The 138,161-nt window shown below is 38.6% G+C and overlaps 5 protein-coding genes and 1 pseudogene across 5 annotated transcripts; 3 read left to right on the top strand and 3 right to left on the bottom strand.

Moving 5' to 3' along the window:
- Positions 1 to 14,336: 14,336 nt before the first annotated feature.
- LOC139461544 (uncharacterized) lies at positions 14,337 to 19,159 on the bottom strand. The gene is made up of 3 exons (XM_071243027.1): positions 18,841 to 19,159; positions 17,698 to 17,838; positions 14,337 to 14,599 (listed from the first exon to the last, which is right to left on the bottom strand). The coding sequence occupies exons 1-3, from the start codon at positions 19,157 to 19,159 to the stop codon at positions 14,337 to 14,339; spliced, it is 723 nt and encodes a 240-aa protein (XP_071099128.1).
- A 5,727-nt stretch (positions 19,160 to 24,886) lies between these two features.
- On the bottom strand, positions 24,887 to 26,936 carry LOC139461841 (uncharacterized). Its single transcript, XM_071243320.1, has 3 exons — positions 26,618 to 26,936; positions 25,994 to 26,128; positions 24,887 to 25,149 (listed from the first exon to the last, which is right to left on the bottom strand). Exons 1-3 carry the CDS (start codon positions 26,934 to 26,936, stop codon positions 24,887 to 24,889), a joined length of 717 nt encoding a protein of 238 aa, XP_071099421.1.
- Positions 26,937 to 39,189: 12,253 nt separating this feature from the next.
- On the top strand, positions 39,190 to 40,257 carry LOC139462198 (beta-1,3-galactosyltransferase 5-like). The gene has a single exon (XM_071243772.1). It carries the CDS (start codon positions 39,190 to 39,192, stop codon positions 40,255 to 40,257), a length of 1,068 nt encoding a protein of 355 aa, XP_071099873.1.
- Positions 40,258 to 60,471: 20,214 nt separating this feature from the next.
- On the top strand, positions 60,472 to 61,539 carry LOC139461840 (beta-1,3-galactosyltransferase 5-like; annotated as a pseudogene).
- Positions 61,540 to 64,082: 2,543 nt separating this feature from the next.
- On the bottom strand, positions 64,083 to 74,251 carry LOC139461543 (uncharacterized). Its single transcript, XM_071243026.1, has 5 exons — positions 74,192 to 74,251; positions 72,266 to 72,327; positions 71,671 to 71,999; positions 66,004 to 66,132; positions 64,083 to 64,345 (listed from the first exon to the last, which is right to left on the bottom strand). The coding sequence occupies exons 1-5, from the start codon at positions 74,249 to 74,251 to the stop codon at positions 64,083 to 64,085; spliced, it is 843 nt and encodes a 280-aa protein (XP_071099127.1).
- Positions 74,252 to 89,773: 15,522 nt separating this feature from the next.
- Positions 89,774 to 94,576, top strand: LOC139461542 (uncharacterized). Its single transcript, XM_071243025.1, has one exon. The coding sequence runs from the start codon at positions 90,134 to 90,136 to the stop codon at positions 94,574 to 94,576; it is 4,443 nt and encodes a 1,480-aa protein (XP_071099126.1). The 5' UTR covers positions 89,774 to 90,133.
- Positions 94,577 to 138,161: the final 43,585 nt, after the last annotated feature.

Here is a 138,161-nt window from a genome sequence, read left to right as displayed (position 1 = left end):
TCTAGGTGGGCTAGCACTATAACTGACATTGAATTCCGTACTGGTACAACAGCATATGAACGCCAGACCCACGGGTTTTAGTTGAATTAGGAGAATGATAATGACCAAATGAATGTAGAGACCCAACTCCAAAACAAGAAGATATAAATATTGAGTCAGGCCGTAAACAAAGGTTTGGAGCCATCAGCTTTACACAAGGTTCCAGTGTAGCTGGAGAAAAACAGTGAACTTGGAAACCTACCTTTCCTGTGCATAATACACTCATTTTAGAATGCATTTTAAGGGGGAAAGCTACCTAGAGTGTGTACAATGCACTGTCGCAAATCTGATCATTGCTGTCAAAGTCCATAACACTCACCATCTAACAAATCCAGTGATTTTCGAACACAATATTCAATTTAAAACTGGAACACCCGGATTAAACTATTCTTACATCTGTACTTCCGTTGCAGCTCTTAGATATGTATTAAACGATTTTAAAATAAATTCTCAGTGTATTAAAGGTAGTGTTAATGAATTAAACAGTTTGTCGAATCACCATCTGAGATCGACCTATCAGCGATCGCCGACTTACGCAACTTCGTAAATGAACACACAGAATGGAGTTGACATAAAACAGCACCTGTACCTATTTTTCAGTTAAATAATGACCCCGTGGTGATTCTGGTTTACATTAAGTCCCCAGAAATATATGCTGGTCGCTTGAGGCTCGGAGTTTGGTTCATTGCATGTCATCTTACTTCACAGCGTGGATCGCTTCTCAAACTATCAATCAAACAATTGATTTTCTGGTCCAGTAATTACAGCCCACTGTCAATTAGCTAAATATGTAATTTGAGTAAACTTGATGAAAAGGTGGAAATTGTGACAGCTGACATTCAAATTGTCTGTATACTAAAGCTTCTCGTAAGGACTTATTGGTAGCAATTCCCAGTTAGAAATAACACCATAACAAAGGTTTCGTTTGGGAATTACGCAGGGCCGATTAAGTTACTACCGACAGACCTTTCGCAAACACCTGGTGTCATCACTGATTTTCAGTAATTCATTCACTTCTTTGCCTTTAACGCTCAATGTCACATGTTCCGGCAGATAATCGAGACTAATTAAACTCTATCGTTGGCGTTTTATATTTCTGAAGTTGAATACATGAAATTGTGTCCATACGGACCAACGACAACATGTTTTAGCACACATGTCGAATGGGTTCCACACCAGTGACCTACGCGGTTAGCACAGATTAAATTGCGAGTCGCCCATGCATATAAGCGTAACCAACTTCTAGACAGTAATGAACTGATTAGTCATGCAAGCTACGTGGTATGTAGTCCTGAAATGGTAATCAATAGATGGAGACTTAGAACATGAAGACAAATGGATCAATATGTTAAAGATTACCACTAATGCCCCTAATATTTTCACTAATATGAACTAGTGTTTTGTGGTCGTCAAATACCTAAAGCAGAAATATAAATGTAAAGAGGTCTTTGAAGTATAAAACTCAAATGACCACACAGACTGTTTATTTGTAGCTACACTGAACTTATATGACTTGGAGAATATCCCCATCCAAACAGAACACATGTTTCACACTCATTACAAATATCACGACTCCTGTTATACTGTTTATTTTCACAAAGTAGGTTTGCACTGTGTTGCTTGTAATGTTTAGATTATTCTACAAGGTTACAAAGAACAAAGACGCCGTCATAAACAGTTGGCGACTGTCAAAACTGTTTGAACAACTTGTGTAAATGAACTGACCACATTTGAAGCAGACCTTTGTGCGAAGTACTGTCTAAATCAGTTTCATCGTGAACCTGACATAGCAATACATTCCAATATATACAGATAAAACGCGTCACTTTATTATACGAACATGGGACACGCATACATTTTTAACCTGCATTCATTTCATGATTTACAGAATCTTATCTCTAAGTGCAAGAATAAATTGAAAGACATATTAATCTGAACATTAAAAGTTTGAATAACTTTTTCAGGATTCCAGTTATCGCAGTGTATGCATTAGTTGCTTGATTAATATAAACCAAAACATTTGAGTTTGGGATGATTTGAATCGAATTTGCTAAAATTGCCCATTTTTGATCGGTTATCAAGAGCGGGCATAATATATTTCAATCAATTATCAAATTGTTATACAAAATGAAATTTCGAAAAATGAGACAATTCAAAATTACCGAAATGTTCTGAGACAAACAGTTCATCAGGTAAAATATAAAGTGAATAACTAAAAATGTTCAAAACGAGAGCACAACATGTCGCTGTATATCGTCAATACTCTTTTCCTTGATCTATTTTAGAACTAACAGGAGGAGGAAGTTAAGTATGAATAAGTTATGGGGCTGCTCTAATGCGGCTTCTACTCAATTCCGCCATGCGTTTCGAGAATGATCGATTCCAACTGGTCAATAAAAGGTAATAAACCTATCTTAACCTATCCCATATTCAAGAATCCGCAAAAGACTTTTTACAAATCCAAACCAGTAGACAAGTAGTCATAGATAGCACCGCGCATGTTCTGTTCTTTTCATAGAAGGGGCGGTGGGGTAGCCTAGTGGTTAAAGCGTTCGCTCGTCAAGCTGAAGACCCGGGTTCGATTCCCAACATTGGCACAATGTGAAAAGCCCATTTCAGGTGTGCCCCGCCATGATATTGCTGGAATGCATCCATTTATTATGCGAACAAGGGACACTCTCATTTTTTGCATCCTTTTGATTATTTACAGTATCTTATCTCAACGTGCAAGAATAAATTGCAAGACTGATATTAATCATTAACTTGTTCAATATTTAAGGTTTGGTAAGCTTTGCTGTTATCGCTGTGTAACAATATAGTTGCTAGATGGAACCATTTGAGTGAGTGAGCGAATATGTTTTTACGCCGCTTTTAGCAATATTCCAGCAATATCACGATGGGGGACACCAGAAATGGGCTTCACACATTGTACCCATGTCGGGAATCGAATCCGGGTCTTCGGCCTGACGAGCGAATGCTTTAACCACTAGGCTACCCGACTGCCCCCAAAAATATTTGAGTTTGTGATGACTTGAATCAAATTGGCTAAAATCGACCATTTTTTGTAGGATACCAAGAGCAGGCATAAAATATCTGAATCAATTATCAAATCTTTTTACGGAATGAAATTTCAAAACATGAGAAAATTCATTATGTCTTCAAACAGTGATTCAAAATAAAATTCTTTCGAATTGCCTTTATTCAAAGCGGTTAAATAGATTTCGTACACGAACATAATTTCTATGTGTCCAGAGAAACGAATCGGTCTCTTTTATGTTTAAATACAAATGCATGAACAACTCAAAATGCGCATATCAATATATTGAGCCCAAACATAATATCGTCATTAAGGGAAAAATTTACTTGAGGAAAGTTGATGTCATCCCTGCTGCCATACAGTGTTTTGTCGCTCTTTATGCAGATATCTAAATATGAAACAGAGGAGGCGGTCTCACTGGGCTGCTTTATTCCTATTTCAGGTGGGTGAATCAGTGGAAGGGAATTGGCTTTTTGATGGATATTGAACAAATGCCCACTACACGGAACTAAGTCTGTGCAAGTTCGGAAAAGACGATAGTCCCAATACAGCAGTTGCAAAATCAAAAATGTTCCGAGACAAACAGTTCATCTGGTAAAATATAAAGTGAATAGCTAAAAATGTTCAATACGAGAACACAACAGACCGCTGTATATCGTCAATACTCTTTTCCTTTATCTATTTTTAAACTATGAGGAGAGGAAATTAAGTATGAAGAAGTTATGGGGCTGCTCCCATACGCCCTTATAATCAATTCCACCATGTATTTCGAGAATTCGATTCCAACTGTTCAATAAAAGGTGACAAACATATCTCAACCTATCCCATATTCAGGAATCCCCAAAGGAATTTTTAAAAATCCAAACCAGTAATCATAGATAGCACCTCACTCGTTCTGATTAGATATCGTTTTCACAGAAACGAGTTGACTTTCTACGCTTTCGCTCAGCCAGATACTATGTTATGTAACAAAATGCTATCTAACGAGAATGAGTGTGCCTGTGATGATATATTTAATACCAACGTAAAATGTGCATTTATGTGTAAATACATAACAACATTTGGACGTTATTTAACAACAAGTGAAACTGTTGCAATTCGTCAGCGAATATTGATATATTCCCAAACATGGGCATTGTTGACATTTCTATACATACGCATTTATAGTGTTCCTGGTGTTGTGTGAAACATCATCTTTCTTTAATAAAGTAAGAATCTCTTCAAGTTCTGATTATTCAAGTGCATAACTATTTCTACACAGAACAACAGCAATCATCGCGGTGCTTGCAGTCTGATAGATACATCGATTACACGAGTTCAGTCACACGCTGCCCATGCGTATAAAAATAATTAACTTCTGGAAAGTAGTCGGAATCAAACTTTGAGGTGAATGGTAATCATTGTGTGGAGACAAAACCATCAGAAATTATTTAGGTGTTCAAGATAAAAAAAATTCCCGAAACTAACTTGTTCCTTGTGTTTACCAAGTGATGTCCTCCCTTGTTTCTTTGTTGGTCTTTGAAGTGTATATTTCTGTTAGTGACACAGTTTGTTTATTGGGTATATAAGGAGCACCCCGAACCTTGGAGAACACATACTGGTTGATATGTTCCTCAGTGGTTTGTCATGTGTGAGTGAGTGAGTTGGGTTTAACGCCACTTTTAACAGTATTACAGTCATATCGCGGCGTGTCAGCTTAATGTGGGAGGAAAGCCCAAAGTGATGCAGGTTTCAGACGTTTACCACTTCACTGAAACCCACGAGCACGGGTATGGTGCTGACAAACCTAGAAACATAATTGGGGCGAACCGGAATTCGAACCCACAATCATAGGTTTCTGGCGTGCCCAAGGGACGCAACTCTGCACAGCGAATCGCAGCGCCTTAGACGACTGGACCACCCGTGCCCCCGGTTTGTCATGAAATCATGGTAAACATTTTGAAATGTTTGAAACAGAAACAGTATATCAGTGCAACCATTAATTACTAGAGTCATATAAATCATAACATCTGAAGGTGACATTGATTGAATCAAATTTGGTAGGATTGCCATGATCTCAATGTAGAGCAATGTAACCAATAATTGGCAGATTGATATGAATCAGTTTTGTTAGAATGGGCACCTTTTGAGGGGGTACCTAGATCGTGCATAGTTATTTGAATAAAATATAAGATCAATATACCAATTAAAATTTCGATGATGGAACTCTAAACTAACTTCATTTCATTATAAAATTACATAATTCTGCAGTTTATATTTAAAATAAAATGGCAAAAAAGGCCACAGCAGTTAAGTTTTTTCCTCTGTGAAGGGTAGATTGCATTTAAAACCTAATCAAATAAGATGTTCTCGTTTTCGAAGAAACGTTGGAATGTAGATAAGGTTTCACCATAAAGGTCAGGGTTCACTATCAACCAATCAAATGCCTAGAACAAGTGACCGATCATTTGATATTCTAGGGGGAGACGTGGGTTTTTGTATTGATACCAGATATTTTTGCTGAAAAATCAGAAACTATTTTTCATCCCATACCTGATGCCCTCTGCCGTGATATTGCTGGAATATTGCTAAAAGCAGCGTAGAACCATACTCACTCAGTCGCTCTTGACGACGATCATTGCCCGTCTGGTCGATTATAGCAAGCCTTGATTTTGTTTATAATGGACATCTTTGGTGATTAAATTAATCGATTACTAAATGTATTCAATCTATCCCTTTGTCCAATGTATTTACACGTATCGTATTTCCGAATTAAAATTCTGTCCATGATTGGTTCTAATGCAGCTTGTCATGACAGGCGTTATTATAGCAAACTACAAAGGAAATAATGAACTTAACTACGACAGACCTGTATGTGTCAATACTAGTTTCCATTATCAATAGTAGCACAAACAATGGCGGGGATATGTGGTATTTTTGTGATATCGACCTGCTGTCGTGGACGTTATGATCAATGACCATCTCTTTGCAACACGGTCGATTCTGACTGGTCAATAAAGGGTTCAATAATCTACAAAGACGTATAAGAATGTATCTATCAGGCGTTAAGCAATAACGACCACAAGAAGTAGCCGAAAGATCAGTGCTTTAGATTAACTACACACTACAGGTTTTTATCACAGAGCTTTAATAGGCAGGATCGTAAACACAAATGTTTCAAACTGAAGATAATTTATTGAAGTCACGATACAAAGAAGGTGTCTCATAAAGCAGCTACTTTTCATTATGATTGAGTCACATGGTTTTAATTTCCTCCTTTTACAGTAGACAGAAAACCAGTTAACAACCATGGTGGGATAGCTTAGGGAAGGACGGATAAATTACATATATCTAATATCATAATTTGACTTTACAAATGACAAGGCACTCGTGAAGAGCAACCTCCTCGTGGTGAGTGCTGGGTAGCGCTAATCCTACCAACTCCTGAAAAACCGGCGAGTATAAAACCATCAACTGACCTACCAAAGAAAGAAAAGAAGAAACAAACAAGAAAATTACAACTAAGATCCCTACTCTCACTGAAACATCTGTCGATGTTCATAATTTCTTTGATCCTCTCGAGATGGATGTTACTCCATCTTCCATGAGTGGTGACTCTTCTTCACGTTCACGTGAGCGATCTCCAATAGAACCGCCATGGCCCATTCAAATATATTTGCAGAGGACTTAGGCACAATTTTAACGAACTGCAATTATTAACAACAGATTTAAGTCCATCAGCAATTTGTTTACAAGAGACGTGCCTAAAAAATACAGATAAACTTGAATTAAGGCAGCATAGTTCGTATCATTCCTTCTCTCCTCCGGGTGATAAAGCTACTGGAGGTGCTACTATCTTGGTGCGGCGGGGCGTTGTTCACAGTCCTGTTCCGCTTGACACAAATCTGCAAGCAGTTGCAGTTAGACTTACACTGCATATTGCCTTTACACTTTGCTCCTTATACGTTCCACCTTCTTCAAATCTTCAGCAAAATGATCTACAAAAACTATACGACCGACTCCCGAAGCCCTGTGTCATCATGGGTGGTCTAAATGGGCATAATCCTTTATGGGGAAGTGCAATCATTAATCAAAAGGGAAAAGTGATCGAGGATTTTGTTTCCGATAATGATCTCTGCATCTTTAATGATGACTCCGACACGTATTTACACCCTGCTACTGGCACGTATTCATCTCTAGATCTGTCTCTGACGGATTCAGTTTTGTTAAACGAATTCTCCTTCACCTCGATGGAATTTTTTGAAGGCTGATTGGCCTTTATTTCAATCTTTAAGCAAAGATAAATTACAACCTACGTCTTTTCAAAATGTTACTGACCCGATTCAGTTGTTCTCAGATCAACTGAATATAATTGCTGATGAATCAATTCCTAAGTCCTCCATCAACCCACGTGTTCGTAAACCATGGTTTGATGACACTTGCAAACAGGCTAGGAAATGTCTTAAGAAGGCGGAGAAATACTTCCGTAAACATTCTACTGTCCATAATTTAAACACTGTCAAAATTTCAAATGCTAAGACAAGACGTCTATTTAAGCAAAATAAACGTCAATCATGGAGGAACTATATCTCCAAAATAAACACTCGTACTCCTATGTCCAAGGTATGTCACATTCTACAGTTAACCATCTGAAGGATGGCGATACTTTACTAACTGATAAAACTGCTATTGCCAATAGACTTGGGAAAACTTTATCTCAACATTCGTCTTCATCAAATTATGTTCCTGAATTTCAAAAATATCAGCTCCAACAGGAAAAGAAAAAAGTAAATTTTACATCTGATAATTGTGAAGATTACAATGAAGTATTTTCACTACATGAGCTATATACTGCCTTAGGGCAAGCTCATGATACAGCAGCAGGCGCTAATAATATTCATTATCAGCTACTGAAACGCTTGCCCGAATCATGCCTTGAAACTTTGTTGACTATATTCGATGACATTTGGACATCAGGGACGTTTCCACCTTCATGGCATAATGCCATTGTTATCCCAATACCCAAACCTGGGCGGGATCATTCTGATCCATCAAATTACCGACCTATCTCTCTAACTAGCTGTGTTTGTAAAACTATGGAACGCATGGTAAATAATCAATTAGTGTGGTCCTTGGAAACAAATGATCTTCTTACCAATATACAATGTGGTTTCCGGAAAAACAGAAGTACTATCGATCATTTAGTGCGTTTAGAATCGTTCATTAAACATTCCATTGTAAATAGACAACATGCTGTATCGATCTTTTTCGATTTAGAAAGAGCTTACGATACAACATGGAAACATGGTATTTTAAAAGATCTTCATGATTTTGGATTAAGATTCTGCCTCATTTTATATCCCAGTTTTTAAAAGACAGGCAATTTCAAGTCCGAGTGGGTACAACCCTGTCTGATCATTATAATCAGGATCAGGGTGTCCCACAAGGCAGTATTTTGTCTGTCACTTTATTCAGTATAAAAATTAACAGTTTGTCAAAAGTTTTAAATGATTCAGTTGATGGATCACTTTTTGTGGATGAATTTAACATATCTTGTGGTACAAATATGCACAAAAGAGAAAGGCAATTACAATTATGTCTCAATAAAATTCACAAGTGGTGTCTAGAGAACGGGTTTAAATTTTCCAAATCAAAAACTAACTGCATACATTTTTGCAGGAAATATAAACCGCATAAAGACCCTGAGCTCTTTCTAAATGGCACCCCTATCAAAGTAGTGAAGGAGGCAAAGTTCTTGGGACTTACTTTTGATAACCATTTAACTTTCCTCCCACATATTAAATACCTAAAAGCTAAATGTCTGAAGGCACTCGACTTATTGAAAGTAGTTTCTAATTCAAAGTGGGGAGGGGATCAAACAACCCTCTTACACTTATACAGGTCACTAATCCGTTCAAAACTTGATTATGGCTCCATCGTCTATGGTGGAGCCTGCAAAAGTAATTTACAAAAACTCGATACCATCCATCATCAAGGCCTGAGGCTTTGGCTTGGAGCCTTTAGAACGTCTCCCATTCACAGTCTCTATATAGAAGCAGATGAGCCTTCTCTTAAACAACGCCGTTTAAAATTAGTTTTACAATACATCACTAAATTATATTATAATCAGTCCAATCCAGCTTTTGAATGCATATTCAATCCTCTCTACGAAGATCTTTACAATAAGAAATCAACACTCACTCCACCACTCGGAATTAGAATAAAATCCGCAATATCAGCTTCTACTATTCAATTCCAAGATATAGATCCTACTAAACGTTTCTCATCTCCTCCTTGGCAAATGGTAAAGCCAGAGGTAGACCTTACATTAACAAAACTAAAGAAATCAAATACTAACCAATTAATTTATCAACAAGAATACAATCAATTAAGAAACAATTATGACACTTATAAATCTATATTTACAAATGGATCCAAGGATGGTGGCGCAGTTGCTAGTGCCACTGTCATTTGATCCAGAACAATCTCTTCACGTTTACCTGATAGCAGTTCAATATTCACTGCAGAAGCAAACGCCATATTTACAGCACTTAAATATATCAGTAATCAATCTAAACATAAACAATTCATACTGTTTTCTGATTCTCTTTCATGCCTTCAGGCGATTAAAAATATGTCAACCAAACATCCACTTTTAATCGAAATTCTCGAATTATTTAATGATCTTGCTACTGGCCAATATGACATTGTTTTCTGTTGGTTACCAAGCCATGTTGGTATCACTGGAAACACAATGGCCGATGCAGCACTCAACAAATCTGTGACACCACTTCTCATACCCTAAACTGATTATAAACCTACAATTAGATCTTACATTCGTGATCTGATGCAAAAGAAGTGGGACACCCAAGTAGGTATCAATAAATTACATGAAATTAAACCAAATATCGGTTACACCTACTTGGGCTGTCAGTCCAGATTTGAAGAGGTCATTATGCGACGATGTCGTATTGGCCACAGCAGATATACAAATGAATACTTATTGAAAGGTGAGGATCCTCCGTTTTGTGTCCCTTATGATGAAAGAATCACGGTCAAGCATGTCCTGCTTGACTGCATTGATTTTTCCATCACAAGGGATATATATTTCAGTGTTAAAACAATTAAGGACTTTTTTAATGATGTTAATTCTCATTTAATATTATGTTTTTTAAAACAAATCGAACTTCTTCATAAATTTTGATGTGTTAAATGTATTATTTTACATGTTGGTAGTGCTTATTTATAACTGAGATTGTTGGTGGCTTTACCCACGAGGGAGGTTAAAGTAGTGTAAAATTATTGTCCTCCTAAGAGGGTATGTAAGTCCCACATCATTCAAAGTATTATTATGCATGCCGGAATTTTAAAACGTAGGATTTTTGTCATTTTATTATACGGCTTAACTGGTATACTATCGCCAGTGACTGAAGGGTTGATATAAATCCTGCCAGGGCCCATGCAGGAAGCAAAGGTACTTGAAGTCCCCATGGTCCCTGGTGTGGTGATCTCCCTTTAGTTACTGACGATCTCTAGCCCATTTTTATATTGTATTGTTCCTTAATACTTAATGCTTTTAAATGTTCCGCAACTAGTTTTAAATGTTATCTGTGATATTTTAGTTCTCATACTGTCCTTCGATGAAAAATATTTATAAAGTTTAAATATATGTATATTTCATGTATAACTTCTCGTCACGATATGGCTGAAATATTGCCGATGTGACGTAAAGCATTAACTCACTCACTCACATACAAATGACAAACCTGAAATAAATCATCATCATGATACATTTTGCATGGGTACTGTGACAAGAAACCTTTCCTTTCAGGTCAAATCTCAACATTAAAAATATATCTTTTTCCTGGATCAGTCGTTCAAAGATGAGTATCATATCAATAATTATGGTGTTTGTGACGTGATATACGCAGGTATTCGCCAACCCTGATTTGTTTGATCGAGAAAACACTTACATGTGTGTCTCTTTCTATTTTTGGTGCATTTGTTGGCACTATAAATGAAAAATAAATCGTCAGAGAATAATGATTCTCAATTATCAGTCGAAGAATATGAATGAAACACTGAAAATCAGTTATGTAACCAGGTGTTCTCGAAACGGGTCAGCCTGTGGTGCTTAACCCGCAGAAACACATGATTATGATTAAGTCGGAATCGTCTTGGGACATTGAAACAAATCAAAATATAGGACATTGCGTTTACCTACTCAGAGTACCTTTGTTATTCTCCGTGTTCTTGTAGTAGAGCGTCCGCCCAAAGAGCGAAAGGACCGGGGTCGATCCCCGGCCGCGTCATGCCAAAAGACGTTCAAATATGGTACTTGTTGTTAGCGTGCCTGGCGCTCGCCATTTAGGGGCTTAAATAGGACTGGTCGGCTCGGAGTCAGTATACTGTGACTGACTGGGGTATTCATGTTACATTCTGGCATGGTATCTCAGTGAGCTGGAACTATAAAATCGGTATTAGTGCGGACTAGTACAAGAAGCCACACACACACGCGTGCATGCACGTCGCTATATAAGTGCAACAATCTTGAACATGACATCAAACCCCCATTTAACCTCGCCTCTAAACATAGCGTAGCATTTAGATAATATACAGGTTCTAGTTAACCTAGAATTCATCAATATAACAGTACTGATGACAACAGGTTTGAGTTTCAGGAGAATCAGGAAAATCGAATTATTAATACTACTTAAAACAATACAGATGGTTGTTCGCGCAGTACTCATCGTACCAATGACGTCAACTGACAACTTGTGCATTCTGGTGTTATGTAGGGCCTGCTGATTGTGTGTCGGGTAAAGGGGTTTGTGTTACATGTTCTGTTTCAAGTTCTTGCCTAGATCGAGTCAGTATGACAGTGCCATTGTGACACTGACACATTGTCTCTTTGTAACAAGGGTAATGTAGCATATGATACATATGGCATGATAAGGTCCCTTCTTTGGCCCATAGGGTCTGAATGGTTTAATGAAAACTAGACTTCAACACATGCAAGATTTTTATTCATAACAATACTAAATGTAAATATTATGCTACAAATATCAAATCAAATGGATGGTTTTGAATGTTTTCAAGAAGATAAGTTTGTTATATTTGAACAAGAGCAAGTCTTTGACCCAAGCTAAATTCCTTATGAAATGTAGTAAAACCAAGGATCACCATATGAGTAAATAAGGGATTTTTACTTGAGATTTGGCAAATCGGCCTTATATATAAAGCTCATTTAGCCATTCCTGCAATTATATACAGAAACCTGTGGAACCTTGGAATTGTATGAAAGAAAATAGCTGGTTGATACATTTTCCTTTTCCAACCTCATGATTTACTTGATCTACCTACTGTCTCGAATGCCCCATTAATGGCATGTTGGCAAACTAAATAAGCAAAGTCAAAGCCTACTGAACAGCACCCTTTTATTACCTTTTCATTGAAATATAAAGAAATGTAGCTCACTACCACATAAAGTCGTCCAAGGCGCCGCGATTCGCTGTGCAGAGTTGCGTACCTTGGGCACGCCAGAAACCTATGATTGTGGGTTAAAAGCGGCGTTAAACCAAACTCACTCACTCACTACTACCACATAATCTACTTTTATTAATTAATAAAGATACACACATATCATAGTGACAACAGAATATATGTGATGACGAGGAAACACAAAATTATAACATACATGTTCATATAGCTTGTTTAAGATCAGCTCCAATTTGTTGTATATCATCTTGACTTTGACTCTTTAAGCCGAGCTTTATTACATGTTCATTACAAATGAGTAACTACATATTCAGTAACTATTCGGAGATTGAAACGTTTATGTTTTGCATTTTGTTTGCAATGTCATTATCCTTAAACACACTTTCAATATTGCCAGCACTGATATCAAAATATATTCTGTAGTAATAATGAGGACGTATTGATAAATACGAAACGCGTAAGTATATTTCAACAATCTGCAACGAAAAATACTTCTATCAACATTGTTTTCAATAGTTTGAACAAACAATTTTTTCTGACATAGGAAATCTTTACTCTTATGTAGGAAACAAACATTCATACTGAGTTTCAGTAAATTCTGTACAACGTGTTCTAGGGGCAAATCCTGACCACGATATTTCCTGGCAAGAAACCCAAATTCAAGAAACCATAGAAATCCAATAGACAAGCATTACCGCTTTATGAACACCTTCATTGATACGTTGTCATATTGCTACCCTTGCCTTGTCTTTGTTATAGAGTCATCTCTTAATATTATTCCTACCTTAAATAACATATCATCATGTAAACCATGTCACATACACTGTACTTCTACAATTCTTAATGCCTATCAAAGACTTTCATGATGCATTTATTCTTTTATACAGTTGTCTTCTTTGGTGATAACACGCATGTGAAGTTTCTGCTTCAAGGGTCCAGCAGTTGCAAGAGAAAACATGTTCACAGAGCCCATTATACCTTTGAGAGAATTTAAGGGCATTTTAGAAATAAAACGCCTGAATTAAGATAAGAATGACAACTTTGCACACAAAAAGAAAGACAAATTTGAGGTCACTAGCAAACTTTGAGAGCTACTTATCATACACATGCAAAGTTTACTACATTCAAAAAGAGATGGCAGTGTAATTATCATTAATTGGTTTTGCAATTCCACTTTGCGACCTGTTTGGAAATCGGATTTGTGCCTCTTGAACAAGTTCAGGCGTCACCATTGGTTGGAATAAGCACGTGAAATTTCATTTTCACTTGCTCAGTGTTAACTGAGCAAATCTGTAAAGAGAATGTTAGACCATATGCTCAAAGCCCAAAGATCAAATCAAGGTTAACATAAAAAAAACAGAGAAAATGTGTTGAGTCTTTGTGACATTTTGAACAAATGAGGAATGACTTTGTGTATGGCTGCCGCAGCACCGATATTAAAAATTAGATAAGAAACTATCAAACGAATTAATATGGCTGGAACAAGCATGTGATGTTACAGCTTTAATAATGTTGTTGTTTCAGAGAAAATAATGTTTACAAGCGACGGCTCCGTAGCTAATTTGACTTTCAAGTGAGCTAACCGAAAACAAACTATATGATGGTGAGTTTTATATATCGCCCACTTTCTACTACTACATTAACTCTCACAATTATGTAACAAACTCCAAGAATCTTTTCTGAGCCAGCTCGAAATTAAACACACTCTTCTGAAACAGCTGAAGATGGCTTTTAATATTGTTTTTAGAATTATTACTAACTCTTGTAATTAATTGTCGCCGATTTACAGATCACAATGCCTGATGTGTACGTTATAGTTCATGTCAGTTCCCTTTTCACTATCGGTGATATCAATCCACGCCGAAGAACTCAGGGCGCAACTTGATCCTACTTGGTAGTACTCCGCTATTTTGCATAGTATGTTTGTCTCGGTGACACAATTGGCTCGGCATTCATCCTCTGTGAGGGAGTACAGTAGGACATCGTTATGGCCAACGATCAAACGGCCCGCATACTTGGTGAACGTGGTACCGTATTGGGAACAACCTGTGGGAAGGAAACAAAAATGAAAGTACAAAACGTCCGAAGATAATTGTGACTAGAAAATGCTAGGAAAAATGCTTTTTGCCCGTTTTAAAAGGGTAGCATTTTTCACAGCCTGTTGCTTTTGAAATATCGAATAAATACCGATCGACCTACGTGTGGTTTGAAGTATTTCGGTCTCAAGAAGTCCTATCGACAACGTTTTTACAGGAGAAAAATTCGAAAGAAAAAAGAGTCCAATGAAGGCAGTCTAAAACGGACTATAGAAATATGCGCACGTGACTCCATTATAATGATAATAATGTATTCTTCTGTAAACATCTAATCAACACCAAAAAAATCACATCAGGAAAATTCTAGATGCGCATTATCTAAAATAACAAAATGACGCTGCATCTATTTTATCAACACTGCTCCCATGATGCACGTTAAACTACACTTGCATAATCATAGCCACAATTCACGTCATGGAGTCCGTACCAGGAAATGCATACAAGTACTTTAAACTTTAGAGGTAGGGGGAAGCATTTATTAGTTTAGCTAAAAGGATATCTGATACAGGGTGACTGTAGTTGTATCATGTACAAGCTTTATGGTACCCCCCATGACCGATCAGTTTTCATGGGAAATATTCCATCCTGTCTTCAGGTAAATGTAATCATGTCATTGTTTGGCACACCGCAACCCGTGATCTGGGGCGTATTGATGGATGTGTGCTAGTTTTCGAGGTGAAAAAGAAAACTGGTGATTTCCATAAGGAAATTAGAGGAGGAGATATGTTTATAGACTAGTTGGAACATCAGCTAATGCCCATTTTAAACAACCTCAGTGTCATAGTCATGGATAACGCCAGTTAATACAACGTCTGTGAACCAGATACAGTCGCGCCAACCATTGTTTGAGGGCGACCATACAGGATAATATGACATTGTCGACTTCAGACTTCAATGGAGTAAATTCGGCTGAATAAGAAACCATTAAAGTACAAAACATACATGTATGTGCTGGCGGCACAACACGGTCACGTTGTCTTACGTACGCCAGTCAGACATGACAACAAGGCAAGACAACACAACATTCAAACTCACACATATCAGAGGGAGGATCAACGCAGTCTTTGCTGGCCAACAGCCTTGTTGAACCAGTTATCATACCTTTGGGTGATAGTACAGATTCAGATACGTCATCAGCGGAGATAGATCCTCAAACAATTTCTACCTCAAGAAATCTTCTATAGAACAACAAATACTCCTTGATTCTAAAACCACAACCTTCCAGAACACATCCCGTTTCATAGCTTTTAACTATTCTATCATTTATCCAAGCAAATATAATCCAGTACATATCCTAAATTGTACAACAGCAATATTTTGAGACCAACCCCAACTCGGGTGACATTAACACCTGTGAGAATGTACGGGCCGATGTGAGGTCTCAGGGTGTAGGGTAATATCTCAGGTTAAAGGCTGTTTCATAAATGCATGAGGACACACGAATATTTTCTAAATATATCATCATTTTACCTGTAAAAGTACATTTTAAGGGTAATCACAGTGTCAGTTAGGATAGGCTAGATTATGTCAATTTGAGATACTTTGATATGAGCTATTTTCATAGCCCTATGACTCATTTTAATGAAATGAAGCCAGAAAAGCATGTTCCTAACATTTTCCGACAGTAATTTACCTCGTTCTCCTGCCGGCCTTTGGATGCTAGTGACACGGTCTCACCCCTAATGCAAAGAGACGTTATAAGTACAAACGACAAAGCTCTTTCCATAATCATAAGAAAAATCTCTCCATCGTACGATTGCGACTATATCATGAGAATACATGTGTAAATGAATCACTATTCATTGGTAATAATACCAGGTGTTCGCAAAAAGATGAGAATACCCTGCCCATCCGTGGCACCCGTCACAGGCAAGTTAATTCTTCACCTAAAAAACGGAAAGTAGGGATTTACAGCGGACATAATTTTTTGTCATCATATGTCAAATTTTGATATATCCTCCACATGTCTACCATAAAACGTTTTTGAAACCTTTTTGTTTTTGAAACCTGAATGCCTCGTGTGTTATAACCTTGATCAAACAACGTTCGAACGTTCGCTACGCGGATTCATTCAGTTTGCACATCAGTTTTTCGATTCATACCTCAATCAACCGAAAAAATACACAGCGAAATAATTTAGGAGTGGTAACGAACACTGTGCTCGGAACTTGCTGGAAGGTAAACAAACACAGTTAACATTTTACACTGTGTAGTATTTCATTCGTCAAATTATTGCATACATTGATTCACATGTTGGAGAAAAATCATGTGGAGCTTAAGAGTATCGTAGCACGAATTATAGAATTAAAAGTATATACATTATAATTAACTGGTAAATTCAACAGAAATTGTAACTGTTTCCGTCCTGTGTGACGCCATGACTGGCGCAAAATCACGCACCACGCAATCACGACGATGGTTATCCGTATTTCTGACTATTTACCTTAGTTATATTGGGTAACATAAAACAAATAACAGATTACTTACAAGACACATTTTCGTATATACGATCCTCCTCTGAAGGAAAATTCCCCTCTGAAAATCCCGCGTAAGTTGTCATTGAACACGCCATTTTGTAAAAGTCTGTCAACGGTAGTGATGTCATACGTAAGTAAACATTGTTGTACATATTTGGTAATATGGTTGAGGTGAAAATTATTAACTCGGAATCAAGCGTATTCTTTGATCTTATCTAGTTTGCATCGCCTTGATAATAATCCACGGCTGTGGCAGAAATCTTTCTTTGAGTAATATCACATTATTTATGCAGTAAGCAGTACGTCGGATGACGTCACTCATGACCGTTGAGTTATGTATTAAAGCGCCACTGCGATCGCGATAATAGACAAAATGCATCGATTCCATGCTAAACAGGTGCGAATTTAGGGTGTGTAAGATATAGATTACTGCACACCATGTATCTCTAAACTAAAATAGTATCTTAGCTAAATGGTATCTGACAGACACTCGTGTGTTAATCTTTGTCCTAAATCTTGACATGAATATGATATTGGTAAACAATGCTTTCAGATAAAAAGAAGTACACACCTTGGATACATCCTGCAACAGCATACGAAAAGACCTGTGTTATATTGCACACACATCCCCCTTCCATACACTCTGTGTCGACTACTTGACAATCATCAGATGTGTCGCAAATACCCAGTGGTGGTTCAGCTGGAACAGTCACTGTAATAGGAAGTAAACGACATTGTCAAGATATGAAAAGGACCTTTTTGGTCTGTGTGGTGAGCACAATTTAAAAAGGTAGAACATAATTTGCAAAAGGGTCATTAAAGCTTTTAGATTTGTTCTTTTAAATACAGTGACTTCACACGCCTTGTATAATCAGGCAGCCCATGCACACGTTCAATACATCATTGCCATTGATCGATAAAAGTTTTTTAGATTTGTTCTTTACAACATTTTCAGCGCTAATGGTCGGAGGACGCTCAGCCACGAGACCACGAAGGCCGTATTCCAATAGTAGAAGATGAGTGAGTGTATGAGTACATTATTATGCAGGCAGCTTTTAGCAATATTCCAGCAAAATCACTGCGGGGGACACCTGACATTGGCATTACACATTGAACTCACGAGGGAATCGAACCCGGATCTTCGGCTATCCCACCCAAGATGATTTGGCCCTTGATCAATGCTGATTTGCAATGACGGTAATCGAAACAAACAAAATGGCATCTTGGGACATGGACTTCATCAGCATCAGGTTATCCCAAGACATGATCACGTTTTCTTCAGAAATTCAAAACATCGTCCTTTGTGGTAGACACGTTTCTAGGTTTGTCAGCACCATACAAACTCGTGCTCGTGGGTTTCATCAAAATGTTAAACGTCTTAAAACTTTTGGGCTTTCCTCCCACACCAAGCAGACACACCGTGATATAACTGGAATCATATTCGAAAGGGCCAAAACATGTAAAGTAAGAAAACTAAACCTGGTTGTCGTATGAACATGTCCGACAACTTTCGTACTATTTCATGTTTTCTGTAAGTAGCGGCGTAGAATAGTTTGTTTACTGACACGTGTCCCAAAATGTATAGTTTATGTGAAACAGAAATAGACCATAAACCCTCCTTTTTATAGTTGAGCAAAAAGAAGGTTAGACACAGTCACTCACATAAACATCTTAAACACTCCTTCCTGTAATTGACAAAAAATGTCATAGTTACCTGGATTTAGAGAGTACATTCTGTATTTACTGTTGTCCACATAGTCCACGGTCGACGGATCTGTAAACATTGCACTGTAGGCAACACATTCTAACGTGGCTGGGTTGTAGCCACAAGTCACAGCCAGGTCATGTTGGCCACATCTGGCAGCACACTCAAGCAGGCTCTCCGTGTTCTCCTCAACCCACATCACATGTTCAGTCACTCGCTTGTTTTCAAACCCGTGCATCATCTTTACATTCCACTTCCCACAGTTCTCATTGACACTGACCACGCTAGAGCACAGTAAAACTGCACATACGGTTTCAATTGCCCTCATTTTGTCGAATCTTCCTTGATTTTAATAGAAAACTCCCAAATAATGTCTCCGCTTTTGGGTGTCTGTTTCTTCTAACCTCTTCTTGGACGTCAATTCTATATAAACTATTCTGCCTGAACGCTAAACACGTTTGGCATTTTTTGACGTGTGCCCAAATATTTACATTATTAGAAATAAGTAATTAACAAAGAGACAACACTGACCATATGATATCGTGAAGCTCACCATTGATAAAACCGGACCAATGTTTAGCTGATATTGACCGCAATACGTCAATGTATTCTTTGACATAGATCTGCGACTATTAGTTTTCCCACGATGCTCGTATGTGTATCAGCCACACCACTGATACATTTGTCTAAAATATATATGATCAATTATACAACTACATACCCGTATACAGGAACTGTGTATTTACCATACAACGCTCGACAAGTGCCTTATATAAACAAAGGCAAATATTCTGTTAAAGAAACCTGATGTTGCGCGTGAATATTTTCATTGGTGAGCTTTCTGTATAATGCTTGAACCAAAGTGTTAAAACTGTTTTTGTCTATCATACGCGACATTTCTGTTGTACAAACAAGTGACCATGAACAGATGTTTTGGACACGTGAACAAACACAGCAATACACCATCTTTCAAATCCAAACATGCAGAGCTTTATGCTTCCTACTATGTCATAAGTATGAGTTTACTCATAACTGTCAAGTTGGGATAACACCAGGTGTTCGTGAAAAGGTATGCCCATCTTGCCCATCTGTTGATACCCTTCGCAAACACATGCAATTTACGTCTTGTATTGGGCTATTTCGAATGGAAAATCATACATTTTTGTTGCTCACGTGAGAGAAACTCAGGTGAGCTTTTGCCATGTCCTGTTTGCAAACAGCTTCTCCGAAACCTGGGCACAGATACAACTTGGTATGTTCCCACCGATGACACCCTTATTTGTTTAAATGTTTGAGCTTTTCAACATGGTGTCCATGTCAGCCATATTAAAAAGCTATTCATGACTATTACACGGCTATTTGTCTCAGAATGTAAGTTTGGTATATAAGTAGTTTGTAGTGGGGATCAACATATAGAATAGTTGATTGCAATATTTATTTCAACAACAAAAAATTATATTTGCATCATTGTGTCCATTACATGGCCATGGTTTCCAAATGTAATTTGTTTGTTTATATGTTGTTTAAGGCCGCACTCAGCAATATATGTCAGTGGTCTGTAAATAATTGATGATAACATTTGCAGAAACTGGGTCCATATAAAATTAGATTATTACGCTGCAAACATTTCAGTCAATATCTGTAATTGCCACGCCGCACTCCGCAATATTACAGCTATATGACGGCGGTCTGTAAATGATTGAGACGGGACCAGACAATCAAGTGATTGATATCATGACCATCGATCTACGCAATTGGGATACGATGACGTGCATCAACCAAGTCAAGTTGGTTAGAAGTTCGTCTTGACGTTTCCTGTATTTGACCTTTGATCATTCTGTCAAGGCATCAACTCTTCAGGAACCAAGGGACCAATGAAACTTTAAGCTTCACAAACAAAAAGAATGGGCTTAAAGATATTCACGAGTTTCGATTCCGAATTTCATTACAGCCACCATATAAACTTTGTAATTAGTAGTTGGGATCAACAAATATATTGTCCTTCTAATCATGTTTTCAACTCTCTCAGGATGCATACTTTTGCAGTGGACACATAAGATTTTAAGCTTTTCATGCATCTCAAAACATTCACGAGCTTCGATCACATCACCATATCAAATTTGTAATTAGAAGTTTGGCTGAAGACATATATTGTACTTTTGAATATTATATATTGTCACGTTTATTTAATCTTTGCCCTTTTACAATGGTCTTATGCAGAATGTCAATATTAGCCGATCGATAATTATTGTTTTGGTACTGCAGTTGCCAAGCCACGCCCAAGTGGAGACTGAAACTACAATCCATCCACAGGTCGAGGCGAGCAGAGCGTCAATCATATACTATCTTATTGACAGATATTCTTCAGGCACCAAATAGTTAAAAAGTTATTTGATCTACATTCTGTTTGCCATTTACAAAGAACACTATATTCAAAAGAATGTTAAGATGTCATGATCATGATATCCTGTTTCGCACTTCCACATCGGTTGAGTTCTGTGTCACAATTGCTCGCAAAAATGTTGGCCAACTGAAACACTACAAAAACCTACCGTGGTAGACGTTTCAACTAATCGATCCACATCCATCGTTAAATATATTCTGTTTCTAGTAAAGAGTGACATGTGCATAGAATTCCCAAACGGGGACACAAAGATTTATCATCCAAAACTGGCTCCCACAGGAGATATCGCTTGGATGAGATCAAGCGATATCTACACTGTAGATATCGCTGCAATGAAATTACATCACAATGCTTTGCAGACCATTGTGACGTCGGCAAGCCTCGGAATTTTTCCACTTTTATCAACTCGTGTTGATATATTTGATATCAAAAGACACTTGGGTGAGATTCTCTATATGGCCACTGATAGCTGTAGTCTCAACCGGCGGACAATCATGAGACAAAACATCATCCGGCAGACTGAGAGATCTGTTATACATGACAATGCCTCAGGAGACTTGTGTGTCGGATTCTTGGTCACGAAACACCAACAAAGCATCAAAGCATTCCGGGCAACAATATCGGTCCACGGCAACCTATGTTTGTCGTAAGCAAGTACATCGGCAGGCCAGGCTCGGTTATTTGTTGGATTGCATGCCATCATTTCCAATTGCGTGGATCAAAGCTCATGATGTCAATCACTGGATTGTCTGGTACAGACCACCGTCAAATATAGCTAGAATATTGCTGAATGCTGAATACACAACATACAATTCGATACAATTCCAAAACGAAATACACCTGTATGCGGTGGTTACGCAAATCAATAACGATGAGTAACATATGATTATTGTTCATAAGAGTGAAGATGTTTTAGAGTGACCTCAAAGGTAATCCTAAAAATTGTTTATGATGTTTTGTTAAAAGTGTCAAAGCTTATGATGTATATAGAATATTAATCATATGTAGCCAATCTAGATTCATCATGGGTTTTCTCGGAACAGGAAAACAAAAAGAAATTATAAATGACTTTGCCTTTGACCAGCATACCCCGGATTCTTTTCACATATTGATATATTTAGTACATCTATATCCGCCTAATTTACGGAAGCTGTTCACGTTGGGGGACGTTGTTTCTTCCATCCTAAAAGGCACTCGGTTACGTCACACAGAAAGACGTTAAAAGATGGTACTTGTCACACTGTCTGGTGCTCGGCAATAAGGGGCTATTACACGGAGTCAGTATTGTTGGAGTCAGTATACTGTTTCTGAGTGGGATATTCATGTTAAACTGTGGTAAACATAGTATCTCGGGATTAGTCGGGTCTAGTTCAAGCAGCCACACACACACGCACGCACGCGCGCACTTCGCTATACAAGTGCAATCTTCTTGACATTAAACCCCATTTCACTTCACCTCACCTAAAAACCAAATGGAGAAATTTTCAGCGGGAATGTATTTTTCCGGACAAAGGACTTAAAATACATGTACTTTAACCTTCCTTAGCTAGTCTGCCATATTTCTTCAGCAATTATGAACATGGCATAGAATCTTTTTTCAGATGAAACTAACTGAACCTTCAAATGCACCAATATTACTGTACTAATTACAATACTAATTACAATATTCAGTATTCTTGTTTGTTTTGTTCAGTTGTTGGCAACCGATGGGAACAAAGAAAATCGAATTAAACCTACCACTGATAAAAATACAGACAGTTATTTGCACGGTACTCATGATTCCAATAAATTGATCTCAAAGAGCCAACTGTGCATTCCCATGTTATGTATGGTCTGCTGCTCGTGTATGGATTAAAGGGATGTTGTGTTCGATGGTCTGTGTCTCATTTCTAACTTTGATGTAAACTGAAACTGAGACTCGGTTGACGTTTCGTATTATGACAAGGGTAATTAACGTACACTCTACAACTATCACACAAGCATATGTGTGTGAGTGATGTGAGGTGAAATTGGGTTAACGTCCCGTCCAAGATAATTGCAATTTTAAAGCGACGTGCATGCATGTGCGTGCGTGCGTGCGTGCGTGCGTGCGTGACTGCCTGCCTGCCCGTCTGCTTGTGGGTGTGACTGCATATACTAGTCCGGACTGATGCCGATTTATAGTGCGAGCTCACCGAAATACCATGCCGGAGTTAAACATGAATACCCCACACAGACACAGTTTACTGACTCCGAGCAGATCAGTCCTTGTTTTTATGCCTTAATGCTGAGCGCCAGACAGGGTAACAACATGTACCCTCAAATAGAGATCGTTTCGGGTCAAGGTCACAATCATGTATGTGGGTCAGTGAGTACGTGAGTCAGCGAGTGAATCGCCAAGGCATCACTTTAACCAATAGGTTTATCCAGATTTAACAGATTAACATTAGGATACTGAACTTTAGAGTCATTCTCACTAAGAACTGTTTATTAAATAAAATAGTAACATATCGTGGTGACAATATAATCGATGTAAAGAACAGAAAACGCAATCCTAAGAACGTGCATGTTTATTTATCTTATTTGCGATCAGCTACACATCCGATAAAACGCCCTGAAATCGTGCTATGTTACAGTAGGTCTTCTATATGTATAGCCAATATTTTATGATCACAAAAAGCGTTGCGTTTCACAGACAATATTGCTTGAAGCAGTTGCATACTGATATCATGCCTCAAACTGAAATCCCAGCCCCCTTCCTAGTTATAGCCATAAATAGATGTGTCAGTATGGCCATTGTTTGAACCTCTTGAACACGTTGAGGAGTCATCGTTGGTAGAAACAATCATGTAAGGTTTCAACTTTCTTGCTCAAGTTGTTTCTGAACAGAAATCGCCGGGAAATGCACTCTGTGAGAATTCAGGAGCATAGTCAAAATGCAAAGGTCAAATCACATTCAAAATTTAAAAGAAGACCCACTTCAAACAACACATGTACCAAGTTAGGGGGGTATAAATTGCTGGTTTTGTAATCATTAATGAAGTGAACAAACTGCGATGTCATCATTGGTTAGAACAAGAATGTGAAGTTTTAGCTTCATTGTTAAATGATTCCTGAGGAGATGTTTTGACGGACAAACTGGGCATGACGTAAGTTCACTTGATGTTATCAAAAGACATGTCTTAAAGACCTATGTTGAGTCCCATTAATAACTAAACATACATAATTGCACAACAATATGAACAATTAAGGCTCAATACAGTGTAATGGTTACAGATATTTGTAGAGTGGTGGTGTGGGGCTTTAATGAAAATCAGATCAAACACCATCGGTGTATATGCTTGGTAGTAACAAGCATGGTACAGCAGTTTCAGAGATGTTTACGACAGAGATAAAATTAATGACTGTACAAAGTCTTACACACTTCCTCAGCCAGATACATGCTTGATCATACCTTTCATGGCATTGGTAATCTGCTGTGTTGTGAGAATATTTCCTATATCGAACAATCGTTAGCTTTTCAACTCAGAATAATGAGGCAAAGTCTAAACATGTTTGGCCAAGTTGTTTCTAAGCTCGAAATATATACGCTCTACAAAAATACATAAAGATGTCTTATAAATTCATGTTTTACAATAGATACTAACATCCAGCAATCAATTTGCCGTCTGTTTAAAAATCACAATGCCGGAGATGTATGTCAAAATTATTGTGAGTTCCCCTATACGAAACGTTGACATCCATCCATCCAAAAGAACTCAGGACACACGCAGATGACACTGAACTGTACTGCATTGTTTTGCACACTATGCGTGTCTCGGTGACGCAAGCGGCTCGGCATTCATCCTCTGTAGCCGTTGTCAGGAACAAATCGTCATGCTTATAAATCACACGACCTGCAAACTTGGTGAACGTATTGCTGTATTGGGAACATCCTGTAAATAAGAAACAATAATGAAAGTACATGAAAGTGTGTCCCCAAGGTCATTCCTTGATGGACGCCTGGAAGTAAGGTTTATTATTATTGTTGTTTCCATATTGGTTCCTCCGGGAGGGAGATGTAACAATTATAACAAATTGGCTAATTGGCATATACAGAATCTATTCCCAGATGTAACATGGGCCTATGTTTGGCCCACTACAAATGTCGATTGAACGACACCTACCCTATTGAATGATAAAGGGCAGGACACTGATGACTAAACGTTAATAACATCCAATATAAACCCGTAAACAGACCCATATTAAACGTAAACGGACCAAATTGTTTTTTAAGCTGCGAACACTTTAGTCAATATGATATGTAATTGTAACAATAGTAATTGAATGAATGAATGAAGGTGTTAATAATTATAGAAAAGGTTATTTTGCTTTTATTTACAGGCCCTCTTAGAAACAGACCAGAGCCAGGCAAACTATTGTTGATGGCATAATCCACACTGCACGCTCGCAGGTACGATAGTACACAATGAACGAGGGTACAAATTGTGGTTTGTTGCAAGAATTGGGATTCTCGTGGCCAATTATAACCTATAATGCAAAGAAGGTACATTTCGAAGTTATATGTTTTTGTGCTGCCGTGCGCCCCACCAATTTGTAAATGGTCACACAAATAATCGTCATCATCTAATATGGAACGGGGTTATGCTTCTTTCCTGCATGTGTATGTATGTGTTGCTTCTGCAATAGTATAAGAACAATTCCTGATTCTCATAAAAATATTATACGAGTGTTGTTTAACCGAGGGTGAATCAAATTCGGAGATAAGGAAGTACACACCTTGGACACATCCTCCAGCAGCGTAAGAAAATACCTGCGATATAATGCACACACACTCCTCTTCAATGCACTCCGTATCGGCTACTGGGCAGTCATTAGATGTGTTGCAAATACCCAAAGGTGGTACAGATGGTACTGTCAATGTAATAGGAATTAAATCACGTTAGGACATTGTGAAGATTTGAAAAGGACTTTTGGGTCGTGAGGTGTGGACAATTAAAACAAGTAAAGTGGTTTTGGAAGTGCGTTTTGTGCTGCTTCACAGTTGAGCATAATGAAAGTCAGACACAGTCACATAAACAGTCACAGTCATATAAACTTTAAGTAAGGATAAGAATTTATGGATGAACAACTTCTTGTTTACACAGTAGAGTAGATATCAGTAGTTATCCTCTACTGTATAAACATTACATCCTACCAGTATATATACTTGTCAGCCATACTCTGTATATCACTTGCTTGATAACGGTGTTAGAACCAACACCGAAACGTCGCTCTTAATTGTAATAAAGAGGTTGTTCATACATAAATTCTTATCCTTACTTAGTACTCCAACTTCTAAATGCCTATCAAAGAAGATATGAACTTTAACTTATATTCAATTGACAAAAATGTCATAGTTACCTGGATTTAGAGAGTACATTCTGTATTTACTGTTGTCAACATAGGCCACGGTCGACGGATCTGTAAACATTGCACTGTAGGCAACACATTCTAACGTGTTTGGGTTGTAGCCGCACGTCACAGCCAGGTCATGTTGGCCACATCTGGCAGCACACTCAAGCAGGCTCTCCGTGTTCTCCTCCACCCACATCACATGTTCAGTCACTCGCTTGTTTTCAAACCCGTGCATCATCTTTACATTCCACTTCCCACAGTTCAAATTGACACTGATCACACTGGAGCACAGGAGAGCTACACACAGGACTTCAATTGCCCTCATTTTGCTCTTCTTCCCTTGCTTTTAACGGAGAACTACCAAATAATGTTTCAGCCGTTTGTTGTTTCTTATAACGTCTTCTTGAAAGTCATTTCTAAATACGCTATGCTTCGTGAACGCGAAACTCGTTCGGCAGCTTTAGACGTGCTAAGAGTACAATGTTGACATGAGCTTAACGATGTCTTATGGTCATTGGTGTCTGTTTGTTACTTGCGTATTAGCAATAACACTGGTCACATGTATAAATATCTGTGATAATATCGGTCATTTGTCCTGCTGATATTGATCATAAAAAATGTCAATTAAGCCTTTATCATACATCTGCGACTGTTAATTTTCTCATGATACTCAAATGTGTATCAGCCATACCATTGATACATTTAACGCCCCACAGTTCGTATTGACAAAGACAACATTAGAGCACAATAGAGCTGCACATAGAGCTTCAGTTGCCCTCATTTTGTCGTATATCCTTTGCTTTGAAAGGTGAACTCCTAAAAAATATTTACATCAAATTAGGTACATATGTTTAAACACAGTTCTTCATAAATTTATATTGGTTAAAGGAATGTCAAGTGTCACATGTGTCAGTTATTATTTATTTATTGCCAAAAGCAATCTACTTATTGGGTAGTATTTCCATACGCACACTGCTTGCAGGTGCGATTCGGTTTACTATCAAGCGGGGTCGGGATATCCATACATGACCTTCGCTTCGATCTATTTTTTGAACGAGGTTGACGTTTGGTCAGTGAACTTTATTTCAATTCGTTGCATTCGACAAACCTCTGAAGATAATGGATAATAAAGAAATTAACACAGTCACTATTAATCTCACAGTGTGAAGAGGCAGCTTCTGGTATATGACTATATCTTGGAACTTGAGGGATACCCTCATCCATTTGGACCACAAAAACATTCCATTACTGAATGTTGTTAATAACTCTTCCTTTTAACTGAACATCAATCTTAAACAGGCTTTTAATAGGTATAGGAGCAGCCATGTTGTCTTCTTCGACAATGGTAATATTTTTCTTCATGCTGTGTCAGGATGTGACAGACTTCCTCTTTCTTAAGAATGGACAGATTCAAGCATTTTAATATACCTTTATATGCTACCGAAATCTTCCGAAGATAGATCAGCAGGGATTGTGTTGCAGCACTATTTCATGGTGCAAAAGACGATCAAATTAGATATTTCAACGTTAGCTCAATAATATACGCGACTCTTGCTATCAATAAGCCAACAAGTGTTAAGGGGGGGGGGGGGCCGCAGCTCACGTGTTCTAATTAGGTTTCTACCTGCAATCTTCAGACAGTATTGGACAATCACAAGTTAGGTTTCTAGTGCATAAACAACTCAGTTGAACACGTGATCACAGTGGTTCCCGAAAAACGTCTGACAGAAGAGCACTCCTCTAACTAAGTCGGATCATGCTCTTCGCTCAGCTGTGTCAGGAGAAGAATGTCTTCAGCATTCGGTGTAAAGTGCTCTGCAGACTGCCAAAATACAGCTGAAGCTATCAGTGTGGAAAATGCTGTGGAATACGTGTTGTTGTTTTTTTCCTGAGTGACTGATTCACATTATCGTTTGGTTTACTTACATCGAAGCCAACAAATTGATTTGATCAGCAAAACGTTATTCGTTTAAGGGTTACATGTGACATTATAATGGTGTATCGGACTTTTCAGAACTAAATAACTACGAATATATCATTTCGAATATACTTGTTTCTATCATAGTTGGGGGCGGTCGGGTAGCCTAGTGGTTAAAGCGTTCGCTCGTCACGCCGAAGACCCGGGTTCGATTCCCGACATGGGTACAATGTGTGAAGCCCATTTCTGGTGTCCCCCGCCGTGATATTGCTGGAATATTGCTAAAAGCGGCGTAAAACCTTACTCACTCACTCACTCACTCTATCATAGTTGGACGAGAACGTCTCGCCGGTAGTAATGTACGAGGTCCTGAATCCAAACATTGTGCTGACATCACCAAAATCGGTACTAATCATTTTCAATGTCAGTCATCAACTCGGTCTCAGATAAATATAATACGATAAAACTGCTAGATTCTATTCTGACTAATTAAACATAATTGGTTGATTTGGGCTGCTTTCTTGTGGTGTTTGATGAGATGCTTCAAGATGCGGCGTTTAACCAAGCTCACTCACTCACTCTTGTACTCGAATTGTTGACCGTTTCTCCTGGACGACTAGTCGTTCACCAATTGAACATGTCTGATTGTAACGTTATCTGCAGTGTTTTCCTTATCTTTCATTGTCCTTTGCCTACCGGCTCGAGCCGTGTCCTACATGAATTGCCTGATGGCGAACTACCATTACATTTTGCAGTCTAGTGACTGAGTAGTGTTTTACACAGCAGCTATAATCTGTGCATTGTGAGTTTTGAACAAATTGGGGTGTCATCATTTGTGGTGATCAATATGTCTAATGTCAATATTTCTGAAGAGAAAATGCGAGCTTATCAATAACATCTCCAAAGTACGTTTCTGCAAATATCAGACAAAACCAGCATTATGTCCTGATCACTGACATCTCAAAATCAGAATTTATTAATGGTCCCAACGGTAAAAACAACTATGGAAACATTCTCATACACAACAGCAGTTCAGTGGAACAGGCTACCACTTGAATTCAAAATGTGTCCCCTGTACTAAAAATATAGAACTCTTCTCAAATGGTATGGCTTTCGCAAGGCCTGCATAGCTTCTGTAAGGATTATGTGAGATATGAATACTGTAATTCCTTCCTATCCTGGGTTATATATGAGGTGAAGGCGACCCATGATCACAGTGCAGGAAGGGAAGACTTACCGGTCTTACTCGTCGGATCATGGTACCAAATCAAGGTTAAAATGTGAAACATTGAAAACAGGAATTTGTGTGTTGAGTCACGTGGTATAAGGGAAAATGTTTACGGACAAACGACGGACAAGCAAGCCACGGTATAAGGTCAAGACTTTTCAAATGAACTAAAATTCACTGAAATCTGCTTTCTAATCTACACTTTCGAAACTAGATACGTAATAGATTATACCGCTTATGGCATCGGTAAACTGGAGAGTTGTCAATTCCAATCTAACAACAAATATTACCTCATTAACAGTCAAGATTACATAGCAAATTCAAAGTGTGAGTGGGTTATCACCGATTTGCTGACCAGCGTACAAACAGAATCATGGCGAACTTGGATTCGATCCCACGATCCTAGGTTTTTGGCGTGCCCAAAGGACGCAATTTAGCACAGCTGAGCCGACTGGGCCACCCATGCCCCACCAAGTTCTAATATTGTCTTTAGTCAAGTTGTTTATAAACTCGAAATACCAACATCCACAAAGATGGCTTTAATATTCATGCTTTACAATAGACACTCTACAATAGACACTATCAATTAAAAATCACAATGCCGTATATAAGTGATATATTTCGAGGAGGCGGCCCTGTCCGAAACGTCGACATCCAGCCAGCCAAAAGAACTCAGACTGCAAAAGGATGATGCAGGGATGTACTGTGCTGTTTTGCACACAATGCTTGTCTCAGTGGTGCAAGAGGCTCGGCACTCATCCTCTGTAACCAGTCTCAACACCACATCGTCATGGTCCAAAATCCCACGACCGGCATACTTTGTAAACGTGGCACTGTACTGGGAACAACCTATAGAGACGAAACAAGAATAAAAGCGCAAGACATTAAAAGGTTTCCTCCACTTCAGGAACGCCTGGAAGAATCGATTATTATTATCATTATTGTCGTATAATATTGGTTCCCTCCGGAGGGAGATTTTGTGACAATCATCACCCATTGGGTATTTGACGTTAGCAGTAGCGCGTGGTTAAAATCTACTCCTAGAGGTTACATAATAATCGACAACGTATAATAAAGACCATTTTGGGCCCTTCAGAAATGTTGTAAGATGTCCAAACCATGTCTCTTGGTAAGTGAGTGAGTGAATATGGTTTTAGGCCGATCTTAGCAATATTCCAACAATATCACGGCGGGGGACACCTGAAATGGGCTTCACACATTGTACCCATGCCGGGAATCGAACCCGGGTCTTCGGCGTGACGAGCAAACGCTTTAACCACTAGGCTACCCGACCGACATAAGGAATTGTATGAATAGAAATTGAAAGAATGAATGAATGTATTTACGATTGTGGAAAGGGTTTTGCTGCCTTTATTCACAGCCCCTGGGCGCGTGGCATTAATCCACGCTCTCGGGTACGATGGTACACTAAATGGATACACATTGAGACCACCTGGTTCTGTTGCAAGCATTGGAATTCTGGTGGCCGATTCTAAACCCTAATGCAAGGAGGAGGAGGGGGGGGGGTATATATAGAGTGAGTGAGTAGTTTTACGCCGCTTTAAGCAATATTGCAGCAATATCACGGCGGGGGACACCAGAAATGGGCTTCACACATTGTACCCATGCCGGGAATCGAACCCGGCTCTTCAGCGTGGCGAGCGAACACTTTAACCACTAGGCTACCCGACCGCCCCGGATATATATATAGAATTATTATGGACATATTAATGTGCTCCACCAAATGTATATCCTTGTTTCTGTGTTAATAATATAAAAACAAATCATGATGTGATACATTCGTACACGAATGTTATATAACTAAAATATGCTTTAACTCACTTTGAATTAAGTTCGGAAATAAGTAAGTACACACCTTTGACACATCCTCCAACAGCGTAAGAAAAGACCTGTGTTATGTCACACACACATTCCCCTTCCATACACTCCGTGTCGGCAAAAAGGCAATTATCAGATGTGTCGCAAATACCCAGTGGTGGTACAGCTGGCATAGTCACTGTAATAGGAATCAATGGAGTTAAAGGACATTGTAATGATATCAAAAGGACTCCTTTTGGTCTATGTGGTGTACTCCATTAACACATAAGGAAATTTTGTTCGACAATGTAAAAATGAGATGCATTCTTTTTAAAATTTAATCTTTTGGAAATGTTGAAAAGGTAACTAAAGGCTAAAAAGTGTTTTACGAGGTGATTGTCAAAAAGAGGTTTCCATAGAGAATGTTTATCTAACAACAGAAAATGAGGGAGTGAGTACAATATTAAGCAGTTTGTAACAATACTCTAGCAATATCATGGTCGGGGACACCAGAAATGGGCTTTACATGTACCCATGAGGGTAATCGAACCGGGTGTTTGGCGTGACGAGCGAGCGCTTTAACCACTAGGTTATGATCACTGGAACATTATCTAGTCCTGATCACAACTGATCTGCTCAGACAATGAAAGGTATAGAAACCAAAATAAACTGCAAACAGGATTTATCTTGGGATGCGGACATGTTTCCTTCAGAAAAAAACTTCTTCTTTTTTAAAACATGAACCGTAATGTCTTTGTCTGATCAGTTCAAAAGTCCAAACCTTGCAAGTGACAAAAACAATTGTCCGAAAACATTCATGATGTGTTTAAAATTTTCTGTAACTTCAATAACTCCCGAAAATAGGGTACCAAACATTAACCAAATCTTAGTTCTCGATCGGCGTTTGTTCATGAAACTTTCTCTTATACTCCTGTTTTCTTCGACCAAAAAATATTTAAGCATAAAACTGTTTTACCACTTGACAGTGCTCTCTCCCAAACTCATGGTTGACCAGTTACACCTGACTGCCCACGACATGTTGTCTAAGTAACCTAAAAGATGCATTTTTCCTATTTAAGTAAACTGAATTTTAGAAGCTCTCCGTGTTCTCCTCCACCCACATCACATGTTCAGTCACTCGCTTGTTTTCAAACCCGTGCATCATCTTTACATTCCACTTCCCACAGTTCAAATTGACACTGATCACACTGGAGCACAGGAGAGCTACACACAGGGCTTCAATTGCCCTCATTCTGTTTTATGTCCTTTTTTAACGGAGAACGCCTGAATAATGCTCTTGATGGTTGTTCTTTACAACGTCTTTACGAAATTCAATTTCTAGATACGATATTGTTCCCGAAGGCTGAACACGTGTGACCATATAGATATATAATTGGAAATAGGTAATTAACAAAGAGACACACATGACCATAAGGCATTGTTCATGTCAACATCGGACTGGACAGGTCATTTTGTAAAAATATTTATCATAACAATTGAGCTTTGTTCTACTGATATTGATCTACCCCTTTTGTATACCCTCTGTATTTACAGAGAGATAGTCGGGACTGTTGGTTTTTCCCTTCATACTTCAAAGTACATCAGCCACACCATTGACACATTCGTCTAATATATCTATAATCATATATACATCTTAAAATAAATACGAGTCGCTATGCACGTGTACAGGAACATAGCACACTCCCCAAAGACTCTATATATTATCCTATAAGCATAAGCAAATAACAATTATGATGAAAGACACTTTCACTGACGATCCTTGTGTATTATGCCTTAGAGAAAGTGTTACAACTGTCTAATATACGCAAAATTCCTGCTCCATCTTTTGATTACATAATGAGAATCGTTTGTATTTCCTTATATGATTTTTTTCATTAGTGTATTTCGTTTTGTATGCTCTCCTGTCTCAGTACTATTCATGGTTTAAATAATGATTGATGCATTCCCCTATTTTGTTTGTGTCATATGTTCCCATGTTTTTTCATGTTATTAGCTGATTTGCTTTTGTTTGCCACCAGATGGGGCAGGATACGCTCACCTTCTAGCGAACACCTGGTATCATCACTATATGATAGTGATTCATAAACACATGTTTATGATATAAGGCCCATTCTTAATATTTAGTTGCTTGTTTCACGTCTGTCAAGTTGTCCTCGGTATTTATGAAGAAGATATTTGAACAGCCATCCTCACTTAAATGCTGATTAAGTGACCGGTTTTGTTGAAATTGTATAAAGTTGACTATATAGCCAAGTGAGCCACAGTGTCCTGACACTACATGCCGCTAAGTGCTGTAATGATGATAGGATTATTTTCAGATAATCCTAGAATAGTTTGTTTCAACATTTCTATTCATATCCCATTTCGTTTACATTCGACGAAAATGGGTTCATTTTTGGCAATATTCTGTGGATTTATATTACACTGAACAAAAAAGTATAAGGGTTCATGAATGTTTGAGGGTATCTTTTTGTTGTGAAGACTGACCACACACTTTCACAACAATATCCCCCAAAATATGTTCATTATACAGTATATTGAAACCTTGTTTGTGTTTATTTGGATATTGTTTTGTGGTATTTTGCTACAGTGTGCTATACGAGTTTCACTGAGTCAACAAGTTTCAGTTGAGAAGTAAAGTATCGGTTACTATACTATACTATACTATACTGTACTATACTATACTATACTATACTGTACTGAACTATACTGTACTATACGGTACTGTACTGAACTATACTATACTATACTATACTGTACTGTACTGAACTATACTATACTATACTGTACTATACTATACTGTACTATACTGTACTATACTATACTATACTATACTATACTGTACTATACTATACTATACTGTACTGAACTATACTGTACTATACGGTACTGTACTGAACTATACTATACTATACTATACTATACTGTACTGTACTGAACTATACTATACTATACTGTACCATACTATACTGTACTATACTATACTATACTATACTGTACTATACTATACTATACTGTACTGTACTGTACTGTACTGAACTATACTATACTGTACGGTACTGTACTGAACTATACTATACTGTACTGTACTGAACTATACTATACTATACACAGTGTATCTTTTTTCTTGCAATTATTGTGAATTGCCTTCACAATACCATCAGGTGATCGAGCATTTGTATTGATCAGTGAAAGTTGGAAGTTTTAGAAATGTCCTTACTCGTCCGTCAAACGACCATTTAGTGTATGTGCGACGATTGATTAAACTATCAGGCCGCTGCCATACACCAACGGCAAGCTAAGATGTACATAGCTGTCATCGATTACTCCCTCCCTCTAGTATCAATGAACTGAACCTGAGAAATGACAGGTGCGTAAGGCTTAAACATTAGGTCAATAATGCAAGTACGTCTACACTGTGGGACATTTCATTGTCGTCAATATTGTTATACCATTGTGGGTTGCATGTAAATAGACCTTCTTTTTGACTGTAAAACAATTTCCTTTTCTTATACCTGTTTTTGTTATCTCGTCACACATTGCAAACATTGTTCAAGACTTTTAAATACATGTAGATTGGATGGGTCAATATTATTGTGACATTTGGAGAAAGGTCATCGAGGCAAAAAGAAGCCATCCCCATGGGCAACAGTTGTGTTTCTTCTATGCTAATCTGTTCTCTTTGTACATACGAGTCAGAATTTCTGTTCAGACAGGCAAAATCAAAGTAAGAGGATTCGGCCAAGAAGTTTAATTTAACATATTCAAGCTCAAGGTTAAATGAATAATCGGATCTCGTTCAATATTGGTCAAATTGCCAATTTCCTTCAACTGATTTACCCACTCCAACAAGGCATAAATGAGACCAGTAGAACCGCCTCATATGTTTTAATTTTAGATTTATGCATAAATATTCAGAGTGACAAGAAACTACAAGACTGTATGATAAGTGGGATGACTTCAACTTTCCAATAGTCAGTTTCATGTCGAGCAATATTCCAGCAGCACGAGCCTTTGGTGTCTACTTTTGAGGTACAGTCAAGCATGATCTTTCAACAAACATTTCAACGAATTTAAATTATTATAAATTATGACGACACACCATTGTTTTTTTATAGTTGATTCTGAGCATGATGTTCACTGGTCATTCTGAACGTGCATTTTAACAAGCCAAACTGACGCAACTATAGGCCATTGTGCAACATAATAGAGAAATGATATATCAACTATCACATGGTGTTAGTCAGAGAAATCACTAGAATATATTAATTCAGGGACAAGAATCGACTCGACCAATCAGGACTCGTTTCTAGTTCCGGCATCAATAGATGCTCAGGATTTCTCAGGAAATAATGTTTGGTCATGGTTACAACATTAGAGGCCTTAGTAAAGCTTTTACAAAAATCAAATAAAAATGTGGAGGACATCTGACGCATAAGTGACAAAAATTATGCCTGATGCAATTCCTTATTTTAACCACTAACATAAGTGCCCTTTTATTGATTTCAGGTGAACAACTGACTTGACTTGCATGCGTTTGTGACGGGAGCCATCTGTGGGGCAGGATACCCTCACCTCGCGAACATCTGGTATCTCCACTAACTGATAGCAATTCGTGAACACGTGCTTTTGATATAGTCAGAATCGTACAATTGACTGGCTTAGCAGATATTTCTTGTGAGTATGGAAATGATTTTGTGCTTGTGTTTGCTAAGTTAAAAGATTATAGCACAGGTGTTTTGTTTCTGATTAATTTCGCGAATATCTGTGATAAATGTCTTTGGCTTTGTTCCTAAGTTTGCAATATTCTTTTTTAAGTATTCCTTTCCAATTTTCACTATTGACAACTCGACACTGGGCCAAGGGTTTTGTTATTATGTGGGTTTTTAACCTTATATGCTTGTCGTGAAGTTATATATTCTTATTCTTTTAATGTTCAATGACATTATCTTGTGATTCCCAATACATATGGGGGGCACGGGTGGTCCATTTATCTTAGGCGCCTCGATTAGCGGTGCAGAGTTGCGTTCCTTGGGCACGCCAGAAACCTATGATTGTGGGTTTGAATCCCGGTTCGCGCAAATAATGTTTCTAGGTTTGTCAGCACCATACCCGTGCTCGTGGGCTTCACCGAAGTGGTAAACGTCAGAGACCTGCATCACTTGGGGCTTTCCTCCCACATTAAGCTGACACGCCGTGATATAATTGGAAAACTGTAAAAACCGTTAAACCCAACTCACTCACTTCAATACATATAAAGGATCATTGACAACTTTGAGGTCATAACGTCAAGATGTCTTGACAGTCAGACGTGGAAATCTATGTTGTTTTACTGGATTTGTTGTGTCCAAGTACATGTTTCAATTGTCATTACATTCACACCATAGATCAAGAAGGTCTTCAAATTCCACCATAGTTTATGACTTTAGAGGAGTGCATCTGGTGTTAAAATATGACAATATTCATGATCGTATAAAGCACATTTCCATCCATAAGGTATAAAAAATGTCACGTATTAACCTAATATTCCTGTGTTAAGAGTTTATTAAGTACGTTTCTATGGCAGTATATTCATGTTCTTCTAATGTCTTTAATGTTGACTATTTTGTTGATACTTATTTATCAGCACAACTTGCAAACATCGAAAAGGTAGCACATGATTGATCACACTGACTTTTCTCCTTTCACGAACATGTTACTCGCCTCGCGTGCCTTTTGCACATGTGGTAGTTCCACAGAAGGTGATTGGTATGTTTAAACTGCATTGCATCGGTCTTTCATCCTACCTCCAGCTGTTAAGCGGACAGGCAAAAGCAGTAATTGATGTTATGAACAAAGTCCCAAGCCCCCCGGACATGATGACACGCAATTAACCAATCAAAGTACCTGATTATAACTTATTATTAAGTTTATTATTATAACTTATGATTGTGGGTTCGAATCCCGGTTCGCCCCGATTATGTTTCTAGGTTTCTCAGCACCATACCCGAGCTCGTGGGTTTCACCGAAGTGGTAAACGTCTGATACCTGCATCACTTGGGGCTTTCCTCACACATTAAGCTGACACGCCGCGATATAACTGTAATACTGTTGAAAGCGGCGTTAAACGCAACTCACTCACTAATAGGTAAGTTCAAACTGCATCACATCAGTCTTTCCTCCTACATCAAGCTGACGTGTGATATCATTGACGTATACTAAACTAATTCACTGAGTGGCATGTTTAAATACCATAATTCAAGTAAAACTAGAAGGGTTACATTAAATATAAATATTTTTATAAAACGTATCATCTTCATATTTTCATTTCATATAATCATAAGAATCTTCAAAGTGACAAAAAAGACACATATTAAATGGTCCACTTTGGGGTGGCTCTGCGTGTGCATTGCTTTGTTGTGTCGTGTAGCAATCGGGAATATGGCGATATATATATATATATATATATATATATATATATATATATATATATATATATATATATATATATATACTTGTGTCTATGACTGATAAACCAGTGATTCATATTGTGAACCACGGCCAAAGTGTAAGGGGCAAGGTGACATGCAATGAACCTATAAACGAACGTGATCCATTTAGTCGGCTGTTACGAAGCGTCATTGGATACTGGGGGTCTGGTCGAAACCAGAATATCTGTAGACAAAGCAATTCGATGGTAAGCACGATATTTCCTCGCAAATATATTAGTTGTTGAGCATGTTATTCATATCACGCCAGCAAGTGATAGATATACGACATTATTACAATATTCTCTGCTATAAATTGTGCGCGGTGTATGTATAAATACCGTATTCAATTAAAAGTACATATAGGAAAATTGCCAGATATGTCCTCTCTTGCAGCTACAAGTCACATTAATATGTCAGTCAATGAATAATCATCTATGTTTGTGAAATTATGATCATGTTTGTGCGTGTGGATTGAGTGTAGACAACCTGTATTGAAGGATATCAGGACAATAATCATTGATGGCAATCAATCTCAGTTACATCAGGAACTACGGTACACTGGCTATACACTCGAGACTTCACATTGTTTTTATACATTTGTGGCTGCCACTTCAATAACCGACATACCAGTTTCACGCAAACGGTGCGCTGGTAGAGGTTGCAAAGAAACTTGCACTGAGAGGTGAGAGGCCAACATCAAAGCATCTACAAATTCAGTTGTCGATTAACGATTTATTATCATAATTAATTTGATAAATTTGTGTCGTTTGTTTGCAATCTAAACAATACTTTAGCCATGTGCCATGTGTAACTCGTAGAGGTGAGTGCGTGGGTGCATAAATGCGTGCATCTATGAATGGCTGTGGACGTGTGTATGCGCGTTTGTGGCGTGTGCGTGAGTGCATGTGTGCGTGCGCTCCCTTTTGTCGATATGCCTGCTCGTTCATTTGATTACATGTGTGTGTGGTGTATGTTCGTACATGCATGCGTCTGTGCGGATGTGTGCGTGTGTGCTTAGGCCCTTTTGTCAACATGCCTGCTACTTCATTTGCTTACATGTCTGTTCCTTTCCTATTGCAGATCTAAACAGCAACAATCTGTTTCAATATAGTTATATTACAACATGTTCCAAAGAATATACAGAGTTCTGGCAGGTGTGAAATGTTTGAGAGTTTGTCAGCTCCTCATCATTGTCATTAGCATGGTGTGCTATGTTTCGTACTTCTTCTATGTCAGTGAAGCTATGTGTCGCGATGGCTCTCCAACCTGTTGTGCAACTGAAGAACTACAGAAACATATCTTGGGAGATGTTTCTGCTAATCAGCCCACCTCCATCGTTGAAGATATTCTGTTTCAAGTAAACAGTGACACGTGCAAAACATTTCCTAATGGGGACAAGAAGATATGGCTACTAGTAGCTGTAGTCTCCACCTACGAGCATTTCAGGACGCGCAACATCATCCGGCAGACTTGGGGCTCCGCCATACAAGACAATGCCCCAGGAAATGTGTGCCTCGTATTCTTTGTTGGGAAACAACAAAGCAATTTTGCACACTGGATACAATTCCAAAATGAAATACACAAGTATGCTGATGTTACACAAATCAATAAGGATGATACATATCTAAATCTTGTTCATAAGAGTATAGGTATTTTGAAGTGGACCCATTCCTTTGTACCAAGCGTGAAGTTCATCCTAAAAATTGATGATGACGTCGTGTTAAATCTGCCAAACCTGTATTATAGATTATTAATGCATAGTTACCAATCTAAATTTATCATGGGATATGTCGGAAGAGGAAATAAACCACAAAGGATGAAAACAATAAAGAACTATTTTCCAAAAGATTACTACTCCGGTGATGTCATCCCAAATTACATGTATGGTCCTTCCTACGTAATATCCGGTGACCTTGTCCTTGACCTCTTGACCGTCATACCCCGGATTCCCTTGTTACGTATAGAAGATATCTTTATTACAGCCATATCTGCATCGTATACAGACGCTGTTCACGTTGGGAGATGTGGTTTCCTCTATACTACAAGCGAAAATGTGGATCATTTTCAATGGGGAACGTCGTTCGTCTCGTCACATAGCTACCAACCATCCGAGTTAGCATCTATCTGGAATTATTCCCGAATACAATCACATCACCTGAGCTATTCTGCCATATTTCTTCAGCAACTATGACCCAGGAATGGAATTAGCAATGAAGATCGATTTTCAGACACTAACGAATCTTCGAGTCATCAATATCACAGTACTAATTACGAATCCGTATTATGTCGTTGTTTGTGTTCTTCAGTAGTTGTAATGATGATTTGATGGTCTCAAATGGGACATCTGAGTTATTTTCGTTTGTTTGTTTAACTTGTTTAAGATGCATTTTGTAGTTGGAGTACTAAATAAGGACTGCATATATTGATGAACAACTTCTTGATTACAATTGGGTGTGACGTTTCGGTGTAGGTACCGTTCTAAAACCGTCACCACTTGTTTGATACGTTATTAGAACGTAAAGGGGCGGTGGGATAGCCTAGTGGTTAAAGCGTTCGCTCGTCACGCAGGACCCGGGTTAGATTCTCCACATGGGTACAATGTGTGAAGCCCATTTCTGGTGTCCCCGCCGTGATATTGCTGGAATATTGCTAAAAGCGGCATAAGACCATACTCACTCACTATTAGAACGTACACCGAAACGTCGCTCCTAAGTTTGATAAAGCAGTTGTTCATCCATATAAATTATCCTTACTTGTTTGTGTGGGGACCCAACAATATTCCAGCTTTATGACGGACGTCTGTAAAGAAACGAGTCTGGACCAGATATCAAGTGATTGGTATCATGAGCTTCGACCAAAGAAATTAGGATACAATGACAAGTCGCTGAGACAAATCACCCGAAACCGGCATTCGCCTCTTACGACAGGCATTGCTGAAGACACATTAAAAGAACTGTTTGTGAACCAGCAGAACACTGTAGCGAATATAATACAATGACATTACCATATAGAATTACTCTTGCTTATCCCATGTTCATTACAAAAGGGGGCGGTCGGGTAGCCTAGTGGTTAAAGCGTTCGCTCATCACGCCGAAGACCCGGGTTCGATTCCCGACATGGGTACAATGTGTGAAGCCCATTTCTGGTGTCCCCCGCCGTGATATTGCTGGAATATTGCTAAAAGCGGCGTAAAACCATACTCACTCACTCACTCACTCATTACAAAAGAGTAATTACTTATTCAGGAACAACATTGTAATAATAGTAGCAGGTTTTTTTTTATAGTGTAATCATAAGCATCGTCTTTATCCGCGCATCCAATAAAGCTTCTTAAACCAAAGCTTTTTTGTTTCTTACTTTGGTCAAGTCAACGCAGATATTAGCTACACCACGGACGGAACTCGTTTTCAGTTATTGAACCCAACCATAATTTGACCAAAGCATGTGTCGCCAGCAGGATTCAAAACCGCAAAGTCCGCACCGAAGGCTAAGGAAGTGGTCTTCTGTCACGGCGACATGGACGAAATTAACATCAGAACTACTAGTTTATCCGATTATGAAAGGTGAAATGTGTGCTTCATGCAGTACGTTTTATGTTGTGTATGTTTGTTTGTTTGTTTATTTATTTCAACGCCGCACTGAACAATATTCCAGCTATGTGATGGTGGTCTGTAAATAATCGCACAACATTCGGCTGTTTCAATCAGAAGAGGTTTTTGTGATTTGAAAACCTCTGATTTACCAATCAGAATAGAGTAATTTCCACATTCATGGTAAAATGTTCGATAAACAACTCCCACTTGTCGTTTATTTTTTATTTGAGACATCAACATTTTGTACAGCCTCTTTAAGGATGTTAATAAAATGTACAAGCTTTATCGACATTTTTCTGTATATAAATTATGATGAAACCCTGAACACCATCTGACCCGGGCAATGTCGGACCTATACATTTCATGAACAGGGGGATTAAGTTAAGTGTTTCCCGGATATTCTCAACATCGGACGTCAAAGGATCGTGCGGCCATTGCTTTCATTATTCTTTGCCAAGCTACATCTATGGGGAACACATCACCAGACACATACCCCTAAAATATAACGTCGTCCACTTTACGACGTCATCAAGCTGCGTATATTGGAATCTCCAGAAATGATATCATGCCAGAACAATGTTTTATCGTGAAATTAGCTACGCCTCGTTCTTCGTTGTTCTTTGCAATTTATGGCGAAGCTATCTTCCATTTGGCGATTGGCAACAAAAGGCAATTGATAAATGCGCTCGAGATGGTCCTATATGACATGTATAGTATTACTTTCACCGTGACATGCACATTATAACCCAAGTCCCCATGAGCGAGGTGCACGTGCGAAAGACTCAGGAAACATATTTCATGTGCATCACACGGGGCCGACTCACACAGTGTTCTCACAGTTAAACATAGAGTTCTTAAATATATTTATAAACACAGTTATCAAAACAATGTTGTTTAAACATTTTAGGTGCTAGGGCTCTTTGCATGTTGGTCATGCTTTAAGTAGGTTAGATCATGGTGTCTAATCGGTTAAATTGTCCGTTAGACACTTGTTCGTCGTGATCTCACCTATACTGAATAATCACTAACTGAAGAAAGCACACAGGTCAGATATTTTATTGACAATACGATGATGGCATCGGTAAACTAGTGATCGGTGACACAAATGTTTCATTTACTTTTTTTCAAAATTGTGTTAATGGCAATTAATGTGTTAATTGTGTTAATGCTCTACAGGTAGAACAGGCCATCCTTACTCTTTTTACGAACAGCTGGTGTCATCACAGATGTTCTCTTATCCATTCACTTAACGATTATTTTTACCATCTTTCCTTTAACGCCAAATGGAATCTCTTTCGTTTAATAATCGAGACTGCTTATTCCCTGGCGTTGACATTTTATTTTGTACATCACAAAATAAGTAAAACCAAATTACAACAACTCAAAGCAGCAGTTTAAGGATGAAGATGTTTGAAGCTTAAAATGTAACACGCCCAACTAACATATAATAACGGCGGCTTTTATTCTCATTGACAATAAACACTTACGTCCTGATTTCCATTTTAAATGTATTCAAACATTACAATGTCGGATGTGTATGTTATAGCTCGCGTCAGCAGCCCTTGATATGGCCGGGGCGTCACTCCATCCTGTTGAACTCAGGAAGCAATTTTTTTATGTTGGATTGTAGTCAACGGTATTACACAGTATGCTTGTCTCACTGATGCAAGCCGCTTGGCAGTCTTTCTCCGGGATGGATTCCACCTTAAAGGGCACTGATCTAACGCAATTCCCCGGACTAGTTGTTGCCTTTGTTTTTCCCCTGTGAGTATCCGGATGATACGCAACGCAACTGAGCGTGACCAGAAACTGGGCTACCGTCTGCAAGGACAGCTAAATAAACTTGAAGGCTGGAGGCAATATTTGTTTTACACATTTTTGCATGAACACTGATTGGTTAACTGTGATCTATAAAGATTTCGACAAAGGGCGCATGTTAATTAATTTCTTCAGCCTAAACAAACAGACAAAAAGAACGGTGGAGCTCATCGGATGTCGTCATTTGGAAATACCCCAGATGGTTTTAGTTTAATACTAAAAAAAAGTCTCGATGCAGTGAAAGCCTTTTCCGGTTTCGGATTGCGTCGATAATACGATTACTACTCCCTCGTTGTCATGCACGTTTTCTCGTATAACCTACGCTTGTGCATTTGTCGTCATTCACTTGATGCTCAGTTAATGAATTTATTACAGGTACAATTAGTGGTTGCACCACTAAGATTACCCGACAAAGGTTCCCATTTGGCATTTATTGTGTCTTGGCTAATTATTCAATCTAAATCCAGGTTTGAACTGAGGTGAAATGTGTGTTATGTAATATGCAAGTGGCAGACCAGCATGTGTCGGGCCGGGAAGTCGAAAATCTATTTACCAGTAGTACCGGAAAGGCGAATGGAGGGGTTAGGCACTGGGGACCGGGAAGGCGAATGAAAAGATCAGTGATGTGTACCCTCGTTATGTATACAACGGACACTTATACATTGAGGACACTGGGGTGTTGTGACACGGAAAAGTGAAGAAAGATGAGATCCATGAAGAACCATGACGTTGTACCTGATGGTGTGCTGGCTGAGATCCCGACCTTTCCAGCGATGAAGACTATCCTTTACTGCCAGCGTCACAAGACTGTTCCACGCCTGCCTCAAAGTAGACTACACGTCAACTTAGAAGGAGGGTGGACCCGTACTCAAGGAGAAGAGAGATTTCTTCATACGGTACCTATGTCAGAAGGCGAAGACCCTATCCTTATCTTCACTACTGACAAGAACCTAGAACTGTTGTGTGAAGCAGACATTGTGTATGCAGATGGCACTTTCTCGTCTTCTCCGAAGCTGTTCGACCAAGTGTACACCATTCATGTTTCAAGAGCATATGTTCCCTCTTGTATTCTGTCTTCTACCAAACAAGGCAGAGTGTACTTACGTGAGAGCTTTTGAATACATCCAAGAGGCTGCACAAAACTTAGGTTTTGACTGGACTCGCCGGGTGTTTCAGCTAGACTTTGAGCGCACTGCCCACAATGCCGTTCAATCTGTGTTCGCAACTATGCATACTAGAGGCTGCTTCTTTCACTTTACCAAGTGTATGTGGCGACGCGTACAGAAGGAAGGACTGGCAAGAGAATACACTAGCGATGACTTTGTTGCCCAGATTAAATAGTGTCCTCATTTCATTGGTGTTTTCTTTGTAATCAACAAGTACCGGGGAGGCGATCATCTGCCATAATAAGAATTTTTGTGATGACCGGGAAGGCGAACGTAATTTCTATCTCTGAGGGATTGATTTTTGCCTTCCCGGCCCATAACCGACCAGCAAGAGGTGAATGATCAGTTGATTTACTTTTTTGTAAATCAACGGATCGTTCCTAGTCATCAAAGGATTAACAGAAAATACGTTGATTGATTAATAACTGTTATTTTGCACAGTGGATATGTTAAAAGTGAGTGTTTACATGTCTAGGTTTACTAAACCAAAGGGAATACAATCATATCATGGCGTGAAGTGCCGATGTAAAAACAACTTTGTTCAAAGGGTTAACTGATAATACGTTGATTGATTGATCATTGTTATCTATCACTCAATGGATTTTTTAGGAACCGTGGACGTTATGAAAATAGTTGTCACATGGTCTTTCTCAGCCGGCCTTTGAGAATTGACACCTATGTGAAACACGTGAAACAATCCACAAGTGATCAGTTGAGAAACGAACACGGGTTATAATATCCCGAAACGATATATATCTTTTAAAATATTTGATTGTTACAGAGACACGTGACATCGAATAGGTTTCTTTGTACAGCTGCAGACGATTGGGATATTGTTCCTTTGTGTGGATATTCACGGATACATTCCTCGAACAAGGAAGCTGCCTAAAATTTATACACATAAATTTGGTAGGTTGTAATTATGGTATTTGCATTTTGTTTTCCTTCATTTGCTGTAGCATTGAACCGATTCGTTCTTGTTTCTCTACGTCTTGGTTGGGAAATTCTTCAATGCGCGATAGACGTTGTTTTCACAGGTCTTTTCCTTTGTAAGCGTGTATATATTACCGTCAATTTGTAAAATGTGATTCCTTCAGGCAATTTATAAATTTTGACTAAAAAATCTGTCCAGATTGACGAAAATTGATTAAGACGATCAAAAGGGCCTACAAACATCACAACAGATTATTATGTAGGATTAGAAGCCAAACAACATAGAAATGTACTTTTCAACGCAACATTTTCAGTCTCTTGGTGATGACATTAAACATCAAAATGTTTTGAATTCGTTATCATAATAATACAGATGGAAATGTTTTTCAGTCATATTGTAAAATAACTGAATATTTAGGCTTTTAATAAATTTGAAAATGTTACACATTTTGACCGTAAAAAAATAAACACACTATAAAAAAGGAATGCTCAGGTGAATATTTACTTTGTGTTGCAAGTCAAAATAGTGTAAACGAAAATCGCAAAGTAACCAAGCAAGTGACTTATCAAAACTTCGTCACCATTGCCGATGCTACCCACAAAGATACCTACATTTACTTATTATCTCGAAAACTGTATTTCATTTTGTTGATCATTACTACCCCAAAAATTGACCAATGCGCTTACGAATGGCGCAGCAGAGGTCGCGAACTAGTCTAGATTTCTACTATACATCCGGGTACTCACTGGGGAAAACAATAACAAAGGCAACAACCAGTCCCGGGGAATTCCTTTAGATCAGTGCCCCTTTATTATCGTTATGCTGACGTATGATATACCCCACATACCAGGTGAACGTTGTACCGTAGTGAGAGCAGTCTGGAAGGAAAGGTATCGTTATTAGTTAACGAATATAGCTACTCGTGTCTGTTTGGCCTGTAGCCGTCTTGTGAGAAACTGTACAAGTTGCCTCACCATCAAGTTTGATGTAACACAACTGACCCTGTTCGAGTTGTGACAGCGGTCACTAGGTACCTTTGTGACATGCACATATTTCACCAGAACTAAACCGTTGTGTAATTTAGAAGTCACAATCATACATCTAACACCATAATGGACGATTAAAAGTTTTGGATCAATACTTCATTATTTAATATTTGTATACTGACATAAGCATTAGAATAGGTCAAAAAAGATTCAACACTCTGAGGATTTTATCCTGGACAGAAAATCATTTGATTCGGCTCTGTGATATAGCTGGAATATTGCTTAGTGCGGCGCTAAACAACAAACCAACCAACTATCAAAATACCGTATCATCTTGTCTATGAGAATTTGTTTCTGTGAAGGTCTGAATATTATGCGATGTTGAGCATGTATATAACAATGTTACGTTATATCTTACACAAAAGAAACACATTATTACGAACATCACTGAGCTTCCATTAACACGTGTAGGTATACTTGAAATGAAGAGACATGAGGATGAGTGAGTGAGTGAGTTAAAATTTAACGTCACATCGGCAGTATTTCAGCCATATCGTGACGAGAAGTACATTAATGATACTCATATGTATACGAAATAAAAACTTGTCAACGAAGGACAGTAAAATAACTAGATTTGTCACAGATTATATCTAAAACTAGTAGTTAGTCATAAAAATATAACATCATACGAACTAATACAAGATAAAAATGAGCTATAGATCCCCAGCCACTGAAGAGAGATCACCATGCTAGGGTCCATGGGGACTTAGAGTACCTCTGCTACCTGCATGGACCCCAGCCGGATTTACATCATCCTTTTAGCTGTTGGCGATTATTGGCAAATTTAGCAAACATTAAAATAACACATATGCTACGATTAAAACCGTGGTATATATAAATATACTTTGAAAGACGTGGTCTTACATACCCTCTCAGGGGGACAATAATTTTACACTACTTCAACCCCCTTCGACGATATAGGCACTAACAATCTCAGTTAGTGATTTATTTTACCAATTGTAAAAGTAATGTTTTTATTTACAAAACATGATACTCAAAATTTATGAAACAATTTGATTTCTTTTAAAAACCAAGAATAAAATGGGAACTTACCTGAGTAAAAAGGTCCTTCATACCTGAAACTTTGAAATATTGATCCCATGTGATGGAAAAATCAATACAGTCAAGCAGGACATGCTTGACCGTGATTCTTTCATCACAAGGGATACAGAATGGAGGATCCTCACCTTTAAGTAAATGTTCATGAGTATATCGAGAATGGCCAATATGACATTGTCTTAAAACGACCTCTTCAAATCTGAACTGACAACCCAGGTAGGTATAACCGATGTTTGCTTTTATTCCATGTAATTTATTTATACCCACTTGGGTGTCCCACTTTTTATGCATTAGATCTCTGCCTTAGCAGCAGCAGCAGCCAAAGTGTTACCAACGATCCCAACATGGCTGGGCAACCAACAAAAGACGATGTCGCATTGGTCAGTTGCAAGATTATTGTGTAATTCAATTATTTCAAGTAAAATTGGATGCTGACACGACATATTTTTTATTGCTTGAAGACAGGACAATGATTCTGAAAAAATGATAAATTCCCTATGTTTGGACTGGCAATTTATATAGTTTAGAGCAGTTAATATGGCATTTGATTCTGCTGTAAAAATTGAAGAGTCATCTGGTAATCTGTTTGATATAGTTCTTGATCCAATGATGGTTGTGCTGGCAACAGCACCTCCATCCTTGGACCCATCTGTAAATATTGATTTGTAAGTGTTGTATTCACTTTTTAACTGATTATATTCTTGTTGATATTGTAGTTGGTTAGTGTCAGATTTCTTCAGTTTAGATAATGTAAGAATCACCTGTGGCGTTACCAATTGCCTAGAAGGAGAGGAAAGCAGACCGAAAGGAGATATATTTTCAAGGTTAATGTCAGCACCAGAAATAAAAGGTTTAATTCTTATTCCGAGAGGCGGAATAAGAGATGACTTTTTACTATACAGGTCCTCATAAAGAGGATTAAATACGCAGCTGTATGCAGGGTTTGAATCATTAGAATATAACTTTGTGATATACTGTAACGAAAGTTTAATACGGCGCTGTTTAAGAGATGGCTCATCGGCCTCAATGTACAAACTGTCAATGGGGGAGGTTCGGAAAGATCCAAGACAGAGTCTTAGACCTTGATGATGGATTGTATCTAAAAGTTTAAGATTACTTTTACTTTTATGATGGAGCCATAATCGAGGTTAGAACGGACTAGTGATCTATATAAGTAAAGGAGGGTTGTTTGATCCCCTCCCCACTTGGAGTTAGAAACAACCTTTAATAAGTCTAGTGCCTTCAGACATTTAGCTTTCAAATATTTAATATGTGGTAAAAACGTAAGGTGATGATCAAACATTATTCCTAAAAATTTAGCTTCTTTTATTACTTTAATTGGAGTTCCAGCTAGATGTAATTCTGGGTCCTTATGTGGTTTATATTTTCGACATAAGTTGCAACTGTCTTTCTATCGTGTGCATATTTTTACCTCGACATGATATATTAAAATCGTCAACAAATAACGACCCATCAACAGAGTCATTTAAAACCTTAGCTAAGTTTTTTATTTTTATACTAAACAACGTTACTGATAAAATGCTACCTTGTGGGACACCTTGATCTTGTTCGTAAAAATCAGACAAAGTGGATCCCACACGTACCTGGAAATTTCTGAGATATAAAAGAAGGCAAACGGCCTCTCAACCCCATCTCATGAAGATCTTTTAAAATTCCATGTTTCCAGGTCGTATCGTATGCTTTTTCTAGATCGAAAAATATAGATACGGTGTGATGTTTATTGATAATAGCATTTTTAACAAATGATTCTAATCTAACTAAATGGTCAATAGTACTTCTATTTTTCCTGAAACCACATTGAATATTTGTTATTAGATTATTTGTTTCTAAGTACAATATTAATCTATTATTGACCATTCTTTCCATGGTCTTACAAACACAGCTAGTAAGCGATATTGGTCTATAATTTGAAGGATCAGTGTGATCCCGTCCAGGTTTTGGAATTGGAATGATAATAGCATTCTGCCATGACGAAGGGAAATTACCAGTTGTCCAGATATTATCGAATATATTTAATAGTGTTTCTAAACAGGATTCAGGTAAATGTTTAAGTTACTTATAGTGGATATTATCAGCACCTGTAGCAGTATCATGAGCTTGTCCTAAGGTAGTATTTAGCTCATGAATGGAGAAAACTTCATTATAATCTTCACCATTATCAGAGTTAAAATTAATTTTCTTTCTTTCTTGTTGGTCTTTAAATTTCTGACATTTTGATACATAATTAGATGATGAAGAATGTTTAGCTAAAGTTTCTCCTAATTTATTTGCTATGTCAGATTTATCAGTTAGTAATGTGTCACCCTCTTTAAGATGGTGAACATTAGATTTGGAACCTTTACCTTTAATCCTTTGAATCATATTCCGAACTTTAGACATCAGTGTTCGGGAATTTTTTTAGTTACGTAATTGCACCAAGATTGGCGTTTATATGGTTTGAAAGTACGACAAGCTTTTGTATTTAAAATTTTAAATTTATTTAGATTGTGGACAGTTGGGTGATGGCGGAAATATTTCTCTGCCTTTTTTCTAGCTTTCCTAGCTTGCTTACAATCGGTGTTAAACCATGGTTTTCGTACATGTGGATTTGTAGAGGACTTTGGTATACATTCATCAGCAATTTCTTTTAAAACGTCAGAAAAACCCTGAATAGGATCAGCAATATCACTGAAACACTCAGGAATGAGCTTACGTGTGGATAATGTTTTAAATTAAGTTCAGTTAGCCTTTGTAAAATTCCATCTAATTGAAGGTGGATTATCATATGGATTGATTGCTTTAATAATAGTTGGGAAATGGTCACTTCCACAAAGATTATTGTGTACTGACCATTCAAATTCGTTGAGTAGATTGGCGTGAGTTATAGATAAATCTAGAGAAGAGGTAAGTGTTGGAATCATCAATAAATATGCACAGGTCATTATTAGTGAGGAACTCTTCAATTATTTTACCTTTATTGTTAGTGTGCGTACCACCCCAGAGTGGGTTGTGGCCATTCAGATCACCCATGATTACGCAGGGTTTAGGGAGTTCATCATATAGCGCTTGAAGATCAGTCTGCTGGAGAACTGATGAAGGCGGAATATACAATGAGCAGAGAGTAAAAGCAACGTTCAAAGTAAGTCGAACTGCAATGACTTGGAGATTTGTTTTAAGTGTAACAGGGCTAGGGATAACATCATGTATCTCAATGATTGACAAACCTCCACTGGCTCTATCGCCCGGAGGAGAAAAATAGTGATATGCATTGAACTGACGTAAGTTAAAATTATCTGTTTGTTTCAGATAAGTTTCTTGCAAACAGAATGCTGAAGGTTTCAAATCCTGGACTATTAGCTGCAATTCATTAAAATTAGTCCTCTACAATTCCAATGCACAATATTATTTGAATATACTATCTTTTGGGGGATTGATTGGGGATCTACCCCGCACTTTTTTAAAGGGCGACAAGCTATGTGCCCTTGGGTGGGTGTGTTCTGACACATCCATGTCTTCAAGTGATCCAAATTTATTGAATATTTTGATTTCATTTTCTGGCCCCTTTGAGGCTCTTTGATATTTCTTTGAAGATTCTGACCGTGGTTTGCTTTTGCTTTTGACAGCTTGTTTGACATTTGTTTCCGATTGATGTTTTGAACCCGACTGATATGATGATTGTACCTGTGTGAGAGATGCGTCCTGATCACAGGATGAATGAATTTGAGACGTGATGGGAAGTGGCTCAGGCGTTTTGTGATTGTTCAGGTGAAAACAACTGTGGAGTATCAGTGTTCACCCATGTAATATCAGTTTGGCAATTTATGGATTGAGTGTTGACTGGTAAAGTAGGACGTTTTGTGGTGGTTTCGGATGGTGATCTGGTAACAGATGCATACGTTTCTTTTAGTTCAGGATTTTGAATAAGTCTTTTAGCATCAGTTAAAACTGATGTTTCTGGTGAATTTAATTTTGTTTACTTCCATCTGATATTTCCATACTGGACAATCCTTTGAGAAAGACGCTTCTGGCACAGTTGGCACACTTTTTATGGTTACTGTCAAAATCTTCTGTTACATGTGTCTTCTGACCACAGTGAGCACATGTAACAGACAATGTGCAAGTATTGACACCATGACCACACTTTGGGCATTTAAAACATCTCAGGGGATTGGGAATGTAGACGTCAACATTGATGTTACAATACCCTGCCTTTAATGATTGTGGAACAGTAGGAGATGAAAAAGAGAACAATATGTATTGGTCGGAAAGGTCACATTGTTTTTACGGGCTGTGAAGCGTTTGACGAAAATAACATCTTGGTCTTTCATTTCTGAGACGATATCATTTTCATCAATGTCTGCAAACAATCTATCTCTGTCTCTCACAATTCCTTTACTGGTATTGAGTGTGCGGTGAGCAGAGACTGAAAGCGACCGGGACGCCTATAAAAGACTCAGTTGACAGGAGGTTTGTTGCTTGCTGTCTTTTACTACATTCAATTAACAATGCACCTGAACGCAAGCGTTTAATGTTTTTGACGTCACCTGCAATACCATGTATACCTTTAGATACTGCGAAAGGGTTCAACTTTAAAGGTGTTTTATCTAAAGACTCAATCACAATGAAACGTGGCCAGTAATCAATCGATTTGGACGGTCGTTGTTCATCATCAACTCCAAGTGGACGTTTTTTGTTTTTTTTAGTGGGTTTCGTAATCCATGTTTAATTGTTATTGTTTCGTCACCGAGCTCCCCATCCACCATGGAGTGTCACAAGGACAATCCTAATAACAAGTGGACCTCCAACTTGCAGCACCAAATTCATAATGTCATATTACACCGCATTAAAAGAAAACTGATCCGTTAAATCAAACACTTTTACTGTAATTTCTTAAGAAATTTTTTGTCAGAAGTGTTCTTTCCGACTTGGCCCGGGCTGTCAACATCAACTTTAAAAACACAGATGTATCATCAAATGTGTTTACATCTCTAGATTAGCATTATGTTTACCTATAAACCACTTTCTAATGTCTCATATCGCGGTATTTAATGGAAACAAGGTGCTCAAAGTGAAGCCCTTTTCCCTCTCCATTCTCATCATAGTCTCCATCAAAAGTGTTTGGCTTGTGTTGGGTCCAACTTGGTCCGGACCGTCAAAATCAACTTTAAACGCACAAATGTATCTTCAAATGTGTTTATATCTATAGATTAATATTATATCTACCTTTATACTACTTTATTATGTCACAGATCGCGGTATTTAAAGAGAGTAAAGTGCTCAAAGTGAAGCCCTTTTCCCTCTCCATTCTGAACATAGACTGTATCAGAAGTGTTTGGCTCCCGGTTCGCCCCGATTATGTTATCAGCACTGAACCCGTGCTCATGGGTTTCAGCAAAGTGGTGAACGTCTAAGACCTGCATCACTTAGATTTGGGCTTTACTATTCAAAGCCGCGTTAAACCCATATCACTCACTCACTACTCTTGTGTACGGTTCCGTTTGGTTAACTGGGTTTGTGTTGTGATTACTTCCGGTTTAAATTTGAAGTATGTTTAGAAGAATTATGTTTCAGGAAAATAATTGAGTGAGTGAGTGAGTTTGGTTTAATGCCGCTTTTAACAGTATTGCAGTTATCTCACGGCGTGTCAGCTTAATGTGGGAGGAAATCCCGAAGTCATGCAGGTCTCAGACGTTTACCACTTCGGTGAAACCCATGAGCACGGGTATGGTGCTGACAAACCTAGAAACATAATTGGGGCGAAACGGGATTGGAACCCACAATCTGGCTTGCCAAAGGACGCAACTCTGCATAGCGAATCGCGGCGCCTCAGACGACTGGGCCATCCGTGCGCCCGAAAAATAATTGCAAACTAAGGGTCAACATGTTGATTTCCAATGTATCCAGAAGCAAAGATCTTATACGGGTGTATAATCTCTGCAGGAAGTTAAAACAACTGTCAATACAATAAACCATGCAGAACCATAAACCGCCGTATGAAACGGTACGAATCATATTTTACATACAGCGAAACCACTTGAAACTGTGCTACTACTCAAATCTGTACAGCAAGCACCATAAATGTGATTGTGAAGACAGCTTATTACAAATATTTGATATCAAACCCGTTGTTTTACATGTGTTGTTAATTGAGTCATGCTTCATAGAAGCCTGGTATTTAATCGTGTTGAACAATAAGTTGCAATAGCAGTGTGAAGGGAGAAAGACTGAGTGCGCGTTACATGCTTGACCTGAATTCCTCCTTGGAACCATTCTCGCTGGTTGCCTGAGTAACAAACGGTAGTGTGCACCTAGTAGTGCTATTTGGGTAAGGGACATAATCACTCACTCTCAGTGATACAACTTGAATAAGATACGATGGACAGCATTGCAAGGTCACGGTGATAAAGCTCTAAACTACACATAGAGCTAAAGGAGATGATCGCTCAATGCGCAATAGCTTATTCTTACAAAATATAGACCGGTCAACTTTAGCGAAAAGAGATATACGCTCTTTGAAAAAAGAGACGCACAGGTAGATTGGTAGAAAATTTATTGTACCTAATAAAGTCGATATATTTCATTTAATACCATAGATACAAATATGAAATTTTGTCACATGTTGTCGTTGTACAAAGGCATTGAAAACTGTTCATTGTCATGTCACATAAGGCCACAAGGGTGCGCTGAACTAAGAATCTCGTGGGACCGCCCTTGGCAGCAATCACGGCTCTGCATGTCATTAGCTGTCAATATACAAAACAGAATAATACGTCAAGATGGCAGTTTTCTTGTAAAGATTAAGTATTTCTAAGCAAATTTAAGATACATATATTTAAGTTGCTTAGAAATTCTTAATCGGTACATGGAAACTGCCATCTTGATGCATTATAATGTATTGTATATCGACAGCTTGTGATTAATTGTTACCAGATGGCTCCAGCTGGGGTAGCAGACGACACACTTTCCAACAATGAGAAACAGGGTAAAATATGAGCTGGCTGGTTATCATCGAACTTTAGCTGGGCTAGCAGACGACTTACCAGTCTAAGGTGTATTGAAAAAAACACAATTATTTTTCAACCTTATCTAATGTTAATTCAACAATTTAGCATATACTTATCAGTGGGATATTCTTTTAATAATCTCTCATAATTCTATTGAATGGTTCTGTACATTCTATCAATGTTTTTTTGTACAAAGCTGTTTTATGCATGTACAGAAGTGAGACACTACTAAGTTATTGTCTGTCTGTCTGTCTGTCTACAATGTATACCGCACAATTAAACCGATTACACACAGATGCTTCACTTTGAGCTCCTTGTTTTCTTTAAATACCGCGATCTGACGAAAAATGACTGATACTGGACGGTTAAGGACAATTTTAGTTTTTTTCGTATTCACGAGGAGTCGCCGCCATTGAGCACCAGTTTGTCACACAGTCTAACATACGTTGTAGGGCGTGCGTTAGTATCAGGGGCAATTAGTGCAATGTCGTCCGCGTAGAGGAGCAAACTCAACATCTGCCCGCCCATCAATATGAATACCTGCGTTTAGACTATTGATTTCGCTCGCAAGGTCATTGATATAAACGGAAAGAAGTGTGGGCGATAAACCACAGCCCTGCCTCACGACGGCCGAAACAGAAAACGGGTCCGTTAGGTAGCCATTGATACGAACACGTGACCAAGTCCCATCATACATTGCCTGGACTGCCTCAAGGAACTTTCCCTTGATCCCCAATTATGTAAGTTTGTACCAGAGACAGTCCCGATTGACTTTGTCAAATGTCTTTTTTATGTCAATGAAACAAACATATGTCGATGTTTGGAAAGCTTCCTGTTATTGATAATCGAGTAAAGACTAAATATGTGCTCTTGAGTTCCGCGTTGTTTTCGAAAACCGTTTTGTTCATCAGCTAATACATCATTTTCTTCTAACCAATGACTAAGTCGACAGTTCCGAATATCGGCGTATATCTTACATGGTACTGATAGCAATGAGATTCCCCTATATCCAAGTGGGTCACGGTGATCCATATTTGGTTTCTTAATCGAATTTATAACGCTTGATCGCCAAGTAGATGGACAGGCGTTGTTATTAAAACAATAAGAAAACAATTTTAAAAGAATGTCAATACAGTGTTTATTCTTAAGAGTTTCAGCGGGGATAGGGTCGGGACCCACCGACTTGCCACGTTTAGAACGTGCGACTACGGCTTCAATCTCTTGACACGTTATCGGGGAATCTAGGTCAGTAGTGTCATACACGGGATTGTCTCTCGCGTTACCGTTGTTTACATCGTCGATGACATTTTCAAAGTAGGACGGGTCAAATTGTGGCAAGTCCTCCTCAACAACAAAAAGAACTGTAATCGGATTGCCATTTGTCAAGAACAACAATTTTGTCAGTACACAACCTGTCATCTTTTAACACCTCCCAGGGGACGCTGGAATGCCAATCTTACCTAGCTATAGCCTTCCAAAATGATCGAGAATCCTCGCCTTTAAATCTACCGAGCAGCCGCTGCTGTTCACGAAGTTGGTAGATGCGTTTATTTTTTTTCAAAAGTCTATCAAAGAATTTCCGTTTCGTCACGTAAATCTCTTTTAGTTTCCTACCGTTAACCGTGGACCTATCCCACAGCCAAATACGTTCTGCCTTGCACAGATCGTCCCATTTCTCCTGGAGCTCATCACACCAGTAAGGTTTGTATTTAGATTTAGCATTCGGGTTTCTCCTTACTGACTGTCGTGTTAAACACACGCTATCTAACTCATGATGCATAAAACTAACAAACTCGTCATACGCAGCGTCAACGTTATTTGAAACAGTCAATTCTCTCTCATTTTTATGAATGACGGCTGTTACTTTACCAATGACATCGTCTTGGGATAAATTACCAGGTTATCTTACCAGCGTCGTATCGTTTGTGAGTCACAGATATGGACGGATTTCGCTGCTGCGCGTACGTGTACATCTGCAGACACAGAGGTAGGTACGGGCACGTTCCAGGTACATGCAAGTATTGACTGGTCAGGTATCCGGCACGTTACCTCCTGTAACTAACGACGATGACCGCGTGACGGCGAAATCTCTGAAAAAGCTAAGACGTTCATGAGTTGAGACAACATAATCAACCACGGAAGATCCGTTTTTAATGTATGTATAACCATGTTTACCTATGCGTCCTTTCAGTATACAGAGATTACACAATGAATATATCGCCATATCTGTTGTATTATCTATTACCTCTCTATCAGCTAGATTATCAACACCTTCTATGAAATCACACTTGTCGCCCACTCTCGAGTTGAAATCACCGCATAAACATACCAGTCCTTCATTTTGATAAAGGTACAACTGCTCAAGCAGGGTTTCAAAGAAGTGTTCAGCATCATTAGCTCGAGATGTGCTTTCTGGGGGCAAATAATAAACACATAAAATTAGACTAAAATCTGAATCCGCATGGGAATTAAGTTTAAACCATATAATGTCTTCATGTTCATTATCTAAAATACTCACGTCAAAAGTTTGAAGAAAGGAGTTCTTAAAGAATGCGCCGACTCCGCCGGAGCCACGTTTCGCTCTCCTATGAATATTTTTCCTGTTGTTACCGTGTCACGTAAACCCATCGAATACATCACGGTCGAAATGTTTGACTACACAATCCTTGAATTGACGGCTACTGGAATCCTTCTGCGTCCATCCACCCGCGTTCCGCCGCACATGATCCTAGGCTTTTCGTCCGGCGATTAATCTCTTCCCTTGGAATCGAAGAGTGTTGTCTTTGCCGATCTCCTTAATCAGAGTCAGAATGTTGGCCCGGGCAACGAGTTCTTCGTGTGACAAGGTGGCATCAATATAAACCTTTGAAAAAGTTCTACTATCCTTCAACTGTCCCTTCAGCTTTAACAGCTTGTTCCTCTGTTCAGCGGTTTCCAACGAAAACACAACAACACCCGGTTTGGCGTCGCTCCTTTTCCTCCCTACTGCACTGACATCATGAAGTTTCAGCCCGTCGCGGATGAGTTTGTTGACCATACGACATGTCTCTAGTTGGTCATTTGTTTCGTCCTTAGAGCAGGGAAGATTTCTAATAACAGCACTACAGTAACAGCAATGTCATTGTCCTTCTTGTCCGCAACGACATCAGCGAACTGTCTCTCCATATCACCGACTTTTGACGTCATGTCGTTCAAATCGCGCTTAACTGAGTCGATTTCTGTGAAATTTGTCTGTTCAACAATTACTATTTTCTCGTCCAAATCTGCCAACTTGGACTCGAAATCGTGGCGGAGCTTCGTCGTTTCTTCTCTCAATAAATCACTCAACTTATCAGTCACTCTGTTTCTATATCGACCAGGTGACATGATGACGTACAACGTGTTTGGATCTGGGTTTGAACTCTAAGCACTTATAGAAAAGAGTTCACCATAAAACGTTATGGACTTCCGGACGGACTTGTGTTTTCAATTTAAGACGTACATGTATCAGATTGAACTTCTACGACAGATATAACTTGGTTACCGCTCACAAACTGTAACATTTACTGAACTTAACGCCTTTTATACACATTTGTGATGGGGCGACAATGCGACAACGAGACATATTTTGACATTGAAAATGTCGCGTTACGGCATTGTCGCCCGTTTGTAAAATATAGAAAAAGATTTTTCAAAGAGCGACAATGCGACAACGCGACAAATAGCCAATTGTCGAATTGTCGTGCATTGGTTAATTTTGACACGTTTTGCTTGTTTTTGTAAGGGCGTCAATGCGACAATACGACAACGCGACAATGTCCCTTACAAGATTCCATACTGATCCGTGCAAATAAAACAGTTATGAAATAGAAGTCTAACATGCCATTTAAAAGATAAAGTGTAAAAATGCGCCGTAGCAGCTTCTGATTTCATAGCTCTTCAAAAAGGATTATCAATAATGGGATGAGTGATGAGTTCATCTGCATGCTGAGTCTATACGCTGTGATTAACAATAATTCTCTGAGTCAATACATTTTGTCAAATGTACGACATGTATTTCCTGTAGGAACATATTGTTTATACTCGTCCATGTTTTTGACGGACAATATAATTTATATGCTCGGTAAAAGTGAGGACGGGCATCATTTTGTGTTTCCGTGCTTTGTTCAGGTGAACAATTGACTTGTCTTTGCATGTGTTTGTGACAGATGCCACCTGTGTGGCAGGATACGCTCACCTTTTCGTGAACACCCGTTGGATGGCATGAACTACTTCGGATTTGTATCCCACATCAGTCTGATACACCGTGAACAAATGAAATACTGTTCAAAGTGGTGTTTAATGCGATAACCGTAGTGTGTTACTGCAACTGTCCAAATTCTGTGTAGTGATGCTATGTAATATGTAAAATAAAGCATATTCAATTATCCAATTGATTTGATAAATTTGCGTCAGTGTATGTTATTAACGCCCCAAACCGTATTTGTTAAACACATATAACAATACATCATATACATGCATGGTGCCTTGACTTACTGTTAGCTTTAATAGGCCATTCCGGAAAAAAATAGTTCCCCCAATTCCTAGTTTGTTTACCAGAAATTTATTCCAAAAATTATCCTCATTAGATGAGGTCTGTTAAGAACTACCTCAGTATGTCAATCACAATGACAGAGCGTCGTAATACATTCACATCAAGTACAAGACGTCAAAACGGCCGACACGATAAACGTGATGGGAGATATTTCCGAAATTGTTAATTACCCTGTGGCGATTTCAAGCCTTTGTCATCACTGATCAATTGGCCGATCATTGAAAGGTGATTGTAAAGATGTGTCAAATAGACACTAAGGTAAATTCATAGATTGCTGTGGATTGTCACTACGATATTTGGATCTATTTTATTGATATATTTTTATTGTGTGTGTTTTTTTGCTCTGGGATGTTGTAGATTGTCACTTCGAAAGTTTGGATTTTTGTTGTTTTTTTCTCTAGGATGGGTTGTAGCGAGGGTATCCTTGAACGGGCATGCAAATAAACCCTATGACTTATCCAAGAGTATGCTGAGACGCTACGTTCAAAATTAAAGGGTCTAAATGATAACAACTAACGCTTCTGTATGAATTCGTACTAGGGAATTCCCAGGGTTTTCCCCAGGAATGTGGAAGTAGTCAGTGTTCCCGTCATTTTAAGAATACAGTCACGTGAAAAACGTCATGTGACCAACCCCTCGTTCTATGGAAAAGCCGTATATCGTGTAAACTTCACATTACCAAGTTCGGTACTTTTATAACCACTGAAACACAAGCCATTATCCGATAGCAACCACCCCCCACCAAGGTTGCAAAGAAACTTGCACTGAGAGGTGAGAGGCCAACATCAAAGCATCTACAAATTCAGTTGTCGATTAACGATTTATTATCATAATTAATTTGATACATTTGTGTCGTATGTTCGCAATCTAAACAATACTTTAGCCATGTGCCATGTGTAACTCGTAGAGGTGAGTGCGTGGGTGCATAAATGCGTGCATCTATGAATGGCTGTGGACGTGTGTATGCGCGTTTGTGGCGTGTGCGTGAGTGCATGTGTGCGTGCGCTCCCTTTTGTCGATATGTCTGCTCGTTCATTTGATTACATGTGTGTGTGGTGTATGTTCGTACAAGCATGCGTCTGTGTGGATGTGTGCGTGTGTGCTTAGGCCCTTTTGTCAACATGCCTGCTACTTCATTTGCTTACATGTCTGTTCCTTTCCTATTGCAGATCTAAACAGCAACAATCTGTTTCAATATAGTTATATTACAACATGTTCCAAAGAATATACAGAGTTCTGGCAGGTGTGAAATGTTTGAGAGTTTGTCAGCTCCTCATCATTTTCATTAGCATGGTGTGCTATGTTTAGTACTTCTTCTATGTCAGTGAAGCTATGTGTCGCGATGGCTCTCCAACCTGTTGTGCAACTGAAGAACTACAGAAAAATATCTTGGGAGATGTTTCTGCTAATCAGCCCACCTCCATCGTTGAAGATATTCTGTTTCCAGTAAACAGTGACACGTGCAAAGCATTTCCTAATGGGGACAAGAAGATATGGCTACTAGTAGCTGTAGTCTCCACCTACGAGCATTTCAGGACGCGCAACATCATCCGGCAGACTTGGGGCTCCGCCATACAAGATAATGCACCAGGATATGTGTGCCTCGTATTCTTTGTTGGGAAACAACAAAGCAATTTTTCACACTGGGTACAATTCCAAAATGAAATACACAAGTATGCTGATGTTACACAAATCAATAAGGATGATACATATCTAAATCTTGTTCATAAGAGTATAGGTATTTTGAAGTGGACCCATTCCTTTGTACCAAGCGTGAAGTTCATCCTAAAAATTGATGATGACGTCGTGTTAAATCTGCCAAACCTGTATTATAGATTATTAATGCATAGTTACCAATCTAAATTTATCATGGGATATGTCGGAAGAGGACATAAACCACAAAGGATGAAAACAATAAAGAACTATTTTCCAAAAGATTATTACTCCGGTGATGTCATCCCAGATTACATGTTTGGTCCTTCCTACGTAATATCCGGTGACCTTGTCCTTGACCTCTTGACCGTCATACCCCGGATTCCCTTGTTACGTATAGAAGATATCTTTATTAAAGCCATATCTGCATCGTATACAGACGCTGTTCACATTGGGAGATGTGGTTTCCTCTATACTACAAGCGAAAATGTGGATCATTTTCAATGGGGAACGTCGTTCGTCTCGTCACATAGCTACCAACCATCTGAGTTAGCATCTATCTGGAATTATTCCCGAATACAATCACATCACCTGAGCTATTCTGCCATATTTCTTCAGCAACTATGAACCAGGAATGGAATTAGCAATGAAGATCGATTTTCAGACACTAACGAATCTTCGAGTCATCAATATCACAGTACTAATTACGAATCCGTATTATGTCGTTGTTTGTTTTCTTCAGTAGTTGTAATGACATCTGAGTTATTTTCGTTTGTTTGTTTAACTTGTTTAAGATGCATTTTGTAGTTGGAGTACTAAATAAGGACTGCATATATTGATGAACAACTTCTTGATTACAATTGGGTGAGACGTTTCGGTGTAGGTACCGTTCTAAAACCGTCACCACTTGTTTGATATGTTATTAGAACGTAAAGGGGCGGTGGGATAGCCTAGTGGTTAAAGCGTTCGCTCGTCACGCAGGACCCGGGTTAGATTCTCCACATGGGTACAATGTGTGAAGCCCATTTCTGGTGTCCCCGCCGTGATATTGCTGGAATATTGCTAAAAGCGGCATAAGACCATACTCACTCACTATTAGAACGTACACGGAAACGTCGCTCCTAAGTGTGATAAAGCAGTTGTTCATCCATATATAGTATCCTTACTTGTTTGTGTGGGGACCCAACAATATTCCAGCTTTATGACGGAAGTCTGAAAAAGAAACGAGTCTGGACCAGAAATCAAGTAATTGATATCATGAGCTTCGACCAAAGAAATTAGGATACAATGACAAGTCGCTGAGACAAATCACCCGAAACCGGCATTCGCCTCTTACGACAGGCATTGCTGAAGACACATTAAAAGAGCTGTTTGTGAACCAGCACAACACTGTAGCAAATATAATACAATGACCTTACCATATAGAATTACTCTTGCTTATCCCATGTTCATTACAAAAGAGTAATTACATATTCAGGAACAACATTGTAATAATAGTAGCAGGTTTTTTTATAGTGTAATCATAAGCATCGTCTTTATCCGCGCATCCAACAAAGCTTCTTAAACCATAGCTTTTTTGTTTCCAACTTTGGTCAAGTCAACTCAGATATTAGCTACACCACGGACGGAACTCGTTTTCAGTTATTGAACCCAACCATAATGATAGAACAATTTGACCAAAAGCATGTGTCGCCAGCAGGATTCAAAACCGCAAAGTCCGCACCGAAGGCTAAGGATGTGGTCTTCTGTCACGGCGACATGGACGAAATTAACATCAGAACTAGTAGTTTATCCGATTATGAAAGGTGAAATGTGTGCTTCATGCAGTACGTTTTATGTTGTGTATGTTTGTTTGTTTGTTTATTTATTTCAACGCCGCACTGAACAATATTCCAGCTATGTGATGGTGGTCTGTAAATAATTGCACAACATTCGGCTGTTTCAATCAGAAGAGGTTTTTGTGATTTGACAACCTCTGATTTACCAATCAGAATAGAGTAATTTCCCCATTCATGGTAAAATGTTCGATAAACAACTCACACTCGTCGTTTATTTTTTATTTGAGACATCAACATTTTGTACAGCCTCTTTAAGGATGTTAATAAAATGTACAAGCTTTATCGACATTTTTCTGTATATAAATTATGATGAAACCCTGAACACCATCTGACCCGGGCAATGTCGGATCTATACATTTCATGAACAGGGGGATTTAGTTAAGTGTTTCCCGGATATTCTCAACATCGGACGTCAAAGGATCGTGGGGCCATTGCTTTCATTATTCGTTGCCAAGCTACATCTATGGGGAACACATCACCAGACACATACCCCTAAAATATAACGTCGTCCACTTTACGACGTCATCAAGTTGCGTATGTTTGAATCTCCAGAAATGACGTCATGCCAGAACAATGTTTTTATCGTGAAATTAGCTACGCCTCGTGATTCGTTGTTCTTTGCTATTTATGGCGAAGCTATCTTCCATTTGCTCACAATAGGCGATTGATAAATGTGCTCGAGTTGGTCATATATGAAAACTAAAATGAAAATACAGAAAACTTTCCACCGCGGTGAAAATAGTTTTCTGTGGTTTCATTATAGTTTTTGACATTTTCGCTTTTGTTTTTGACATTTTCATTTTAGTTTTTGACATTTTCGCTTGACATTTTAGTTACTCAGTAGCTACTTGAAAGTACATTTTCCATGTTTTCGGTTGTTTTTATACATGACTGATCAAATATTTGTATGACAATTTTGTTAATTTGCAAAAGCTTACTATAAAAGTAAGTGAAACATCAAAATATTGAAAAACAGACTCCATGTCCCTTATGGGCCACCGTACATTCTTACCCTTTTTGCGAACAGTTGGTGTCATCACGGATGTTCTGTTATCCATTCACTTAACGATTATTTTTACCATCTTTCCTTTAACGCCAAATGGAATCTCTTTCGTTTAATAATCGAGACTGCTTATTCCCTGGCGTTGACATTTTATTTTGTACATCACAAAATAAGTAATATCATATTACAACAACACAAAGCAACAGTTTAAGGACGAAGATGTTTGAAGCTTGAAATGTTACACGCCCAACTAACATATAATAACGGCGGCTTCTATATTCATTGTTTGACAAAAAACACTTACGTCCTGATTTCCTTTTTAAATGTATTCAAACATCACAATGTCGGATGTGTACGTTATATCTCGTGTCAGCAGCCCTTGATATGGCCGGGGCGTCACTCCATCCTGTTGAACTCAGGAAGCAATTTTTTGATGTTGGATTGTAGTCAACGGTCTTACACAGTATGCTTGTCTCGCTGATGCAAGCCGCTTGGCAGTCTTTCTCCGGGATGGATTCCACCTTAATATCGTTATGCTGACGTAAGATATACCCCACATACCTGGTGAACGTTGTACCGTAGTGAGAGCAGTCTGGAAGGAAAAGTATCGTTATTGGTTAACGAATATAGCTACTCGTGTCTGTTTGGCCAGTAGCCGTCTTGTAAGAAACTGTACAATTTGCCTGACCATCATAACCTTTGATGTAACACAACTGACCCTGTTCGAGTTGTGACAGCGGAGGCGCCACGATGCGCTGTGCAGAGTTGCGTCCCTTGGGCATGCCAGAAACCTATGATTGTGGGTTCGAATCCCGGTTCGCCCCGATCATGTTTCTAGGTTTGTCAGCACCATACCCGTGCTCGTGGGTTTCACCGAAGTGGTAAACGTCTGAGACCTGCATCACTTCGGGCTTTCCTCCCACATTAAGCTGACGCGCCGTGATACAACTGGAATACTGTTAAAAGCGGCGTTAAACCCAACTCACTCACTCACTCTGACAGCGGTCACTAGGTACCTTTGTGACAAGCACATATTTCACCGAAACTAAGCCGTTGTGTAAGTTAGAACTCACAATAATACATCTAGCACCATAGTGAGTGAGTGAGTATGGTTTTACGCCGCTTTTAGCAATATTCCAGCAATATCACGGCGGGGGACACCAGAAATGGGCTTCACACATTGTACCCATGTCGGGTCTAGCACCATAATGGACGACTGAAAGTTTTGGAACAATACTTCAGTATTTAATATTTGTATACTGACATAAGCATTAGAATAGGTCATAACAGATTCAACACTCTGAGGCTTTTATCCCGGACAGAAAATCATTTGATTCGGCTCTGTCATATAGCTGGAGTATTGCTGAGTGCGGCGCTAAACAACAAACCAACCAACTATCAAAATACCGTATCATCTTGTCTATGAGAATTTGTTTCTGTGAAGGTCTGAATATTATGCGATGTTGAGCATGTATATAACAATGTTACGTTATATCTTATACAAAAGAAACACATTATTACGAACATCAATGAGCTTCTATTAACACCTGTAAGTATATTTGAAATGAAGAGACATGAGGATGAGATTTATATGCAAAGTCCTGGCAAACACTGCTGAGTCTAAAGGACGAAGTTGGATACAGGTTCATATTTGCCAATTGAAATGTTAAAGCTACGAGAATCTTTGAAAGATTGGTATGTTCAAGTATTGCTAAAATGAGTGCAAAAAGACAAATTTCAAATTCATGACACAATCTAACTATGAGCAAACATATTGATTATTTTAACACATGATTCTATAATCTTATTCTACATGTCCTTTGAACATCAAAGAATTGCTCGTGTTCAAATATTGGCCACACGCTTCCGAAATGAAATTGAAATGAAACCTATTTTCACTCACTCACCCACTCACTCTCCCACTCACTCACCCACTCACTCACCCACTCACTCACTCACCCACCCACCCACATACCCTTTCACTCACTCACTCACTCACTCACCCACCCACCCACCCACTCACTCACTCACTCACTCACTCACTCACTCACTCACTCACTCACTCACTCACTTATTGGTCTAGTTTGTTGTTTTTGTTACTGAAGATTGGTTTACATACTGAGTGGAACCGTAAGAAAAGAACGCTTAAAGAAAAAAGGAAATTCGTTTGCGCAATGCTGGTATAATGGGGCGTAACTACAATGACTTCAATTCATTGTTTATTTGTATATAAAAAAGGTAAGTACATACGTTGAATGCATCCACCTTGAGCCTGAGAGAAGACGAACATCATGTCACAGATACACTCTCCCTCCACACAGAAGGAGTTGGCCACCAGGCAATCAGCAGATGTCTTGCAAGTACCCAACGCAGGACCGCCTGGAACAGTCACTGCACTAGACAAACGCTGAGGTAAATGCATTGCATATCTTAACATTTTAATATATACTGAACCGCAAAAGAAACGTCGCAATGGATAGATATATGAGAAACCTTATTTGCCCAAACACTGTAAACATACTTTGAGACATATTAAAAAGATGAAACTTGGCAAAACTGATCATCAAGGTTGAAATTAAAGTGTCAAATGATCTTAAAGTGAAACACAACACTAGTCTCTGAGAAAATGGCATCATAAGTCAGTATCTCGTGTGTCCGCCATGTGCATTGATGACTGTCATGCAACGTCGATACATGGAATGGATGAGGCGGTTGATGAAGGCCACAGGCACTTAAGCCCACACTCTGAGGAACGCCTGACTGATCCGTAAAGATTTCGGGGGTGGGGTGGGGATGGGTGTGTGTGTGTGTGGGGGGGGGGGGGGGGGGGGGGGTAGTTCTTCTGCGACCTATGCTTGCCGTAAAAGGTGACTATGCTTGTCGTAAAAGGCGACTAACGGGATCGGGTGTTCAGGCTCGCTGACTTGGTTGATGCATGTCATCGATCCCAATTGCGTGGATCGATAGTCACTGGATTGCCTGGTCCAGACTCGATTATTTACAGACCGCCGTCAAATAGCTGAAACGGGTGTGGCGTTAAACAACAAACAAATCAACAAACAAACCAACCCGCACCTGCATTGACAGGATGCACCAGCGCGGGTGAGCATTGCCAAGGATGAAAAGACTTCAGTCTTAAGGATGTTGTACAGAAGGATTTGGTTGGTTGTTGGTTTGTTTGTTGTTTAACGCCGCACTCAGCAATATTCCAGCTATATGACGGCGGTTCGATTGGGCTAGGTGTAGAGTCTGGTCCAGACTCGATTATTTACAGACCGCCGTCATATAGCTGGAATATTGCTGAGTGCGGCGTTAAACAACAAACCAATTAACCAACGTCTTTGAATCTCGTGCCACAGGTGCTCAATGGATTTAAATCGGGACTGAGGGCAGGCCACTGCATGGTTCTGATGCCATTCTGCTGGAAGATGTCTCTTGTAGCTCTCGCATGTGGGCACGGGCGTTATCATGCTGAAACCCGTTGTTGCGGCGACGTGCCAAATGAGGTATGGCGTGTGGTCTCAAGACTTGATCAATGTACCGAGCTGCTGTGACACCATTGCCTCTCCTTGGACCCATGTTCTGAAAGACCACAGGGCCGTCCCTTTGCGCAAGACCAATTCCACCCCACACCATGATGCTCGGACCAACCCACGAGTCTCCCTCAGCAACACAAGCATGCGAATAACATTCCCCAGGGCGTCTCTCTCTCTCTCTCTCTCTCTCTCTCTCTCTCTCTCTCTCTCTCTCTCTCTCTCTCTCTCTCTCTCTCTCTCTCTCTCTCTCTCTCTCTCTCTCTCTCTCTCTCTCTCTCTCTCTCTCTCTCTCTCTCTGCTGTTGAGATACAGTAACGGCTCGTTTCAACCAGACTCTTCTCCACTACTGGTGGCGCCAATGCTGGTGCTGTGCTGACCACTGCAGACGGTCCGGGCGATGACGTGGTATCAAAATGGGTCCTCGATTAGGCCTGTAACAGTGGAGGTGTCTGCTCGTCAATTGTCGACGCAAGGTGTCAGCACTAATGTGTCGCTGGTGTGTCCCCATGGTCTGTCGAACAGTTTCCGCAGCAGTAACAAAGCGATCTTGAAGATGATGTCGCACAGTCTGACGTTCCTGACGTCGGGTGGTGACCCTTGGTCTTCCACTACGTGGTCGGCCATCTGTAGTGTTTGTGGTCTGGTACCGTTGCTGGAGCCTGTATATGGTCCTTACGTTGACTTGAAATGCATTGGCTACTTGTCGGGCGGTTTGTCCAGCTTGCAATCGTCCAAGGGCTTCGTGTCGCTGATTTCTTGTCAATCTTCGCATGTGGTGGCAATTCAATAACGAATGAATGTTATCCGATCTGAGTGGAGTTTTATAGGGCAAGAAATCGGGGAACGCATGTGCATTTCAATTTGCACGGAACTCACGTGCATCGGGTTACCATTGCCGTTGTCGTGATGCGTTTGGGCGATCGGTTTTATTGCCATCTGTTTTGTTTTTTTATCATCAAATTTTTCCAGGAAAAGGTAATGTTAAATATTTTAGAAACTTTGACAAAAATTACCCAAATATTTAAATGACAACTTTTCATGCAATGTTGCTTGGGGTAACGTTTCTTTTGCGGTTCAGTATATGTTTAGTGTTGTCTACAACACCAGTATCAAGGATAATGAGGTAAATCCTCCTGAGAAATCATGCAGGTACACGTGTTGCAGAGGTGCTGTCCCCGGAATCCTCAATTACGTGGTCTAGCTCTAACTACTGGTGTCTATAGCCTGTATTCGAATGGTATTAAATGTAAATATTGATGCAAAGGATTGGGGAACATAAAAAAAGTGATACTAATAACGCAAGTGAAGAAAATATATTCTGTAAAATTACTGAGGTGAACGAAATTGATTTATTGAGCGACATTGACTTTGATGCCTTGTTTTCGGAAATGACAGGAATCTAGCAACAATGAAAACAATGTAGAACCCTGCTCAGACGAGGCCGCTGACACAGAGCAAACGCGACTGCTCCTGATCAATCCCAAACTAAAACCCGATCCACTATCGTATCGGGGAAAAAAACCTAAGATTTTGAGGAACCATAAAACATAAAAGGGTAAGGAAAGAAACATAAATGTAAACAAAACCCAAAAAACTTGCCAACCTGTTTTACCTGTTCCTGAGTTGGCCAACCTTCTCCGTGCATTCTAGGCCGAGAAGCGGCGGCACATGAGGAGTGAGGGGGCACAGAAATTAAGCTGGCATCAGGTCACATAGTAGGTTCATCTCAGGTGACAAGATACACCAGCTAAGTAAAGTATTACAGCACACGCGACAAATCCCAAACTCCAAATATAACACATCCTGACGTTGGGAAACGTATGTGATCGAGAGCCGGCAAATACCGACAAAATAACATTGTTGCAATGTTCTTCGGCGAAACCATTGGACTTCAAATTTAAGCAAACATTGTTACGAGACCAGTAAACTACAAAGGATGAAATTATAAAAATTGAACGTCAGTTTGGATGGGTTCATTGAAGTTGAACGATTTGAAAGCGCTGGTTAAACTGTGAGAACCTCGGAGCTGACCAGCGCATGTAAATCGTTCACACTTCAATGAAACCATCCAAACTGACGTTCAATTCTTAATTGTTCTGATGTCCTATGAAAACGAAATCTATCATTGGTTTTCGCCATTACATGGCTGAGATAATGTTAATGTGACGTTATATTTATAAACTTACATGGAGGTAAACTTGTTATTATCGCTCTCTTCCTATATCTGTCGTCACTTTAGGGTTTCGCTTTTAAAAAATTACATCTAAAGCAGGTCATTTGGCATCTGGATTTATCAGATATGTTGAATATATTCTAATTTGTTGTTAATAAGTTATCTATTATCAGTAAATTCAAAACGTCAAGGGAGAGAATTTTTATTTATCGAGTCAGATCCCAAAGAGAGCAAAAGGCAAAATAGTGATTAAAATAATATGAATGGATCACTGAAAATTATTGATGACACCAGCTATTTGCGGAAAGGATAAACATATCCTGCTCAATCCTGCGCCCGCTCATCCTCCCAAGGCGAGGGCGATTGACTATAAAAGTCCAGTTCGCATTTGCATCTATTACAATAGTGATCTTGAATATCGATCAGATCGTCTTGACTGGGCGCCGCCATTTTGTTTGAAGCAAATGCAAGTGATATGAGAGATGGAATCTTATTGGTCAATAGGAGGGACATAGAAGGGATATAACTCGTAAAAGCCACTGGTGGTGCTACGATCGTGCCCGGAAATTCCAGCCTAGTTCGGCAAGGGTGGGAACTGGACTTTTATAGTCAGTTCACGCCCTTGCCCCCGGAAGATGCCCAAATGTGAGCAGACTTGTTTTCTTTTAACTCAGGCTAGTCGGTGATGGACAACTGGTCATTGATTATTACCATATGGCACTAGCTAGTCTTGCAGACGTCACACAATTCTAAGATGCATTGCAAAAACAACCGAAAGCTTACTTCTAAGCACAGGGACTATACATTTTAGAACTCCAAAACCGTTGAATAGTGAATAGTTCTAGATGAAACTTGCTATACAGATCGTTCTTGTGGAGAACTGGTGACTTTTGATGATTTTGTATTTTGAAAATACTGGGCAGCGTTAGTGTCGTTTTCACTGAACTAAAGGTATCCAATGGCAATGAACCAAAAGTTAGGTATAAGTAGCCAAACTAGATTTACGAATTGCCAAAGCAATATGGCATGTTAGATCAACAGTTGAACTTAGGTTTGTGAAGATAGCAAACGATAGTTTTCAATCGAACTTTCATCATTCAATACTTCCATCATGGAATTCAAAGTCTACAGTCTTGCCGTAGCTTTTGATTAGCTTTTACAATTCAAAGGCAGGCCTACTCGCATAAATTTCATGACACATTTTAGGCCAGTTTGGTGACTAATTTCTTGATTTACAGTTTTCATGAGGAACATTTAATATAGGTACCAACCGCCTGGTGGAATAGGGGGGGGGGGGGGGGGTATGAGCGTAGACTTGCTTAGTATTTTATGTTCATGATAGATAACTTATATAGATATATTACATATAATATTCCCACAATAAGTGGGTTTAAACTGATATATAAAGATGACAGAAAACGGAATTATAGTGTATATCTATATATCATAGCTTGCTAAATAGTTCATAAATGTTTGAAGCCACAGCAAGGCTACTCATTCTCAACATGCTAGACATTATTTAACTGGACAAGGGGACCTTCCCTTTCCCCATCCGTTAACAGTAACCATGTGGATTTTTGAGGGGACAGGCTTGGCACGGATTATTGTAGAACTGCAGGGGGCTGATGGCAGTAAGTTGATGGTACAGACGGATAAGACACTTTAAAACATATTCTCCAAAGTATACATATTCCATCGCACAAAATTATTTTGATAATTATGTTCATATTGAAGCGAAATCAAACTTACATTGTGCATGACAAGAAAACATTAACCCAATAGAGTTTGACCTTAAACAAATTGCAACAGAAATAACTCCAGCTGTTTTGTACTCTGACAACATCAGTGAACACTATACTAAAAGCCTTGGTGCATCCATCGAGGGGAAATATATTAATTTGACTCTAAATAAATTAGTAATTAATACACACTTTCAAAAATATACAATATGTTAATTGAAATGTGTTCCGCTTGTGACATATCATTTAAAAGCTTATGACAAGACAGTGTGATTTATTACAAAACTAAATTCATTTAAAAAAATGATATACCGAGAACATATTTGTAAGAGTTCTTTTGAAAGCCTAGTGGATAAACAGTTCGCCTGTCATGCCGAAATCGGGTTCGACTTTAGACATGGGTACAATGTGTGAAGTCAATCTGTGGTCAGAAAAGATAATCAAAACAAGAAAATAAATTATTTGTTACCTGGGCAGAGAGAGTACATTCTGTATCCACTGTCGTCATAATAGATGACGCTTGACGGGTCTGTGAACGTGGCATTGTAGGCTACACAGACTCCTGTGTTTTGGTTGTAGCCACACATCTCGGCCAGGTTATGTTGGTTACATCTGGCAGCACACTTCAACCGGCTGGTCATGTTCTGTTCCGTCCACATCACATGGTCAGTCACTCGCTTGTCTTCAAACCCGGGCAATCTCTTAACATAGCACATCCGACCTGTGCTGTAAACATAAGCAATTAGACTGTAATTAATTACGAAGACAGTTGAAGTAAACATGTTTATCAGTGATACGCTTTGCAAAGAGTAAAGGAAAGGTGTACATATAACATGCATGGCAGGTACGTATATGTGGTGAGAGTATCAGTTCCACCAATCGTATGCAATGTTTGGACATACATTTTAATGAACCTATTTTCATCAGATTGGAACAGTATGAAAAAAAATCAATACTAAGTCAGGCGTTAGTGTGCAGAATGACTTCATGCGTTGTTGTGTTTTCTTTGTTTGCAACAGGCGGAGAACCTATGCAGCCGAGACCAGTTCCATTTATAGACATACCATTCTGTCAGCTGTGAGGGGCTGTGAGTAGTGGTACCAGCTACTTTCGCTGAAAAGCCAAACTGGAGATACAGTCAGACTTCGTTATCTCGAGATCCGTTATCTCGAACGTACCGATATTTACAACCTTTTCACCGGTCCCGACCGCCTCCCTAGTCAAATACATATAAATCTGACCGCATACGTCGACTTCAAGATTCACATATATAGCGTTATCTCGAGGCATGTCATCATATCCCAAATGCGTAGATTGATGCTCATAATGTCTATTACTGGATTGTCTGGTCCAGGCTCGATTATTTACAGACTGTTGTCATTCAGCTGGAGTACTTCCGCATGAGGCGTAAAACAACAAACAAACAAAATACCTTGTTCTGTTAATACTTCACGTAATACAGGCGCACTGTACAAATTTTGTCACAGCTGTTATTAATTATTGCCTGCGAAATGGTAGGGTATGTCGAATGTTTGGGTATCTCGAATCGTCACTGAAGGTACCATTCCAGTTTCTGTTCAGAGTTTGGTACCAAACATATTATTTTTTTTATACCTAACGACTATATATGTTTTCACAAAATGCATATACAATTGAATAAATTGGTTGTAATTTGTCAATTAAGAATCTAGTGTCCGCAAAGAATCGTCCAAAATAGGTGGCGGCCCAACACCAGCACCTTTGATTGATCTGTAATTCAAAGTACAGTAAACTACGGTTATAACGAACTTAAAGGGACACTGAAGTTAGTTCCATATAAACGTATTTCGTTATAAGCATATATACAAGTATAAACAGTGAATAGTCGGGACCAAAAAATAGGTTATATCCGTCAGGTCGTTATCAACATGTTCGTTATAAACGTAGTTTACTGTGTGTTATATAAATTTAATTTCCTTTAAAGGATTTTATTTCAAGACTATCTGATTAGGACACTTAATAGTGAAAATCAATATTAATATAAAATCATACTTAATGGCAAATCATCTGATGACTATGTATAGGATATCTAGCTTATGATACATTGATGATTAAATCTTTATTTTGGCAATGATAAATTGCCGCTTTTAACATAAACATTTAAATATCTTGATTGTTACAGCTAAGGCTATCAGGATGAACAGAACCAGACAAAGAACATTTGGTATGACATTGTTACATATTTTGTACACACTGTTTTTTAATCATGCCAGCATTATTGTTTGATATTCATATCATAAGGAAGAGAATTTATGGATGTAAACTTGTATTATGAGGAACACAACATTTCGGAGTATATGCTTACTCCTTCATCACCAAAACACATTGCCTCAATAATTTACATTCACCTGATGAAGGCGCAAGCACATACTCCGAAACGTTCCTCATTATAAGGGGCGGTCCTCAATAATTGATATGGAGACAACTAAAGCAGATGCCCTCATAAGAGGATGCTCAACATATCAGATGAACACTTGGCTGCAGAGAGATAAAGGCTTGATCGGGAGAAATTCAAATTTGAACTGTTACAACATCTGTTAATGAATCAAGGAAATAGATCTCCTGATAGTCCCGAGTTATCAAATCTATGTTATCTTCCTAGCCGTGCCAACGCCCAAGCTGACTGGTGTCTTAAAGGTAAAATGTTAAGTAAGAATAATATGCATTTTGTATTTAGACAGTTAAATCTTTATCTGTCTTTATGTAATTACCTGCAGCAGATTATAGCTTTCAATACAACCTTGGTTTTTGTTATTTTCTATATATTTTTTCATGAACTGCCCAGCTGTTAAGCTGTGATCAAAATAGACAAAAACATGTATTCAATTGTTGCCTATTGTGTTGCTTTCTTATAACCTATGTAAATCTTTCAGTAATCTGCTTCCTCCTGACACTGCCTAGCTTAAGGATAGTTTTCCACATCAACATGATCAACTTCTGTGTCATTTTACTCTGGTGAAGTTGTTCCTCTTGTTGTCAATGCAGGTGTTGTGCAGCTTGAAAGTAGCCATAATGACAGCTTCACTCCTTTGTGGATTAAACCATAAACACCCGGTGGAGAAATAGAGACATCTGAAAATGTCTTATTATTAAATTCTGGTTATTGTAACAAATTATGTACTAATTTCAACAATTACAACATAAACACAATATTCATACAACTTAATTTATGCTAAATGTCCAAAACTCCTTAAATTATAGTTTTGCAAATAAAGAGAAATGAGATAATATAAATTAATACAATTGGAATGAATAATAATTTCATTGTCTTTTTGTACATGAAACATGGATAAAATTCACATTTTTTAATCTGTACTAATATAGTGTAGAACCATGCATAGTATCATATATACATGTGTATGTATGCTTTCCTGTTAGTCAAGTCAAAGTCAAAGACGTTTATTGTATCAAAGGCCATCGGCCCATATACAAGTTCAGATAAATACAGTGGGTGAAAATTTACAGATTGGGAGATACAACAAAAATTATAAAAATATAACATTCATTTAACAATCGGTGATAATCATGAGGACTTTCTAGGGTAAGGTAATTAAAATTCTGAATTTCCGCTCAACATGTTATTTCGTAGTTCCATCCCATGTTTTACAAATAAAGACAGTTTAAACATTACATTGGCATCATTCGATGACAAAATAGAAACAAACGCTATTCTACTCGTCTTAGATAACAAATATTCTGGTATATATTTAGTACGTAATTCTGCATAATAATGACAATCAAAGGTAAAATGTATTTCGTCTTCTATAGCAGAGTTACAGAATGGACAAATTCTTTGTATTCTTTCAAGTGATATATTCCGTCCATAATTAATCATAAGTTTTGACAAGCCAAGTCTGTATTTAATATATACATTTCTTAGGTGACTATTTGTTAAAACTGATAGATATTTTTCTGGCTCTAGTAAAGTCTTAAATGTTCTTTACAAATCATAACGTGAACTGTTTTCCAAGTTGCATTGCCACCCTTGATAGAACATATTTATTGCTATTTTACGAAAATCATTTAGAAATAAATGTTGATCACCAACAGATTGGTTAAGCCATATATACCCATACCCATGTGAGAATAATAGTGTCCTAATATGCGATACCCATGTAACCTTACCGATACTATCTAAATGAAAGAGCATGTTATAAGCTTTTTTCGGAAGCCGATGTTCTGGCATACGGATGATATTAAACCAATATTTTAAACACTTTATTTGCGAATTAATGTAAAGTGGGTATCTTCCACATTCTCCATATATCATATTATTGGGTGTTGCTATTCCAACGCGAAGAAATCTTTTACATGCCAGTAGGTGAATTCTTTCTAAACATTCATATCTTCGGTAACCCCAAACTTCAGATCCATACAATAAAATTGGCTGTACTTGAGTATCAAATAATTTGAAAAATACTTTTGGTGTAATAACTCCAAGTTCCAAGTTTATTAAGTAAAGCTCGTTTCCCTCGCAGTGATAAGTCAGATACACATTTGTCCATATTTAGTGTTGAATTAAACATTATGCCGAGATACTTATAACCATTAACTACATTAATTTGTTGTCCATTTAAGTACCATCTTTCCCTAAAATTTAAAGGACCCCCTTTTCTGAATACTATAATTTCTGTCTTATCTAAATTTACGGATAAATTCCATTCCTTAGTATATTTATCTAATACATTCAACTGATTCTGTAGACCAATAACAGTGTCAGATAGTAAAATAACATCATCGGCAAAAAGGAGCATAAGAAGTTCAAGGATGTCAGGATACATCTGTATACCATGCTTACCGTTACTTGAGATTTCATAATATAAATTGTTTTGTACCTATATCCCTCCAATGGGGTCTTCTTATTATAATCATGTAAACACCAATGGTAACATTGTAAAAGTAGAAGAATTCTTAATAGATAATGATGAAATGTTTTCAAATTCATATAATTTAATCTGTGGAGATATGAACGCGAGAACAGGTGAGAGAAATAACCCTGATATTAGCAATAATGATGATAGCTTCAATCATACCTCCCCTTTCCCTGAGGAGGAGGATGACCCTGTTGAGGATCGTACTTCACAGGATACAGTTGTAAATAGATTTGGTCAAATGTTGTTGGATTTATGCTATGTTTTTAAACTTTACATCGTAAATGGACGTGTATATGGTGATACTAATGGGGAATTTACTTATAGTAGCCAACATGGATCTAGTGTGAACGATTATTTTTCAGTTTATCAATATGTTCACTGTCGGTGATCGATCTGATTCTGATCACTTTCCATTAGAATTGATGTGTAAATTTCCAAATATGGGTAAGAGGTGCAACAATGATTCATGTATGGATCCACAAGCATTTGAGAAAATTGTATGGAATGATCATTACTCCAGTTTGTTTTTTGATAACCTCAGATATAATATTACTGAAAACAAAGAAATGGTCCTTAAAGAAATTGATAATGCTATTGAAAACGCAATTAGCCTCTTTGTCGACATTGTATTAGACTCTGCTAGCTGCATGAAAAAGACAATACGACATAATTCACAATTTGCCAATCAAAAACCACTAAGCCTAGAATGTAGACAAGTGAAACGAGAAACACGTAGGGCACTTGGGAGATTTAGAACACAAAGAACAGTCGCTAACAGAATTGTGTACTGTAGACAAAGAAATCATTATAAAATTTGATGCAGAAAAATTAAATCCATTTCACGTAAGAAATCAGTTGAAAGCTTTTGGAAACAGATAAGATCATTAAATAACAAACCCAGACAGAAGAATCATATAACGAAAGCAGAATGGCTTTGCCATTTTAGAGAGGTTTTTGCAAAAGACAATGTTTTTTCTCCTCACTTAGATGATGAAAATGAACTCAGTTCTAATCAGTTTACAGATATTAATGCATTCATACTAAATTCTACGATAACTGAACATGAAATTACATCATCAATAAATAAGTTAAAAAAAGGAAAATCTGCCGGGCCCGATCAAGTGCTGATAGAAATGCTTAAATGTTCCCAATTGGATATAATGCCATTTCTTCATAAATGTTTCAACAAACGCTTTGATAATCAAATATTTCCAAGCAGTTGGTCTTGTTCAGAAATAGTCCTTCTACATAAAAAAGGCGATCCGAGAAACCCTGACAATTACAGGGGGATCTCATTAATGAGTGTTCTGGGGAGAATTTTTACCTCTGTTTTGAATGACAGGCTTACCAACTGGGCGAATATGAGAGATAAGATACCGGAAGTTCAAGCTGGTTTTAGAAAAAAATATTCAACCATAGATCATATTTTTACATTATATGCTGCAATTCAAAAATGTCTAACACGTCGTAAACACAGGGTTTACGTTGCTTTTATTGATTTTAAAAAGGCATTTGATACAGTTGATCGTTATAAATTATGGTGTTGTTTAAGAAAAGCTGGACTACAAGGGAAGATGTTTAATATACTACAATCAATGTATTCAAATATCAAGTCATGTGTACGTAGTGATTATGGTGTTACTGATTTTATCGATTGCCCATCTGGTTTACGTCAGGGTTGTATATTGAGTCCTCTTTTATTTTTGTTTTTCATATGCTTTCCTGTTCATAACTGTACATATCAATCGTCAGAGTAATATAAACATTTGAAAGTAATATCCAGGTTACATTCTGAATATTACAAGATTTAACTTTTAGCTTAATAGGTAAGAGAAATGTTTTGGTTCAGTTTGGCCATCTTTTTCTAAATTGTCTGATTGCAGACACACAAACATGACATATCTGAAAGAAAAATGAAATATCAAGAAGCACTTAAGTTTTTTTATTCCTGAATGTGAGACTACATTTCTATGGGGTTTTTTTATATATAATCATCAAAAGCACTCGGAACCATGAATAGTTCACAACATAACATCTTGGACCTACAATCCCACCAAAATTTAAAGAGAGGCATTTTATTTTATGGACTCTATTCTCTGTTTTTCAAAAGGGAGCAGTTAATGTTTTTGAAGTCGCTACTGAAGGAGATTTCTATCGCTCTGGCTATACACTAAGCTTGGAAAGACGCCACAAGCCAAATCTAGTGCGGCAGCTTCCATAGACTCTGTTTCGTGCGACCTTGACCAAACATATACTCAAATTGAAGAGTATCCATATGATACCTGATGAGAAAAGCAAACCATCGGATTATCCTGATAACTAAACATTGACTGAGCTAGTCAAAGAAAACCAGAAGTTGAAGGAACAGCTCCTAGCTGCCAAGCAAAACACTTCTCATTTTGATAAAATGATGATGAATCTATTTGTTATGCTTAGAAATGAATTCAAGGGATAAGATGTCTTGGCCAACAGTATAAACAGAAATGAAAAATGCATCTGCCTACATTCCGGCATCATTAAACCTCTTCTTGAAAATGCTTTTAACTTGAGACACTAACACATCAATTCTTGTATCAGACCATATTCACAGACTCTATAGGGTAGGACATTGTGATGGCAAAATGTATGTCAAGGCGAAACTCCAAAAACAAATCCTGCTGCCATATGTGGCGAAATTAGTCACTGGGTGTGTGAAACTAATTCGCATTCTGAAACGAATTTGACATGGCGTTTCATACTCCCAAATTGAAGAGATTGACAGAGCACTATGTCTTCATAAATTGTCACTGAGCGAAGAAGGTGTTACACTACCAGGATGCATACAACCAAATGTCCAAGTAACATTGGCGTAACAATGTGATAACATCGACTGACTTGAAGAGACACTAAGTTGAGGAGGGACATCACACTAAGTGAATGGGATCAAAGTGCAGCAAAAAGTGAGTGGTCCAAAGCATTTGAAGGAGGTCCTGAATGAACCAACACAGAAGCATGGAGACTATCAAGGTTGCCAAGTCGCAGCTTCCTATCTACAATACTTGTGTATGAGCTGGTCCGCCACCTCGTGATAACATTGAAGTAGACGACATGGAACTGAAACAGGAGGTGAACAAGAAAACCCTACTATGGATGATAACTCTGTTGCATTATTCAGACTGCGAGCAGCTTGAAAGGGTTCAATATTCATGTCCATGTTAAAGTTGTGATTGGCTTTCCACTCACTGTCCATGGTTTTTTTTGTCAGTCCCAGAAGATCAGAACGTCACTAGCCCTTGGGAGCATTGTTTTGGTTTGCGACCAAGCATTGTATGCAAAGGCCACTGAAAATATTTTGAAACAGAAGAAGCTATTCTCTGAATCGTTCCTAGGTTAGGCGTATTTCACACAGTATACACACTGTTAGGTGTGGTAGAAAAACTGGGTTAAGAGACCTCTGCATAGAAACTGGTGTGATCGCTGAAGGTTCTGTTGAAGGTGTACTTAATGGTTGAAGATACAACCATGCTGTTAGATTCCACACATTGCTATGAGGCACTGCAACGGCTTGTTTGGAATTGGTTTAACTGATGGAAAGCCTCCAAAAAGATAAAAGAGATTATCAATGTGTTTTCACAAGATGCCAGGAGACCTTCTATGAAGCTCTTAGCACTCCAGAGTTTATATCTTTGGCAGAGTATTTCTACCAGGATCAGAATGATCTTCATCACCAATTTTGGATGTCACACTGTCGATATCTTGTACCTAGAAGGCACAACGAGGCACCAAAGGTTTGAGTCTGAAGCCTGGAGCCATCAGCAGACATTACCGTACTGCAAAGTACAAAGTAATTTGCGGATCTAAATATGTCGTATACTGAAGTTCCCAAAGCCTTGCGAGAAGGAATATCCTGTGGGTATACTGACATGGTGTTTGATGTTTATCAAGAAGAATCAATCAAAAATGCAGAGAGAGCCAACAGAGGATCCCAGTATGGAATACCATTCAGGACCCTTGCACCCGAACAATGGGTCATACAGTGAATGTCCTCCTGAACCTAGAGAACAAGGCACACCTGATTTAAGTACTTGTTACTGGCTGGAGTGAAGAGGAACGGAGAAGTAGACTTGCATAAGACTAACGGTGGAGCCAGTCAACAATGTTAAAGCCCTCAGATGTAGCCAAGAAGAGGCAGACACCAGACTCCTCCTTCATGCGAAGCTCTGTACTGATTCTGGCTTTACTGCAGTTGTGATTTTGTCTGATACAATAAGTATGTCCATATTATTAGCTTGGCATTACCATCACAGCTACCATCCTCAATTTACATGAAGTGTGGAACCAGGACATGACATGAATATGTTGACGTCCAGAAAGTTGCTGACACGCAAGGCCTTGACAAATCTGCAGGCCTTCTGGGTCTGCATGTGTTTACAAGGCAATTGCCTAAAAGTTAGGCCAAGAAAAGTCGGGCCGGGCCGGGCCAGCGGGTAATACTTAAAATGGATTGCAGAATAATAAAACGAAACGTGCATATCTAGGCAGATCGCAAATGTCCACAAACGTATAGTTTTGCTCATTTAATTGAGTTTGAATCATAATTCATCTTCAACAATGTAATAAACTGAAAATTATTACGACATACCGTGAGTCCTCTTAGAAAAGTCAGTGTCTTGACAGTGTGTTTTCTTTGATGAGAACGTTTCTCTTCGACATAGCGTGTGGGGGTGTGATGTCCAGGGCAGGAAACGACAGTGTTTTGACTACTCTTCTTCCATTAATTAACGTGTTGGGCATCCCTAATTAACCTTTACTAATTCATGTTAAACCAACACAGGATGTTTTCTGGAAGTGGATATTCGCGAATGTCATAGGGCTGACACGACATGTGTTAAGAACTGTCCTAGCACTTCTAAAGTTCCTAACATTCTTTATATCTAAAGACTAGTATTATATCTAAGTATATATCACTTTAGTGTCTCATATTGCGGTAGTTAAAGAAAACACAGCCCTTTTCCCTCTACATTCTCAACATAGTCTCTATCAGAAGTGTTTTGTCTGTGTTGGGTCAGACTTGGCCAGGGCTGTCAAAATCAACTTTAAACACACGAATCTATAATCTTATGTGTTTACATATATAGACTAGTATTATATCTACCCATATACCCCTTTATAATGTCACAGAACACCGCATTTAAAGAAAACAAGGAGCTCATTGTGAAGCTCCTGTGTGTAATCGGTTTAATGGTACGGTATACATTGTGGACAGACAGACAATAATTTATTAATGTCTCACTTCTGTGCATACATAAAACAGCTTTGTACAAATAAACATTGATAGAATGTACAGAACCATTCAATAGAATTATGAGAGATTATTAACAGAATATCCCACTGCTAGATATATGATAAATTGTTGAATCAACATTAGATAAGGTTGGGAATTAAGTGTGTGTTTTTTCAATACATCTTTGACTGGTGAGTCGTCTGCTCGATGATAACCAGCCTACTCATATTTTTACCCTGTTCCCCATTGTTGGAAAGTGTGTCGTCTGCTACCCCAGCTGGACCAGCTGGTAACAATTAATCACACGCTGTCAATATACAATACATTTATAATACATCAAGTTGGCAATTTCCATGTAACGATTAAGTATTTCTAAGCATCTAAGATATATGTATTTTTAATTTGCTTAGAAATACTTAATCTTTACATGAAAACTGTCATCTTGATGTAATATTCTGTTTTGTATATTGACAGCTGGTGATTGAGCCGTGATTGCTGCCAAGGGCGGTTACACGAGTTCAGCGCACCCTTGTGGCCTTATGTGACATGACAATGAACAGTTTTCAATGCCTTTGTACAACGACAACATGTGACTATAGGACTCCAAAATTTCATATTTGTATCTATGATATTAAATTAAATCAATCGACTGTATTAGGTTCAATAAATTTACTAACAAATCTACCCTTTGCACATTGAGCGATTATCTCCTTTAGCTGTATGCGTAGTATAGAGTTTTATCACGCGTGACCTTGTAATGCTGTACATCGTATCTTATTCAAGCTGTATAACTGAGAATGAGTGATTATCTTCCTTACCCGAATAGCTCTTTTGCGCTCTACCTTTGCAATGTATCGTATGTTATTCAGGCAGTCAGCGAGAATGGTTCCATGGAGGAATTAAGGTCAAGCATGTAACGCGCACTCGGTCGTTCTCCCTTCACACTACTATTGCAAATTATTGTTCAACACGATTAAATAGCAGACTTCTGCGAAGCATCACTTTGTTCAAGAAACAACACATGTAAAACAACGGGTTTGATATCAGATATTTGTAATAAGTTGTCTTCACAATCACATGTATGGTGCTTGCTGTGCAGATTTGAGCACAGTTTCAAGTAGTTCACTGTATGTAAAATATGATTCATACCGTTTCATACGGCGGTTTATGGTTCTGCATGGTTTATTGTATTGACAGTTGTTTTAACTTCCTGCAGAGATTATATACCCGTATAAGATCTTTGCTTCTGGATACACTGGAAATCAACATGTTTAGCCCTTAGTTTCCAATTATTCTCCTGAAAAATAATTCGGTTGCATGATTATATTCACGATGTTTGGCTTGAACATAGTACCATTCTTCTAAACATACTTCAAATTTCAGCCGAAAGTAATCACAATACAAACCCAGTTAACCAAACGGAACCGTACACAAGAGTAGTGAGTGAGTGAGTTGGGTTTAACGCCGCTTTGAATAGTATAATTCCAGTTATATCACGGCGTGTCAGCTTGATGTGGAAGGAAAGCCCGAAGTGATGCAGGTATTAGACGTTCACCACTTTGGTGAGACCCATGAGCACGGGTATAGTGCTGACAACATAATCGAGGCGAACCGGGATTCGAACACACTGTCATAGGTGTCTGAGTGACACCACTGTGCAAAGCGAATTGCAGCGCATAAGGCGACTTTGGCCAACCGTGCCCCCGTACACAACTGTAACAAACCCTTATCATACAACAAGGATGTTGAAGATGAGATATGTATTGCGTAACATTTCATGAAGAAACAGTGGCAATATTACACTATCACAAACTACAAAATACAATAAGTGCAAAACACACAAGTACATTCAACATACAGAGAAGGCACATTATAACAAGTTTATTTTAAAACAAGTGTATTATCATGATGTGGAAACAATATGAGAATTGAGCCAAACACTTCTGATAGAGTCTATGTTCAGAATGTAGAGGGAAAAGGGCTTCACTTTGAGCTCCTTACTCTCTTTAAATACCGCTATCTGTGACATTATAAAGTAGTATAAAGGCAGATATAATACTAATCTATAGTAGTAAACACGTTTGATGATACATCTGTGTGTTTAAAAGTTGATTTTGACAGCCCGGACCAAGTCGGACCCAACACAAGCCAAACACTTCTGATAGAGACTATGTTGAGAATGCAGAGGGGAAACGGCTCCACTTTGAGCACCTTGTTTCCTTTAAATACCGCGACCTGAGACATTAGAAAGTGGTATATGGGTAGATTTAATACAAATCTAGAGATGTAAACACATTTGATGATACATCTGTGTGTTTAAAGTTGATTTTGACAGCCCAGGTCAAGTCGGAACGAACACTTCTGGCAAAGATTTTCTTAAGAAAATACAGTAAAAGTGTTTGACTTTAACGGATCAGTTTTCTTTCAATGCGATGTACTGTGACATTATAAAGTGGTATATAGGTAGATATAATACTACTCTATAGATGTAAACACATTTGTGAGACTGTTGAGAGTATGGGGAGAAGAGGTCTGCTTTAACCCACGTGTCTGCTTTAAATACGTTGAACAGTGACACTATTAAGTAGTATTTACTTAGATATAGTACTGTCCTATACATGTAAATGCTATGCCGACAGATGGAAATTTGTATCACGATAGCTAGAAGTATTTGATACGTTACTCCGAATCACTTAATATGGTGCACGTTCTTGGTTGATGATTGTTTATTAATGTCAAGTGTGTGTGTTGCATCAATGATATGGAGGTATGGTCGCCGATAATGGAGTAATTAGGCAATACAACTTTGGCCCGTCTTAGCCCGCCCCGGCCCGACTTTTAGGCAATCCCGTTTACAAGCTGTGATACCGTCAGCTGCTTCACTGGAAGAGGAAAGGTTTCAGCCCTCAGGCTACTCACCAGCGACATACACAGCAACACATTGACTTGCGTAGGCACAAGCTGAAAAGTTTCAACACAACTGTTCAAGGCACTAGAGTCACAAATGTGCTGTCTATACAGCACAAGGACACTTATTGAGAAGTGAATTGCGGTTCAACCTGTTTTGCGCAAAGAAAAGGGAAGCTGAATCTTGGCAGCTTCTTCCTTGCGTCTCTTCACCGCAGAACCACAGAACAGACATGTAGCATTCGGCAAGTTAAGGACGAGGTTGAATTTGAAGCAAGTGATGTTGATGATGGTCAAGATGATGAGTAATCAACAGTGTACAAATGAAGACTCATATGTGACCATCCTTGTTTCGGTCTACAACAATCAAGACTTAGGTTTCTAACACTTATGTGATAAAAATAGTTTTTGTGTCTAATTTTGTGATCGTATCAAATATATTTATATTCATTATGCAACAGATAACTGTATTTTATGTTATTGCGGTTAGCATATCCAATTTGACACCTATTTGACACCTTCAGTTTAATCTTGTGAGCCCAAAAAACAGAACAATGTATCTTCAAAACAACTTCTGACTACATCTAGCACATGGCCTTTATAATTTGGAGTTGAGAGTTATAAATTCATGTTATTTCAAGCAGCCCAACCTCATACAATTTTACATCTTTTTAGCGCATGATGACATTCGTTTTAAAATGTACCAAAAACCGTTCTGTACCACACCATAAAAGACAATAAAGTTCCTTTTATCAGACTTTAAACAGACTTAGGTTCTGCTTGGCTTCAATCCTAGCCCATTTAGGTTAAGAAAGTCCCAGTGGTGTGGCATCTGCAATATATTTTCTGGTAGGTGATAATATTTTAAGCAGAGGTCAAATGTTGTGACCTTTTGACCTCTGGTGACCTACACGTTTACTGTATTAGTCCTATATTACATACCAACATGTAGAGCATCATGTTACCAACATTTTGAGTGGTCATAATTCACCATATGACTATTGCTTTCTGGTTTCCCCTACCCTGAAATCTAGTCCCGTGGATTCGACTCTGGGGTCCCCCTTTATGTGGAGATTACTACCACTAAGGTGTGATCAAAGGTTTGCTTTCAAAGGTTTTTTTTCATCTATGGATATATGACTTTCAAAAAATCATACTGAGATTTTGCCACCCCAGGTGGTACCAATATCTGGTCTGGCTCATGGACTATGTCTGCTCTTTGTAATAACCGAACTGTCCCTTATCTGGTTTGCTATTACATTTCTAAAAACTGGTTACATGTAATCTTGATAATATACATGTACCTGACTTTTGACTTTAGCACTCCAAAGGCCTTTTCTACAGTGCACCGTGTCCTGATATGGGCTGCATTGTATCTTTGTTCTGGCTTCGTCTGAGGATATGCGAAGGGTGTCTGCATGGATATCTGTACAAATAGTAGAAGCCAAATAGCATTTGTTCACAAATGTAGGATATTAATTCCTTATATAGTAACATCAGAAATATTAATGACAGTTACACAAAAGTGTCATATTATTTCATAACAATTCTAATTTCCAAACACTCAAGTTTTTACATATATTTATTGCAATACGGATAAGGTTAAACTTGTTTATCCTAAATCATCAGCATAAGGTGAGGTTTCTTCAATCCTCATGTCAACTTGACCACTACTTCATATCAGGGAGTCTGGAGTCGAACCTGGCCAATTGCCACTACGTTGGTAAAGTTTTAATAGTAAGACTTTCCACATTAAACAGATGACAATTAATTTGTTTCCAATAAAGTAATAAACATTTATTTTTTATTGCTAATCTATTATATATTGTGAACAATCTATTATAATCAGACCATTTAAACCTTTCAGCTTTGCTAAATTTCATTACATTCATACTGATATTCCTACATTTCAAATACATTGCAAATTAATATACGTAATCACTACTTTTTGATCTGTCAAATCAGTCCAATGAAGATCTCGCCCTAAATCACTGGTTAACGACCAGCTATCGCCATGTTTCATGTTATTTCTGACATATTCCGTGTACAAAGTTGACTGTACCAATAACTTTGATTTTTGTGAAACTATGAGCACATGTGCTTATTTCTATCCGTGGAATGGGCTTCAGTTTGTTTCGGTTATAACGCTACGATAATCAGGGAATCAAAACAGTGGAAATAGAACTTTCCCATCGACTTAGTGTACCAGTTATCGCCATCGTCTTAACAGCACGTGCACCGCCTCAGTTATACAAATTACATTTTTTTCTATCTCGGGTATCGCACTCATTCTTTTTATTCATTAAAATGAATAAGAAATGCTATTATCAATTGTCGTCTGACAAACTGACAAAAAAACAATATATTTATCAAATTCGATCTTTACATGTACACCATTGTACTATGGATTTCGCGACATACAGGTTATGCATTTTTGGAAATATAGCTCAAATAGGTTTCAGAATTGTATTTTGGGGAAGAAATGACAGAGATAGAAGCCAATTATAGAACTGAAAGTGCATCATCGTGTTGTTTGATTTATATTTTGGCGTGAATTAGTCATTTGACACCGCCCGCATGTCTTTTCTAAAGTTGTATTTGAGCAAGGTCACAAGAGTCTTCTTCACCATTTTCGGATAAATATATCTCTCTTCTAATGAAAACAAGCAAAAGTAAAATGAGATGCGATCACGTACGCGCTACAACGGGGAATTGGCGATAATTGGTCCTCGGCGATAACTAGTCGCTAGAACCAGAGACCATATAGTGTATTATATGGTCTCTGCTAGAACGTATATGTAAAATGGTTGTTAAAAGAAACAAATTACATTACATGTATCCTGAAATAAATTAGTTCAAGTAAGACTCAGAAAATAATCCTGAAGATATTGTTGTATAAAATATATGGGTTATAAAATATATGGCAAATTACATATAGATTAAAATAAGGATTGAATGGAGCTATGGTAAAATGGGGGACGCTGGTTTCATTTGACAGGAAAGTAGTTTCGGCTCGCTGTAACGCTGCGTAAGTTGCGGATCACAGCACAGTTATCACTGTTCTTTAGAAATTGATTGCCATTTATGCATTGATATGAAAAATAAGTATAATGAATAAATTTATATCTACTGTACGTTTTACCGGAGAGAGCTGTCGCATATCGCCTGCACATTGATGGCATGGTATCCCTTGCGGCATATGTTGGCCGCTTCGTCGTTTGGTGATGGTCGTTTTATAGGAATAAGTGCTCCGTCGACTGCACCGAGAAAGTTACCAATTCTGTAGAAACCTGGCTGTACCTTAGTTTCGTGACTCCAAGGGAAAAGTTATATTGTCTAAGACCGTGAATATTGCATTTACAGACAGTTTACTCAGTAATTTAGGCATCAAGGCCCATAGTACAGTGCAGATTGGATATTAACATTTGTGACGTGATGTACATGTTTAGATTTTAAATCAAGTTACACATTTCTCATTACAAAGACATGTTTTAAAAATACAGAAACAGCATGGATCATATCAGGATTTTCAGAGTTTAGCAGATTTATCATTAACTGACGGTCTTTAAAAATACCCTGCAACATGGGGAGAAATTTATACCTTAAATGGGAATACGTTTCAAATATAAGTAAGACATGGTATTCATCCTCTACTTCTCCGGATGAACACTTTGTACAAATAGAGTTCACAATATCACCATCTTTGGACCTGCGACATACATTCACATTAAAATTCTGCAAAGAAAATCTAAGTTTACAATAAGCTCTGATTTATACTTTTATCGTTTAAACAAGTGAAATATCTTTTAGTTTGTAACAATGATTTTACTTTGCTGTAATTGCTAAGATAAGATGATACATAAATACTTTGGTGCCACTGTTGACAAAATATATCCTTTAGTCTTATGCTTAAATGAATATAAAAATAACTGGGATCTCCCACATCTTTGAAAATCCATACATATGAAAAGCCACCAATAAATAATCGATTTTTCACATCTGTATCCAATTATTTTTACCAGTATCATCAAGTAAGTTTAACATTTTGGAACACTGATATGGGTATCTATCAGGAATCATTCCAAGTAACTGTCAAGATCACAGATAATCTTGTATATTTTAATTATATGTTAGTACTTCAGATAGATGTATTACGGTATGGTTACATTAGTATATTAAGCTTAGCGAGTTGTTTTTAGATATTGTCAGGTAATACTATGGGAACAGGTTAGGGTCAGGGAAGCGTGACTGGGTACGGCTGATAGCTGGGGAGTTAATTGGTGTAACAATAGGGAGGTCAGGGGTAGCTTGGGCTTTGGGGTCAGTTTAAATAGCGGGGCAGGGTAATAATTTGTACAGTCAGCCAGAATCAGCATGGTCATGTAAGGCATGGACTAATATTGTGGGAGACTTCTACTCTGGTTGGCGTAAGTTTTTACATTTATTGTTTCATGTTGAATTGTATTTTAGAGGATAGAATTTTGAGTTATGTATTTTTTCCAAACGTAATTATATACACATATTGATGGTAATAGCGTAAAGCCACTGTAACAAATAACCACAACATGATCAAAGTATAAACAGTTCAACTCAGTAATATGTAAATCGGAGTATTGGTGCATGGCTGTATGTATTGTGAGGTAGTGACACATACCTCAGTGACTGTAATTGCGTATATTACATTGTAGTGTCCCGGAACTGGCCGGTTAACCTTAGAGTGCGTAGGAGGGAAGAACCTCCGATATTACGTAGGAGGAAGTAACAACGTCCAACATCACGTAAGGAGAGAAGTTCTCCGACCCAACGTAAGGAGAGAAGTATCTTCGTCTCCGTGGCACATCGTAGGATGAACACAGCCGTGGCATCCATGTAAACAGGCACCCCTAACTCCGTGGGGACAACATCGCCTGGGTGGAAAGATCACCATTCGTTATTACGAGGAAGAATTCTCGTATGAACTGCTCAATAACATCAGAGATTCTAAAGTTCTGTATAGAACTGTTGTGACAGTGACAGTGGAGTGGCTTTGTATCTTTTGGTTGTTGTTTTTTGTGGTTGTGTGTTGTTGTTGTATATATATATATACACACACAAAGTTTTACTGTGTATTAGTTGTGTTATTCTTAGAACATTTGTATTAGTGTTAGTATTGTTAGAAGTAGACTATTAGTATTAGGATAGGGTATCGTGATAGTTGTATTGTTAGTAGTAGATATTTGTATTGTTAGTAGTAGATATTTGTATTATTAGTAGTAGACATTTGTACTGTTAGTATTAAGATATTAGTATTAGTAGTAGGTGGTAGTATTGTTATTGGTAGGAGAAGCTAGTTTAGTTAGTTGTGTTAGTTAATTTGGTATTAGTTTGAATTTAGATATTGTTATTGGGATTTAAAATTACTTTAAGGGAGGGAATAAATCTGTATTACAATCTCATTTGTGTTTGTGGTTGATTCAATACGTGACATTTTTGGTGGCAGCGGTGGGATATTTAATTATTGTCACTATTGAATTAACTCAGACCATCATTCTATGAGAGATTAGGAGTTACTTCCTTGATGGTTTATCCTTGTAGTATTTGTTTGGCCAGAGGTGTGATAGGACCTCCGGCACCACTTCTACATCCTTGAGTGTTCGAGTTAGAATCAAGGTTGGTAGGGTGTATTTCATTTATTGGTCAGATTAGGCTATTGGTTGGAATTTTATATTTTTGGGTTCCATTCTATGCATGAATGTACTTTTGTATAGTCTAAGTTCCTATTGGTAGCATTCATTATTCACAGTTGTCCAAGACTAAGCCTGCTGGGTTTAACTGTACTTGTACTTCATACTATCACCATACAGCTAGATATGGATCTTGAAAAGATTATCAAATTGGGTCAGAGTTTAGGGTATGAGCAAAATGATTTGAGGACGTTTGTAAAAGAACAAACTGAGTTAGAGAGAGAGAAAGAGAAGGAAAAGTTAGAAAGAGAGGAAAGAGCAAGGGAGCGGGAAATCAAGAAATTAGAATTGGAGGAGAGAAAGGAGAGAGAAAAGTTAGAATGGGAGAAAGAAAAATTAGAATTGGAGGAGAGAAAAGAGAGAGAAAAGTTAGAATGGGAGAAAGAAAAATTAAGAGTGCAATCAGAGGAGAGAATAGAATTAGCCAAGTTAGAAAAGAGTTATGCTGGAAATTATGAAGGACAGGTAGGAGAGAAACAATCAGGTGCTGCACCTAAGATGCCTAAGATGCCTCCGTTTGAAGACCGCAATGACAACATTGATGCATATCTTCAACGGTTTGAACGGGTAGCTGTAGCACAAGGTTGGAAGCCTTGTCATTGGGCAGCATATCTTTGTACGCTACTAAAAGGTAAGGCTTTGGAAGTATACTCCAGATTAAGTGTAGATGACGCAGAAGATTATACTGCTGTTAAGACTGCATTGCTAAAACGCTATGAAATGACAGAGGATGGATTTCATCAGAAATTTAGAACTGCTAAAACTGATACAGGTGAGATATTCACACAGTTTGTAGTTAGAATTGAGAACTATTTCAACAGATGGATTGAGCTTAGTGGTACTCAAAAGACTTTTGAAGGAGTGAAAGATTTATTGTTGCGTGAACAGATTTTAAATGTAACTGGAAGGGATCTTAGTATATTCTTGAAAGAGAGAAAACCAAAAGATGCTATGGAAATGGCCAGACTAGCAGAACAATTTATAGAAGCCAGAGGTACAGGTCCTGTTAGATATGGTAAGCAAGGTAGTTTTGGTCAACATGACAAAACAGAGGTCCGAGGTAAACCAGGAGAGAACAAGGCGCCAGGTGGTACAAAACCCAAACCATTTATTCCTATTAAAGAAAGGACATGTTACAACTGTAGTCAAATTGGACATTTGGCAGCACAGTGTAAGAAACCCAAATATAACGTGGCAAGTATCCAAGTAAGTGAATACACCAGTAACGTGTCTGCAGTCCTTCCAGATTGTATAGATGTTGAGGCAAGAATACCTGAAGTTGTAGATGGTGATGCCACAACTTCAGAGAGGGTGAGTGAACCAGATGTAGCCTCAGGAAGCATGTTTACTACAGACCACAACATGCCTATTCACAAGGGAAAGGTAAATGGCAAGCCAGTGGATGTCCTGAGAGACAGTGGCTGTACTGGCGTAATAGTGAGGAGGTCAAAGGTAGAGGATGAATGTTTGTCCTCAGAAACACAATCTTGTAAGTTGGCTGATAGTAGGGTGCTAATACTTCCCGTAGCATGGATTACCGTGGACACACCCTTTTATACTGGAAAGGTAAGAGCTGCATGTATGGACATACCACTCTGTGACCTGATATTAGGCAATATTCCAGGAGTGAGAGAACCAAGCGATCCAGATCAGATGTGGGATAAGGATGATATTCAGATGGTAAGTGCTGTGGAAACAAGAGGCCAAAGAAGAGTAAGACAAGAAGGCATGAAACCACTGAAGGCACTGAAACCTGTGGGGCTGACATTGAGTCGAGGTGAGTTCATTACCCAGCAACAACAGGATTCCAGTTTGGACAAAGTCAGGAAATTAGTGGAGGAAGGGAAAATTAGGGAGACCAGGCATAGTACTTCCTCTTACTATATTGAGAATGATATGCTCTATAGGAAGCATACCTTCACCAAGTTTGACAAGGGTAAGCAAGTTGTACAGGCAGTTGTACCAGTCGGGCTGCGTACCCAAGTGATGAAAGTAAGCCATGAAGCATTGATGGGAGGGCACCTTGGAATCAAAAAGACTTTAGATCGGGTTATGTCTCAGTTTTATTGGCCAGGAATAATGGGTGATGTTAGAAGACATGTGCTGTCCTGTGATATTTGTCAACGCACAAACCCCAAGGGCAAGGTAAGAAGAATACCACTAGGACAAATGCCATTAATCGAAGTACCATTTGAGAGAATAGCCGTTGACCTGATAGGCCCGTTGTATCCTGTCACTGACAAAGGTAATAGGTATCTTTTGACGGTAGTTGACTATGCAACCAGATACCCAGAGGCAGTACCTTTGCCAAGGATTGAAACTGAGTATGTTGCTGAAGCTCTTTTCGAAATATTCAGTAGAGTAGGTATCCCCAAGGAGATCTTGACGGACATGGGAGCCCAGTTCACTTCAGGTGTAATGAAGGAGGTAAGTAGATTATTATCCTTGCATCAGCTAACTACTACCCCATATCATCCAATGTGTAATGGCCTTGTGGAAAAATTCAACGGTACTCTGAAGACAATGTTGAAACGAATGTGTGCAGAACGGCCATATGACTGGGACAGGTATGTAGCTGCTTTGTTATTTGCATACCGAGAAGTACCTCAAGAGAGTTTGGGATTTGCTCCCTTTGAACTACTGTACGGGCGTACAGTGAGAGGGCCAGTGCAGATTCTCAGAGAAATCTGGACTAAAGACATACAAAATCCTGAGGTAAGAACTACTTATGAGTATGTGTTAGATTTGCAAAACCGACTGGAAGACACTATTCATATAGCACAACAAGACCTAAAAAAGAAATCAGGTAAGTACAAAAAGTTCTTTGATGCAAAATCACAAGCACGGAAAAGGAAAGTAGGTGACAAAGTGTTACTTCTGTTACCTACTGATTCCAACAAACTCCTACTCCAGTGGAAAGGACCATATGTAATTTTGGAGGCCTTTGGTATTGGCAATTACAGGATACAGGTAGGTAATAAGACTAAAACCTATCATGCAAACCTACTGAAAAAGTACATTGACCGAGAGGAGATCAAGGACACAACTGTATGTGACGTCAGCATAGCTCACCTGATGTATGCTAGTGCCGGGCTGGTAGATGTCAAAGCGGAAGAGGTAAGTATGCTAGACATAGTTTCACCTGCGCTAGTTTCAAAAGAAACATATCAGGATGTAGACATTTCCAAGGACCTGACAGAAGAACAACAAATTGAGGTGAGAGAGCTCGTAAGTGAATTCAGGGATGTGCTGAGTGATTTACCAGGGAAGGTAGACTGTATGCAGTATAAGATCAAGTTGACATGCAATGAGCCTATAAGATCCAAACCATATCCGCTTCCACATCACATGAGGGACGTTGTCGCCAAAGAGATACAATCAATGTTAGATATGGGGGTGATAGAACCCTCTCACTCACCATATGCTTCCCCCATTGTACTTGTGAAGAAGGCTGATGAGACTTACAGATTTTGTACCGATTTTCGCAAGTTGAATCAAGTAACGGTCTTTGATGCAGAACCAATTCCATTAGCCGATTCCGTATTTGCAAGGCTTCGACACTGTAAGTACCTAACCAAAATTGATGGGAGCAAGGCATATTGGCAGATCCCAATGGAAGAGAGTAGCAAAGAACTGACGGCCTTTATAACCCCTGATGGGTTATACCAATGGAAGGTGATGCCATTTGGAGTAGTCAACGCACCAGCAGTATTTTCCCGACTCATGAGGCAAGTATTACATAGCATACCTAACACTGACAACTACATAGACGACATCATAGAAGGAACAGAGGAATGGTCACCTCATGTGGTAAGTCTGAGAGACATATTTACAAGGTTAAGGCAATTTCATCTTACAGCTCGACCATCAAAGGTAAAAATAGGATACAAACAGTTGGAGTTTTTGGGACACAGGGTTGGGAGTGGCCTAATTCAGCCGGAGGGTAAGAATGTGGAGAAAATCCTAAATGTTGAACGACCACAAACTAAGAAACAGGTCAGAGCTTTGCTAGGATTAACTGGGTACTACCGGAAATTCATCCCAAATGATGCAGCCATAGCAGTGCCTCTGACTGATCTTACCAAGAAGGGCAAATCAAACAAGGTAGTATGGACAGAGAGTCAAGAGTTAGCTTTCACGACGTTGAAAACACACATGTCAAGTTTTCCAATCTTGAAACTGCCAGACTTGGAGAAAACATTCCTAGTAAGAAGTGATGCTTCTGACGTCGGAATCGGAGCTGTTCTTTTACAAGAACAGGAAGGTGAGCGGTTTCCAATAATGTACGTGAGTCGAAAGTTGGCAGAACGTGAGAGGGCGTACTCTACCATAGAAAAGGAGTGTTTGGCAATAGTATGGGCAATACAGAAGTTAGAAAGATATCTGTATGGGCGGGAGTTCATTCTTGAAACGGACCATCAGCCCTTAGTATGGATGACCAAAGCCAAGTTGACCAATGGACGAGTGATGAGGTGGGCTCTAACTTTACAACCTTACAGGTTTCTGATCCGTGCAATCAAGGGGATTGAGAATGTGGGAGCTGACCTCTTGAGCCGGTGTTCGCCCTAGTCACACTGTGTGCATAGCAGTATGTAAATAATGCATTTTTCAGCATCATAGTGAAGATATGACAGTCATTACTTTTTGTGTATTATTGTTGTCATTGTGTATATATATGGTTTTGTATTAGATAATGTCTTTAAAAGACGTTAGGACAAAGTTATATGTGATCTTGTTTGTTATATAATTGTGCTCAGTTACAATTAACTTAAGTGGGGAGGTGATTTCAAGATCACAGATAATCTTGTATATTTTAATTATATGTTAGTACTTCAGATAGATGTATTACGGTATGGTTACATTAGTATATTAAGCTTAGCGAGTTGTTTTTAGATATTGTCAGGTAATACTATGGGAACAGGTTAGGGTCAGGGAAGCGTGACTGGGTACGGCTGATAGCTGGGGAGTTAATTGGTGTAACAATAGGGAGGTCAGGGGTAGCTTGGGCTTTGGGGTCAGTTTAAATAGCGGGGCAGGGTAATAATTTGTACAGTCAGCCAGAATCAGCATGGTCATGTAAGGCATGGACTAATATTGTGGGAGACTTCTACTCTGGTTGGCGTAAGTTTTTACATTTATTGTTTCATGTTGAATTGTATTTTAGAGGATAGAATTTTGAGTTATGTATTTTTTCCAAACGTAATTATATACACATATTGATGGTAATAGCGTAAAGCCACTGTAACAAATAACCACAACATGATCAAAGTATAAACAGTTCAACTCAGTAATATGTAAATCGGAGTATTGGTGCATGGCTGTATGTATTGTGAGGTAGTGACACATACCTCAGTGACTGTAATTGCGTATATTACATTGTAGTGTCCCGGAACTGGCCGGTTAACCTTAGAGTGCGTAGGAGGGAAGAACCTCCGATATTACGTAGGAGGAAGTAACAACCTCCAACATCACGTAAGGAGAGAAGTTCTCCGACCCAACGTAAGGAGAGAAGTATCTTCGTCTCCGTGGCACATCGTAGGATGAACACAGCCGTGGCATCCATGTAAACAGGCACCCCTAACTCCGTGGGGACAACATCGCCTGGGTGGAAAGATCACCATTCGTTATTACGAGGAAGAATTCTCGTATGAACTGCTCAATAACATCAGAGATTCTAAAGTTCTGTATAGAACTGTTGTGACAGTGACAGTGGAGTGGCTTTGTATCTTTTGGTTGTTGTTTTTTGTGGTTGTGTGTTGTTGTTGTATATATATATATACACACACAAAGTTTTACTGTGTATTAGTTGTGTTATTCTTAGAACATTTGTATTAGTGTTAGTATTGTTAGAAGTAGACTATTAGTATTAGGATAGGGTATCGTGATAGTTGTATTGTTAGTAGTAGATATTTGTATTGTTAGTAGTAGATATTTGTATTATTAGTAGTAGACATTTGTACTGTTAGTATTAAGATATTAGTATTAGTAGTAGGTGGTAGTATTGTTATTGGTAGGAGAAGCTAGTTTAGTTAGTTGTGTTAGTTAATTTGGTATTAGTTTGAATTTAGATATTGTTATTGGGATTTAAAATTACTTTAAGGGAGGGAATAAATCTGTATTACAATCTCATTTGTGTTTGTGGTTGATTCAATACGTGACAGTAACTTACTCCAATACTTAATTACCCTTAATAGTGCATTTACCGTAGAATGGTTGGTTGGTTGGTTGTTTAACGCCGCACCCAGCAATATTTCAGCTATATGACGGCGGTCTGTAAAAAAAATCGAGTCTGGACCAGACAATCCAGTGATTAATATCATTAGCATCGATCCACACAATTGGTATCGATGACATGCATCAACCAAGTCAGCGAGCCTGACCACCCGATCCCGTTAGTCGCCTTTTGCGACAAGCATAGTCGCCTTTTACGGCAAGCATGGGTTCTACCCCGGATCTCCACGGGTCCCGTAGAATAGAAGCCTCGAGACACACTTGATTTATTCAAAACAAACATAGTTGTCATTTACGGATCTTCACGGGTAGATCAAACTATCAATGTTGTGACGCTAACATAATTTATAGCTATAACATATGGTTATGATATGTGATGCCTTGTAAGTTCCAACTACAAGAAACTTTTCCTGTAAAGAAGTCAGGTTCGGTTTCCTATTTTTCAGTGTCTGCATTCTACCAATGACAACATCACGCACTGACCTCACCCACACTGAAAGAAATTCCGGACCCGATCCGGGATAGAATAGGTCTTCAACAACGACTAACGGGATCATCTAAAGTCATTTATATGCTAAAGCGATATCTCGCTTGTTTGTTTGTTTCGAGAAAACAAACACAAAATTCCTAAAGAATATTGGCGTCTGATGTTTTCAGAGCATGCTATTGATTATCCAAGTGTCTCCTGCCGCTTGGAACAGCATTATTTCAGTGTTCATTAATAGACTGTCAATCAATAAAACTCATGAATTTTATAACAACTCAACTTAAAAGCATAGCATTAAGTCACGATCCATGTTGGATCAATTTCCTTCCTTTTCACACAAAGAAAGTGTTTAATGAAATAAACATCGTAATATGTGTATCCAATTTCGCCTTAATGTCAGACGAGATATAAGCCATTGTTTCTTTTATGTGACGCCAAGTGTAATTTAGTCCATTCTCCGTTTTTATGGGCAAGTCCTTTTTCTCCCAATCAGTAACAAAATTCAAACATTATCGATAACTTTTGTCGGTAGTTTTGTGACATGTAGCAAATGCACTGCAAGTCCAGGGGCGGTCGGGTAGCCTAGTGGTTAAACCGTTCGCTCGTCACGCCGAAGACCCGGGTTCGATTTCCGACATGGGTACAATGTGTGAGGCCCATTTCTGATGTCCCCCGCCGTGATATTGCTGGTGTATTGCTAAAAGCGGCGTAAAACCTCACTCACTCACTCACTCACTCACTCACTCACTCACTCACTCACTCACTCACTCACTCACTCACTCACTCACTCACTCACTCACTCACTCACTCACTCACTCACTCACTCACTCACTCACTCACTCACTCACTCACTCACTCACTCACTCACTCACTCACTCACTCACTCACTCACTCACTCACTCACTCACTCACTCACTCACTCACTCACTCACTCACTCACTCACTCACTCACTCACTCACTCACTCACTCACTCACTCACTCACTCACTCACTCACTCACTCACTCACTCACTCACTGCAAGTCCCAATGGTCCCTAGTGCGGTGTCCGAACTTTGGTTGCTGACGATCTACACCCTGCATTATATACTGTTCGGTAGTTGTGTATATTAGTATTCTCCAACTAGTTCGAAACTTTAGTGCTGGTTGTTATTCTGTCAATCTGGGACAGGCCTTTTTGTATAATATTAATATTTATAATTTTCAGACTCGTGAAGATCCGGGGTAGAATAGGTCTTCAGCAACCCATTCTTGCCGTAAAAGGCGACTATGCTTGTCGTAAAAGGCGACTAACGGGATTTGGTTGTCAGGCTCGCTGACTTGGTTGATACATGTCATCGACCCAAATTGCGTGGATCGATGCTCATGATATCAATCACTGGATTGTCTGGTCCAGACTCGATTATTTACAGACCGCCGTCATAAAGCTGGAATATTGCTGAGTGCGGCCTAAAACAACAAACCAACTAACCAACCAACTAGTTCTAAACTTTAATTTATAGTGCTGGTTGTTATTCTGTCAATCTGGGACAGGCCTTTTTGTATAATATTAATATTTATAATGTTCAGACCCGTGAAGATCCGGGGTAGAATAGGTCTTCAGCAACCCATGCTTGCCGTAGAAGGCGACTCTGCTTGTCGTAAGAGGCGACTAACGATCGGGTGGTCAGGCTTGCTGACATGGTTAATGCATGTCATCGTATCACAATTGCGTGGGTCGATGCTCATGATATCAATCACTGTATTCTCTGGTCCAGACTCGATTATTTACAGACTGCCGTCATATAGCTGGAATATTGTGCGGCGTTAAACAACAAACCAACCTCCTTTACGGCGTGATGCTGTAGTTATCCCAATACCCAAAACCTGGGCGATATCATACAGACCCTTCAAATTATCGACCGATATCACTAACAAGATGCGTTTGCAAAACCATGGAACGCATGATTAATAATCGATAAGTTTGATACTTGGAGACCAAAAGTCTCATTACTAACATACAATGTTGTTTCTAGAAAAACAGAAGTACCATCGATCATTTGGTTCGCTTACAATCATTTGTTACAAATGCAACAATAAATAAGCAACATGCAGTGTCAATCTTTTTCGATCTTGAAAAAGCATATGACACTACATGGAAACATGGTATTTTAAAAGATTTACATGATTGTGGATTGCAAGGCCGTTTGCCTCAATTCATATCTGAGATTTTAACCGACAGGCAATTTCAAGTCCGCGTGGGTTCTACCCTGTCTGATAATCATAATCAGGATCAGGATGTCCCACAAGGCAGTATTTTGTCTGTCACTTTATTTAGTATAAAAATTAATAGTCTTTCAAAGGTTTTAAGTGATTCAATTGATGAATCGCTGTTTGTGAACGATTTTAACATGTCTTGTCGTGGCAAAAGCATGAATACTATTGAAAGGTAACTACAGCTTTGTTTAAATAAAATTCATAAATGGTCTTTAGAAAATGGAATTAAGTTCTAAAAATCTAAAACAAACTGTAGAAAAACATAAATCTCACAAAGACCCAGAACTAATATTGAATAAAACTTCTATTAAAGTATACACGAAGCCAAATTTTTAGGCACAATATTTGATCATCAGGTGACCTTTTTGCCCCACATTAAATAAATGTCTGAAGGCCCTAGATTTGTTAAAAGTTGTTTCTAATTCCAAGTGGGGAGGGAATCAGAAAACCCTCCTCCAACAAAATCGAACACTAATCTGCCTAAAACTTGATTACGGCTCCATCATCTATGGTGGGGCTTGTAAAAGCAATTTAAAATTATCAGATACTGTTCATAACCAAGGCTTTGTCTTGGCGCCTACTTCACCTATTCCCAGTTCAATGTGGAGGCTGATGAGCCATCCCTTCAACAATGTCGCATCAAATTATCTTTGTAGTATTTCTCTAAATTACGTTCCACTAAATCCAACCCAGCATATGACTGTGTTTTTAATCCACGTTACAAACATCTCTACAATAAAAAGACATCTCTTATTCCAACATTTGGAATGAGAATACAATCAGATGTTTCTGCTGCTCAAATCAATCTTGAAAACATTGCCCTTACTCGACTATTCACTTCTCCACCATGGCAGTTAGTAAAGCCAGAGATAGACCTAACATTAACTAAACTCAAGAAATCCGACACAAATCAACTAATTTATCAACAGCAATATATATAATGAATTACGAAGCACTTATGACACTTACAAATCTATATTAACAGATGGATGATGCCAGCGCCACTGTCATTGGATCCAGGACTGTCTCATCCCGGTTACCAGATAACTGTTCTAGTTTCACAGCAGACGCAAATGCAACTTTAACTGCACTAAAATATATCGAAAACCAAACTAAACATAAAGAGTTCATATTTTTTCAGACTCTCTTTCTTGCCTGCAGGCTATTAAAAACATGTCTTCCATGCATTAATTTTTAATTTGTAATAGTCACAAATCTTTATTAAAAGGTGAAGATCCTCCATTTTGTATCCCTTGTGATGAGAGAAGCACAATCAAGCATGTCCTGCTTGGCTGTATTGATTTTGCCATCACAAGAGATAAATATTTCAAATCATCTTCTCTAAAGGATCGTTTTAACAATATTAATTCTCATTTAATTATTGGGTTTTTAAAAGAAATATAATTGTATAGTAAATTTGATAATATGTCTTGTGTATAAAATGAATGACCTTTTAAAATTTGTAGAATGAATTTATATCTGAGTTTGTTACTGGTTGTATCTTCAAAGGGGGTTGACGTAGTGTAAAAGTATTGTCCCTCTGGGAGGATTTAGTAAGTCCATGTCATCTTTGAATAGTTCCGCCTATTACTCTTTTAAACGTAGTATGTTTCAGCAATATTTCAGCTATATGACGGCGGTCTCTAAATAATCGAGTCTGGACCAGACAATCCAGTGAGTAATATCATGAGCATCGATCCTCGCAATTGGGATCGATAACAGGGAAAGTAGTGTACAAAGTTGAAAAATCAAAAGGTTTGACAGTAAGGAACTTGGTTCTTTTCTGAGATTGCTGAACGTCAAGCAAATTATTTTAGTTCTTACGAATGCACATGGTATTAATTCCACTTGTCTCAAATGCATGCTGTGAATATAAAGAAAGTCCTTTCTTGATTGTATTTAGTATTATGGTTAGTCTTTGCGCCAGGGATTTGGTGGTACATTTGCTTAACCAATAAATATACCTCTCATTGTATGGATTTTTATGGAGCTTTGGAATCCAGTACAGAAGAGGAATGGGCATGTCTTCATGTTTTAGAGTCACGTCAAAAGTTGACAGTACTGATTTACAACTGATTCCACACTATCTGTGCACACTGGTATACAACTGAATCTACACTATCTATAAGCACTGGTACAACACTGTTTTGTACGCCACCTTAGCGCAACGATTACCGTAAATCTTGTTAAAGTATGGAAGTTACGATCGCATTAGTTCTACGATCTCTTTGTAGGGCGTATGATCTACACAGAAAACTGCCATTTCCATTGATCAAATTCGGTATCGAGGAATTGATCACATTGACTCCATTCGTTCTGTTATAAAGCTCATGTAGTGTAAGTAAAGCTCAACAGTAATATTGTATTGCTAGTTTAAAGAAACTCCACTCGACTCATTGATTTCCGTACACCCTGCACCATGAATCGAAGGACCATGGCGCCACGTCCCCGCTGTAAACACAATCCCTCGTTTGTTTTATGGACAAACACCTCAGCATTGATTAATAGATTAGAATCTAAGTATCGAATATTCTTGCAGGTCATTTCTGAATTGTCATATCGTTTCCAAAATAACAAGACATAGGCATCCGTATCCCCCACACTTTTAATTATATTCATAAAAGGTAAGAAATATTGAATAGTTTATCACAACTTTTGAGATACAACCGAGCATGCTCTTTCTACCAAGATTTCAAAGAGCGTCATACGACTCTTGCTCAGAGTTTGCTCTTGTTTGTGACGGGTTCCACCGGTGGGGCAGGATATGCTCACCTTTGCGCGAACACCTCGTATTATTACTATTTGATAGTGATACATAAACACATGCTCATGATATAGTCGGAGTCGTACAATCTGCTCTGCTTTATGCAGAGATTTCTTTTAAATGTGGGGGGCACGGGAGGCCCAGTCGTCTAAGGCACCGCGATTCGCTGTGCAGAGTTGCGTCTCTTGGACACGCCAGAAACCTATGATTGTGGGTTCGAATCCCGGTTCGCCCCAATTATGTTTCCAGGTTTGTCAGCACCATACCCGTGCTCGTAGGCTTCACCGAAGTGGTAAACGTCCAAGACCTGCATCACTTCGGGCTTTCCTCCCACATTAAGCTGACGCGCCGTGATATAACTGGAATACTGTTAAAAGCGGCGTTAAACCCAACTCACACTATTAAATGTGGAAAGGCTTTTGTCGCTTTATTTAGAAATAATTATTATGTTATGAGTAACACAAATGAAAGCCACCTTTGAACTTACTGCCTCAGAAACGCAAAATCGAAAATTTAAAAATCAAACTGACTTGGAGAAGGCAAACATTGACTGTGCATGTGCCCGACGTGTATGCAATGTTCCACAAAGACATAATGTACATGTGTAGTTACACTCCGGATCCAGAAACGAAAACTAATCTAAGTGAATCCAAGTCCAACGCGTTGGTCTGGAAAAGCAAAAATAATAATGCAAAACATTCTGGATAGCACAGGGTTCCAGTTCAGTTCCTGTTGTGTCTGAAAAGTTCTATAGAGAAATAATGAACGGTTTGTGAGTGGTGAACAAAACGGGAACAAAACGTGACGTAGCCCCTTTCTGTCTCCCCCGGCAACACTTCTTTTGTTTGCACGACACTGACAATACCATACATCATTTAGGGGCACCGATTCAAGTGCATAAAGGAGATTCCTTTATAATGTCTAAAGTATAGATCAGTTGGTAACGAACCAATATCACCCATAGTTTTAAAAAGTCAGGCATGTCTTGGTTGTTAGCAAATCCATACAAATTGAATTATAAATCGTAATCAAGGGTGTGTCTATGTGGTTGTTGAAGCGATGTTGCTGTGAAGTCTTACTGTCAGGTATGTACCGTAAATACGTGAATAAACGTTCGGCGTTTATCTATTGCGGAAGGTCCCGAGATCCGGCGTTTATTTGTTTTCAGAAGAGTATTAATATTAAAAAATTGTTGTTGTTTTTTCTCACATTCTGTACCTCAAACTGACGCGGTGTACGGTATGGATCCATACAGACATAAATTGGTAGGATTCGCGGTATTTTACTCTCTTAAAGCGTCAGTGAAGCCTGCACTAAAAAACTACTCGGTGTTTATTCAAGGCACGGGGTTATGAGATCCGAGCGTTTATTCAAGGTTTTACGGTAACTTGTTACCTCTTTGTTCGGTCAGATATCGGTTCTCTGGGGTCTTTGTTAAAAAAAATCATTGTTTCCCTGACAGCAGTAGAACATTGATTGTAGAGAGGCTTTCTCGTGGAGTGATTATTTTTATACCCTGCATATGTAAGTGTAGTTTGTTGACACATTGATTGAAGAATAATTTTTCATGGGTTATATGTTGTTGGCCTTGACTAGCACAAGCGCTGTGAGTGAGTTGGGTTTTACGCCGCGGTCACTGCTAGCCCTTTGAGCTTCTAGACTGGACCAGACAATCCGGCGATTTACAACATGAGCATCGATCTACGCAGTTGGGATACGATGACTTGCATAAACCGAGTTGATTTTTTTTTATGTAATTGAAAGGTGAAAGAACTGTTGTCAAATTTGAAAACAAAACTAGTAATATGTTTTCACAACAATGACTTCCTGAAACATTTGTTATTGTTTTCAAGGAACATGGGGTATTAAGTTGACACAATCATGGTTGTATACATGATACTGTTGACATTGATATATCTACAGTGGTAAAGTTATTAATATTTTATCGCTATATAAGTGCAATAATCTTGAACGCGACGTTAAACCCCATTTCACCTCACCTATTATTATGTTTTTTTCTCATTTAACCTTTGCCAAGTAATGGCTACAATGTTAAAATCTTATTTTATAATTAAGTAAATCTGCAAATGGAGACATGCAGATATTGTTAAAATTGAACCCACAATGTTGTGAGTGCGTTTGTTATTTATTAGAGTTACCTCCCTGGGCCCGGTTGTTCAAAACCCGTTAACTCTTAACCAGCCGTTTAGTCAGTTTTAACTCTCCGTTAAATTTAACTGTCTGGACAGACAGAAAGGCTTCACGCAAATGGGTCAACGTTTCACCACAGCGAAATGCTGTATTGGGAAATACGTCGGTAAGAGCTAGACCGGTACCCTGCCTGTCTTGGACAGGACGTGGCTCCCTGTTATGACTGTTGCCGAATAACATAAACATGTTTAGTGTAATAACTTACAGTTAGGAAAGCTTTACAACATATTTTCATACGTATAAATATATTTCTTATGTACGTATATCATTATACACTTTTATAGCTAAAATGGATAGAATTATCATTAAACCGCCCACATGTTATCAGAAATCGGCGGACCACTGTAACTTGATAATGCCCTCATATTGCATGACGACGGGTCATTATCACGCCCGTTGTTGACGTCATAGACTAGGGATAGTGACGTCACGTTAATAGTGACGTCAACTGGATTGTTCTATGACGTTTCCATATTTTTTAAAGTGGGTCAGTGACATTAGTGTTGATTGCAGTAAATGTTTCAAAACCGATATTGTTATTTCTTCTTATTTGAAAACAAATTCCATCCATTTTAGCTATAATAACGGTAACGCTATTTTTCAGGGCATGGTTAATGGAATACCTCGGGCTTCTGCAAATGATAATGCCCCCATGTAATTTTCCCATAACAAACAAGTAAACACCGATGCAGGGCATCAAAGTTCCCCGCCATATGTCATGACTCAGAAATGCATAAGTATGATGTTACTGAGGTATGGAATTAACATTTAGTGCGTGGCAAATTAAACGGGAGAAAATATATCTTGAATATACTACAAGGAGCTTCTGCAAGGCAGAAGAGAAACTCATGAAGCTGCAAAATTATATTTACCACAAACCAGACAAGGCTGGGACGTAAAAAAAACAATATTTATTATAAGCTCCACTTGGGTATGGTAGCTGTAGTTTAAAGAACGTAAATCGTAAGAAATTGTAGCACTTTCCGGCCCCAAAATAACCATGTGCGAAAATGCATGGAATCAGCCTACAGTAAAAGCAGATGCATATAATCAAATATTATAATAACATGGTCTTTGCACTTAATTATGCATTTGATCGTAATGTACGTGAACAAGTCCACCGAGTCAACAACCCTCATTGCTTTATTGACAAGTCCTTGATGCTTTTGCATATTGTTCACCAAGATAACACGTGTACATTTTGAAATTTTCAATGTTCTCTCAAGACTAACCTTTCATTTCACAAGAGGAACAGATTCAAATGGCGACAATGTATCATCACCAGTAAAATAATGTACACTTCTATATGTAATACACTGAAAGTTATTTTGACATTTTTCATTGGCGGTTGTAACACTTATTACGCAATGTGCAATGCTGACTGGAATTCTGACACATGGAGTCGTGATTTAAGTAATTTAAATTAATATCATCAGCGGTCAAGAAGCCACCACGTGTTCTGATCAGCAATAAAGTATACTCTTTGTCAAATAATATTTCCTTAAGAACATTTTGCTTAATATTATTAAAATCAAACCTAATAAAAACAGGGCATATTTGAAGAAATCTCCAATAACCATGACATTTAACCCCGAACCGATCTTCTTCCATGACACAATGATTGACGTAACGTTTGTAGCGACCAGAACTGGGATAAACACTGTAGAGAATTATATCTCTGGCATGCAACTATGTGTTTAATTGACAAACATTTAATAAGAGCAAAATCATCTGCACTTCTTGTGTTTTGTATTTTTACTCCGTTCTGCAAAGTGCGCCAATGGCAATGCTACTGACTCGATGTCCGACATTTGCAGCGTATAAAAGTGGTAATGCGGAACTAAAGCGGAATACAATTTCATCTTTTTATGCAGATCGCTCATGAAAAAATGCAATTCCTCTAAAATGGTCGTGTTGCTTATTATCTGCCCATTGAGAGTTAACATTATGAGAGTTGGACATATTTCTTCTCATACACAGTAACACAGCAGGCAAATGTCAAGGAATAAATACTCATGACATTGTACAATAGGCCATGATGTTCACAAAATATATGTGGGAGGGTATGTACATCAATATAATAATATTAATTATTTTGAATATAACTAAGTGTGTCATTAAACATCAAACAATGAATACTCAACATGTCAGAGTTGAAAGGGGTAGAGTTAAATTTGTACTATTCAAGGGATTTCTAAGCCCCAACACCTCACAGCCCTCTGGCAACTGATGCGTGTATTTTTGTTTGTATACTCAAGTCCCAAAGTCATTTTTTGTAAATATTACTATCATTATCATGTTAGATTTTAGTGGTAACAATTATTCAAAATCACTCCATTTGATTATTGTGTACATGATGATAAAAGCAACTATTTTTATATTAATGGTGGAGGTACATGTAACTGCTTCCACGCATAGCAGATGCAGGATGTGAGAGAGTTTGTCTCATCTTAGAAGTCTAACTTAAAAAAATAAAAGAAACTAATTACATATAGAAATATTAGAGTAGAAATTGTTGAAAAAGATTTCTTTAATGTTCCTTTGATTCACCCACCGCCCTATTCTTTATTCTCATTGTTTTAAAGGAAAAAATACTATATGTAATATCCGGTATGACAAAATCTCCTTCCCGGTCAGCATTAAAATAACTGGGAAACTCATTGAACCATTCCTGGTAGCTTATTGACATATATACATTGAAGCTTTCATAACCCTTTTGCCAGCAAAATGTCCTCATATTTCTGGGGAGAACATATGGACTCTAAATGATATTATTTAATATGATTGAAATATTTAGAAATGTTTCAAAATTACCAACTTAAGACAGATAACATATATTTAAGAAACCAATTACTAATGGAGAACTGAACTTGTTATCTCAAGCTTTGTCATCATTGACATTAATATTTGCAAGACAAAGCAACAGTAAGAGTTATCCTCCCTTTACAACTTGATCAAAATGGTCGTCTGATCCTTGCTGTTGAAGGCCAAGTGGCTGAAGTTTCTAAGATAATATTTCTTTGAAAGACGAGAATGTGTAGGTAAGTCATTATACCTTTACTTTTTACCTTTTTTTCTGTGATTTCTATCAAGGCAGGTACAGACCTATTGTGCAGTCAGTCCCTCCATGATGATCACTTAGCCTATTACAGCTGTGAAGGGGACGAAGCTTTTTTTAAAACTATGTAGTTTCAATATATTGTCAAAGTACATGTTTCTCAAAGGTTGTAAATGTGAATGACAATGTTCAGAAAACAAAACTCTCAAGATTCCTTTCATTCTTGAAAGCATTACATTTATGCCACTTCTGGTCGAGGGGATGTGAGTAATAATATAGTCAACAATCTCTTAACATTAGCAATATTGACCCATAGCATTCAGATTCTCCTCACAAGTTTGAAATGTTATTTACTATCATCTGCCAAAAGAAAATCTTAAGATTCCATTATTTGTCGAGTTTGTAGGTGTTATCCCATTTTCGGTCAAGGTTATATGAATAATATTATAGTAGAAAAATCTCTTAAAATTAGAAATCTTGACTCAAAGTGTTCAGGATTTGCTCACAGGTTTGAAATGTTATTTACTATCATCAGCCAAGAAGAAATCTTAAGATTTCATTAATAATAGATTTTAAAGGTGTTGTCTCATTTCTGGTCGGGGTGATAATAATAATAATATAATAAATAAAATCTTTTAAAATTAGAAATCTTGACTCATAGCGTTCAGGTTTTGCTCACAGGTTTGAAATGTGATTTACTGTCATCAGCCAAGAAGAAACTTAAGATTTCATTAATTGTAGATTTTAAAGGTGTTATCCCATTTCTGGTCAAGGGCAGATGAGTGATGATATAGTAAAAAATCTCTTAAAATTAGAAGGGGCACGGGTGGCCGTGTCGTCTAAGGCGCCGCAATTCACTGTGCAGAGTTGCGTCCCTTGGATCCGCCAGCAACCTATGATTGTGGGTTCGAATCCCCGTTCGCCCCAATGATGCTTCTAGGTTTGTCAGCACCATCACTTCGGGCTTTCCTCCCACATTAAGCTGACACACTGTGACATAACTGGAATAATGTTAAAAGCGGTGTTTAACCCAACTCATTCAATGTTCAGAAAACAAAACTCTCACGATTCCTTTCATTCTTGAAAGCATTTCATTTATGCCACTTCTGGTCGAGGGGATATGAGTAATAAAATAGCAAAAAATCTCTTAAAATTAGAAATATTGACCCATAGCACTCAGGTTCTGCTCACAAGTTTGAAATGTGACTTACTATCACGAAAGAAGAAATCTTAACATTCCATTAAGTGTAGATTGTATGATGATATTGTGTATAAAATGTCATAGGTTGATTATGACCTGTGAACATCTGTAAAGATTGATGTATTACCACCTTCCATGGAAGTGTGTACTTGTCTATTTCTAGACTTGCTAAAGCCAAACTGGGGAAAGTGGAAATTGATAGTTTATACTGAAGGGTTCATTGGTCTGTTGAGGGCTCTAACAACTGAATACAGGCTAGCTACTGCTAGCACTGGCCTGACACACTAGCCGTAAACATGTCACAAGATGATTCCCTAATTACTACTGACTAGTTGTCTGTTCAGATCCCTTACTGCTCAGGCGATTGTTGATACTTGAATTCCAATGAGGAACTGGCTCTATGAAGGTTGTGAGAACCTCAGTGTAAATTTAAGCAAGGTCATTAGCTCATATTGTTAATGTTGTAGCAGAAAAAAATAATTTTACTTTACTGGAATTATTTGAATTCCCTATGGGAATGAACACAAAAGAAGATTTAATAATATTTTGTGAAATAATTTGTAAATCTGTGAAATTTAGATATGACTGTATATGTCAAGGTTATGTTTTAACTTTTTTTAATGTCTGCTTGTCTGGAGCGTATGTCCAAAGTTACAGATAACCTATGAGTATCACTAACACTGACCTTTCTCATTGATAATGTTGTAGCATGCCTATGATGCAGCTTACAAAACAAAAACATATTCAAGTACGGTAGTTGCAAGAAGCAGTATTTGACAAATTGTTATAACGAGCAACACTGTTTTGTACTGTGTGTTCAATCACAACAACTGTGCAAAATTCTGTTTAGAGTCTGGCTGTAAAAAGAATATTCATATCAATTTTTTCAAGAAGTTACATGCATACAGTCTTCTTCAAAACTTATATACTAAGCGACAATGAGAATAACTGCTTTTCAAAATAAGACATGTTTTCTTTTTGTCCCACATTTTATTGCAGGATTCAAATTAGCTTACCATATTGCTGCCATACAGTCATGACTACTTGGTGCAGACAGAACTAAATGACAACACAATAATAATAATAATGATATTATTTTAAAGAACCATACTGTTACGCCTTCATCGTTTACGAACTAACCATTTACAATTTCTCTATGATGATAGATATGATTATGACGCGAAGGTCATTGGCCAAGAAAAGAAGTTCAACAACAGATCATCAGATACAGGCATATGGAAAGCTGTAGATATGGAGACCCGCTACATGTTATCCAACCAAAACACAACGCGTTATAACCTCAGAACACCTTCTTTAAAGTAAGGGTATACTTTGACTAGTAGCTCAGATTCTCAAAAGTGTTTAGGAGTTCCAGAAGCACACATGGCCCAGTCTAGACAAACACCTTGTCTCTGAAATGAACATATTTTACAGATCAAAACAGTTGTTATATTATAGTTATAAAAATATAATAAAAGGAGAGACTCTTTTTGGATATAATTGTTTCAGGGTCTGTATGGCAGACTAGACCCAGTCATCCAAGGCATGCAATTAGCTGTGCAGAGTCGTGTCCATTATACATGCCAGAATGCTATGATTGTGGGTTCAAGTCATAGAATTGTCCAGGTTATGTTTCTTGGTTTGGCAGCAGAATACCTGTCTTCTTGATTTTCATCAGAGTGGTAAACGTCTTCGACTTGCATCATGTTCGGCATTCATCTCCCATTAATCTGACATGCCATGATATGCCTGAAATACTGTTCCAAGTAATGTGTCACTAAACGAAGCAGATTATTTGTTTCTTGTTTGACACTGCACTTGTCAATATTCCAGCTGCATGATTGTGGCCTGTGAATAATCGAGTCTTGACCAAATAATACAGGGATTCATATATGTGACATATGGATATAATACAGCTAAGTAAGATATATGAAAACAACACGTGTAACATATGTTTTACCACCTTTTTTTAAAATACCATCCTATCCATAAAGCTATAATATTATCAAATATATCATTCTGTCAAGAAGTGACATAACCTTTTTAAAATGTATCAACTGTTGAATTTGCTTTTGTTTGAGGATAGTCAGTTCCATTACAATCTTGCTTTCAAGGCAAAAGGACAAGAATTTTTATTTGAGAAGAAATTGACTTTCAGTATATTATTTGTTCACCAAAGGGTCCATGTAAGATGATGGTGGCAATTTTGTATTCTTTCTAAGATAGCAAAATGGTACATATGAAATAAGAAATTTCACAATAAGTAGTTTTGAATCCTATTTGAATTTCCTCCAGAATCTGTTGTGATTGTGATTTGCTTAATAATTGTTTTTACTGGTTTCAGGATTAGAACTGATAGAGAAACTGGTTAGTGGCCGGAAACGCCACATTTGAACAGCAGATAGCCCTGCGAATTCAGAACACAGAGTTTTACTGTTGGTACCGCGAGTGTCACATCCATGGATTAGCCGTGAATGGGTACAGAAAGCGCTTAAGAAGATAAAACCTACTGAAGAGTTCTTGACTGTGTTTACAGTTACAATGAGTCTACTCGCGAAGCAGATAGTTTTACAGATAAAGCGCTTGTGTCAGAACACATAAAATATTGAAAACCTTTCAAATGTCGAATCATAATATCATCAATATGACAATGAGTAAAAATGCATGCTTAAGAAGTCTCATCCAAAGTCTTCATCCAAAATAATACAACCAAGATGGCAAATGTGCAACTGAGAGTGACTTCTAAAGAGAGTGTGAGAGGCAGACAGCAGCTGTATGAGACTTTTTTATGAGTATTTAAAAACAATATATGTCAAATATAATAAAACGGTAGACATTGACCAAGAAATGTTACTTATAGGCCTTGGACGAGTGCAAATTAACTACCCGGGTACCCACCCCACTATTACCCAACCCTACTCGGGTACCCGCTGTTGGTCCCAAGAGATAAGTACAAATGTAGAACGGGAATAGTTTGACTGTAGCCCTGGCAAAATGTATGTAGATACTCATAGAAAACGATCTGGTCTTGCATACACTGAAGCTGACTGAAGTCTTACCTCTATTCAAACATATAAAGTCAGAAGGAATGTGTGCATAGTCAGAAAGAAATGTGAACATTAGTCACTTATAGTGTTACCGTGGAAGTTCTAGATATTTTTGTCATTAAACAATATATCACGTGACTAACCAAGTTCAATCCACCAATGATGTTCTTGATTGTAATTGAACCAAAGATGAAATACACATACACAGGTCATACACAATCTTAAGACACCTAAAGTTACTGGAATTGATTGCAAATGAGTATTTAAAATTTGCTGAGGGAAAGCTACTCTCTGGTATGGAAAAGTTATTAATTTTCAACAGCGGAATAATACCTGAATATTGGCTGAATGGTATTATCTAATCTGATCAAGAAAATATTTACTGCTACCAGGGTAATATAAACTGTGTTGGCAAATTCTTTACTGCTGTATTAAGTACAAAAATTGCACAATGCCTTCAACAGAGTGAAATACTGTCAGAAAATGATGGTGGCTTTTGAGGAGGTTGTAAAATATTTAATGATGTCTGTATAACCAGGGTATAATGGAAATTCCAGATAACAACATTTAGTTCAAAAATAAAATGACCTGCACCATTTGGAACAAGTCCAATTTCACAAACTTCATGAACCAAGTCAATATAATTAAGAAACAAAGCCAAATTGCATGAAGGGTTTTGAAATGATCTTTGAGCTGGTAGATTGTGGCATTTTATAAGCATATGATTTGGAGTGCAAAGTTCATATTGATCACTTGTAAATTCCTAAAACGTCTCGTCAACTGTAGAATTGACAATATATGGTATTGTCTCCCCAACCACTGTGGCATCACCAGAAGTGTGATTTAGAGGAATTGGGAATGACTTAACTTGATAAAGTTGTGTTTCCCTATCTTTGGATGTTACTGGTAACATCATAGTGCCATAAACAGTACTGTCATGTCTTATGTAATGTACCTTGGTAGCTGTGTAATAGTATGGCAAATCCTTATGAACCAGATGGAAATTTAGATATCTATCCTTTAATGCTCTCCTTTTTTGATAGAACACGCCTTAAATGTTGGAAAGGTATCAACTCAGGTGATAGTACATTTTGTAACAACTTATATAATCCTGTGCTCAACCGATTAATCTTCCTTTCAACCATAGTAGCAAAATGTAACTCCTTTGCAACAAGTTGTATCCAATGTGCATACATGGCCTGAAACCATCGTATCCTCTCTCTACCTTTATCAGTTCAGTCAATTCATTATGATTTGCAATTATACCTTGCTTCAAACCATCCATTCTGTCATTCGCCTTTGATATGTACGAACCCATGTAATCCTGTGACACGTTAAAAGCTGCTTCTTCAGCTCTCATTCTGTTTGATAAGATATTGATATGTTGACATATTATATTCACTGTCAGGGCGGCACCAAATAAAATTGTGTGAGAATTCACCAATAAAAGGTAGCAATGCTCTCTTGGAGCGAGTCTGAGAACCAACAATTTGACCTTGAAGAATAATGTTTCTGATCAAAGTAACCCCTTCTAACATGTCTTTGAAAGTGTCGCCATGTACGTGATAAGTAAAATTCAATATAGCCCTCATATTTTCATCACAGGACATATGATTCGCCTGAAGACTAATTCTTACTTATACTTTGTACATCATGTCTGAACTCCTGAAGCAAAGACAAAAAGAAACTATTCTGCCTGACATAGATTATCAATATGTACATTTTACCTCAACATTCAAGTAGATCTCTATACATTTACTATGGTAATAAGCAGTACTTCTTTGTTCTCGTTTTATTTGCCAGGTACTATACTCAACAAGAAAAGTTCCTGTGACACCAATATTTTAGTGTATTTTTCAAACAAGTAAAGTTTGGTTTTCAATATTGTAGTATGGAATCTAGTCACAAAAACGCAACTGCTACAGAAAAGCATGCATTCCATGTAAAGGTTGACTTTTATGTAAGCCCCATGCATTTCACAATCCAAGAATGGGTATAAAAACATGTGCGTTAACGGGATTCCATATGCATTGTTTAGCATCGTGCTGTCAACAACTACTCAGAATAACAACAAAATTACGCAATTATTCCACATTACGAAATGCCACGCTTGTCCGAAAATGAGCGCCTGTGAGCCATTTGGTGTTTATGGCAACATTGGCAACAGACGAATGCAGTCAGAGACCATCCTCGCTGTGACAGGCCACGCATAACCAATAATCGACAAGACAACTTGATTCGAACAATACACCTATGAAATCGATTCCAGCCAGCAACAGTGACTGCAAGAAGCATCCTTGGCCTTTGACGAATATCTTCACAAACCGTTCGTCACCACCTCAGATGTGCAGGGATTGTCGCCAGAAGACCCGCCAGATGTCCCATTTTGAAAGGACACCACCGTCAAGCATGTCTACACTGGTGTAGACAGCGACTACGCTGTACGGCCATGTAGTGGGGACAAGTTCTATTCACTGACGAGTCTCGTTTTCACCTCAGCCACAACGATGGACGGATTCGTGTGTACCTATGTCGAGGTGAACGTTACGTCAATCGTTGTGTCATGGAAGAAGTTTGGTTCAGGGGTGGCAGCATTATGGTATGGGGTGGGATTACAGCAAGACAGAGGACCTGTTTGATAGTGGTAGAGGGAAATCTCAATGGACAGCGCTACCGCGACGAGATCATTGGCCTTGTTGTTCTACCGTTTTTGCTTCGTCATGGCCAACGCATTACCTTTTAACATGACAATGCCCGGCCTCATATTGTTCAACTTGTTCAGGATTCTCTTCAACAAACCAACGTTATTGTCATCCCCTGGCCGGCTCGCTCCCCTGATCTCTCACCAATCGAGCACATATGGGATGAGATGGATCGGCGCCTTCGACATCAACCACGTGTTCCACAGACCCAGCAGGAACTTCAAACATGCTCCAGCAGATATGGACAGATATCCCACAGGACTTTGTGCGATTCCTGGTCTATTCCATGAGATGAAGATGTGTTGCTTGCATTGCAGCCAGAGGTGGACACACATACTATTGATGTGTAAACTGACATTTTGGCACGTTCATGTTTTTTTTATGAGATCACGCATTTTCTGAAGTCAGTATGGCAAATTAAACCATTTGTACATTTACAGGAGTCTTTTATCTGTTGCAAACCGAAATTGCTTCAGATTTGGTAAAAAACATAACTTTGCATTAAATCTTATTCAATGTCACAGGAACTTTTGTTGTTCAGTATATATTATTACTTATATGGCCTCGACCAGAAAAAGGGAGAACACCTGTAAAATCTACAGTTAATGGAATCTTAAGATTTTCTTTCAGCTGATGATAGTAAATAACATTTCAAACTTGTGGACAGAATCTGAATGTAATGGGTCAATATTTCTAATTTTAAGAGATTTATGACTATATTATGACTCATATCACCTTGACCAGAAGTGGGATAATGCCTTTAAAATCTACATTTAATGGAATCTAAAGATTTCTTGTCGGTTGATGACAGTAAATAATATTTCGCACTTGTGGACAAAATCTTAATGTAATGGGTCAATTATACTAATTTTAAGAGATTTTTGACTATTTTATGACTCATATCAGCTTGACCAGAAGTGGGATAATGCCTTTAAAATCTACAATTAATGGAATCTTAATATTTCTTCTCGGTTGATGATAATAAATAACATTTCAATCCTTTGAACAAAGGTCTAAATGTAATGGGTCAATATTTCTAATTTTAAGAGATTTTTGACTATATTAAGACTCATATCACCTTGACCAGAAGTGGGATAATGCCTTTAAAATCTACAATTAATGGAATCTTAAGATTTCTTCTCGGTTGATGACGGTAAATAATATTTCACACTTGTGAGCAGAATCTTTATGTAATGGGTCAATATTTCTAATTTTAAGAGATTTTTGACTATTTTATGATTCATATCACCTTGACCAGAAGTGGGATAATGCCTTTAAAATCTACAATTAATGGAATCTGAAGATTTCTTGTCGGTTGATGATAGTAAATAATATTTCACACTTGTGAGCAGAATCTTTATGTAATGGGTCAATATTTCTAATTTTAAGAGATTTTTGACTATTTTATGACTCATATCACCTTGACGGGAAATGGGATAACACCCATAAAATCTACAATTAATGGAATATTAATATTTCTTCTCGGCTGCAGATAGTAAATAACATTTCACACTTGTGGACAGAATCTTAATGTAATGGGTCAATACTGCTATTTTTAAGAGACCTTTTACTATATTATCACTCATGTCCCTTTGACCAGAAATGGGATAGCCCTTTCACTTGTACAATTAATGGAATACTTGTAGCTGATTTTTATTAATTATTGATTAGATATTTACCTTTGTATTACTGTAATCAAACCGTGCAGAAGCGGCATAACATCTTTAAAATTTATTAACTGTTGAATATTTATAATTAATTTTAGCTTTTGAAAGTGATTAGGACCACAAACTTAGCAAATATTGAGAGAGGTCATAAATGGTACTTTTATAGCGAGTATAATACCAGTAAGTGTGTTACACAGTGTCAGAATTCAGAAATTCATGTATTTACCGAGTGAGGGTGAAGGTAATACATGGATTCTTACATGAGTTTTGTAAAACAGAATATGTACTGTGTACAGTTCTTTTATCCACGTAATGCCAATCGCCAAGCACGGGTACTATCTTATTCCGTGTATTTTACCTTCCGCTGTCAGGGGTGCGATTGGTTAGCCCATTGGTCAAAGCGTTCGCTCGTCACGTCGAAGTTCCGGGTTCGATTCCCATCATGTGTTCAATGAGTAAACCCTATTTCTGGTGCCATGATACTCCAGGAATACTGCTAAAAGCAGTGTAAATACATATTCACCCACTTACTCACTCCTTCTGATACTCCAGGAATGCTGCTAAAAGCAGTGTAAATACATATTCACCCACTTACTCACTCCTTCTGCAGACGTCTATCCAGTAGACCACTCATGCAGTTGATTTCGTGTAGAAGGGGTCCCCAGCAACACATGCTTAATTTTAATTGTCTTACTAGGTGACTTCATGGATCGGAGGTTCAACGTCCTCCGACGTGTTGGATGTTTGCTTATAATATCAATCACTATTTTGCTCTCTGCCCATGTGGACCAACATTTTACTGCAAGAACCAGTAACAGCAAAGCTGACCATGCAGGTAATATTCCCTTGATCGGATGGGGAGTCCGGCTTAGAATCGTATAATGAGAGGCGACAAAGGAGCCTCGGGTAGTCAGGTTCGTTATTTGGTTGATTGCGAGACATCGTACATGTCGGCGTGGGACGTTGTTCATACTTAAACCAATCGTTTATTTACATGTATTTATATCGGGGTACATGACACACAATTAACGAAGTCACTATACAAGCATGCCCACCCGGTCCATCGATTGTGGTGCCCGTGAAGATCCGGGGTAGAATAGGTCTTTTCAGCAATCCATGCTTGCCCTAAAAGGCGACTATGCTTCTCGTAAAAGGCGACTAACGGGATCGGGTGGTCTGGGTCACTGACTTGGTTGATGCATGTCATCGTATCCCAATTGCATGGACCGATGCTCATGATGTCTATCACTGGATTGTCTGGTCCAGACTCGATTATTTACAGACCGCCGTCATATAGCTGGAATATTGCTCAGTGTGGCGTTAAACAACCAACCAACCATCGATTGTCGCCTCACATGACAAGTGAAGCGGTGGGTATATTTTAAGCAATGCCCAACATAGACATACACAATGCACTGTCCATCGATCATCGTGATTTTAGGCTAAATATATAAATATATTATTTCGACTTGCTTCAATATATCTTTCCTTTATTTCAGGAGTAACTAAGTACTTCTTTCTGTTAGGTCTGGTTTACTGGTGCATGCATGCATGAGCAGTCATATCCGTCTTACCGCTTATATCTGTTATTTATACATTTATTATAAATTTGCACACCAAACGTCTGAGCTTGCATTACCTGCATCATGTATATGTGATAGGGTTATGTTAAGGAGGTATTTGAGGTTACCACTAACTTGTATATGTGGGTAGAATGCCATTCTGAAACAATCGTCAATATCCAGCTTGGATACTTCTTAGCATGTTTCAAAGCTTATCTATCGTTCTGAGTGATGTATAGTTTATATCCGATAAACATACTCCCCCGCGTCTTTCATTTATAATGATTTATATAACATGTCTGATATACAACATCCCGCGTTTCATTCTGAGTAATGTATATTTTATGTCCGATGTACCTGTGTACTTCCCCGTAACTTTGTAAAAAGAATTATAAAACACTTTCATCTTGTGTAATTTTCGCCTCAATCTTCTGGCAAACCATATACAATTAACCCATCGAACTAATTCAAAGAAGTGGAAAGAGCTTGTCTAAATGCAGAGGCAAGTGAAATAATTGTTTTGAAATTATATAAATATGATTTCTCACATCTACTCATGTGTGAATTACAAGGATTCCCTTCAGCACAGTTACATTAAATAAATTAATGTGATTTAGAAACACATCCTTGATTTCAATTATTGATCTAATTATAACATAATTTGTTAAAAGAAATATCGTACAGACACAGTGACATTTGTGCATAAATGTGAATTGCCGCACAGAAAGGCGTGTGAATATTTGTCAAGTACAAAATAACAAAATAATAATTTAAAATAAATCATATTCCGCATATATATCACCATGCGTTTTAGAGCTAACCGAAAGCATCACCGTAGTAAATGGGGTTTTGCGAAATTGTGGACTGTTTATCCTTGTTCTGGTCGTATCCCAGTTCTGGTCGCTACAAACGTTCACCTCGACGTCGGTACACTTGAATCCGTCCATCGCTGTCCCCACTGCATGGCCGTCCAGCATAGACGCTGTCTGCAACACTGTAGACGCGCTTGACGGTGGTTGCCTGTCAAATTGAGACGTCTGGTGGGTCTTCTGGTGACAATCCCTGCACACCTGAGGCGACGACGTACGGTTTGTGAAGATATTCGTCGAAGGCAAGGGATGCTTCTTGCAGTGACTGTTGCTGGCTGGAATCGATATTGTAGGTGTGTTGTTCGAATCCAGTTGTCTTGGCGATTATCGGTTACGGGTGGCCTGCCACTCTGAGGATGGTCTCTGACTGCATTCGTCTGTTGCCAACGTTTTCACAGTTCCCCTCATGGTGTTTCTGTGGATTTTAAATTGTCTTGCAACATCACGTTGACTCTCGATCCTGCTTCAAGCATACCAATGGCTCGTAGACGCTCATTTTCGGACAGGCGTGGCATTTCGTAATTTTGAATAATTGCGTAATTTTGTTGTTTTTCTGAGTGGTTGTTGTCAGCACGATGCTAAATAATTTATATGGAATCCCGTTAACGCACATGTTTTTATACCATTCTTTGGTAGTGAAATGCATGGGGCTTGCATAAAAGTCAACTTTTACATGGAATGCATGCTTTTCTGTAGCAGTCGCGTTTTTGTGACTTGATTCCATACATGTTATACAATATTGAAAACCAAACTTTTCTTGTTTGAAAAATACACTAAAATATTGGTGTCACAAGAACTTTTGTTGCTTAGTATAGAAAGCTATCACATTTCATGGATAGTTGCCAAACTATTGATACCCCAATGTTTCATGTTGTATTTGCTTTGTAATGTAAAGAGGCAACTTCTACCATACCACCACTGTACAATGTAACTGTCACGGTCGCTATTCTGATATTCGTCGTAAATCACACAGGGCAACAATGTCCTAAGATCAGTTAAAGTAAATATTACATAAAAAGTAGACTGCAGTTGTTTGATTAATGATTGATTGATTGATCTTTGAAGGTTTTATAGATTTTCGGGGAACGCGGTCCATTTATAGATTGTCCATAATGAAGGCTTACAAAATTCCTAAAATTGTTATGAAGTAGAGAAACTGTCACAGGCTTTCCTCCAGGATGCAAGAGGGACATATATGTCCCTCCTCTTCAACCCTCACGTTGAAGTCGAATAAAATTCAAACTGCACCACGCACACAGATACTCTTCACAGTTTTGATAAAAAAAAACCTGTTTGGTCATATCAGTTTGGGCAAAGCAAAATTAGGTACATAGTAAATGTCGCCATGTTTTTACACATTACTAAATCACCACTCACTGCGTTATTTACAGCATGTTTTGAAATATAAATTTCGCATATTTACAGGGAGAAATGAATTTCAAAAATAGCATATTAGTAATCACAGGTATCTGTCTTTGATCAAATCACCAACGATAATTCCAAAACGTCGCCGATAACTCTAGAATCGTTTAGAATGTTTTGGAAAAACACGAACGCCGAAGTGAACTTTCCGCCGTAGTGGATAGTGTTTACAAATCCACGTTTCACGTATACCGGTTATGAGATGCCTGTAACATCAGGTATATTTCAAAATCAGCTGCGATACACACATCCTTGAATTCCTCATACAGAGTAGAAGCAAATGACATAATGTCTTTGTCACCTATACAAAGTGTCAAGATGAAATCAAGCAAAATAAATTAGGTGTGAAAACGAACGCTGTGCTCGAAAAACTACAATTGTTTGAAATGTAAACAAAGCAAAATTCACATTTTACACGGTGTAACATTTTCTCCTATTTTGAACTATCCATTCGTCTATCCGTTGAATACATTGGCTCAACAATTTAAGAATATGCACGGAAAGAGAACCGTTTGAAGAATTGGGGAACTAAAAATAGATAAATTGATATTTTCAACAGAAATTGTCATTTTTTCCCGTTCTGTGTGACGTCATGACTGGCGCAAAATCACACACAACGACAGCGGTATTTATCGGAATTTCTGACTATTTACGTTGGTTTCAATGAAAAATATAACAACAAATAACAGTACATAGATTGTCAGAATGTTTCTGATTACATACATGTCACATTTATGCATATGCAATCCCTGAACCAACGAAAGTCCCCTCGAAAAAATCCCGTGTACTGCTGACACGGAACACGCCATTTTGTTAGAGCCGTCACCGGTTGTGATGTCATACGTCAACATTGTTGTACATATTTGGTAATATCTTTGAGGTGAAGGTCCTTGAATGAGAGTGTACACGATCATTATATCATGCTGTTTACAGTTTCAGTTATGATGTAGATTTTGCATATCTTTTATACATTTTTTCACACAATTAATTTCACTTTGGAAATTTGTCAATGGTCAAAATGATATCATACGTAAATATGGGCCACAACATGTATGAACAAACCTTTGATAACCTCCTGTTTGTTTGAACATTGTTTTACATAACAATTGATAGGTTTATAGTGTCGAATACGATATTTTTTTCCTTTGGACAAGTGTTACAAGATGAAGTGTAAATGTAACTGTAGCATGTACGTATTTCTTCGGATGTGTTATAGTGAATACTATAAGCTCATATAACCATGCAATAATGTCCATGAATAGCCGTTTCATTTTATTTCATAACTAAAATTGAATATTTTACTTTAACAAAATGATAATATATTAAGTTAAAATATATGCACACATTTCTGAAAGAATTGTCTTGGTCTTGGTATTGTTTTTGTTATGTCGTTTGATACACAGAACAGTGACATCTAACGATTCGCCAGGATCGCGTCAGTCACAAACAAAATATACGAAATATTCCTCTCGTTTTGCATGATTATAATCAATTGGTTAAAGTATAAAAATAAAACCTATGCCATGTAACCCGTTGGTTCAACCTTATACGATTGTCCTGATAATTCTATACCAATAGAGCTTTCTACACATCTTTTATTGTGTAATTCTGAGACGAGATGAAGAGAAATAATAACATAATAATGAACAAATATATGTCCAATATTGAATATAACTTTGGTTGTTTTGAACAATTCTTTGGGGTATTTCATTACGTAAATTGATGCCAAACAGGTGCGTGTCTTGTCCAATTACGATACACGATAAACTATCTAATTGTTTATATATTCAAGACATTATTTACTTGGTGAAAGCAGTCATTTTATGTTGTGTCGAAAAGGCGTCAAATTCCGTTTTACACATCGAGATTTTCCGTACCATGAACGGAATTTAGGGGAGATATATATTCATCAAAATACCACTGTCGTCTTTCTCCGACGTTATCAAAGACATAAAATCAGCCATGACGTCAAATAGAATGGTGTTATTCTTTTGGTATTTCATTACATTTGATGATAAGGCTAGTACAATTGCACATTCAGGAGAATGTTGGACTCTAAGGACTAAGTTATAGGTTATATTGGGCCATCCATTTCTCTGTTACCTCTCTTTTATGGAGTACGATTTCATCATTTCTTATGGGTTGGGGGGGGGGGGGGAGAGGTGCATAACAAAACGTTTACAGTTTCAATATCGATATTTGTGTTGGAATTATTTGGTTCCTCGTGAACAAAACAACACGAAAATATATTGTCCTAACCCACAGCTAATTCTCACCAAGTAACCTGAGTTACAATGTTAACTTGTGCTAGGTATAGCGGGGTTATGCCCCCTTTTCTATGTACGTGTGTAACCTCGCTGTAATTTTATGGGTAATTTTATAGCTAGAGGTAGATCCAGTGCCGCGTGAGCGCAATTCTCGCACAACGTTCACTTTTCCGATCTTAGGAAAGTGTGCGTCAGAAAACAAACTCGGCATCCAGAGGGATATATTATGATGAGCAATAGTTATTACAATAGAATAAATTAAGTCTTGGCAAAACTTAAAAGCTGTAAACGTACCCAGACCGAAGTGTCGTAAAATCAGCGTCTGACCGTGATGAAAACAAATCCGCAACTGTCACTGTTGATCTGTTGATCAGTTGATCAACGAGTGAGTGAGTGAGTGAGTATGGTTTTACGCCGCTTTTAGCAATATTCCAGCAATATCACGGCGGGGGACACAAGAAATGGGCTTTACACATTGTACCCATGTCGGGAATCGAACCCGGGTCTTCGGTGTGACGAGCGAGTGCTTTAACCGCTAGGCTACCCGACAGCCCCAGTTGATCAACGAACTCATTCGAAACAAAGTCAAATAAATAAAGTAAAGTATAAAGCAATAAAAGCCTAATTGAACTAAGTCTCTAAAAGAATAATTAAAACAAATATTTAGATGATAATAAATAGAGTTGAAGCTACTGAATAACCGAAATGCGAGATACGAAACTAAAAGTCAGCTCAGGCTGTGACGTAAAATGGCGCCTTGCTGTAAACCGGGAAATGGAACACAGCAGAGAAGATACATTCTACAGAAAACTGAACGGCACCCCTTCAGAGGCTATGAGATTACACGAACACTGTCCTTAGCCCTTGGATCATCATTACGACCAATCACCCCTGTACGATCATTAAGGTTAGGTACCCGTTTAGTGGCTATTATAGATTCTATAGCGGCTCCTAATATTCTTCACACAAAAACATCAAGGAAAAAGGATGAAATGGTTTTGTGTCGAATGCTTTGGCTACTGGAAACTGCCCTGGAACTTTCACCAGCTACATTTTTCAAATGCGAACTCACCGTTGTGCCCCCCTTTTTCCCTACTATTATCCACACTATCCTTACAATGTTCCCTACCACACTTCTCTGTCACAAACATCACCCGACGAATTATTAAATACCGTGTTATTCAAGCGTACTGGCGAGTTCGACGTCTGACGTCTGACGCCTGGAGCCGTTTTCAGTTCGCGCCAAATCGGCTCATTCCTCACCACTCGGTATCTTGTAAATTACGGAATGGGACGAGTGTGCCAAATGGCATCGGGATCATTCGTAAATCACGAGACACCATGCCTACCCGTAACCTTCGTAAATGTCCGTCACTTATGGTTCAGTTCCGTAACGTCGTAGGCAGGCACGAACGGGAACCAGTCGAAGTCGGTCGAGGTCGCGTCCAACGGATTCAAACAAAAACTGGTTGCCTGTCTTTCAGGCATGTGACCTACGGCAGAGATCGTTCTCTCGAGAAGTTGTGGTACTGTGTTCAAAAGATGCTCCATTCGTGTAATTAATAACAATAATATGAATTTACAATATTTACAATTTATCGATTACCATAGGACACTTTACACATATATCTATATAACTATCATTACTATTAAACTGCAAAATAAGAGATTAAATAAGCTTAACGGTGAGCTTCAGTAACTGTTTATAACTCCAGTTGGAAATACACCAGATTACAGCAGTAGCCATGTACCAATTGTATGACATCCAGTAACTCTTATCCTTGAAACAAATACTGAAATACAAATACAAAGTTCCGATTCCGAATTCCATGGTATTGTTTTGATAGCTCAATAACTACTCGTGTATACAGACATATAGATTAGATAGGAATTGTCTCATGAAGTTGGACAGATCACTCTTGTAGGACTTTCTCTGTAACGATCAGATGATTATTTCTTTCGAAGTTGTGGGAATCGGGGGATTTGTCATTTTCTGATGACTCTTGTTCTAGTATTGAGGTCTTTATTGATGTGAAACTACAAGGCTAAATATGTTTTTGATATTTCAGGTATTTTTTATACTTTTATGGGCAATGTTTATGATGATTTTACATGTGAAACACCGTTGTACTGAAGTCATGTATACTCACACGCAAAAGAAACGCAAGTGGTTTTAAGCAAATAGGTAACAAACACGGAACCATAAATTGATACAAGTTTTAGCATGTAGTGAAGCCTGATGGTTATTATCAATATTTTTGGTTGCATTTTGGAAGCCCCGAGTAAAAACGCAAAATTAAAAACGAATCGCCAAAACGCACCATTACAATGAATATGTGGGTATCATGCACCCATTTCTCGCGAAATCGAAAATGCACGAACTGTCACGAACTGTAGTGGGTATAAAACTGTGGCCGATTCTCTGACCTACCAGTCCTTGGTCAACAATGCCACGCCTAACTCAAATTCAGAGAAACCAGGCTATCTGACGTTTGGAAGCTGGAGAGTGTCCAAGATGTTGCCCGTCATTTCAACGTTAACATAACCACAATTTACCGTCTCCTGCATCGATACAATGCTACACAGACCACAGATGACCTTCCTCGGCAGATTACCCGTCAACACCAGCGACATGGTTCCTAACTGAAAGTGAAAGTGCTCGACAGACCATGGGAACACATAATCGACACATTAGCCGGGACACTGAATATACATACATGTGAGTATACATACTGTGGAGCTCAATCCAATAAAGTTAGGTAGACAGATGTCAGTTCCGGAAGAGATCTCCCCGGCCGAATCATACTAAAATCGTAAAAAAGATGGCACATGTTGTTAGGCTGCCTGGTGCTCGGCATTAAGGGGATAAAACAAGGACTGGTCGGTTCGGAGTCGGTATACTGTGTCTGAGTGGGGTCATTCAAGTTAAACTGCGACATGGTGTCTCAGTGGGCTTGCACTAAACGAACGCACGCATACACGCACGCACGCACGAACACACACACGGAGATGAGACGAGAAGTTCTATTTGTCTGTGTGTCCGTCACACACATAATCTTCAACGCGCAGTTAAACCCTTTTCACCTCACCCCCTTGGTTTCTGTCGCGTCAGAAGCACACACCGCCGCGGCATTTCCATGGTAACGGAGTTCACGGAGATCGGAAAGACGGAATTCCGCCTTAAGATAGAAACATGAAGTGAAATGAAAGCACAGCTCACATACATAGATGTCAACGTCAGACAAAGGGTCTTGATCGTATACAAACACGCTCACGCACGCACGGACACACACAGCCCTTAAATCGCCTCTATTTCGACAAGCAAAGGTTGCTGAAGACCAATTCTAACCCGGATGTTCACAGGGGTATAATATCGAGATCTGGTGATCGTGCTGGCCATTGTGAGTCAATTCGTTTCCCTCTTTTCATGTATTTCAAGGGGGTTACCTGATTGTATACCTGAGCGTTTTCATCCAAAATACATAGTATCCGTTTCCAAAATGTCCATCGATACACGACACGGATTTTCATCAAGTTTTGTCAATGTATTTCTGAGCATGTATGTTCCAATTCCTTGAAGACCCAATGCAACCCCCAAATCATCTGTCGTCATGAGGGAAGGCTTAGCAAATGGGGAATGTTAACTTCATTGTCCTTCCTCCATAAACACGATTATTTGTCCCAATGGCTATCTTACTCGCATCACAAAAAAATCAATTTCTGCCACTCATCAATCACATATAAATAATAGCGACAAAACCCTTTCAGACCAATCTGTGTTTTTCGTGTGGACACCAGGATGATCATCTTTTTAGCATCTCGTCTCTTGGATCCTCTAAATTTAAGTAAAAAAAAGATTAACAAAAGGCACCCGTTCAGGGCATGCTTGGAGTGTATATAAAGTTTCACAAAGAAACAATGAACCGCTCATCTGTTATTCCCCCAACGCGATCCCTATCTTCATTTGAACCTGTTCCACTTGTAGTAGCCTTGGAAACGCAAATATAAAAATGAATACCATTCTTGAAAAGCAAAAGTCACCAGTTCAAAGGATGCCTATCAAATAGTGATAATACCAGATGTTTGCGATGGGTGTGTATCCTGCCCCACCAGTGGCACTCGTAGCAAACACATGCAAAGGCAAGGCAACTGTTCACCTGAATAAAACACATATGGTACAAGTCAAAACAGTGAGTAAAATCACACGTCATTGTTGTCAAATTCAGAAATGTCTACTTGAAAAGTTATTTTTATCAAAACTTGAAAATGTTTACAAACTTGGATGGGACATTGAGACGCCAGCCACACAATCCAAGTTCATGTGAATCTTTATAAATACTGTCATATGGTTTTTTCCAGTTCCTAAATAATAAATGCTGCATCTTGTTTGCTTATGGTGTCAATTTGAACAAATGATGCTGATGATCGATGGTCCTTTACAGAAACAACATTGTGTATTTGTTATCAGAACATTGGTTTCTTAGAACCATACTGATCGATTATTGATCACGAGTTCCATAGATTTGCAATACGCAACTTGCCAATATAATTGATCGATATTTTTAAGGATCAGTATAATTTCGTCCTGGTTTAAGTATTGGAGCAACTACAACATCGCAATGAAAAAGCCTTTGTCTCACGGTCCAAGTGTCATCAAAAATAGTCAATAGTATTTGAGAACATGAATGGTGTTTGTAATTATGAGTTTGCCCTTTGGCAACATTGAGCTCATGAAAAGAAAATAGTCCATATATTCTCCCCCATTGAAAGTAAGTTTTTTTCCTGGTTGCTTAGTTTGGGCACTTAAGTACATATATGCTAGACCACAAAATATACGTCACCCCAAGTAACATTGCATGGAAAGTTGTCATTTAAATATCTAGGTAATTTTTGTCAAAGTTTCTAAAATTTAACAAGTAGCTAATGCATTTCAAGTCCACGTAAGGACCATATACAGGCTCTAGCAACGGTACCAGACAACCACAGATGACCGACCACGTAGTGGAAGTCCAAGGGTCACCACCCGATGTCGGAATCGTTAGATTCTGCGACAGCATCTTCAAGTTCGCTTTGTTACTGCTGCGGAAACTGCTCGACAGACTAATGGACACACCAGCGACACATTAGTGCGGACACTGTGCGTCGACGATTGACGAGCAGACACCTCCACTCTCACAGGCCACACCGAGGACCCATTCTGACACCACGTCATTGCCGGGACCTTCAATAGGCAACACAGCACCAGCATTGGCGCCACCAGTAGTGGAGAAGAGTCCTCTTCTCAGACGACAGCCGTTATTGTATCTCAACAGCAGATGGCAGAGAGAGAGTCTGGCGACGCCGTGGCGAACGTTATACGGATGCTTGTGTTGTTGAGACTCGTGGGGTGGTCCGAGCATCATGGTGTGGGGTGGAATTGGTCTTGCACAGAGGATCGGCCCTCTAGTCTTCCAGAACATCCGTCCAGGGAGAGGCAATGGTGTCACAGCAGCTCGGTACATCAAGTCTTGAGACAACAGGCCATACCTCATTTGGCACGTCACCGCAACCAAGAGGTTTGAGCATGATAACGACACTGCGAGAGCAACAAGAGACTTCCTTCAGAAGAATGGCATCTGAACCATGCAGTGACCTGCCCTCAGTTACGATTTAAAACCCATTGAGCACATGTGGGGCGAGATTTATAGACGGCTGAATGACGTCCAACCAAGGCCGACAACTGCAGCTGAACCGCGTCAGGCGTTCCTCAGAGTGTGGGCTCAAGTGCCTATGGCCTTCATCAACCGCCTCATCCATTCCATGTATGTACTTATGATGCCATTTTCTCAGAGACTAGTGTTGTGTTTCACTTTAAGAACATTTGACACTTTAATTTCAACCTTGATGATCAGTTTTGCCAAGATTCATCTTTTTAATATGTCTCAAAGTATGTTTACAGTGTTTAGACAAATAAGGTTTCTCATATATCCATCCTTGGTGACGTGTCTTTTGCGGTTCAGTATAGTTCGATTAGGAAAAATATTTAGGCCGCGTGTCACAGAACTTAATGGCAATATCTGAATTATCTGTCAATATCTGATCCCCATCTTTAGCTCACCTCGACGTCATAAACATTTTTGCATTTTCGACCCCTTCTCGGAAATGGCTTAATGGGTTTAGCTGAAAATGCAGCCATATCGGAAAATACAAACAAATCATGCATCACACGTCTTAAGCATCATCTCTGCAGAAACCACTGGACAGGGCTAGGACGAGTCCAAATTTACTACAAACATTAGTGACTTGTAGTGTAACCATGGAGTTCTAGATAATTTTTGTCATTAAACAATATATCACGTGACTAACCACGGGTACGGGTAGTCCTGTGGGTACTCTGGTCCTACTCAGTACCAACCCGACCCCGGTACCCGAGTGACCCGTCCCAGCCCTACAAGTGGACCAATCAAGCTGAAACTTCGTGGACTGATTTATGTTGGAGAGGCACACCATGATTTATCGACACAAGTTAGCCAGCATAGATCTTGCATGTTATGTTTCTAGTTGTGTCTACCAATATATCAGTTCTGAAAATCACTCCATTCTTTCTATGAAAGTTGGATAATAGAAAGAATATGCCATCTAATAACCTTAAATGAAGTCGACCTTACATGGTGTCTATATCATATCTTTCATGTACAGCAATGTCATGTAGCTGTAATGGCAAAATAACTGACATACAACGAACTGCCAACGTCAGTGTATTGAGTCTGTTGCCATCATTCCAAAGGATAATACCTTTGATTTGGAAAATGTGTTGTTTCTCCTTCCGGGACCATTGGGACTACACAGAACAATACTATCCTCTGTATCTTTAACAAACGTTCAACTCCATTAACCTCAGCTGACGGATTGGTCAACAAACAGCAGGAGCCCACAGTACAGACTATAGAGTATAATTCTTGATATTGTATGGGAACGTCTGGCCAAACCAGAAACTCCACTTCTCCAGACTCCACTTAATCAGAAAAAGACCATATGTTCCCGAATTTGAAATCTGCATACAAGGGAATTGATTCTTTAAACTTTTAAGTAACATTTTAAGAGAAAAATAGGTTTTAAAAAACCCACAATATTTAAAATTTCAGGAACCACACCACTTTCATTTTCCTATACGAACACCATTTCATCCAAGTTGTTCAATGATAGATACGTGTTGCAGAACGCGGAAATGGCTGCCAAGCCTCATCATACTGCCACCAACCTGTTGGCATTATAATCACAGGTGACTTTTCTGATGTTGACAATAACAACCTTTATCAGTTATTCAGATATGAGTACAGATCAGTGAAATCACCTACCATTTGGGATCACGACCTTAAAATCATTAAGGATGCTATCAAAGCATTTGCCTAAAATAGACTAAGACTGAAGATGAACCTGTTGAATGTCTTTCAGAGCTGGTTAAGTCAGTGCGCGATGAAGTCATTGGTAGAATGCACAAACTGAAAAAGGAAACAGAACTGGAATAAACCCATTCTGTCCTAGACTGTATGGCTGCCCTACATATATATATTGTTTATTCACAAAAAGTGTTAGGCCGTAGGCCTATTACACAGAAGTATTTACAGAGAGAGGGAGAAAAAAGAATTACCACTCGTTTACATATACATCCATATCCATACACATTCATACACATGCATATACACAAATAAATATTTAGACTGTATGTAATGAACGAAGTCGAAAAGCTTTGTAAACGTAGACTGCTAGATTTCGTATGATTTTAGAGTTAGTGGATGACATAAGAGCATTAAATTTATTTTTAGAAGGGGTTGTAAAATATTTAGGAGGAATGTATTCAGCTCTTAAATTATTATAAGCATTGCATACAAGCACAAAATGATATTCGTCCTCAATAAAATTCTGGTTACAAATCAAACAGTCTCTGTTCTCTAATTTCCTTAATATATCGACCGGTCTCAATTCGCAGCCGATGGGAGGAGCATCTCAACTGAGCAAGAGCAGCTCTGAATTTTGAAACATTTACTACCTTGATATAGCTTTCTAAGCCAAATGAAATTTTGTAAAGAGAGTAACTCTTGGATTTAGTGCTAGATGAAACAGCTGCATGCCAATCTTGCTCAGACGAGGCTTTTAAACGGTTTACAAATTCCAAGATAAAACTTCTACTATTATTACTAAATTGCATCTCCCATATGTAGCCAAAACCAAACGAACAGAGAATGTGTTTGATTTTAGAGACCCAGTTGATCTTACCATTATTAACATCAAGTAATAATAATCTATAACATTTCTTAACTAATCTATTTTCAGGCAAATGTAAAATTCTGTACCAATAAGTAACTACACGCTTAAAAGCAAATATGTACATAGGGTACCTTCCGCATTCCCCCCGAACCACATGATTTGATGAAGATTGTTTAACCCCAAGAAAGCGTTTACATGCTAGTATCTGGATTTGCTCTAATTCTTTGTAGGTATCTACACCCCAAATCTCGGCACCGTATAAAAACTTCACTTCTCCAGACTCCACTTAATCAGAAAAAGACCATATGTTCCCGAATTTGAAATCTGCATACAAGGGAATTGATTCTTTAAACTTTTAAGTAACATTTTAAGAGAAAAATAGGTTTTAAAAAACCCACAATATTTAAAATTTCAGGAACCACACCACTTTCATTTTCCTATGCGAACACCATTTCATCCAAGTTGTTCAATGATAGATACGTGTTGCAGAACGCGGAAATGGCTGCCAAGCCTCATCATACTGCCACCAACCTGTTGGCATTATAATCACAGGTGACTTTTCTGATGTTGACAATAACAACCTTTATCAGTTATTCAGATATGAGTACAGATCAGTGAAATCACCTACCATTTGGGATCACGACCTTAAAATCATTAAGGATGCTATCAAAGCATTTGCCTAAAATAGACTAAGACTGAAGATGAACCTGTTGAATGTCTTTCAGAGCTGGTTAAGTCAGTGCGCGATGAAGTCATTGGTAGAATGCACAAACTGAAAAAGGAAACAGAACTGGAATAAACCCATTCTGTCCTAGACTGTATGGCTGCCCTACATGAACCGTGTTTCTCCCCCCCCCCCCCCCCCCCCCCCCCCCGACACACACACACACACACACACACCCCTCCCCCACCCCAACCCCCAATGCCTCAAATAACATAATATCAATCTCATTAAAGTCATATCTAAGTTAAACAAAGATCTCAGGACGTCCCATTACGGGTCACGTCAGAACGACCTTTCGCGACCGACCACTGAAACAACCAACAAGAAGTCGTCAGCCAATGAGAAAACAGCTTTCTCGAGCTTTACGGCATTCGTTTCAACCTGGCGACTCCAATTTCAGACAACGTTTGAAAAATATGTTGACACAGTTCTCGATTGAACTTTTGAAAAATGAACAAACGAACATTCCGGAATGTCTAATATATGGTTGCGATTGTATGGCAGTGCTTCCCACGTACTGTGCAACGCCTCCTCCGTTCAAATGTTTATCTCATTGAAGCGAGAGAAAGACGATAATTTTGACGGAATCAGTCGTATGGGCCGTAACTGTCGTTCGGGATACCCCGTGTTAACTTTTTCGAGGTTGCATGATCAGAAAACTCATTCCGACTGTCACTTTCATGATCTGGTAAGCGACGCTTTGATTGGTCGGATGAAAGGTCGTTCTGATGTGACCCGTAATGGGATGTCCTCAGATCTTTGTTTAGCGATAGCTGATTTTAATGAGATTGAACATAATATTTCACTACATTACTTGTTTCATTAAGTCAGTGGGGCGGTCGGGTAGCCTAGTGGTTAAGGTGTTCGCTCGTCACGCCGTAGACCCGGGTTCTATTCCAGACATGTGTACGATGTGGAAAGCCCATTTCTGGTGTACCCCGCCGTGATATTGCTGGAATATTGCTAAAAGCGGCTTAAAACCATACTCACTCACTCATCAAGTCCGTTGTTTACGTGAAATAATCACGGGAATTGCACCAGACATCATTTTGTCGCTGATGCCTTTAATCAGGAAACGTCCCCAACAGGTCTACCATAATACTTTTAGAAACCTTACTAAGGCCTTGAATTTTAGTCGTAAGAGGCTCTTTAAAATCTTCGTGGAAAGAAATTGTTCGAGTGTCCTATACAAGTTGTGAAATGAAGACACCAAAAGCTTGAGCTGATCAAGTATTGCTCGACATAAAGGGAACGTTTAGTATAATGTTTTTTACTAATACAAGATATTTACCATCCCAAACACATTTGCGCGATAATCTCTACAACTTGTAGCTGCATGAGATGAGAAGAGTTGAGGCTGCTAAACGAACACATTTAGCTCGTGCTGTGCATGAATGTACAAAACATTTCGACATTTCTCACTGGACTCGGCCACAGCACACCGTACGACAAGACCGCCTCCGTGGTCTAGTGGTAGAGCGGAAGGTCCGAGGTTCGATCCCAGGCCGCGTCATACCAAAAGACGATAAAATATGGTAGTTGTTGTTACCCTGTCTGATGCTCGGCATTAAGGGGCTGAAACAACTGGTCGGTAAACTGTGTCTGAGTGGGGTATTCATGTTAAACTGCGACATGGTATCTCAGTGATCTCAGTGATCATCGGTCCGGACAAGTACAAGCAGCAACCCCAACCCCCTGTTTTACTTATATAGTCTAACCAGCTTTCAGGACTTTCTACACAGTGCCAGACCAGTCTAGCATCCATCCATCCTATTCCGGAAGTTTACAGATAATTCGAGAATCTAAATATAATAACGCCCTCACTACTGATTAGATTAAGTGGTACTAGATTCCTGACAACTAATCAATATCCAAATACAATCCAATGAACTTCTTCTGAATCTCAACAGAAACAGTGTAATACAGTTACAATGATTGTTGAACTATAAATGACACTGCCATATAACATTAAGTAACGTTACGGTAAGTGCAAGACGACCTGATATCTCACCATTGAAATTAATAAAGACTGTAATTGACAAATTCAACTATTAAACACCAGGTCTCCTCCCGCTCTAATATATTTAAACCATGGCCTACATTCCAATAGCCTCCCTACCTAAAAGGTCTGTAGACATTGACAACGAAACGATCGTAATTTAATTAACATTCTTTTAATGAATATTCTCATTTTAACTCTTTAAGAGTCACCGAGGAACCGGGGCATATATAGATCCATCCAACACGGTAAGTCGATATCATCATGACGAAGCTCCAAGTTTACAATGTACACATTCCACACTACTCGGATGTTGACATGAACTTCAAGATGTTTTCTAATCAAATTATTTTAACCATGTCTTTGTCTGTTAGGTTTTCTTTCGACAATATAAATAGTTTGGCGCACATTGTAAGCTGCCAAAACCAGCGTTGGGTTCAGATGTAAAGAACAATTTTCATAGTCTCAAGAAAAGACATTGAAGAAAACTTCATAAGGAGCAATCACTGCAAGTCTCAAACTTTTATCTTTTTAGAAAAGGAATAATACGTCAAAATGTGGGCATTTGTAACCCTATGTGCAGCTTTAGTGTTTACTAGTGTGGTTGGTGTCGATGGGAACTGTGGGATTTGTAATGTTAAGGACTTGCCCGGGTTTGAAGACAAGCGAGTGACGGACCATGTGATGAGGACGGAACAGAACATGACCGGACGGGCTGAGTGCGCTGCCAGATGTAACCAACATGACCTGGCCGAGATGTGTGGCTACAACCAAAACACAGGAGACTGTGTAGCCTACAATGCCACGTTCACAGACCCGTCAACCGTCATCTATTATGACGACAGTGGATACAGAATGTACTCTCTTTGTCCAGGTAAGAAGAGAATTGTTCTACAATAGCATCAATGCACTTTTCCAATATAAAACCCATGCCTTGAACGAACCCGCCAAGTCATAGTATGGTCTTGTACTTCTGCAAGTCCCAGGGGCATGGGTGGCTCAGTCGTCTTAGACGCTGCAACTCGCAGTGCAGAGTTGCGTCCTTTGGGCCTGTCCCTTGGGCGTGCAATAAACTTATGATCGCAGATTCGAGCCCTTGTTTTCCATGATTATGTTGGTATTAGGTTTGTCAGCAACGTACACCTATTCGTAAGTTGCACCAATGTGGAAAACGTCTTAGCCTGCGTCACTTTGGACTGTTCCCCCACATCCAGATGACACGCAAACCAAATCTTACTCACTAAAGTCCAGCTCTCCGGACATTGTGTTTTCTGGGAAGTTTGCAATTGTTTCACAAGCATTATTATTTTTAAACAGAATGAGCTTTTCTTTTAGATTTTGTGTTTTCTGGGAAGTTTGCAATTGTTTCACAAGCATTATTATTTTTAAACAGAATGAGCTTTTCTTTTAGATTTTGAGTAACTACTTTTGGAAACGTGATAACGACATAACGTTACTTGTGTTTCAAGACACATTCAAGAATACGCATACCCTCCTCAATACATGGTTTGTGCAAAAACACTACCTGTGTGGGATTATAAGTACTGATATGGAGGACCCGTCGATGTTCAGGTTTGATTCAGATATAATCTTTGTCTATTATGTAGCCACATTTACAACGAAAAACAGAACAAGCTTTTTATCTTTTAGACATTACGTTACTTGTGTTTCTTTAGGGTGTACTTTCTGAAAAAAAATCTGTTGAATTAATATAATGTATTGATGGTGTGGCACACTGTCGTGTCTTTAGTGGTCTGACGTCTGCAACATTATTTTTCCAGCTACCCCTCTGGGATGGTGCTCTTCACCCAGCGACTGCACCATGGCTGACACCGTTTGCATGGATAGGGGATGTGTCTGCAATGCGGCGCTTGTCTTCTCCGAAGTTGCTGGGGGATGTGTCCCAGGTACGTCGATGGTAACAAAGCGGCTAACACTCAGCAACATTTCCGTAACATTCAAGAATCCTCATACCCTTCAGTTTATATTTATGTACACTTTTTGTCTATTATGTACCCACATTTACAGTTAAAGGTTGAACCATACTGAGTATCACATAGAGTCAAACTACAATTGTGCAAGTTTTAAAATAATTATGTTTTGTCGCAAGCAGTTCAACACGTTCACTACCTAGATTATGCCCACATGTCCCAAGAAGAACCTATTTTACAAAATGTCAAAAAAGGAAAGGGACACAAGTCATTCCGAATGGTCCGGCCTTATTAATCAATTATCCTTTGATTTCAGATTTTTCGTGCACACTTACACATAACAAGATACATTTGTAAAAGAAATGTGTAGATCACTCTCCCTTTGATGGATTTGCATCATTATGCTCTAACCGCTTTGAACACACGACAGAACACGATTCTGATCACGACAATCCAGTGGTCACAGAACATTACAGACCCCAAAAACCCAAATAACTCACTCACTCGTCGATGTCATTTCAATAACCTGAACCGGATTGCTTTGTGATAGGTCGTGGTGTATATTATAACAGCTGACTAACGCCTGCAGATAAACTATATTTTTATGGGTTGTACCGTCATTAAATGTTTGTTGATTCATGAAACAAACACTTCTTCCTGGAATTGCCGCTATTCAATGTCTGACTGATCAGACAAAACCTTCCTGTTTCCTGCTTTTATTTTATATGCCTGCAAACTACAAATTAATCAAATGAGAGTGAGTGAGTTTATTTTAACGTCACTTTGTCGATTATCTTGTTTTTTCTTCAGCACCTCCGCCATACTTTGGCACGTGCACCTCCTCTTGTTCTGGGACGAACGTGGTCTGCAATAACGGCTATTGTGTGTGTGACATCATGTATGTGAAACGTGGCAGCAGTTGTGTCCAAGGTAAATATTCAACATAAATAACAAAACCATCATAACGATGTATAACAACTCTGTATGTGACATTATGTATGTCAAGCTTGGCAGCAGTTGTATCCACAGTAGATATTTAACATAAATAGCACACCATCATAACGATGTATAACAACTCTGTATGTGACATTATGTATGTCAAGCTTGGCAGCAGTTGTGTCCAAAGTAAATATTTAACATAAATAACACACCACCATAACGATCGATAACAAACTAAGAAAATAACTCCGTGAGGATTTCAGGACAAAGCAGATCCTGTCCGCATCCTTGTGTCTAAACCTTATTTTGGAATAGATGGATCAGTTACGGTATGTGGCTAAAATGATAATTAATGTTCCTAGGTCAGTCATTTTTCTTGCCAAAATTTCTTTTTTTTTCAAATTCCCCGTGTCATATGGAGCACACAGTGACAATTGAAATTGTTTTAAAGAGGCAAGTTTAATGTGTGATTTAAACTTGTGTTTTTGGTATACTTGGTGGAGGAAATAAAGGTATTTCTCCCTCATCACTCATCACACTCATGTTTCTTGCTCGCGTTTGAGAAACATTTATTACATGCATCATCACATACTGCTCTGACAAGAAGAATAACCTCTAGAGATCCTATTCACCCCTGGAACCTCCACTGGGATAGACGGCTGTATTGACAAAGAACGACTTTATCGATTCGCTTTTCATTTCAGATTGTGGTGGATCTGGATACGGATCAGGCTTCACCATCTTTCACGACAAAGCCCTCAATGGTTACAACGACAGGGTCGTCTCCTCCATTCTAACAATAGAAGCGTGCACGAGTCTGTGCCAGGCGGAATCGGGTTTCACTTGTGTTACCGGGGACTATCAGCACGGCACTGGGACTTGCTATCTGAGCTCAACAGCTTGGTATAATGCACCAGCGAGCTCGACTGTCAATAGCACCGCGTATCACCAAATAATTCGTTACTGTGCTTGAAGAGCAGAAAATGCTTTTTGGTCAGTGCGAGGTTTACGATATCCATGCCGATTAAAGTTATAAACTGAGGAGCAAAGGAAACTTTACCTCTTAGTTGATTTTCTCATGTTTGTTTTTCGCGAACACCTGGTGTCATCACTGATTTTCAGTGGGCCATTCATATAATTTCCACTGCTATTTATCCTCTACGCCGAGTTGAATATGTTTCGGCAGAAAATCTAGGCTGTTTATTCTCTTGCATTGACAATTTAAATTCAGTTGGAAAATACATCTTTAGTTAGCAATATGTTTATGAACTGTACTCGCTTGCATTTAGTTTATTGTTTGTTTCTTGTTTAACGCCGAACTCAGCAATTTTCAAGCTATTCTGTAAGTAATCGAGTCTGGACCAGACAATCCAGTGATTGAGATTGATGACATTTATGGGAAAACAGAACTGATGCATCTCTGTGCAGTCGACATTTCTTAAAAAGAGGTGAAACACCACATCACAGGGCGGTTGGGGTAGCCTAGTGGTTGAAACGTTCGCTGGTCACGCCGAAGGTCCGGGTTCGATTACCCACATGGATACACTCTGTGAGGCTCATTTCTGGTGTTCCCCTTTTGGACGTGGCTTGAATAATGCCAAAAACGGCGTATATCCATAGTCACTCATTTGGAGGCACGGGTGGCCCAGTCGTCTTAGGCGCCGCGATTCGCTGTGCAGAGTTGCGTCCCTTTGGCACGCCAGAAACCTAATACTGTGGGTTTGAATCCCGGTTCGCCGCGATAATGTTTCTAGGTTTGTCAGCACCATACCCGTGCTCGTGGGTTTCACCGTAGTGGTAAACGTCTGAGACCTGCATCACTTCACGCTTTCCTCCCACATTAAACTGACACGCCGCGATATAACTGGAATAATGTTAAAAGCGGCGTTAAACAAAACTCACTCACTCACTCACTCACTCACTCACATCACTGACATCACAGATAAGATTTGTTTAATTATACCCGAATTTTGTCACATTACCTATTATGCCGTATTTCTTCAGCAAATATACCCTGGAATGGAGTTATTAAAGAACATCAATTTTCAGATACTAACGCACCTTAAGTGTTATCAATATTACAATTACTAAACCGTATTTTGTCGATATTTGTGTAGTACAATAGCTGTCATGATGGTCTCAAGTGGGACGTTTGAATTATGTTTGTTAACGTCTTTGAGAGGCATCGATCGATACAATTGGAAGCCAGCGAGCCTGTCCATACCTTGTCCTACATAAGTGAAATAAAACCCAATACATGCCTTTAAATGCTAAACTGTGTTAGGCAGATGCGTATGGTCTACATAGTTAATATGTTATGATCGTTTGAGCAATGCGTATAAGAACAAACACGTATGTAGCGTGGGTTTAAGGTAGGCATGTGGAGGACATTTCCAAATTTGACGCATCAGTGACAAAAAATCCCTATTTTCACTTGTACCATATGCTCCCATGTTTTTTTTCAGGTGAAGAATTGACTTGCCTTTGCGTGTGTTTGTGACGGGAGCAACCGCTGGGGCAGGATACGCTCACCTTTTCGCGAACACCTGGTATCATTACTATTTGATAGTGA

Source organism: Haliotis cracherodii, unplaced genomic scaffold, assembly GCF_022045235.1.
Source record: "Haliotis cracherodii isolate W230 unplaced genomic scaffold, xgHalCrac1.p SCAF_15, whole genome shotgun sequence".
Lineage (NCBI taxonomy): Eukaryota > Metazoa > Mollusca > Gastropoda > Lepetellida > Haliotidae > Haliotis > Haliotis cracherodii.
This window is presented reverse-complemented; position numbering and strand designations above follow the sequence as displayed.

What these genes read in the sequence shown, in the direction of transcription:
- LOC139462198 (XM_071243772.1), top strand. Translation starts at nt 39,190, where the DNA reads ATGTTCCAAAGAATATACAGAGTTCTGGCAGGTGTGAAATGTTTGAGA.
- LOC139461543 (XM_071243026.1), bottom strand. Translation starts at nt 74,251, where the DNA reads ATGGCTACTTTCAAGCTGCACAACACCTGCATTGACAACAAGAGGAAC. An exon ending in AGAGGAACAACTTCACCAGA is followed by an intron (nt 72,328 to 74,191) that starts GTAAAATGACAC and finishes CTGTATCTCCAG; the next exon opens with TTTGGCTTTTCAGCGAAAGT. An exon ending in TCAAGGTGGATGCATTCAAC is followed by an intron (nt 64,346 to 66,003) that starts GTATGTACTTAC and finishes TTTTCCTTCCAG; the next exon opens with ACTGCTCTCACTACGGTACA.
- LOC139461542 (XM_071243025.1), top strand. Translation starts at nt 90,134, where the DNA reads ATGGATCTTGAAAAGATTATCAAATTGGGTCAGAGTTTAGGGTATGAG.
- LOC139461841 (XM_071243320.1), bottom strand. Translation starts at nt 26,936, where the DNA reads ATGAGGGCAATTGAAGTCCTGTGTGTAGCTCTCCTGTGCTCCAGTGTG. An exon ending in AATGTACTCTCTAAATCCAG is followed by an intron (nt 26,129 to 26,617) that starts GTAACTATGACA and finishes TTACATTGACAG; the next exon opens with TACCATCTGTACCACCTTTG. An exon ending in TGCTGGAGGATGTGTCCAAG is followed by an intron (nt 25,150 to 25,993) that starts GTGTGTACTTCC and finishes TCTTATTTACAG; the next exon opens with GATGTTCCCAATACAGCAAT.
- LOC139461544 (XM_071243027.1), bottom strand. Translation starts at nt 19,159, where the DNA reads ATGAGGGCAATTGAAACCGTATGTGCAGTTTTACTGTGCTCTAGCGTG. An exon ending in AATGTACTCTCTAAATCCAG is followed by an intron (nt 17,839 to 18,840) that starts GTAACTATGACA and finishes TTCCTATTACAG; the next exon opens with TGACTGTTCCAGCTGAACCA. An exon ending in TGTTGCAGGATGTATCCAAG is followed by an intron (nt 14,600 to 17,697) that starts GTGTGTACTTCT and finishes TCCTTCCCACAG; the next exon opens with GTTGTTCCCAATACGGTACC.